At 34.6% G+C, this 127,746-nt stretch overlaps 4 protein-coding genes across 9 annotated transcripts; 2 read left to right on the top strand and 2 right to left on the bottom strand.

Annotated features, from left to right (window-relative positions):
• The first annotated feature begins 6,322 nt into the window (after positions 1 to 6,322).
• Positions 6,323 to 45,390, top strand: Slc71a1 (solute carrier family 71 member 1). Of its 2 annotated transcripts, XM_076863291.1 has the most exons (12): positions 6,323 to 6,585; positions 21,321 to 21,416; positions 25,536 to 25,598; positions 26,417 to 26,544; positions 28,696 to 28,810; positions 32,591 to 32,809; positions 33,081 to 33,194; positions 33,933 to 34,004; positions 40,210 to 40,322; positions 41,515 to 41,612; positions 42,544 to 42,707; positions 44,048 to 45,390. In XM_076863291.1, the coding sequence occupies exons 1-12, from the start codon at positions 6,502 to 6,504 to the stop codon at positions 44,252 to 44,254; spliced, it is 1,473 nt and encodes a 490-aa protein (XP_076719406.1). In that variant the 5' UTR covers positions 6,323 to 6,501; the 3' UTR covers positions 44,255 to 45,390. The 2 variants fall into 2 exon arrangements, with proteins under 2 accessions (XP_076719406.1, XP_076719407.1); XM_076863292.1 differs by lacking the exon at positions 42,544 to 42,707.
• Positions 45,391 to 47,612: 2,222 nt separating this feature from the next.
• Positions 47,613 to 75,932, bottom strand: Sass6 (SAS-6 centriolar assembly protein). Of its 3 annotated transcripts, none has more exons than XM_076861917.1 (17): positions 75,790 to 75,932; positions 70,300 to 70,360; positions 68,712 to 68,791; positions 67,639 to 67,743; positions 66,649 to 66,820; positions 65,964 to 66,029; positions 64,833 to 64,952; positions 60,643 to 60,834; positions 57,773 to 57,967; positions 57,580 to 57,669; positions 57,326 to 57,505; positions 56,819 to 56,900; positions 56,044 to 56,180; positions 53,478 to 53,606; positions 50,231 to 50,328; positions 47,885 to 47,979; positions 47,613 to 47,799 (listed from the first exon to the last, which is right to left on the bottom strand). In XM_076861917.1, exons 1-17 carry the CDS (start codon positions 75,852 to 75,854, stop codon positions 47,693 to 47,695), a joined length of 1,974 nt encoding a protein of 657 aa, XP_076718032.1. In that variant the 5' UTR covers positions 75,855 to 75,932; the 3' UTR covers positions 47,613 to 47,692. The 3 variants fall into 3 exon arrangements, with proteins under 3 accessions (XP_076718032.1, XP_076718033.1, XP_076718034.1); XM_076861918.1 differs by having other exon boundaries at positions 53,478 to 53,598; positions 56,039 to 56,180; XM_076861919.1 differs by lacking the exon at positions 70,300 to 70,360 and having other exon boundaries at positions 53,478 to 53,598; positions 56,039 to 56,180; positions 75,790 to 75,888.
• Positions 75,933 to 76,102: 170 nt separating this feature from the next.
• Trmt13 (tRNA methyltransferase 13) lies at positions 76,103 to 98,870 on the top strand. Of its 3 annotated transcripts, XM_076863294.1 has the most exons (11): positions 76,103 to 76,331; positions 79,690 to 79,736; positions 79,822 to 79,888; positions 87,538 to 87,600; positions 88,033 to 88,102; positions 88,255 to 88,361; positions 88,686 to 88,853; positions 91,199 to 91,271; positions 92,190 to 92,264; positions 95,876 to 96,308; positions 96,962 to 98,870. In XM_076863294.1, exons 1-11 carry the CDS (start codon positions 76,185 to 76,187, stop codon positions 97,152 to 97,154), a joined length of 1,443 nt encoding a protein of 480 aa, XP_076719409.1. In that variant the 5' UTR covers positions 76,103 to 76,184; the 3' UTR covers positions 97,155 to 98,870. The 3 variants fall into 3 exon arrangements, with proteins under 3 accessions (XP_076719409.1, XP_076719410.1, XP_076719411.1); XM_076863295.1 differs by lacking the exon at positions 88,686 to 88,853; XM_076863296.1 differs by lacking the exon at positions 96,962 to 98,870 and having other exon boundaries at positions 96,075 to 96,210.
• Positions 96,725 to 117,758, bottom strand: Lrrc39 (leucine rich repeat containing 39). Its single transcript, XM_076863297.1, has 9 exons — positions 117,634 to 117,758; positions 113,292 to 113,484; positions 109,179 to 109,284; positions 107,711 to 107,867; positions 106,893 to 107,029; positions 103,037 to 103,182; positions 101,774 to 101,926; positions 100,688 to 100,827; positions 96,725 to 97,427 (listed from the first exon to the last, which is right to left on the bottom strand). Exons 2-9 carry the CDS (start codon positions 113,402 to 113,404, stop codon positions 97,372 to 97,374), a joined length of 1,008 nt encoding a protein of 335 aa, XP_076719412.1. The 5' UTR covers positions 113,405 to 113,484; positions 117,634 to 117,758; the 3' UTR covers positions 96,725 to 97,371.
• Between the last annotated feature and the right edge of the window lie 9,988 nt (positions 117,759 to 127,746).

Below are 127,746 nucleotides of genomic sequence, written 5' to 3' on the forward strand. Positions count from 1 at the left end.
TCATTTTTGTGCACAAAGCTAGGAAGTATATTTTTAAAAGATCATGAATTCCAAATCAGTATTTATGAATTTTAACTTGATACAGTTGTTAATTTTGTATTTTGCTTGTCTTTAATAGTGAAAATCTTGGTTCTTGCTAACATTAATAGGTTTACTGATGTCTTTTTTTATAGTATATATTTTAAAATTACAATACCAATGTTATAACTTGTGGTAACATACTGAGTAAAATTTAAAGTTTTTTGTTTGTTTGTTTGTTTGTTTTTACATTTTTATATATCCTTAGAATAGAGTCCACTAAAGAGGTATAGTGGGAGTATGTGTTCAAAAGTTTTTACTTACAATCAATTTTGGAAATTACTTTTAATATCATTCTACTATTGAATATGTGAATCATTTACATGGTTCAAAGGTTAAAACTGAATGTTATACTTAGAAACATCTCACTAGCTCTCATGCCTGTCCTTCCTTTCCATTCATAACCACCTTTATAGGTAACTATTTTTATTAGTTTTTAGTTTGGCCTTCCTGTTTCTTTTTTTAAAAGTAAACACATGTATTGTTATATTTACTGTGTACTGTACTTCACTACATGGAGTATGTTCTTTGCTTTGTAAATTTTGATATTTAGAAAGGTTTGTATGTCCATTCTGTTGGTCAACTTTATACTGATAACATTTTATAGTACTTTTGGGGCTCACTTTTTGCTTGTTTGACCTTCTATTTGATTTCCCAATATTTATTATTTATTTTTGGTGGTACTGAGGATTAAACCCAAAGCCTTGAACATGCTAGGCAAGTGTTATACCACTGAGTTACATCTCTAGTCCTCTTCAAATTTCATTTTGAGACAGAGTCTGACTAAGTTGCCCAGTCAACTGCTGGCTTGAATTTTCAATCTTCTTGGCTTAGTCTTCAAGTAAGTGGGATTACAATTGTGCAACACTGTAGCCATTGATTTGCCAGTTGTTGATTCTTCACATGATTTGTCTATGTGACAGTCAAGCTTTTTTAAATAATTTTTTTAGTTGTTGATAGACCTTTATTTATTTTTTTATATGTAATGCTGAGAATCAAACCCAGTGCCTCACACATGCTAGGTAAGCACTCTACCACTGAGCCACAACCCTAGCCCATCAACCAAAGTTTTTTTTTTTTTAAATCTTTATTTTTATTTACTTATTTTTATGTTGTACTGAGGATTGAACCCAGTGCCTCACATGTACTAGGCCAAGTGTTCTACCACTGAGCCACAAACCCAGCTCCTCAATGAAACTTTTATCCTTTCTCTCCTCTCAGATTTTTACTTGTCTTACTTCTGTTTCATTAGAACATATAAACAGATTATTTGCACCCTAGTCCCTGCCTTTGTTGTAAAATTATACATTTTAAAAATGTATATAATACTCTATTGTTATATACGGACACAATGCCTTTATCTTATTTATTTTTATGTGGTACTGAGAGTCAAACCCAGTGCCTCACACATTCTAGGCAAGTGCTCTACCACTGAGCCACAAACCCAGCCTACTCTTGACTGGATAAAGTTCTAATAGAGGGCTTGTAAGTACAATAGTCTCTGAGTTGTGGCATGATGAAGATTTTCTAGAGCCTTGATACATACAGCTGTGCTACATACAAAATCCTAGACTAGCATTTATTTGCCTTGAATTTTTAAAAAAATGATGTGCCATCATTATGTTGTTTGGTTTTTTCAAGAAGTCTGGCACCACTTGATTTTTTTTCAGTTTTTGGAATTGACATTAATTTTGTTTATGCCCAGAGGCCTAAGTTTGTAGATCTTTGCCTGGAGGCTTAGATTATTTTCTCACTGATCCTTATTATTGCTTTTGTTTTGTTTTTTTTTTTTTTTTTACTTATTTATGTAGTCCTGAAGATCGAACCCAGTGCCTCACATATGCTAGGCAAAGCCCTCTACCACTAAGCCACAACTCTAATCCCTTATTAATTTTTTTTTTTTTTTTTTTGTAATGGGGATTGAACTCGGAGCTTTGACCACTAGGCAACATCCCCAGCCCTATTTTGTATTTTAAGATCTCCTTATTTGCTTAGCACCTCACCCTTGCTGAGGCTGGCTTTGAAATCATGATCCTCCTGCCTTAGCCTCATGAACTGCTGGGATTACAGGTGTGTGCCACTGCACTGGCTTATTATTGCTTTTTTTTTTTTTTTCATTCTTGTAGCTGTTGTAATCTTGTTTCTTAATTTTCATATCTATTTGTATCTATTCTCTCAGGTACCCTGTTAATTTTAGTTGTCATTTTTAAAATGATTTTATATTTTCAGTATATTGCCTGAGTTTGAATAACTGTCATTCTGTATTCTTCCTATTGTTTTAAATTTTTTATTTGTTGTATTTTTTCATTGTCTGAATTGCTTATTAATGATATTTAATTGTTGGAGTATTGTAGTTTTCTTTTGCTTTGTATTTTCTGGAGGGTAGTATTTTCTATTAATTCATAATCTTACCCCTTCACTCCCACCCCTGCTCCTAGGGCCTCAGGCATGCTAGGCAATGTGTTCTACCACTGAACTACACCCCCAGCAAAGTGTGTGGGGTTTTTTGAGATAGGGTCTCAATAATTGTTTAACCTGTCTTCAAACTCTGGGGTTCCAACAATCCTCCTACTTTCAGGTTCCCAAGCAGCTGGAATACTGGCCTTCTATTGATTAAAAAGCCTCCATTTCCTTTTTTTTTTTGGTAGTTGTGTATGGACAGAATGCCTTTATTTTGTTTATTTTTATGTGGTGCTACAGATCGAACCCAAGGCCTCACACTTGCCAGGCAAGCACTCTGCCATTGAGCCCTAGCCCCCCCTACTTTCTTTTTACAGAAACCTTGTATGGATTTTTAGTGGAGTTTCTGTTCATAATAAAATGTGGTATCTTCTTGTATCAACATAATAGGTGATTCTATGAAATAGAGGGAGGAGTAGGGATTTAGGTGACTTACTCAGTTTTGTAGTTAGAGGACTCCTTCTGTTACCATAGTGAAGTGCAGTTTCTTTAGTAAATGGTATATCTGGGGCAAAGGTGGGCTTTGAGTTCTATGATATAGTTTTTTTTTTTTTAATTAATTTTTATTGTAGGTTGTTCAAAACATTACATAGTTCTTGATATATCATATTTCACACTTTGATTCAAGTGGGATATGGGCTCCCATTTTTACCCCATATACAGATTGCAGAATCACATCATTTGCACAACAATTGATTTACATATTGCCATTCTGGTGTCTGTTGTATTCTGCTACCTTTCCTATCCTCTACTATCCCCCCTCCCCCCTCCCCTCCCCTCTTCTCTCTCTACCCCCTCTACTGTAATTCATTTCTCCCCCTTATATTTTTCCTCCTTTCCCCTCACTTCCTCTTGTATGTAATTTTGTATACCCCTGAGGGTCTCCTTCCATTTACATGCAATTTCCCTTCTCTCTCCCTTTCCCTCCCACCTCTCATCCCTGTTTAATGTTAATCTTCTTCTCATGCTCTTTGTCCCTACTCTGTTCTTAGCTACTCTCCTTATATCAAAGAAGACATTTGGCATTTGTTTTTAAGGGATTGGCTGGCTTCACTTAGCATAATCTGCTCTAATGCCATCCATTTCCCTCCAAATTCTATGATTTTGTCATTTCTTAATGCAGAGTAATACTCCATTGTGTATAAATGCCACATTTTTTTTATCCATTCGTCTATTGAAGGGCATCTATGATATAGTTTTAATACTTTAGGAATTGTTAGCTTTCAGCCACTTGCCCTTCTTCCAAGGAATCCTTACTTTCCAGTGTTGCCTCGTGAACTGTCCTATGAGTATTCCATACCATGGTTTCTGCCTGTTTTTAAGCCTGATTCTTAGCCTTATTAATTCTGGAAACACACTAATATCCTTCCAGATCCCTTTTACTTAAGTAAGCCAGTACTAGTTCCTGTTGTTGACTGTTAACCAAAGAACCCTAACTTACAAGTCAACTTTGTTGTTGTTGTTTTGTACCCAGGATTAAACTCAGGCACACTTAACCACTGAGCCACATCCCTAACCCTTTTTTGTATTTTATTTAGAGATGAGGTCTCACTGAGTTCTTATGGCCTTGCTAAATTGCTGAGGCTAGCTTCAAACTCGCAATCCTCCTGCCTCACCCTCCTGAGCTGCTGAGATTACAGGTATACACTACTGTGTTCGGGTGTATGTCAACTTCTTAACATAAAGCTCATTTGTGGATATTCACAACCCAAATCACATACAGAGTCTTTATATACAGACTAGGTCGGTATATTTTTGTTTACCATTGCAGCCCTTCAAGCCAAAGCAGGTGGTATGTGCTAAATTTCTCTTATTACTATTAACAACTGCACTTACTTCATTTTTCAATTATCTTTTCTTTGTTTTGTAACTCTGCCCCCCCCACTAGAATATCCATGTAGATATGCCTAAAACACAGTATCAACCACATATAGGTATTCAATATTTTTGAATGACTAACCAGTAACCATTTCTTAAGGATAAAAATTGGTGCTGCAGGATGAAGTATGATTTTGAGAGGCTATGAAAAGTCAGAGTAACCACAAAAAATTATCTTACCAACCCTCTACATCTAAAACAAGTTCCTGGGGATTTAATTATAAAATCTATTTCCAGAGCTTCAAATATGACTTCATCTGAAAAGTTTCTACATGAGATTTTTTTAAAACATAAGCATTATGAGTTTACGTATGTATATAAGATTTTTAAAAATAAGTATGATGAGTTGACTTACTGGGAAGTATATATCAGGCTCAAATGCCTTTCTTCTTCCTTCCATGGAAATTCATTTCTAGTAAGTATGGAAATAGGAGGTTCAGAAAATTCAGTCAAATTTATTTCTTAACATTTTATTTTGAAATAATTGCAAACTTAGAGAAAAGTTGCAATAACAAGAACTCAAATTTTTACCCTGTACTTTCCCCCTTTATCTTGTATTTTAGCTATTTATAGCCACATAACAAATTACCCCAAAAGCCTAGTGACTTAAGACAAATAGTTTTATCTTACACAGTTTCTGAGAATCAGAAATCCCAGAGTGGATAAGCGGCATGGTTCTAGTTCTGAGTCTCTCCTGAAGTTGTGGCCAGGATGTTGGTAGTAGTTGCCTTCAGCTAAAAGCATAACCAGGATAGACAGATGATTCACATGGCTTTTGGTAAGTCTCAGCTGTAGACAACTGGATGTCTCCATAGCTGCTTGGATATCTTCATGACATAGCATCTCCCAGACTTTGGGGTTCAGAGTCATCCAAAAGTAGAGCTAGCAAGAAGTTGCAGTGCCTTTTATGACCTAGCCTTTGAAGTCAGTGCTGTTACTTCTGCTTTACTCTGGGTATCACCAAGTCCAACCAACAGGTGGGAAAAGGGAATTAGACTCTGCCTCTTCTAAGGATATATACCAAATTTGTGAACATATATTAATAAGACCCACCATTACCCAGGTTGACTGGGCTTTTAACATTTTGCCCTTGTACTGTCACTCTTCCCTCCACCTCCTAACCATCTGAGGGTAGGTACTGTGCATTATATCCTTTCACTCCTTAAAAATAAAGGGTATATTTAAAGAAAAGTTACTCTCATACTATTACTAATACAATAGTTATCAAAATCAAAATATTAACAGTGGAAATGCTTTATAGTTCACATTCCTTTTTTGCCAACTGTTTTTTTTTTAATCAGTCCCCCATCTTATCCCCTGCAAATTGATTTTTAAATAATAAAAAGGTAGTGGCTTATAAAGTGTGACATAAGTCATGTAAGGTTCACTGGCAGGGAATAAAGAAAAGGTCTTGGGACAAGGGAGCTACTGTAAAAAAAAAAACAAACTCGAGCCAATTGCCTTTTGGTGGGAGCCCCCGGAACACCAGAACAACAAAAGACTATTTACCAAAAGTCCATCTTACTTTACCTCTTCAGTTCAGCATTTGTAGAAAATGAGGGTTTTTTTTTTCACTATTCTCTTCAGTTACGACTTGGTTAGAACAGCTGGAGATTGGACAAATAGTGTAGGAAGTCTGGTTAAAATTCCAGAGCAACCACTTATCAGCTATGAATGGTAACAACCTTTTGAAACTTAAAATTTCTTCATTTATGAAGAGGGTACAATAATGGTCCCTACTGCCCAGAACTGCTGAGAGAATTAAGCGAGGGGTAAGAAGTAGCACAGAGCTCCCGGCAGCCAGCCGCTCTCGGGAGTCTACGGATTCCCTCCAGGCCGCCCTCCCTGCACCGGGCCTCCGAGCGCGCGAGCGGGCTGGCCGGCGTCACGGGGGCGGGGCGGGGCGGGGCGTGCTCGTCGGCCGATCGCACGATGTGACGCGCCGCCGGAGGCAGGCCGGGCCCTCAAGATGGCGGCTGGCGCCCCGAGCGGCTCGGCCCGGCAGTAGTGGCGGGACGGCACTCGCCGCTGGGGCCGGCCGCCCCGGGAGTGGCTGCAGCAACGCCAGGAATCGAGGATGGTAAAATGACCCAGGGAAAGAAGAAGAAACGGGCCGCAAACCGCAGTATCATGCTGGCCAAGAAGATCATCATTAAGGACGGAGGCACGGTAAGCCAAGGTTCCGCGCCGGCGAGCGTCCCTGGGGCCCCGGTCTGATCTCTTTCTGCCCCTTCGCTTCCTTTTACAATCGCCCCGAACGCTTCTGGCTTCCCTTTCCCTGTCCACGGGCGCTGGGGTCTGGGTGCCGGACACCCTGCGGCTGTCGCGGGAGTTGCCCTCCCCCGCTCCGGCCTGCGGCCTCCCAGGCCTGTGCTGGGAGGAGACCGTCGCCTCCTCCGCACCGGCCGCCCCCAGCTCAGGTCGCCTTTTGAGGCCCTACGGCCCCGAGCCCCACGTGCGCCCCTGCCGCGGGGAGGAACGTGCCGGCTCCCTGGCGGTCCGGGCAGGCCACCGCGCCCTTGCCGCTGCAGCCGCGCCTCCGCCGCCAGGCCCCAGCTGCGGCGAAGCTTGCCAAGGGCCCGGGAGCAGTCCCTGCCTTTCCATATGCTGTCAAAGGTGGCATCTGGCGCGGCGACCGTACTCGGGCCCGTCGTGCGTTCGCTTTCCCCTTCCTGGTCGCGATGGGTCGGAGCTTCAGCCTTTACCTGCTCGCGGCACGGGGAGCCCTGTCAGGGAGTGGGCTTTCCTCTTTTCCTCTCGGAGTCGGAAGCCTGACAGACACCTGGGGCTTATATTTCATTCGGCTAGTTTTCCGACAAGTCATCACTCTGTGCCATAAAATTAAAAAAAAATACTACGTAGAGCTGATCATGGCCTAGGGATTAGAAATCTCTTTAAAAGTAAGACAGATTGAGGGCAAGAAAAAAATTTTGCTTTTTGGAAAAATTTGTTATCCACAATAAACTTTATGCAGTGTGCCATAATTTACCAGCAGGGGACGCAGGATTTTTAATTGAAGAGGGAACTCACCTATACTTTTTTGTACTGAGATTTCCCTTTTGCTACACTCTCTGATCTTTATTGCATCCTTTGGTATCGCGTTCTGAAATAGAACGGAAAGGTGAAAAGTGTTTGTTTACCGAGAAGTGTGTAGACATGGTTCCTTTAATTCTCTTCCTGTTTGTATTTTAATGGGGAGGCTTGCTCAACATAAAGTCCTAAATGTGTAAGTAGGCCACCATGAGGGTTTGCTGAATTCAACTTAAGTAAATGACAAATTTCTTTTGACATTTTAGAACATGACCTGGTCTAAATATGCCAAAATTTAGAAAGCTTGAGACATGGGGAATGGTTTCAGAATGTTTTTATTTAACTGTCAAATTTATTAGATGTTGACATTTTTTGAAAAAAGAAAGTTTGAAATTTCTCAGATTCTTTTTACTGTCCATTTTTAATTAAAAATATTACTTTGATCAAATCAATGAAGAGTAGACCTAGCTTGGGCTGGGGGTATAGCTCAGTTGTAAAGTGGTTGCCTCGCAAGCACAGGGCCCTGTGTTCAATCCCCAGCGGACCCCCTCCCCCCAAAAAAAATTAATCCTAGCTCTTTTGACCAAGTCAGTAATAACTATTTGGAGAGAAAAATTCTGTTGCTTTTGTCAACTATAGAAAGAGACCAGATATTAAAATTACTCATGAAAGTCTTCAAAATAGAGACAATGGTGGCAAAGTCTTCAAAATAAACAAATGATATTGAGAATCCGTAATATTTATCTTGCAAAAGGTAAGAATGAAACTAACTCATCAAGAAACACAACTTCCTTTTCCCTATAAAGTTTAGTTTTGTTTTCTCTATTTTTTGGATTTTCGTTTGATTTGTTCTATAGCAGATTCTTTCCAAATCCTGTGAGTTTTTGGAAGATATTTTAAAAAATCTTTCCTGTTATTTATTATAGTGAATTCATAGCTTGTTTTAGGACACAAAATATGATTTTTGTACCACAAAATAGTTTCAAGAGGACACACAGAGTAACTTTCATTGAGGGTTTTGGGCATTAGGGTATTATCATTTCTCATCTTATTGGACTTAATGTTTCACTTTCCATTCTAAGAGCACTGGATACTCCTTTAGAATAGAGACTTTGTTTGCATCTTTGAATCCCATAGCTGGGATAATTTTTAAAATAAAAATACTTTTATTTTTGTACTAGCACACTCTTAAATGAATTTTGTTATACTTTTGTTTATTCCAGTGCATCATCAGAAGAATATTTCAATAAATGTCATGAATTGTTTTGCAGGATAGTATTTGCATTTTAAGATGGCATATGCTTTTCTGCTTCTCTGCTTGATTGGAATACTGTTACCCAGGACTTCACACATGCTAGACAAGTGCTTTATCACTGAGCTATACTATACTCTCAGCCTTAGAGCTTTTAAAAAGTTCCACCAATGGGTAGATTCATTCAGTCACAGTTCCTTGAGGTTAATATATGCAAGGCTCTGAATATGATTTCATATTCCTGGTCTATGGTACTGGTATGATTTGATTTGTACCTAGTAGGGTTTACTAATGTTAATAAGAGTGTTTGCTTTGTCTTTCTGTTGACACATCATTATAAGCCTATTAAACCAATTTTAATATTTATAAAACAAAAAATTAGAGCAGATTTATAGTTTTGAGGAAGTGAGCCTTTCTATGTGAACCAGGTTAATGATGATGTTACTAATTTCTTTCTTTCTTTCTTTTTTTTTTTTTTTTTAATCTGGGAATCCAACCCAGGGCTTTGCATGTGCTAGACAAGTGATCTACCACTGAACTATATCTTCAGCCCCTTACTACTAAATTTTCTTTTTCCTTGAATTTGTATTTCAGTCCACTCTAAGGCCAGGATAATATTCTGTCATTTGAATAGTGCACAATTAAGGTCAGTTACAATAAGTTGTGTGAATTTCAGGAGGTCTTAACCTTTGTTTACCTTGAGGCTGTTTTATAAAGCAAAAATTTTAAGAGCAGTTCTGATTGAAAAGAGTATAAGTAGCTATAGAGTAAGTGGCATAGTTTAACTTAAGTAAGTGTTTAATCATCTACTATATACCATTCCACTGGTGAAAATAATCCTGATACTGGTGAATTTGCTTTTGAAGCATCCCCTGTAGAAATACAGTTTTTAGTTATAAGTTTTAATGTATGTGTATGTAACACTTTGATGTATCTCATTTATTTAGACCATTTAATTTAAGATAACTGAATTAAAATACACATCTTGACATTTTAGAATACTTAGTTTGTTGTCAAATTATTATCATGTATTGCTAGATTCATTCATGTTAGAGGCTGTGAGCTAAACAGTTATTCACATGAGTTATATATATTTTTGAAAATTGAAGGATCTTCTGATTCTTAAGTTTGCTTATTTTTTATATGATCTTTATTTTGTAAATACAGTTATAGGATTACATCTATGACAAAGTAGAAAATGTGCAGTTCTTTTACAAATGAAACAATAAAATAACTGAACATTCTATAAAAACTAGTTTTACATCAATTATGTTGTTGGAAATACTTTAAAAAGTATAATTAATATATCATTTGCAATATGAAATATGCCAAATCTTTCCCCCTGATTTTTTTGTTTATTTTTTTGTTGTACTTGGCTACATTATTTATTTATTTATTTATGGTGCTGAGGATTGAACCCAGGCCCTGCACACAAGTGCTAGGTGAGCGCTGTCCTGCTGAGCCACAACCCCAGCCCTTCCCCCCTGATTTTCATGAGAATAAATAGAAGTCAGTAAGAATTCAGAAAGCTAGACCCAATTTCATATGTTTTGCACTCATTACCTAGAAGGATGGCTGAAGTAGTTTCAGGAAAGCTTCAAAGAGTATAGGGTCTTTGTAGACCCAGAGAGCTGTTCTTTAGTCTTAAGCATGTATATATATAGTCATCCCTCACTATCCTCAGAGGTTTCAGGGTCCCCTTCGCTACCAAAAAATGTGAATGCTTCAGGTCCCTTATATAAAATGGCATACTATTTGCAAATAACCAGTGCAATTCTATATACTTTGAGTATTCTGGAGATTACTTATAATAATACTTAATACAGTGTAAATTCTGTTTAATGGTTGTTATATTGTTTAGGAAATAATGAAAGAAGAAAGCCTGTACATGTTGAATAGGGACATTTTTTTCTTGAACTTTTTTTTTTGGGGGGGGGGGGGTGCTGGTGATTGAACCAGGGCCTTGTGCATGAGAGGTAAGCCCTCTACCAACTGAGCTGTATCCCCAGCCCCTACTGAACATTTTTGATCTGCTCCTTGGGTGCAGAACCTACAGATACTGGAGGTCAGACTTCACTGATTTGGCAAGTTTGTGGCAGGTAGCTCCAGGGATAACTTAATTTATTCTCTCTGTGGTTCTTTTGGTTTAGGTTGGTGTGTCTGGACATAAATTAGTAAGCAGTTTTCCCAAATTATGGGGCCAGTTCATCCTGATTAGTTAGAAGGCCAATTTAGTCATCTCCGTAGAAATTCTCCTATAGTTTTAGTATAACTTGTTTGTAGCTACAAAAGTTGAAGTTTAAGTTAAAAGAATAACTTTTTTCCTAAGTAATATTCTGAGAAGTATGCATGATTTAAAATTTTCAGTTGTTTAAAAGTGCAAGTTATCTTTTAGCATTATTTTGAAATGAAAGTGTCAGTTAAAATAAGAATTGATAGTTTTAGCCATTAAACATCAAGAACCCTCAGATTTTGTTTCTTTGATGGCAAGTGTAGTATCTTAATCTTCATAATGTGTTGACTTCCTCAATATATAAAAAGTTATAAATTCTACCATGTGTAATATTGTCTTGTTTTAGAACAAGGAGTGATCAATAATGTTTTCTCATTTAGCTATAGAAATAGAGTATATTGAGAGAACACACTAAAATCTTTAGTGTGAGAGAACACACTAAAATTAATCCTGAGTTTAGACTATATCCTAGACATTGATAACAGTTTGATTTTTTTTAAGTAGGGCTTTTTAAATTTTTAGTTTTGTTTTGCTTTTTTAGTAAATTCAATTTGTAGTCATTTGAACAGTGTGAAAATGATGACTTAACTTGATTTAACAGTCACATCTTTTCCTAAGAATGGAAAAGGATATATTAGATTGCCACATTTCTTATCTCTTCAAAACTTACCACAAAGCAACATAATCTTAAGCTGTAAGTCTTTTGCTTGTTTGTTTGTTTTTCTTAAGAGAGAGAGAGAGAATTTTAATATTTATTTTTTTTTAGTTTTCGGCGGACACAACATCTTTGTTTGTATGTGGTGCTGAGGATCAAACCCAGGGCCTCGCATGTGTGAGGCAAGCACTCTACTACTGAGCCACAACCCCAGCCCCAGTATTCCATTCTTTTTAGGAGCAAGTTAACCATACCTGCTTACTCTTGTGAATACACACACACACACACACACACACACACACACACACACACATATCTTTAAAATTGACCCATAACTTGTCTGTAGAATAATTTTTTAAGTCTCACTGCAAATTAAGCCAATGTGACTCAATAAGTGTAATGGTGTCACTAGGTGTTTTTGGTGATTCATACTTTCAGGAAACTGAGGATCAGTTTTCTTTTTCCTTTGCATATATAGTATGCCTTGCCCTGCTTGATTAAAATGAGAGAAAACAACGAAAATGCCATGATGCCAGATCCTAGTAATAAAAGCCTTAGGTTTCCTTCAGTTATCACAATGTGTCAGGATCCCATTAAAACTGATTTGTGGTTAATAGTGTTTTCTACAAGAACCTGTTGTTGTTCCTCCATGAAATAGTACACTTATTCCATGCATACATCTAAATTTATTTATGTTTTTTCTTTGTAAAAACTTTCTTAGTAAATTTTAATCACCTTAGGCATGTATTGTTTAGAGAAAATGCAGTGTTTAAAGATCTTTATACTCATTCTGGATTGGTAACTCTTTAGAGAATTAAATTCTACATTCAAAATTATTTTTCCTTCTACCTTTTTTATTGTTTTTTGTAATTTCTTTATTTCCCTAATTTTTATTTTAAATTTTTTACAACAATAGAAAAATTGAAAGACTAGCACAGTGAATACTCATTTACCCATCACATAGAGTCAGGATTCACCAGTTGTTAACATTTTGCCATATTTGCTATTTCATATATATGTAGTTATATAGATATAGATATACATATACATATACATACACATACACACACATTTACATTTTTGTTTTTCCTGAACCATTTGAAGAGTCAGTTTTAGACAACATGACATTTGTTTGTAAATATTTTAGGAGGGGCTGGGGCTGGGGCTGGGGCCGAGCGGTAGCGCTTTTCCCTGGCATGTATGAAGCACTAGTTCAATTCTCAGCCCTACATATAAATAAATAAAATAAAGGTCTATCAATAACCAAAAAATATTTTTAAAAAATTTTAGGATATTACACCTGAGAATACAAATATTTTCCTCATAACCTTAATGCAGTCAATACAATTTTTTAAATTAGCATTAATACAATACTGTTGTACAATAAATAGTCCATAGTCACATTTTCCCAATTATCCTAAAAACATACTGCATTTGGATACAGAATTTAATTACTATGTTTAGCTGCCATGTTTCTTCATTTTCTTTTAGCTTAAAGAAATTTTTTGTCATTTTTAAAAAAAAATTTTTTATATTTAGGTGGACATAATATCTTTATTTTTATGTGGTACCTCGTGCATGCTAGGCAAGCACTCTACCATCAGGCCACAACCCCAGTCCCTTGTTGTTTTTTATGATCTTGATATTCTTCTTCTTGTTTTGTTTTTTGTTTGTTTTTTAATTCCAGGGATAAAACCCAAGGCCTCACACTTGCTCTACCACTGAGCTATATCTCCAGCATAATATGTTTTTTATTAATTTATTTTGGTTTTGATTTGTTTTGCCATGCTGGGGTTGAACCCAGGGCCTCACACATGCTAGGCAAGTGCTCTACCATTGAATTACATTCGCAGCCCCTTGACCTTGAAGAGTCTAAGCCAGTTTTCCAGGATGATCCTCAGTTTGGTTTATACTCACTGTTTCCTTATATAAGATGGCGTGCTGTTTAGTAAGTAGAATTACAGTGCATTATAATGGTGGAATGAGTTCTGTTTTCTGGCAATAATCTGTATAACTCCCTGGTTCACTGGTAGGAATATAACAAGAAGTTATTAAAGTCAATATTTCCTCCATAATAACTGCTGGATTCATAAACATTGATTTGGGCAATCATAGGTTCAAAATTTGAGAGTTAGATGTGGATTTTTTTCTCTTTTAAAATATTTTTATTAGTTATTGATGGGCCTTTATTTTTTTTAAATTTATATGTGGTGCTGATTCTTGAACCCAGTGCCTCACACATGCTAGCCAAGCACTCTTCCACTGAGCCACAATCCCAGCCCCAAGATGTGGATTTAGATAAGATTAATACAGATGTTTCTCAATCTATAATGGGGTCGTACCCCAAAAAACCCATTGTAAATTGAAAATTTTGTAAGTTGAAAATTCATTTGTTATGCCTACCAAACATAGCTATGGTATATAGTGCTGCTAAGCTATGTTTGGTAGGCATAAAAAATGAATTTTCAACTTAAAAAATTTTCAAAGCAGCACTATATACCATAGAGTATTGGTTGTTTCTCCCTTGTGATTGTTTGGCTGAGAGCTGTGGCTTGCTGCCACTGCCCAGCATCACAAAAGAGTATCACACTGCATATCACTAGCACTAGAAAGTTTCTGCTGAATGCATGTTGCTTTTGTACTATTGTAAAATAGAAAAAAATGTGTGTTGGGAACTATTTGTAGGCTACCCCTTCCTGCTCAGGATAAGTAAGTGGCTTACTTAAGTCACCTAGCACCTCAGTAACTGTCAGGATTAGAGCTATAGAAATAATCCATTGGTAGTAAACACCCATTATACATAAAACATGGTAGTTTGCCATAGGATACTAAAATGAATGATCCTTGTTTCTAAGAAAGTAATATTCTATGGCAGGGTATACAATAGTTAAGATTTGGTCTCTGGAGTTGCTGTGATTGACTCCATTCCATATCTTATTTTGCTCTGTTGGATTATAAAATGAAAGTAATAACCTAACTTCAGATGTTATTGGAAAGTGTAAGATTATAAATGTAAATCATTGTAAGTTTTAAGAGACAAGTTCTTGCTATGTTGCCCAGCCTGGCCTGAAACTCCAGGCAACTTTCTGTTATTGTAATAAATACCCAAGATAAATCACCTTAAAAATGGAAAGACTTATTTTGACACACAGTTATAGAAGTTTCAGTCCATGATCAGTTGGCCCTCTGGCTTTGAATCTGTAGCAACACAGTACATCATGGTGGAGGCGGCCTGTTCACCTCATGGCTAGGTGCAGCAGAGTGCAAAAGGAAAGCACTGGGTTCCCAATATCTTTTCAAGGTCATGAAAGTTAAATAAATCCCAATGATTTAACTTCCTTCTACTGAACCTCACCTCTTAAATATTTTGCCACATCACAGTGAGCTGGGGACAAAGCCTTCAATATGTGGGTCTTTGGGGGCCTTTAAGATCCAAATTATAATATTGTTTAGTCCACATTCAAATTTCCCCAGTTGTCCTGATAATATCTTCATAGCTATTCATTTTTTAAGTCCCATTTTTTTAATGTATAAAAAATTTTTTAATGTATAAAAAATTATACATTACATACAATTGGTTTGTTAAGTTTAATTTGGGGGAGTTCTCCTGCTTTGTGTGTTTGTGTGTATAGATCTTTCCTGCTACCCTGCTTTTCTATGTATAATTCTAAGCCATTTGTCTTGTAGAAAGTTGCTCAAATAGAATTTACCGTTAGTACCTCCTAATTAGACAAAGAGCTAAATATAATTGTTAAGAAAACTATATAAGTAAAGTGACCTTCCTAGGGTGTTATATTCAGAGGTATATGATGCCAGTTAGTCCCAGTTGTTGTTTTTTCCAGTACCAGGGATCAAACACAGGCTTCGTACATGTTAAGCAAATACTATGTCACTAATCTAGACCTCAAACCCCTGACTTAAAAAAATTTTTAAATTATTGTTTTAACTGATAATATAAAAATTAAAACATTGTAAGTTTTAGGGAATATTCATTGGATCTAGGAGTACTATACCCACTGAGTCACTAGTCCTTTTTATTTTATGCTTTTGAGTCAGAGTCTTACAGAGTTCCTCAGGTTGGCCTCAAACATGATCTATCTGACTGTGGTGCTACACCCAGCAAGGAACATTCTTTATTATTTTATTTTAATCTAGGCTGTATAATAAATCCATGTGATAGATGATACTGTAGTGTATACAATAGAACATCAGGGTATAGAGAAGGGTTCGAATAGGGAATGTCATAAGTTTAGTGAATATACTACCTCTTTAACAGTGTCTAATAACTACTGAATACTATAGCGATAGATAGAAGAAACTTAGGTAGTACAAATATCCTTAGAATAGAGTTATCTTCTGATTAAAGCCATTATAAGTCTAAAATTTCATAACTTGAAATGCATTTAATATACCTGACTTATTGTATATCATAGTGAGCAGCACAGTATACAGTAGAATATTGGCAGGACTTGCTTCAGGGATCATGATCTTGAAAAAGTTTAGTCCAAATAAAATTAAATAAGTATCTTACATAGCTATATATAACTGTAGAAGTTGCCCAGTGTGACAGGGTAAAAGAATAAATAAGTAGATTTAAAACAAACAATTAAATCCAGACAGAAGCCTTCGAGATGTAACTGTGGTCTGTATGAATGTGAGAGTCATGAAAATGTATGATTCAATGAAAAGTATGATTTGGGAATTTGGGGATTAGAAGGGGTTGTGTAGAGTGGAGGGTTCAAGGAGATTATTTCTGACTTCTGGTGGAACCATCTCTCATGCCCCCATAAGAGAAGTTAGTAAGTTGAGTAACTTTTGGTATAACAATTATGCTTTCTGGTGGCATATCTGGCATTTGAGGTTGAAATTTGTATTATTTTCGCATTTGTATCCTTCCAGATTTTTCACGTCTTTTGCAGTTCTCTTGAACACATCTGCAAATGTCATCTGTTGATAAGATCTCTTTGTGATCTGAACTTTCTAGTCTTGATACTGCAAACAATTATCTAGTCGAATATTTTATTTTCCTTCTTGTCTATCACCTGTCTGGTATTCTACCCAATCTATGATACTTGCTTTCTTTCTGAAATTATCAAAAAATTTTGCTTCTGGATAGGTATTCCATTAAAACCACCAGTAAAACATCCTGCCTAGAAACTATTTTTTATTTTTTATTTTTTTAGTTGAAGATGGATACAATACCTTTATTTATTTATTTATATGTGATGCTGAGGATTGAACCCAGTGCTTTACACTTGCAAGGCAAGTGCTCTACCACTGAGCCACAATCCCAGCCCCCTACCTAGAAACTTTTAAAATTCCAAATTAGTAAAAGATTTTGTATATTAGTTAATTTTATTAAGATATTATGTTGCTTTTGAGTTCATTTAAAATTTTTAAAAAGTCAATATACTTATACAGGTTGAGCATCCCTTATCTGAAATGCTTGGGACCAAAAATGTTCAGATTTTGGAGTGTGTTGGATTTTGGCACGTTTGCATAGACTTCTCTGGTTGAGCATCCCTAATCTGAAAATCTACTCAAAAAGTTTTGCATTTTGGGTTTGGATTTTCAGATTAAGGATGTTTAATCTTGTAATACAGCTCTCAAAATAACCAGAAATTTAGAACAAGTAAATATCCCTCCTTCCCCCACATATCCCTTCTTCCCCCATGCCAGTGTTCTAACCGTAATAGTGGACAAGCACTCCACCACTAAGCTATGTCCCCTTTTCCACACCTTTTTTAAAATGAAAAATAATATATTTTTTCTTACCACTCTGGAAAATAGAATATTCAGGAGGGACGGATGCTATGTGCTGCTTTTTAATTTTTTCCATTTTCATTTTACATAGTTTGTTTCTTTCTTTATTTATTTAGTAGTAGATGGACACAGTACCTTTATTTTATCTATTTTTTTTTTTATGTGGTGCTGAAGATCGAACCCAGTGCCTTGAACATGCTAGGCAAGCGCTCTACCACTGAGCTACAACCCCAGCCCCACATAATTTGTTTCTTACATAAGCAAAACATTTTCCTCTTAAAGTACAAGCATACTTACTAGAAAAGATTTAGAAAATTCCAAACAACTTAGTAAATAATATTATACCACTTAAATCATTATTTAAGTATCAATATAACACTATTGATGTTTGTGTCTTTTGTGGTCAAAATTACCCTAAACAATTTTATATCCTACTTTAATTTTTTTAAGTTTAATATTATCATAAGTAAGCATTTTTACATGTCATTAAAAATTATCCATAAACAGTTTTGAGCTGTGTATTATTCTGTCTGATTTGCAGGCTGTGATTTGAGTACAAGCTTTGTAACAAAGGTTGAATATTTCACTTTTTGTTGTTCTTACTGTGTGCTGATTTACATGGCATAAAATGTCTCTAGATATTTTTTTAAAATATTAGTGTATTCCTTTGTATCTTTTATCACATTTATTTAATGTTTGTTTAGTTTTTTAGTGAATGAATGCTTCATTAGTTAAGATATGAATCTTTTATAATTTCTTAGATAATCTTCTTTTTGTTTACTACTTCTTTTATGGTGCTGGGGATCAAACCCAGGGTGCCTTATATGCTAAAGAAGTGCTCTACTGCTCCTGGCCCTTGTTCACTTTTTAAATTCATTTAATGTTATACGTGTCTTCCTCAAACCAGTAGGCCTAAAGTGGAATTAATCTTTTATGCTTTCTCCTTTCCTCATTGTCTAGCTGACTAAGAAACTGAAATGTCTTCATCTTTAATCTTCCCTTACTCTCTGCACATCAAGTCAATCTCTGAGTTCTATTGATCGTATCTTCGAAGTGGTTTTTATGTCAGTTCACTTTGCTTTATCCTACTCCCACTGTCTTATTCAGGTTACTGTTACTTTTTTATTTTTTTTAGCTGTAGACAGGCACAGTACCTTTATTTTTATATGGTGCTGAGGGTTGAACCCATTGCCTCACAACCAGTTGCTAGGCACGTGCTCTACCACTGAGCTACAACCCCAGTCCCAAGTTACTATTAATTCTTAAACTTGGGTTTCTACAATAACCTGGCTTCTGGTTGTTCTAACTCCCTTTCAACCTGTTTGCCATGTTGCATTGGAAGTTAGTATTCTGTAATTTTATGCTACTCTTTGGCTTAAAATATTATAGTTTTCCTTCAAAATTCAGGAAAATGCCTTAATGTGACTTATAAGGTCTTTTTTTAATCACATTTCCAGCTTCAACTCTGTTCGCCTCTCAACCTTGACTTTGGTACCACTTTCCTTCTTATGTCACTTACTGAAATAAGTTGTGGTGTTTCATGTCTTTTGGCCGTTGCATATCCTGTTCCCTTTCCCTCAGATACTCGTCCATCATTTTGCCTACCTTTCCTCAGTGTGCACCGGACAATACTGATTCTTTCCCATTGGATTTTTGAGGTATCAGATCATACCTACCTCCTGAAAGCCTTCTCTGATATTCCTTGCAACTGATTACGTGGTCTTCATGTGAGAGCCACTTTTAACACATTCTTTCCTTCCTCTCTCCTTTGGCTGGGTCTCACTAAGTTGCCCAGGCTGACCTCAAACTTGCACTCTTCCTGCCTCAACCTCTGGGGTAGTTGGGATTACTGGTTCACACCACTTCACTGGTTCTAACAGTTTTTTCTGCTATCCTTTTGCTCTGCATTTATTTGTATAAAGTTTACATATTTTGTATGTGAGTGATGCTGGGGATTGAATCCAGAACCTCAAACATACTAAGCATATGCACTACCACTGAGTATAGCACTAATATTTTTTTACTTTATTTTATTTATTTATTTATTTTTGGTGGTGGTGTTAGAGTTTGAACCCCGGGCCTTGCGCATGCAAAGCAAGCACTCTGCCAACTGAGGTATATCCCCAGTGGCCCCCTTATATTTTTATCAGCATTTCCCAAAGTCTTTTTCCAAGGAGTTCAGGTGTCTTTGTGGTATTATCTGTTAATGTAAAAGGATTCCTTGGTTGAGTTTGGGAAACAGTCCTTACTGTGTTTGTGGAATTTATAATATAAATTGACATATGTTAAAGACCTTGAGAATTTTACCAGGCTTTTTACTAGTTGCTGAGTATATGTGGTGGTGAACAAAACAGGTTTGAAGCTAATCAAATCCTACGGACATTTTTTACCTTATGTTACTATAGTTGCTCTATTTGGTACTGATTTTCACTCCTTCCTGCTCCTTAGTCATCTGTGACATTGTATTCTCTTGATTCTCCTGTTATTTCTTTCATTGTTCCTTTCCTAAAAATCTTCTTCATGGGTTCCTTTTCTTCTGCTAGACTACTTAAATGTTGGTGCTCCTTGGGGTTCTGTTTTAGCCCACTGTTCATTTCATAATTTATATCTTTTCCACTTGGGTGATTTCAGACATCACATTTGCTGTTTACTGATTTTTTAAATTGAGGCTCAGGACAATAGGAAGGTTTCAGGTAAAGGGGCCAATCTTTTAAATAGAATCTAAGGTAAATTTGAGGCTCCTTGGGGAGAAAAGTACTGGGATATTGCCAGCTTCTTCTTCTAGATAACCACTCTAAAAACTTGGAAGTCATTCTTAATTCTCCCTCTCACTATTAAAGTTCTGCCAATTTCATATTTTGAATACTTAAACCCATTCTCTCCCCTCCAGCATCCATACTGCTCCACTGTCTTGGGTCTTTATCGTTTCTTATTTGAGCTGATTCAGATAGCCTTCTTTTGCACGCAGTTAGCTCTTTGATTTCATCCTTTAAGAAATCACCAGAATGTTGCATTGGAAAATGCAGGTCTGATTAGTTCTCTTGCTTGAAACCAACTGTTCAGAGGCTTCCTATATGTGAGATGAGAAACTCTTTAAACAAGTTTGAGGCTACTTCTCCTCCCTCCCTCTTTACTCCAGGACTAGACGTTTATTCCCCAGGAGCTTTAAACTGTCACTGTCCTTGTCTACTTCATTATCGTTTTTTCCATTGTTATTATGTACTCCACCCTTTTTTGGGTCATACTTCTCCTTGTTTACTAATCTGTGCATGTCTCTTCATTGTATTTACACATAAGAGATGATGATGATAAGATTTATTCCTATGTAGGCTATGATCTTTAAGATCAGGATTTGTGTCTTGTTTTTGTAATCCTAGAACCTCTGGTACGTAGCAGGTATTCTGGAATATTTACTGCCCAGCCGCGGTCCTTCAATCACTAACCCCTCCACTCCAACTCCTCAATTGCAGGTTCTACCAAAGTGTTTTCAGGTACCTTAATTCTGTATGTTTGGAGACTCATCTATTATTTTAAATTATAATGATGCATTATGACAATGTTAAAAGTGATGCATCATCATTTCAACATGTAGAGAAACCCAAACATGTACTGGGGATTTACCTCAGTGGTAAAACGCTTGCCTCAAATACATGAGGTATGGGTTTGATTCTCAGTACCACCAAAAAACAGAACGAAACAAAAAAGAAAATTGGAGGAGAACCCAAACACCATTAATATTCCCACATAATGCTAATGAATATTTTTAAGCTATGACATTATAATGTTTATTTATTTGCATGTAAATCCTGAACTCAAATTTTAAGTTTACTGAAAAGGCCAAATATATCCCTGTTGCTAAGCAATGCATAACTGTATGTTCTTGGTAAATATTTACTGATTCTTGTCATCATTGTTGGTGATTCTAGTATACCCTTTTAACTTAAAAAAAAATTTTTTTTTTTTTTTGGTAGCCTCAAGGAATAGGTTCTCCTAGTGTTTATCATGCGGTTATCGTCATCTTTTTGGAGTTTTTTGCCTGGGGACTATTGACGGCACCAACCTTGGTGGTAAGTAATTTTCATTTATTTACCACTGATTCTAAAATCTCTTTTTCTGTAGTTTTGGAGGAAAAGATGACCTTTTTCCTTTCCATGGTTAACTCAAACCAGTATTGTCAGTTCTGAGGAGTATTCACCTGTGTTTATTGCTTTAGTTGTGTTTTTCAACCTTTATCTTCCTTTCCTTACTTTGAGGAGGCTGGTGGTAGAAATATGTGAATTTAGACATGTCATTTGGACATATTCAAGCAGGGGCTCAGTCACCACTCTGTTTGGATTAAGCAAAGGGTTTCTTATGCTGAGTTTAGGAAAGATGATGTCTGTGACCTGCATTAGTTGGTATGAGATATTGATTCATAAAATTGCATTTTCCAAATTTCAGAGCTTAGTTTGGTTTTGTCTTTTATTTTTTCCCTTTCATTTTGTACTAAGGATCTAGAAAGACTAAACTTGATTTTTTACCTATACTTCCCTAGGTTTGGAAAGACCCTATCAGACCACTCAGCTGAGAACTAGTTGTTTCCTATCAGGGTAGATAGGGGAGTGGAATGAAGGAAGGCATTATCTATGTTAGAAATCTGTAATATCTTGAAAGGAGTAGTTTAAATGTACAGCTTACCAAATCCTAGAAGAACAGAATTCCAAAGCCAGTATACTTGCTTGTATGTACATGAGCTTGATCATTATTAAACAAAAAACTTTTAAAAAAAGGTCGTTTATAGAAAAATTGATTAAGTAGATTGAACTAGTTTAGGAATAATTGCAATTCGTATTTCTTGGCATATTTTCAACTGTATAATCATTACTATTTGTACATAAAATAATAGGTTTTTTTTGGGTTTTTTTTTTGCACCAGGGTTGGAATCCAGGCATGCTTAACGACTGAGCCACACCCCCAGCCTTTTTTTTTTTTTTTTTTTGTATTTTATTTAGAGACAGGTTGTAATCCTCACAACCACCTTGATTTACAGAAAAATCTTGATTGCTACTGTGAAAGTAAACTATAGTGTTGGTATTTGAACATAGGCTTGCTTGATTCTGGTGCTCAGTCTTTTGGGGAATGCTGGTAGTAAGTGATTCATACCCATGATTTAGGTAATTGAGGTTTTTGGGCAATCCAACTACTAGCTAGTAAGTTAAGAGGGATTAAAATTTGGTTAAGCTTTTAGCAAGCTGTCACAAAAGCTTTTTGTGATGTTTCCATATTTGTTATCAGAATTTGAAGTGTATATAGCTACTTAAATTTTGCTTCTGATATATATATATATATATATATATATATATATATATATATATATGGTATGTCAACTTTTTGTGTAACTTTAGTATATTCTTAATTTTATTTTTGTTAACTAAAATAGTATGGATAGTATCTTTAAGATTTCTTTTTCTTTTCTTTTTTTTCTTTTTTTGATTGGCATTGTGGGCTATTGAACCCAAGGGCTTTGCACATGCTAGGCAAGCACTCTCCAACTGAGGTACACCCCCAACCCCTCAGAATGTATTTTCTACTACTTCAGTGACTTATACCTAGAGGTGAATGACAGATTTTGAGGGAGATTAAACCTGTCTTATTGAAACCTAGGCATTTATGTTTTTTTAGAAGTGATTGATACATCACTATTTAAGAACAATATATTAACTCAGTGTGAGCTTTTGAAAAGGTTTTGCTTACTTTGAGTCTTTTTTTGCCTATAAATTTTGGGGTGTTTGTTGCCAGTATTTATTATTTTGTACTCCTTTTTCCTGCCCGCATGTTGAAGTATGGAGGAAGGTGGGTTTTAGAATAGAAGAAGGAACCAGATGATGGTGGTACATTTCTGATAATATTTATTTATTTGTTTATTGTGGTACTGGGGATTTAAACCAGGGGTGCTCTACCATTGCTATAACCCAGGGCTTATTTTTATTTTGAGACAGGGTCTCCCTGAGTTCCTAAGGCTGGCCTCAATTCTGCGACCCTCCTGCCTTAGCTCACCTAAGTTGTTGGGATTATAGATGTGTACCACTGTACCCAACCAGTAGTTTGTTTAAAATTTAAATATTTCATTTCTGTTTTATGTGTTTTGAAAGTGATTATAAAGGATACCAGTTAGAGAGTCACAATTCTTAACTTTCATTTAAAAAATGGAAAATGAAGATATAATTGAGTTTATTGTTATTTTAAGTCAATATCTTTCTCTTCCTATATGTAGCTTTCAAAAATTACATTATAGTTTGTTTCAGCAATTCATTTTCAATATTAATTAATTCAATTGATAATAAATTTTAGACTTCTTAATTTTAATAAATGTTTAGTTTTAGATTTATTATAACCTTAATTTCTTATTTTTAAAAAATGTGATATGAAATTTTTTTCCACTTCATGTGGTTGAGATTACATCTTTGAGATATAAGTTCATACAGAATAGCCATGACCCACATGTATTCTATGTGGTCAGCCTGCCTAGGGGAAGAGATGAAGCCTCCACCATCAAGGGAATTTAAGTTAACTACAAAAAAGAATTCTGTACTGACAGATATTTTTAAGGTCTGAAGTTTAACACTTTTGAGAGGTTATGAATATATGGTTAGTTTATAGAGGATGTTAAGTGATCGGTGGTTAAATAACACTAACTTGATAAAGAGAATTGGTGACAGTGGGTATAAGAAATATAATGCTATGAATGGCTTTACTCCTTTGACAGATCAATGATTCTAGAAATACTAGGCCAATGTTTGGTGGTTCAAACTGCTGAGATACACAGTACATATTATTAAACCCTCACATCCATCACCATTTCTTCTACCTAATTGATTTCTCATCCTTTGCTTCAGAGATAGTACCTAGGCATTTAATATGTTAAAGACTACTTTCAAAATCTTTAAAGATCTTAAAAATTTTAAAGACATTAAAACTTCTTGAAACGTATGTATTTTTTTCTATTCAACTCTAAAGACCTCATGACAAATCAAAAGTCTTACATTTCATACTTTTTTTTTCCTGTTAAAATTTTGTTCAAAATTATATGGCCTTAAAGGAGAAATTGCTTTAGAGTGGAAAATTGTATACAGAGGAACAGTTTCGAAGGTTTAGGGGCTGCCTTTATTTTATTTTTACCAACAAGTAGTAAATTTTTGTTAAGTTTGTACCTATTGGCAGAAGAGTAACTGAAGAAAACAAAGCAATCCTAATCCTTGTAAAGGTTCTTGCAAGATGTAAAAAGGTACACTCAGCATAGAGTTTCTTCCTAAAAGGAAGACTTGCCCACCTTTCTTCTTAACCCTCACATTGCCATTTTCTCTTTTTCTTTTTCTTTTTTTTACTCCGAGAACATTGCTTTAATAGTAGAAGCATTGTCTTTTAAGTCAAGCAAGAACTCAGTTGTTATATCTGTAAAGTATTAATGCAATCTAATTCACAATGTTGATAGGATTAAATAAAAGTGTATAAAGTCCCAACACATAGGCTATAAAATCATTAGCTGCCATTTTTTGACTTTTATTTTTCCAGTTTCCTTTCCCTCCAGTTGTCTTTTCAGCCAATGAATTCTCAATGGTTTACCCATTGCTCACTAATGAAATTGATGCCTTGTGGTTTGAGAATACATCTTGGAAAGTATAGAATATCTTGTTATACATTTTAATAGATTGAGATTTTGTTTTCTTGCTTCAATTTTTCTTAATTTGTGGCAATTAAAAATTCTCTATTTTCCCAGTTTTCTACTCTAGATAATATATACCCATCTGAAAGAGACTACAAGTCAGTTTTAATGTGGGAATCAGGATAGTACATACTGTTCAAGTCTGACCCCTCCTGGGTTCAGTTTCAGCTTTCACACTTACTGACTATGATTTTGAACAAGACATTAAACTTCCATGTATCTGTTTTTGATAGATAGGGTTGTTATGAGGAATCAAATGAGATAATATAGAGAGAGCTCTCAATTTAATGTCCTATAATACAGTGAATGCCATATAAATATTTGGTGGCATTAGTATCTACTCATATGCATGCATAGTGTCATACAAATCTGAAAATTTATATGAAATTAGATTGTATTATGAAGTCATATTTGAAAATGTAAGGTAGAAATTTTATGGATTAAAAGGTAGCATGTGATTTTTATTTTGGTTTTTATTCTTCAGGTGTTACATGAAACCTTCCCTAAACATACATTTCTAATGAATGGCCTAATTCAAGGAGTAAAGGTAAGATCAATCATATATCTATATATAGATATCTATATGCAAGCACAAACATACATATTTATGTACATATAATTCTGTCAGTTCTTGGTTAATTATGTGAACAAACTGCAATTTTTAATAACTAGAATATAATTTGAAGCATTATTTAATGCTTTTAGACCAACTGAATTTTAAATATGATTTGACTCAAATATAGCCTCCTGTGCATTATAAATTATACTGTATTTCTTATGTTTTGTTAGCATTTATGTTCCAAAGGTCTCAGTGCTTTTATAAACTAAAAATAATAATATAGATTGGAGAGGAAAAAAACTATGCCAGAAACCTCACAAATATAAAATTATATTGGTATGATAAAGTATTGGTTATTATGCAGATTCTTTACTCTAGATTCAGTTTGACCAACAGATTTTATAAATAGATTATTAGCCTACCAATATAAAACCAGGTAATTAGCATGTGATATTCTTTCCAGAATTGGTAATGTAAGTTATTCTGATTGAGAATTCATTAGAGCATTTATATTTAATAGTCAGAGCCCTGCAGATGATTCTAGCATATCTGAGGAAATTTTTAAATTATATAGAGAGAAGAAATAAGTTAATTTTTATCTAAAGTTTAGCAATTTGTTCATTTAGAAACAAGATTGTTTAAAATCCATTTGTGGTAATAAAATTTATATTGGGCTCATGGATATACAGGATAATTTTTTTTTTTTTTAATTTAAGGAAACAAAGTTGTTCAAAATTCTTCTATGGTAGTAAAATTATTTTTGCTCATGGATAGGTAGCATAAATTTTCTTTAAATTTTTTTTTAGGGTTTGTTGTCATTCCTCAGTGCCCCACTTATTGGTGCTCTTTCTGATGTTTGGGGCCGAAAATCCTTCTTGCTGCTAACAGTATTTTTCACATGTGCCCCAATTCCTTTAATGAAGATCAGCCCATGGTACGTGCATATTCAGATTATTGCTACTAAATATCATTTTCTGTTATTGCTTTCTTAATGTTTTTTTCTTGCCAACTTATATAGATTTTAATTGTTTTTCTTCTAATATCATTATTCTTTGACACATATAAGAAGGGTTGTGGCTTAGTGGTAGACCGCTTGCCTAGCATGTGTGAGACACTGGGTTCGATCCCAGAATCACATAGAAATAAACAAGATACAGGTATTGTGTCCATCTACAACTCCAAAAATATTTTTTAAAAAAGAAAAAGCCCCCTCAAAATATAGTACTTAAGTAATAGTTCATAAATAAAGGTTTTAGAAATCAATACTACTATTGGAAATAGGTACTAGTATCTATTTTGGAAATAGATACTACACTTTTGGCAAACTTGCTTTTGGATTTCGCAATCCAAGCTTCAAAACAGTATTTTAGGGACTGGATAGAATTGTTAACACTTTATTTTCTTAAGTAGAATATTAAAAACATATTACAAAATTTCTTATTATTGGTACTCATTAGGAATAAGTTTTACTATATATCAGTAAAGTCCAAAATGATAGTTGTTTAATATGAAGGAAGGTTATTTCTCTCTCAGTGTAAAAAAAGACTCTGGAGAGATGCTATTGTAATTCTAGTGAACCATCCTTTTTCTGTCTTGCTGCTTTGCCATCCTCAGCTATCACCTCACTGTACAAAATAACTACTCATGAACCAGCTATCAGATCACACTTCAGGCAGCACAAGGGAAGGTATGGCTAAGAAAAGCACATCACTCTCTTTTAAGGAAACTTTATATTTAGAGTATTTCCATCCAACCTCTGCTTACATTTCTGTGGTCAGGTATTAGGTATATGATGCTGGACTTAGCAACCCTGATTAAAATTAGGATTTTTTTCATTAAAAGGAAATGAGGAAAAACTCACAAAAAAGGAAATGAATGTCCCAAAGTAATAGAGTAATAGTAGTAGATGTAGATTTAATCTCTGATGTTCTTACTACACTGAATTTTAATATTGGTTATTAATTATAGTTAATTAATGAATGGGGTATATTTTCATTGTGTGTCTAGAAGGTCCTAGGGGATAAACAGAGCAGGATTTTTTCTCATAGGTTAGATAGAACTCTAAAATCCAAGCCCTTGATAAATGCTCATCATGCAAATTAAATCTTACTGAGGCAATCTAGGGAATAAGCATTTGGTTTGGAAAGCAGTGTGTTAGAAAAATTTTAGTAGTTATAATGTCCTGGTGGAATGATGTCTTGAAAGTTTATTATGGTTACACAGGATTTTAAAAAACTACCTCATTACAATAGAAGTTTCCTATTTCTGGCTAGATATTTTTGAATCATCCATAGTAAAATATAGTTTGCTTTTTCAAGATACTGTTTGTTTCCATTATTAGGAGTGCTAGGCAAGTGTTCTACCACTGAACAGCATCCCTATTGCTTTTTATTTTTTTTTTTTTTTTTGAGAATGGGTCTCATTAAATTGCTCAGACTGACTTGAACTGACTTGGATTTCCTATCCCTCTGCCTGAGCCTCCTTTTAGGTGGGATTACGTGCATGGGCCACCAAGTCCACTTCTTTGATTCATGCTGTATAGTTAACTGTTCTGAAACCTGAACACTGCTGTTCAAGTTTCCTCTGTGAAGACTGACTTTGTTATTCTTAACATTTGAAAAGCCATAGATAACTTTTGAAAGACACCTAGTTTCTCTAAGTGGCTCAAAGTAAATGTGGAATAGGTTTTTGTTTTAGTGAATTTTGTGTGTGTGTGTGTGTGTGTGTGTGTGTAGTACTATGAAGAAAAACAGTAATGAATGAAATATAGTAATAATAGTGAATGAACTTTAGTTCGTTGCTATAGAAGCAACAAACAAAGGCATAATTCAACAATTGGGTTAAAGATTTACCTGAATATGTTCTCATTTTAAGTGCGGAATTCCTGCATAGTAACAATGTTACTATTAAGGAGCCATTTCTAGCCCTTTGTTTTCATAATATCTGCAGTTTAGGATTTAAAGACGTGTTAATTCCTGAACTGCTCTAGAAAGCTGTTGACTAAAATTAGCTAATAGAAATGAAGGAAAGTTCAAGTGATGGTAATTGTTCCAACCATTTCTTATCAATTATCTTTCATCCTTAGGTGGTACTTTGCTGTTATCTCTGTTTCTGGAGTTTTTGCAGTGACTTTCTCTGTGGTATTTGCATACGTGGCAGATATAACCCAGGAACATGAAAGAAGTATGGCTTATGGATTGGTATGTGTTTTTATCTTATACTTTGCATCTGCTAAAAAATACCTTGTTAAACTATCTCTTATTATAAGGAATGTAAATCTTTTCATTAAAATATTTTATTTTTTGCAAAAATACATTTCAGGAAAGTTACCCATTAGACTACATTTTAAATTGTTTTCAGTACAAAACCATGTAAGTTTTCATATTTAACATTCAGGAGATATTTATAGGTCTCATATCAGAATTGCAATTATGGTGTTTCTGCCTTGTGGAATCTTTTATAATTTTTATTGGTGCATTGTAATTATACATAATGGATTTGTTGTTCTATATTTGTACATACACATGCTGTGATAATATAATTTGGTCAATGTCTTTCCCCAGTATTTCTCCTTTCCCTTCCCTTCTCCTGCCTGCTGGTCCCTTTCTACTACTATATACTGGTTTTCCTTTGATTTTCATGAGGATCCCCCCCATACAAATATTTCCTTTAGCTTTCACATATGAGTGAAAACTTATTTCAGTTAACATAATACTCTCAACTTCCATTCATTTTTCTGCATGAGACAATTTATTCTTCTTTATGCCTGAATAAAAATTTTTTGTGGAGTTCTTTTTAACAGAATCCTAAAAATAAGGAAATATTTAACATGTCATGGGTTAAAAAAAATTACTCACAGGCTGGGGATGTGGTTGCGTGGTAGAATGCTTTCGTGGAATGCACAGGGCCCTGGGTTCTTCCCCAGCATCACAAAAATATAAAAATAAACTAAAGGGAACAAGTTAAATTTAAAAAAAAATTACTTATCCTTTTTACACAATGGCAGTACTGTCTGGTTCCATCAAATCTAGGAATAGAATGGCTCCCACATGCATAATAATGCAGGTCATTATTTAGGTATGCAGAAGTAGGATAGTAATAAGTTTCAACAAATATGTGACAAACATTTTGATAAATAAGGACCAAATATTGTATCTACTGAATCTTAGTTTTGTAAGAGTTTGTGATCTCTGATTCAAAGGTCCCAAAAATAATGAATTATGGAATTAAGATTTTTTTTGGGGGGGGGGATACCTGTAGGGAGAAGCTTATAAAAAGAACTAATGTTTTCAGTTGTAGACTTAGAACATCAAATGATATGAAATTGATTGGTAGAATTTACCCCCACCTTTTCAATTTAATTTAATTTTTTGCAGTGGGGTCTTGCTATATTGTCCAGGCTGGCCTCTGAAACTCCTGGGCTCAAACTTACTCCGTCTCCTGAGTAACTGCAATTATAGGTGTGTGCCATTACACTTGGCTGGATTTTTTAAACCAACTATATTGAGATATAGTTTATATATCAAGAATTCATTTATTTTATATGTATTGTTCAGTGAATTTTAATAAATTTATAGTTTTGAGGAGTTAGGTTTTTTATTTTAATTTGTTATATATGACAACAAAATGCATTACAATTCATATTAAACATATAGAGCACAATTTTTCATATCTCTGGTTGTACATAGAGTTACATCCTTCATGTCTTCATACATGTACTAAGGGTAATGATGATTATCGCATTCCACCGTCTTTCCTACCCCTATGCCCCTTCCCTTCCCTCCCCTTTTCCCCTTTGCCCTATCTAGAGTTCATTTAATTCCCCCCACCCTACCCCTTCTACCCCGCCCCCAGCATATTATGGATTAGCATCTTTAAATCAGAGAAATCATTCGGCAGACTGCTTTCTGTCTTTGTGGGTTTTTTGGGGGATTGCCTAATTTCTCCAGCTCCATCCACTTACCTGCAAATGCCTTGATTTTATTCTCTTTTATTGCTGAGTAATATTCCATTGTGTATATATGCCACATTTTTTTTTTATCTATTCATCTACTGAAGGCATCTAGGTTGATTCCACAGTTTAGCTATTGGGAATTGTGCTGCTATAAACATTGATGTGTCTGTGTCCCTGTAGTATGCTGTTTTTAAGTCATTTGGATATAGACCGAGGAGTGGGATAGCTGGGTCAAATGGTGGTTCCATTCCCAGTTTTCCAAGGATTCTCCATAGTGCTTTCCAGATTGGTTGCACCAATTTGGAGTCCTACCAGCAATTATGAGTGTGCCTTTTAATTAACACTTCAACCCAGAGGCTTTATGTATTAAAAGCATATTCCAGCAAACAGCCACTTAAATCTAGAAATAATGTGGATGTAGACAGAGGAGGAAGTAATCTTTGCACCCTGTTTCTGACCAGAAAGAGAGTGCCTCAAGGTAGAGATAGTTGAGTAGAGGAGAAATGACAAGAAAGCCTGTGATTGTGTGCTTACTACTTTGTACATGTGGTCTCTGGGTGCCCTCAGAAAGCTGACTGTCGCTCACAATGCAAGCCATTGTCTATTCCCCCACACAAGTACAGAACTCTCCTTAGACTCAGCAATGCTCTTTAAGACCACAACAAGGCACTCATAACTAAATACCACCACAGTCTGGTTTTTAGAACTTTCTGACAGCCAAAAGAATATCCTCAGTCCTATTTATTGTCCTTCCTCTGACCGTAGGCAATTAACAGACTGCTTTATGTCTTTGTGGTTTACCTGTTCTTTTTGTACTGGGGATTTGAATCCAGGCCCTCAAGCATGCTGGGCAAGTGCTCCTCCACTGATCTACATCCCTAGCCCTTTTTAATTTTATTTTGAGACAGCATCTCACTAAAGTTTCCCAGGCTAACCTCAAACTTGTGATCCTCCTGCCTTAGCCTTCTGAGTAACTAGGATTATAGGCATGTGCCATAATTCCTGGCTTAGATATTTAAAATTATTAGAATTTTATGTATTTGTTCAGTTAATTGACCTTCAAAAATTGAAATGCTTGTCTTGAGTAGTTATTAATAAACAGTTACAAAAAAGCACTTTTGTGAAGTTTAAATCCTTGGTCCAAAAGTCACAAATGGTACAGAAACAGAATAAAGTTTAAATGTTAATTCTACTTATCCTGAATAGCATGGTTTTTTATTAGGTGTTATTATCTACTTTCACATTTCCTGCTGATTTGAAGGCCTTTGTCCAGTAGGGTGTTAACAGGTTTTCTCTACCTATGCTCTTCCTACTTTAATATTTATCTTTATCAGACATGTCTATACTTTCTCAGAGCTTTAGAGTTCTCAGAGCCTGCTGTAATTTTATTCTTCCTAATCCTGTCACCCCCCAAAAATGACCAGCTTCAGTTTTTTACCAAGGCTTAATGTTTTGTTTTGAGACAACATCTTGCTATGTTGCCCAGGCTAACCTTGAATTCTTTTTCTGTTTTTTTTTTTTTTTTTTAATGTGTTTTAGCTTTGACCTTGCCAGTAGGATTTCTTTATACAAAGGGCTCAAAAATTAAAAGTTTGAAGCCACTTTCCTGAGAGCCTGTTATGTTTTTTGTGGGGAGGGTACTGGGGATTGAATTCCTGGCATTCAACCACTGAGCCACATCCCTAACCTTATTTTGTATTCTGTTTAGAGACAGAGTCTCACTGAGTTGCTTAACTCCTCACTTTTGCTGAGGCTGGCTTTGAACTCATAATCCTCCTGCCTCAGGAGCTGGAGCTGCTGGGATTTCAGGCATGCACCACCACGCCTGGCCTACTGTGTATTTTTTATAGAAGAACTATAATCTTTTTATCTTCCTGCAAAATAGAGAACAAGTGGTGCAGATAGGAGGAGAAGGGGAAAGTGTAAAAGCAGCTCTGACATAAAGCAGAATTAAGGGGATGATATGTGGTAAAGTAAAGGAGTCAGGTAATCCTGACTAATCTCTTCTCTGTCCTCATGGTTTCAGGTTTCAGCAACATTTGCTGCAAGTTTAGTCACCAGCCCTGCAATTGGAGCTTACCTTGGACGAGTGTATGGAGACAGCTTAGTGGTAGTTCTAGCTACAGCAATAGCTTTGCTAGATATTTGTTTTATCCTTGTTGCTGTACCAGAGTCATTGCCTGAGAAGATGCGGCCAGCATCATGGGGAGCACCCATTTCCTGGGAACAGGCTGACCCCTTTGCAGTAAGTTTATATTTCTTCCTTCTCTTTGGCAGAAAAGTGGATGCACAATTCAATACATGTTAATATATGGCTGTGGATGTTTTTTTGCGGAAAACATCTTGGAGGGTGTGAGTTTGTTTTTTGAAATATTTTTTAGAATAGTAAATTTTGTCATCCTTTCTTCAAGTCTTTTCAGTGTGTGTTCAATATCAAAAGGAATCTCTTCATATTCTTAAAAATCATCTCTTTTTGATGTAAAATCTTACTTTAGTCTTTCTTTTTCTTGTTCTAGTCCTTAAAAAAAGTGGGCCAAGATTCCATAGTGCTGCTAATCTGCATTACGGTGTTTCTCTCCTACCTACCAGAAGCAGGCCAATATTCCAGCTTTTTTTTATACCTCAGACAGGTATTTAAGTGAACTTTTTAAGTGAACTTTTCTTTCATTGTATAATGCCATAAGAAAAATGTTTAATCTTGAAAGTGCTAAAATCAGCTGAGAAATTTAAAATGAATACCAATTTTATAAATCAGTTAACTAGACTTAACCTTGTTTTGTGTGTCTGATGTTCCTTATGCATTTCTAAAGAGAGCACTTTGTATAGTGAGATTTGGGGCTTAGGCAACAAGATTGTGTTCCCTTGTCAAGATAAGTAGTCTGAGTTTGTTTGCTGTTTTTAGAAGTATGAGATGCTTTAACCATTCACTTTCTCCAGTTTCTTTTTCATGTAGAGCATATGAAAGGAGAGCAGCTAGCCACAATGAGAGCACAGACAAGTTTTTCCTCCTTAAATACCAGTCTTGCTAGACAGAAATCAAACCTGTACAAAGCGTAAAACACTGTAATATTCATTTATAAAATATTCTAAACTTAATAGTCTATAATTAATTATACCCAAATTAAGGGACCTTTACCATGTATAAATAAGTATTTTTAGTATATTAAGACTTCATCGATCTCCTCTGAAGAATTCTTTGCTTATAAATGAATTAAATTTTGAATTAAATATGAGTTATATGTGAATTAAATTGTTTTGTTTATAATTTTTTTGGCCCATTTAATGTTAATGTATAAGTAACTGTGTTAGTGTGATATTTTTTATGCTTTTTTTATTCATCAATTTTACTTGTTCTGGAAACCTTCTAGATAATGAAATTTTCACCAGAAAGTGTTGCAGCATTTATAGCAGTCCTTGGCATTCTTTCCATTATTGCACAGGTGAGTTTCTTTTTTGTTAGAGTGATATCATAGAGGGTTACCCTGGCTGGCTATCCAGATGAGGCCTTAGAGTGATGACATCTTGATGGAGTCACCAAAGTTAGGAGTACAAGGTTTTGTAGGTTTAGGAATTCAGTTGTTAGTGTAGCTAGTTTTGATCACATTTTTGAAACTGAGATATGTTAATATGTGATTTAAAAACTAGGTTTTTAAAATATGTATTAGGGAATATAACTGTTGCCCTATTAGTCAAGAAATGTTTATAAATACCTACCATGTATCAGGCTATAGAGAATGTAGCAATAAAGTTATGCTGTTATAGAATTTACATTCTAGTAGGGTAAGACATAAAATAAGTATGTCCATGGAAGCACATTAAGTATAATGAGAATAACAGAGAATAGGGGGAAGGAACATACAAAGTGAGACTGGGGGAAAGATGTTATTTTTTAACGGCGATCTAGGGGAAGGTTGGGAAGTCTGGGAAGTCCTTGCCAATGCAAGAAGACATTGGACCAGAATGAGAAGGATGAGGAATGAGCTGTAGGAATATCTGGAGGAAAACTAAGCAGTGGGAATAGAAATAAAAACTTGAGGGGAGACTGTTTTTACGTGTGTAAGTAAGAGAGCAAGGAGACCAGTGTGGCTTTAGTGGCATGAACACAGGAAAGAGCACTAGGAAATAAAGTCTAAGAGCTAATGAGGAATCAGCTCCTGTGGAGCCTTGTAGGCTGTGGTAAGACTGAAAACCTTTGAATGTTTTGAGCAGAGGAGTGACATGAAAGTACATAACTCGGAAGCCCAGTTGATAAATGATGTTTTTTTGATGAACAAGATATTTGGATTTTCTTAGAAGATATTTTATTCCTGGTCTCCAAACTATCTCTGCTCTACAATAAAATACTATTCCTCTCTGGTGACCATAATTCCCTCACATAGTTTTTCTTCATTCTATGAAAAATATCCACCCCTTTCATGCCATTGGCTTTGCTTTTTCCAGACTCTGTATTATCACTTACCCTAATACTTTTTCCCTTCATAGATTCAATCTACTAGCTTGCAACTTCTTTGTTTTATTCTATTTTTAAGAAAATGGCAGATAGGATCCTTAATTGGTCTCTTGGAAGGTTCACCTTGCTAGGATTGCTTTCACAGATCTCATCATTGATGAATTTTTGGTGCGTTCAGTGATAACCTTAAAATATAAATTTAAATCCTACAATATATGTATGTTCCTAATGCCTCCACACACAAACATGACATTGAAGAATAATATTAATACTATATCTGACTTTTGTTTTATCCGAAAACCTCTTGATAGGAAAAAGATTGCATTTAAATATTCATGTTGGTATCAAAAAAGTGCTCTTCAACTTTGGAGGAAAATATATTGTAGCTTATATATAAAAACAGCTTTAAACATTCACACTTGAAGCATCGAAAGAGTTTTTGAAGCATAGAAGGTAGAGTTTGTTGAGTTATAAAAAATTAACCTTGTAATCCTGGGATAAATCCACCCTGTTCATGATTATCTTTTTCATATATTGCTGAAATTAGATTTGCTAATATTTTGTTTAAGATTTAGATCAAGACTGGTATGGTGGTACATGCCTATAATTGGGAAGTTGAGGTGGAAAGATCACAGTTTCAAGGCCAGCATGGACAACGAAGTAGAATGATATCTCAAAAAATAAAAAAGGCTGGGAATGTAGTTCAGTCCCCTGGGTTTCAATCCCACATTGCAGAAAAAGGGAAGAAAAAAAAAAACGAACAGGCTAATATTTACTATAATGATAATTAAGAGATTGACAGCTGTAAGTTGCATTTTATACTTAACTGATCATGGTGGTGGCTATGGCACCTAATAAATTAAGGCAGTAGCACTGTAGGCTCAAAGATGAATTGAATCAGATATTTTACAGGAAATTTGTCCACTGTTCAGCAGATGACACCTGGCATCCAGGATACAAGATGAAAATAGCCTCTGGGAGCTCAGAATCTGGGGGCAGACATGTAAATAAATAAAGGAGAAGAGTGTGGTTGGTTTTGTATTATGTAGATCACTGCAACAGCAGAGAGTCCTGAAGACAGTGAGGTTAGAAAAGAACCAGCAATGCTTCAGCCAGCATACAGGGAACCACAGGAATAAGGTCTTTAAATGCCCATTTAGCTTTTGTTGCTTACATGAAAACACAGTTTAGGGGATGAAAAATCACATTAAAAGCGGAATCACATTAACAATTTTCAGAAACAGGTAAATAAGAATATATGCACTACACTCTGCATGTGACTACGATAACAACATTTTTATGTCATGTGGTTTACTATATTACATACAACCCCAAAGGTAGAAGCAAGGTCTTATATTCCCATTTACACAAAGTTATAGTATTGACTTGTTCACTACTGAACTCTCAAATTAGTGGTTTTTTTTCCTCCTTTCCACCAGCATGGAGCTATTTATAGATCCCCCTCTAAGCTTCTTGTTTGTTTAGTTTATTTCTTACCTATGTGCCTTTGTTTCTCCTATATTTTTCTGCCTTCCTTTCTTTGTGTTCCCACACTAATTTGGGCATATCTCTATCATTGCACAGACAATAATATAGTATAGCTTTTACTTGTGTATTTCTGATCATTTTGCCTTAGTAATTTGTAAGCTGTAATAGAGGTCTGTGTAGATTATGAGGTTAGTGTTGTGTATTTCTGTCACCCAAGTATCCTGCACTGCCTTCAACCCAGCAAGAGCTAAATTGAAGGTCATTGGTTTTTTGCAGTGTTTCAAAAACTTTAGAAATTACTAAGGAATAAGGTCTTTAAATGCCCATTTAGCATTTTTTAAATGCTAGATGTTACAGATGAAATTATATGTACCCCCTTCCCCAAAATTATTCCATTTGCTAACTGGACAGATTCACCTTCCCGCAGGAGTCAAGTAATTGCTGTCGCCATTGGGGCCTTTTCTCTCTGGTTTGCCATAGGCCCTATCACTTCTGTGGCATTAGGCATGTGAGTTCCTAACTCACATGCACTAAATAAATGTTTATATAAGGGCACAGTATAGGTGGTTCTACATATTTCTTTTTCTCTGTTCGTTCCTATCTAGTTCTCTATTTGTAGTGACTCCTGAATTTATAGCTGCAGACCAATTGTCAATCTCCTATTTGGCAAATCTGCTGGGCATCTCAACTTTAACACAGCCAAAGGTGAAATCTGGATTTCTTCCCAGCACCAGTGTTCCTCAAGCTCCTTCAGTGACACCATCACCTCCTGGATTTTTTTTGTGTGTGTGCCAGAAACCTTGGCATCATCACTCATTTCTTCTTTTCTCTTTATCCCATATTCAGTCTATCAGATACTTCCTTTCAGCTCTTAAATAGGTCCTGGATAGAAGCATTTCTTATATTCTCCATTACTAGAATCTAGTCTGACCCATGGCAGTGACCTCTTTTTGGTGTCTCTGCTTCCATTCTTGCCTCTTTACTGCTCATTCTCCACTTGGCAGAGTACTTTTTAAAATGAAAATTTATTTTATCTCTTATATTAAAGTAAGTCTGAAACTTACTTTCCATCACAACTGGAAACTCATTTTTCATCTTCACAGTTGAGTATATTTCAATCTAGGGCCTTTGCGTTTGCTGTCACCCCGCTTGGAGTGTCCTTTCCCCTCAGAACTTCCCATAATGATCTTTTTACTCAACTCCAACCTTAAACATCACCCCCAAAAGACCTTCCCTGTCCATCCTGATTCAAGCAGCATGCCCATCACACTGTTTTTGTTTTCTCATAGCAATGACAACCTAGAATTTTCTTATTTGTAAAATAAGTATGCTCATCTCCATCTTTCCACCAGTAGACAGTAGTCTGGGTGCTGACTGATAGTAGTGGTGGATATAGGATATCCATTCCCTTAGTAGCCTAGAGGAAGATTTGACATAGTAGGAACTTAGCAAATACTTCTTGATTTTCTGAACAAAACTGATTTCAGAGTTAACTGTTAAGCAGTGTGTCATCTTGGTTAAGTCATTTAAGCTTTGAAACTCAGTTCTCTCATCTTCAAAATGAGTTATATTAAATTAAGGAAACCAATTTTTTTATTCCAACACAACTGTATTAATTTGTTCCATTGTTAATCACACATGCTTTCCATAAATCCTTAAGAACTTGTAAATGAGAAAAGTCCCTGCTCCTGAGAAGAAAATTGATGTCCCTAATTAGAATGTCATAAGTATCAATGTCTTTTTAGGTCTTTGGGTCACAGAGGATGTAGATAAAGGAGATGAGAGGTGGTTCTTCAGTAGGGGATCTTCTGCAGTATCTCTGTATTAAGGATGTTAGCCTCACAAAATTGGCATTGACATATCTGAATTTTATTGCCAGTGTTAATGAATCATCCCATGACCTTAATATTTACCTTTATACTTCAGTGATCATGTCTATAAAATGGAAATGAGGCTAATAATTGCACTCAGCATTTTTTTTTTTAATTGGGATTTGGGAATAGCTGCCTACAGAGCTAGCTGGGTTGAATGAAGAACTATGAGATGACTTCATTTCAGAAGCAGTTTTTGGTGGTATTCATGATCATGCTTGAAGTTGCCACCTTCTTTAGACCACATTCCTGAAAGATGCATGCTCCAGAGTATGCATCTGGCCAGTTCAGTCTGTTCCAGAGCTCAGGCTCGCTGGTCTTCCATTTTTACGGCTCCATTTCAAGGCTTAAGAAGCAGCTATTTCATCATTGGTGAATCTCTGTTTTTCAACATCATGTCCTCCTCTAGGGTTGCATTGCATTTAACAATGACAAGAACGATTATTTTATGCTCTCTGAGTTCCTAGAGCCATAAAAAATGAATCATAGCTATTTAGAGGAAAGTGCTGTCTTTGGGATATTCTTATGTAGTTTTCTAAAAGTTATCAACTTTGCATAATTCCTGTCCCTTCTAGTCATATTGATGCCCTGGAGCTTTGGCTGTATTCAGTTTTATTTTTCACAATTAAAGCCAGTATCTGATATAGTCTTTAAATAATATTAAAAAAAATACTTGTAACCTAATTATTTTTTAAATATTTATTTTGTTTTAGTTATAGTTGGACACAATACCTTTATTTCACTTATTTATTTTTATGTGGTGCCAAGGATCGAACCCAGGTCTCACATGTACAATGCGAGCACTCTACCGCTGAGCCACAACCCCAGCCCCAACCTAATTATTTCTAATCCTTTTTAGTTTTTTTTTGTTTGTTTGTTTGTTTGTTTGTTTTTAATGTTGGCAAGTATGTTATTTACTACTTTGAAGGGAAGTAAGAAGTATACCAGTTGTATTTGATTAGAGGAATAAGAGTTGAAAATATTTGACCACTCATCAGACTGGAAATACTTGTTTTAGAGTGAAAAGGTAACCAAATGTTTCTTTTAGTTGATATGAAATTTTTCTTGGCTAACTCCAGGCTCTGAGTGAGTTCCCTTTTGTGGACTATGGTTGCAAAAGAATGTAATCCTACAAGGTAGCCAAATCATGTACATCTCAATCTACACTTTTTCATTGAAAGTCTTAGAGAAGAAAGCTATGAGTCCTGATTGTTCAAAAATCCTTGAAAGTATTATTATTTGCTTTTTACTGGCATATTTGTGACCAAGTCTAATTAAACTGTTAAATGATTATCTCAGTTTAAATTTTTAACATTTTTGTGAGTTTTAGAGTGTCAGCCAGTAATAAAACAGTAATTTCCCAAATTCTTACCTCTTCTAGTTATTCACTTAAACTATTGTTTATTAACTACTTATTATGTGTCAGGCACAAACTAGCATTTTATGTAAATATATCTCATTTCATTCATATAGCCAAGTTCTGAAATACATGCTGTTATCCTAATCTTACAACAGACAAAACCTGAGGTTCAGAATGGTAACTTGCCCAGGGTCATTCATTAGCAAGACCTTTTGACTTCTGATTTAATCAGTCCTCAGTAGAAAATGTACTGAATAAAAAGTTTAACCTTTCACTTTTCTAACTCTGAATTTGGATCTGTATGACCATAGAGACTTTTCATCTGCTTATGAAACCTGAAATAGTAATCTCAGATATATTCAGGGCAATAGTTGCTAAAAAACAAATTGTAGAAAAGTCATAATGGTCCTATTATATTACAGAGTAGAAGATATCAACAAATATTCTTTTTCTTTTTTTCCTCTTTTTCTCTCCAGACTATAGTCTTGAGTTTACTTATGAGGTCAATTGGAAATAAGAACACCATTTTATTGGGTCTAGGATTTCAAATATTACAGCTGGCATGGTATGGCTTTGGTTCAGAACCTTGGTATGTATAAATATTTTAGTGTTTGTTTTCTTAATTTTGGCGTTTATCTTTGTTTCCCTTTATTTGCTTTTCAACTAAGGCATAGACTTTAATCTGTCTCTTGCTGTACTTTTCATTCTAAACATATAGTTCAGTTTCCCTCTTGTGTACTCAAATACTCTCCCAGAGTGACTTGAAGATACGAAGAGGACATTTCATAATTAAATGGCTGGCTGAATTTTTGCATGAAATTATTGAGCTTTTGAATATCTAAAGAGCATTTAATTAAGATCAGCGATCAGTTTGTCACTAGGGAAAAGCACACAATTCCATAGCAATAAAGCCCTGAAAGTTAGCATAATTTACCTTTTTTTTGGTAGGAAAAAAAAAAATGCTGTGTAAAACCGGAGGTAGTCCCTGATGGCAAAGGGGAAGTGAACAAAGTCCAGTTGGTTTGATCCTGGTTTCATGTTGTCTCAGCTTTTCCTGCAGGAAGCTGATGATGATTTGCACAACTAGCCACCTCATCTCTAGACATGGGTAGAATTTGTTCTGATGGGCAATTTCTTTTCCAGTCTAGCTTTTACAAAGAGGTGCTAACAACTTATCTGAGACATTTCTTTTAAATATCAAGCCAGAAGCATCCAGGCTACTTTAAGAATTAGATAAAATCAGTGATGTCTTTATACTGAGTATCAAGTCCATGGGAAGTTTGATGGAGACTTGCTTACTTCATACATTTATAAGCATCTGATGATATTTATTTATCTGTATTATACATTATCCTCAACATAACTTCTCAAATTCCTGCAGAAATAATGTCTGACACACTTTAGTTTAGAACATGATATCCCAATTTTATTTTAAAACCTTACATTATTTTTGTAAGAGACTGTTTTTTTTTTTTTTTTTTAGTTGTAGATGAACACAATACCTTTATTTTGATTATTTTTTTTATGTGGTGCCGGGATCGAACCCAATGCTTCATACATGTTCAGCAAGCCTTCTACCGCTGAGTCACAACCCCGGCCCGAGAAATTGTTCCTTTTTGAGACTATATAAACAGGGTTAGACTTTTAAGAGATTTTCTCAGTCACTTAGAAAGGAATAGGATAATTCTTTTCCCTGTACTGACTTGATTTTTAAGTATGTATTTTAATTTTGACAGGTACAGTGGAAAAGACTCACTTTTGTTTTACTGCTTTAATTATAGGATGATGTGGGCTGCTGGAGCAGTAGCAGCCATGTCTAGCATTACCTTTCCAGCTGTTAGTGCACTTGTTTCACGAACTGCTGATGCTGATCAACAGGGTGAGTTAATAGGAACCAATGAAAATTATTTAAAAGCAAAGAATATTCTGATCCTGTTTTCTCCCTCACAAAAGTACGAAACATGAATGTATTTTTAAAGTACAGAATTTTTACATTGCTATCAGTGGTAAATAGGAAAAGCAGATTCTCGAATATTACCTTGATGAGGATATATATAATCTCTTATCTTTTGCCTTTGAATATATAGCCCTCTCTGTTCTCTTGCTAAAAAATTTAAGAAGTTCACTAAACATTTGTTGTTTGCTATGTTGTGTTAGACACCTTGGGATACGTTCATAGCCCTTTTATCCAATCTTATGGTTTCAGTTACCAAACTATAAACATGAAAGGCTCATGATTTTGTGGTGGGAGCATTTAATTTTGGGAATCCCAAGAGATGAAGGAATAATTCTTTTAAAAGAGTATGTTTTATCTGGTCATCAGAAAAAAAAAAAATCAAAACAGTGATGTTGCTTTAAAAGAATGGCAGTGGTCACTTAGTGAAATGAGGAAATGTGTATGGCCAAAGAAAGCTGCAGTTTAAACTGAATAGAAGATTATAGAGAGATATATGTATTTTACTAAAAAGGGGTCTTGAATAGCTGCTTGGATACCAAGTTTTAACAGTCTCACTTCTGAACTTATGCATGACTGGTTTTTAACCAAGGATATTTGGAAGGCTATATTCTAGGGAAATAAAGTAGTTTTGCCTAGTTGTTTCTATGTTCATTCTATATATGGATGCATCTGAGCTCATGTTTGCATAGGATAGCACACCAAATGCACTTTGGCTTCCAAGTCTTTAATGCCATTGCAGTAATTGCTAGTGTTTATTAAATGCCTTGATTTCAGATTGATTTCATATTTGTACTGGTTTTTACAGGAGGAAAAAAATGGGTGGCATACTAAATGATTTCTTTAAACAATGTAGGTGTTGTTCAAGGAATGATAACAGGAATTCGAGGATTGTGCAATGGTCTGGGACCAGCCCTTTATGGATTTATTTTCTACATCTTCCACGTGGAACTTAAAGAACTGCCAATAACAGGAACAGATTTGGGGACAAACACAAGTCCTCAGCACCACTTTGAACAGGTAATTTCTTCTTTCACATATTTATTTGGCCAGAAAAGATGGTATTTTTTGATCATAAAAGCTTTCAAGGGGCTGGGGTCGTGGCTCAGTGGTAGAGTCCTCTCCTAGCATGTATGAGGCACCACATTAAAAAATATATTGTGTCCGTCTACAACTTAAAAAAAAAAAACAAAAACTTTTGAGATTCTTATTTTAACTTTTGACATTTAAAACTCAAGTCTGAAGAACTGTGTTCTCTTTGTGAATTTTTACAAACCTTTTTCTTTTCCCTTGCTTACTATATCACTTCAAATTAATCTTAAATTTTCACTTAAAAAGTTGTAATCAATAATGCATGATAATCAATGCATGATACAGTTTTCACATATGAAAGAGTCACTCTTTACTTTTCCAGGAAAAAAATAACTTAATGCCCACATTTTTTTTTCCTTTGAATTTCCAAGCTTAGTACCTTTTCATGACAAAATTCTTTTTATTGACAGACTCTATTCAAATATCATTACATACCTCAGGCCGTGATATAAATACATCACAACTGCCATTCTCTGTGCATACCTTTTTCAAGAATGAAAAATTATATAAAGCCTGGTTTGCCAAATCTACATCTAATGGCACATGTTAGTCATTTCTCTACAATGCTGCTTATGTTTCCTGAGTCCTCTGTGATTCAGTAGCCTTCTGAACAGAAAGTCAGTTACATGGGTCTTTGTTCATTTGTTTGCATTTCCTTCCTTACACCTAAAAAAACGTGAGAACCAAGCATCATTGATCATTCTAGCCAATAGAAAACGGCTCCCTGGCTTCCTCACAGCATTAACCTTAAAACCAACCAAGCCTACTTCTTTCTTGTGGGCCACACAAAAGTACAATTAGCAGTGTAAGTTTTTGCTAATAAATGTAATTTGGGGATAATATAAAATTCTGTTTCTTTTCATGGTAATAGCATTACCTGTGTTTTTCTAACTTTCAGGCATTTGAGCATATAATTACTTTTCTAAAAGAAAATGGTAACTGATTCTACCGCTGTAGTTATTAATATTATATGCTACCTGATTGTACTTTTGAGATAATGGTTTTCCAGGACTAACAAATTAAGTGAGGACTCTAGAACCTGTTTCATATTTTGTGCTAAAAGTTATGGCATTTTTGTATAGGCTTTTTTGCCAGTTGTTATTCCCAGAACTTTATAATGAGAGTTTAAGTGCCACTTTTCTGGCTTTCATGAAGAATTAAGTCATTGGCTTGTAATTGATAGCAGTCAGTTATTACTTAAAAAATAAGCAATTTCTTAAGAACAAGAGTATTTGTACAAAAATCCTAATTGTTCTTTTCTTCCTCAGAATTCCATAATCCCTGGCCCCCCCTTTCTCTTTGGAGCCTGTTCGGTACTGCTGGCTCTGCTTGTTGCCTTGTTTATTCCAGAACATACCAATTTAAGCTTACGGTCCAGCAGCTGGAGAAAGCACTGTGGCAGTCACAGCCATCCTCATAGTACACAAGCGCCAGGAGAGGCCAAAGAACCTTTACTCCAGGACACAAATGTGTGATGACTGAAATCAGGAAGATTTTTCTATCAGCACCCAGGTCTTAGTTTTCACCTGTAGTTCTGGATGTACATTCCATCTTCATCTGCAGTGTACTTTAAGATTGTCTTAAGAAATTATGTGCATGAACTCCGTGGGAACTAAAGAAGGAACCGGACAGTTTTCCAAAGATGTTACAATTTCTTTTGAAAAGAAACCTTTTGTTTATTAGCACCAATTTCTTGCCACTAAACTGTTTTATTATACATCCTTTAATTAAAAACTATATATGTAACTTCTTAGATATTAGCATATGTCTCTGCTACCATTTCCTTAAGGTGTTGAGCTTTAACTCTATTTATGCTGACTCTCAGAGTAGATAGTATGGTTGTGGACCTGTTCATTTTAACATTGTAAAATCGAGTCAGATTTTAATATTGTAAAATCTTGGGTCAAATAATTCAAAGCCTTAATGCAGATGCACTAAAATAAAGAAATGATAAATGGATTGTTTGCATTTAAAAAAAAAAAAACTTAAAATTGTACTAAAATCTGAATCATGTTTCAAGCTTGTTTGCAGTAATTTTATTTTAAGCATATTCACTACTGTTTTTGACGTGAAAAAATATCAGCCATTTAGAATTTAAATTGGGGTGGTTAGAGCCTGTAATTCTAAAAATGTTGGCTCAGATTTGTTCCCCAGCTTCTTCTTACACCACTATTCTTTTAATGTTTGCATAATCATAAAAACCTCAACACTTGAATACATAATCTAAAATTATATAGCAAAGCTGGTAGCCTTGAAAATGTCAATGTGATATCTATATGTAGATAAATATATATAGTGGCCTTTCAGGACTGTCACAGTAACACTTTATTTACAGAGCTAATGTTTGTCCTAAATTTTCAGGACCCTAGGAGAGAGCTTTATACGATTACTGATGTGAATTTCTCTAAAGTGTATATTTTTGTGTCCAGTTATATTATTTAAAAAAGTGTTACTTTGTAAAAATTGTACATAAAGTATTGTATAGTTTACACTGTTTTCATCTTGTGTGTGGTTATTGCCTAATGCTTTTTAAACCTGGAACATTCACTATGGTTAAATAAGGTCTTAAAAATGTAAATATTCTGTTAATAAAATTAAATATTTTAATGATTTTTTTAAAAAAAGTCTTGATCTGTGAGTCCAGATACAGCCTGTTTTAGCTTTGTTACCATGATCACTTTTATACTAACAAGTCAAAGATTTAACCTTACTCTGAATCATTCCTTTTCATTCACTATACAATGCAAGTGGTACTTTGATTTTCCAAACAGATCAAATTCTGTTTCTTTTTCTACATGCCTTTTACATATCCTACTCCCAAAGTATTTTATTATTTTATTTTTACATAGTGCTGAGGATCGAACCCAGTGCCTCACACATGCTAGGCAAGCACTCTACCACTAAGCCACAGTCCCAGCCCTCCCAAAGTAATTTTAATACTTTATTAACAAAGCTCAGTTTATAGAAATAACATTAAATGTAACCTTTGGATTATTAACACATGTACAATTTTATACTGGAAAACAATTTCAAATAAAAGAGGTAGAGCAAAAAATTAGCACTCAGAAGTCTACATATATACATTTAATACAAACAAGTCTTTAGTAAGAATGTCAGAATCTCTATCCTATCTTAGAAATTCAATTTCAATTATGTATATGGGAAAAGACACATTAAAAAAAAAAAAAGCTACCTGTGGGTCGTATATTCCATCCAAACCCTGTCACAGTGGTTTTTATATATATATTATATAGTATTTACAACAAAGCAGATTCCTATGTTACCAAAAGACTTCTTTCCAGAATAATAAGTGCTTTCAAGTTATTGTAACTTGAGTATTCTTACTAATATAGTATATCTAATAGAGGGAGAAAAAAAGTTGCTACCTAATACTAGTTACTCAATATTCTGTTTAGATCCCTCACTTAAAGACAATTGCCAGCAATTTCAAAGTATAAGTATTTTTAAATTATTTAGCAACAATTCTTATGAACCCAGTGATATAGGTATGTCATTATTTTAAAATGTCTCTTTGCTCAGCTGTGTAAAAAAAGAACTTATAAACGTTTTTTAAACTATCACAAGCAATGAATTTCAAAATTTGCAAACAAATTTAGATTATTTTTGAGAATGTACTCTGTATTGGATGGTTGTCAACAAGAAGATAATGGGCCCTGTGATCCTGGGTGAATTTTTTTAAATCACCTAATTTTTTTCCATAGGAATTGTTCTTAACCTGAAACTTTTAGTAATGGGGAAGAGAAGAAAGTTTTAACAGTTTTGTCTACTTTGTCAAGTAAACATTAAAAGGAACCCATGTTTTGGTATTTTAGAAACAAGGACAATGAATATCCATAATGCACTTCTAGTAAAGATTTTGTATGGAGCTATTAAAACCAAATCCCCCTGATACAGATTTAACTGCATAACAATAAAAATCCCAATTAAGGAGAAGAATAGGATGGGTATAAACTTACAGAAAACACTAAAATCCTATAAATGTTTCATCTCCAGTGTAAAGCACTATATACTAATTTGGTCATATAAAAATATTATCCAAATTATTTACTTTTCTAATGTGCTGGGGATGGAACCCAGGGCCTATGCATAGGCAAGCCTTTTGCCACCAAGCTACTTCCTAGCCCTTTTATTTTTTTTGACACAGGGTCTCACCAAATTGCCCATGCTGGCCTCGAACTTGTGATCCTCCTGCCTCAGCCTCCGGAGTAGCTGGAAATGCAGGCATGTGCCACCACACCTGGCCTAATAAGCACATCAAAAGTTATTTAACAGACTTAACTGTTAACTTAAATGTTACAAGAAAAATACTCATATGTGATTGCTATGAAGGTTTAATTCATTTCACTCACTTAAGGTAGCTTTAGGACTTTTCCCTTTAATGTCAATATCAATAATAGAGATAATCTTAAGAGAATCATTTTTCCTCATAATCCTCAAGTGGCAAACTTAACACATTTTATCAATGAAAATAATAAACTGAATTATTAGCATTCTTTGGTTTCTTTCATAGTATTATTTTCTTGTGCAGGCTGCAATTTACTCATACCTTCTAAATGATTAGAATATCCTCTGTAAGGATCATCTCTTGCCTTAGAACTGAAATTCTAATGATTAGTTTAAAATTCATCCTGTTATTTTGTAAAGCAACATGTTTACAGACCAAAATATCTTTTACTCAGCATCTTTACCAATCCCTGAATATAAATTTATTTCTTTTTTAACTGTGTGCTATAAATCCAGTAGTAGTATTAAGGATCTAAACAGTCTAATGGTAGGTAGCTCAAGTAAAATCTGAAACTTGCCTGGTTAGGATTTGACTTCTGCCTGTTAAGATATTTTTAAAACACCTGAGTTTCTGAATGTCAACAGAAAGTAAAAAGACAATGCTAGAATTAACTGTTTGGTAACTGCCCAGGAAAATAGGCCGAAGACGTAGAGGGGAGCACTGTGGGTTTGGAAGATGTCTGCATCACTCCTAGACTGCCATCTTTCTGATGATCTGCAAATGAAACAACAAAGATTATCACTTTAGTCTTTATGTACACACATTACAAAAAATTCAGTCCAGAAATGTCTTTTCTCACCTGAATTACTAAACAGATTCTGGCTCAGTCCACGTAAAGGAATGCTATCTTCTCTTTTCTTCAAGTATTTAGATTCCAATCCTAAATTTTCACCACTTAAAAAAATATATATATTATTTAAGTCTGATTTTTTTTCTTTATTAGTTAATTTTTAAGGTTTGCCTAATGTATCTACACAAACAAGTTTAGCATCCCTAATCCAAAACTCTGAAGAGTTTCAAAATTCGAAATTTTTTGAGCACTGACATGATGTTACCAATGAAAAATTCTAATTTCCTGTGATGAGTCACAGTCAAAACAGCCTAAAAATGCCACATAGAATTACCTTCAAGCCATCATAAATTAAGAAACAATGTATCTACATTGGGTCCTGTCCCCAAGATACCTCATTGTGTATAGCAAATATTTCAAAACCCCCAAAATTCTGAAATTAGAAAACTTCAGTTTCCAAGCATTTTGGATAAAGGATACTTAACCTGTACTATATATAACTGGGCTGGGGTTATAGCTCAGTGGTAGAGACTTGCTAGCCTGTGAAAAACCCTGGATTTAATATCTAGCATCACACACAAAAAGTGTAACTGAGTTGTAATTTATGGCTATGGTTCAGAATACATTCTTTACTGTTTCTTAAAAAATATAATTTGTCTGTATATAATCAAAGTATCCCTGTTCCTAATGAGTAAATTATAATAAACTAAGAGCTGGAATAAGGACTGTGAGCAAAATAAAAATAATCCTATGAGCACCATAAAATTTTGTAAAAGCATAAAAGTGACAGATATTAGAAATAAAATAAATATGTACATGCCTTGAGAATCATTTAATTACTTAATTACTATCATGCTATATAAAATGAATTAAGATTTCATTTTCCTTTAACCAAAAGCACTTCAAGGCCACTGGTAGAGAAATTTTTTAAAAAGGGGGCGGGGGCGGGATATTTTGGTATTTTTGCCCCTTTCTATCATACATTCCTTCTAAAATTTTGATAGTATTAACAATTGCCCCAGTAGTATATTTTAGTCAGAATTTAAAGGATCTTACAAAATAATAAATCCTTAAAATTAAATGATGGTCTTTTCCCAATGTGTAGAAAATACAAAGTTTTCTAGGTTTATATTTTCAATTTTAACTTAATTTTTTTCTTTAATACTCATTGCCACTTTTTGTTAGCTGACAACAAATAAAACAACAAACCACTTCTAAACAAAAAAATGAAAATCACTGAACAGTCTCAATTTTATTGTCAGATGATGTTTGATATTGTGAATGACTGTCATGTTTTCTGCTAGAAAGTTGCTCTCAATGTAATTGATGAATTAAATATACAAACATTATGGTTTTCTGCCATTAATATGAATTCCAGCTGCTCTGCCTTATGAGCAAGTGTAAAATTAGATATAATAAATACACACATTATGAGAAACTCTCACAATTCTGATCTTCATTAACTATTTTAATATTCATCCTGGTGACAACTGGGATAAGATCCCTTAGTGAGGTTTGGCGCTATGGCTCAGTGGTAGCGCACTTTGCCTGCCAGGTGTGAGGCACTGGGTTCAAGTCTCAGCACCACATATAAATAAATAAAATAGAGATCTATCAACAACTAAAAAAAAATATTAAAAAAAAAAAGAACCCTTAGTGAACTATGTTAGTAACTGAGTTTGCAATATATTAGAATAGTGGATAGTTCATGATGAATGTTAACAAGCAGGTTTTACAAACACTAAATCTGAAGTAAATAAAGAACCATAATTATTTTGTTTTAAAAAACTACAAACATGAAGACTATCTAGAGAAAAAGGTATGCATGGAAGAGTTGATTTATTAAGCCACATGTCATTGATTCAAAAATGTACTCTGTGAAACCTAAAAAATAAGGAAGGAATCTCTGAGCAGGCAAAACACAAACCACAAACTGGTGCTCAATTTTTTTAGGTAACCTAGTGGTCAATCTTACAAACCTTTTTACTTTTATTCACTATGTAATTCTGTTAGTTTCTTAGATTATACTAGAAGCAGTAAATGAGAAAAATGGAGAGCACCCAGGACAAACAAAGCCACACAAGAAAAACAAAAACAACTGACTTTAGAGGAATTAAAGATTCCTGTGTACATGCCCAAGAATACATATGAAAGCAATCTTCATTTGTGTAAGAAAATCTCTTTTATGTCTATTATATGCATATCCCACAGCTTGCAAATACATATGAGAAAGCACTTTTCATAGTTCAAAGTGACTCAAGCATATTAAAAGGCCTCAGATAAAATAAGGGGCATCATTGATTAAAAATTCATTCAAAACTACAAACAATAAATTTTATGTCAATAAATACTTACTTTTCCTTATCAGTTGAGCAAGGCACATTAACGGTTGCTCCTGACTGAACATCTCCTAGTGATATATTTGGTTTTGTAAACTGCAAGTTAAACTGAACCTGTAAAGAGGAAAAACATCTCATTTAACTAATTTAGTAAAAACTGAAAACAAGTTCTATATAGAGATGAGTGATTATACTTTTTCCCTGATAAATCTAGACCATAAAAATATAAGCGTTTATTGTTGTTGTTATGGCTATCAGCATTCAGAAAAAGATAGTTTTTCCTACATTAATCCACACTTAACAGCATTACAAAAAGACAGGATTTGTTTTTTAAAAAAGACAGATTCTAACATTTCCTATAGAACAATAAATATGTAATAAGAGGGAAAGGATTAAAAAAGGGAACCCAATAGTAATAGATCACACAGCTTCTAGCCACCAACCATAAAGAACAAAATAGATGAAAAGAATATTCTCTCATAGACAAACAGTGCTGTGATCTCTGAGTAAAGAATGATCCCTAAAATTGACCCAGCTTTTTAACTTTCCTGGTGCAAATGGAGGAGAATAACTCCTAAACTCAGGAGACCAATATCATGGGTTTAGACGGCTAGATAGCTGGAGGTTACAAGACAGAATTCTACTGAAAAGAGCTATACCTAGAATGAGCTCTGGGAATCTGCAGGGGTTTGCTTGAATCTGCTGAGGATAAGGCTCATGCACAGGGTAAAATTCCACAAGGCTGCCTGCTATGGTTTGAATCTTAAATGTTCCCTAAAGGCTGATGGCTTAGTCCTCAGTTAAGGGAGCTACTGAGAGATAGAATAATCTTTAGAAGGGACCTAGTGGAAGGAATTCACTGAAAGCTTGCCCTTGAAGGGGATACTGGGAACCTGGCCCCTTTCTCTTTCTTTGTTTCCTGGCCATCATGAGAACAGCTTTGTTCTACCATGTGTTCTCTTGCCATGATGTTCTCTGCCTCACCACAGGCCCTAAGTGACAGGGCCAAGTGGCCTTGAAAGAAATCTCTAAAATGTGAGCCAAAATAAACTTTTCCTTCTTTTGAGTTGACCTCTCTCAAGTATTTTTTCACAGTGATGGAAAACTAAAAACAGACATTTTAAGCTGAACAATTTCTAGGTTCAAAAGCAGAGATACCAAGACTTCAGTAGAGTACCATAAAATGTTATAGGGCCAAACTATCCTTGAGTAGAAAGTACTTTAGATGCTCCACAGTAAAAGCAAAAGGAAACAAACAAACAAACCTTCATGAGATCAAGTTGACCCACAAGTAATTTAAATGCCTTCAATTCTTTAAAGATAACACTTTAAATAAGAGATAATCAATAATGTAACATTAATAGTATTCCACTACTATCAAAAATTACTAGAAATGACAATAAGAAGGAACATGTAAGTTATAACCACAAGGAAAAACCAGTCTACAGAATCAAATCCAGAAATGACAGAAATTACAGGACAATCATACAAATCTAAGTAGCCCATATAAGAATTTAATGAAAATTCAAAGTGTGAGAAAAAATGGAAATATGAGAGTGAAGTGGAAATTCTAGAAATGAAACATTCAGAATCTGAAATAAATTTCTCAGGAATGGTAAGATTTTCATACTGAAAGAGGCACCCAGGACTCATTACCTATTCTTCCACAAATAATAATCAAAGCCACAAGTGTATTAGCTGCAAATTGAGATGAGTGATCAAAGAAAATCACAGGAATTCAACAGAAGAAAAATGGAAACCTTATAAAAACCAAAGTCGTGGGACAATATCATAGAGAAATAAAATATAATGGCACTTGAGAAGAGTCTCCCCTCTGCAACAGTGAAAGTGAAAGAGCCCCAGCAAATTCTATCAGTACAGATACTGGCAATCCTAGCTAATAGAAAGTTTCACAACGTTTATAGGCCTTGAAACTGTAGTATTCCTTAGAATACACATATCTACATATCTAATTCACCTTAAAAAGCAATGCAAGAAGAGCCAATTATCTAAATACATAATAGTAGTCTAAGCATAAAAATTCAGGTTTAATTCCTATTTCATAGAGAATTCTTAATAGCTCCATATGATAACCAATAAAGCTATGGCTAAGAAGACATAAAAGCCTAAACAACAGTCAACATTTTAGAGTAACCCAGGTAATTTGTTAGAATCTATAATATCAGTTTGAATGTTCTAAACATGTTTTTTATACTGGGAATTGAGTCTAGAGCCTTACAAATGCTAGGCAAGCACTGAGCTGTATCTTCAATCCTTTTTAATTTTATTTTGACATAGTCTCATCAAGTTGTCCAGGCTGTTCTACAACTTGCAATCCTCCTGCATTAGCCTCTAGAGTAGTTGGGATTATAGGTGTGTACTACCTCTCTGGGCTTGACTCCTAAGTTCTATAAAATATTCCTGTCATATATGATTTAGGAAAAAAATTAATTTGGACCTGAAGTTAGAAATGAAAATAAAATAAATGACTAATCTGGTCAGATTAAATTATCATGAAAATAAAATAATATATATGAAAACAATATATAAATCTAAGACATTAGTTTATCATGTCGTATGACATCCTAAACAAAGATAAAGAACTCAAGTTGGCAGAAAAAAGCTTTAGCAAATAAATAAAGTGTTGGAAGGATTGCTCATCATATACTATTTGAGATAATTTTGCTAGACTACAGAATTTGCTATAAGCCTGCCCTATGAACCCTTAAATTCTAGCAATAGAATCCAAAAATCTTACCACATCCAACATATCAGTAGTATGAGGTCAATAATCCTATGTAGGCTTATAAATTTAAGTAGAAAAATGAATAAAAATAGAAAGATTGAGTAGGTACTAAGTTTCAGCAGAATTTAACAGATTGATGTAATTTAAAGAGCCAAATTACAATGGGTTCAAAAAATATACATTGCATTCCTAAATACATGTATGAAGACACAAATGGTGTGACTCTACTTTGTGTACAACCGGAGGTATAAAAAATTGTGCTCTATATGTGTAATATGAATTGAAATGCATTCTGCTGTCATATATAACAAATTAAAATTAAAAAATAAAAAAACCCATAATATATATATTTCTGGTAATAATACATATTAGATATTTAGTAATATATTCATCTAATACATTACTTAATTCGCAAATAACCAAACAGTAAGTGAACTTTTAAAAAGGTGAAAGAATTATATGCAAATAAGTTCCTGTATTTTTGTAAAAAAAAAGAAAAAAGTATTAATTTGGCTACCTTTGGTCCTGAAACTGGGTGGATGGTATTTTTGGTAGATAACAGATGAGGAAAAGTATTCTGGAATGCAAATGCAGAGGAGACAGGATAAGGAATCCCACAGCTTGGGTAAGTCAGCCTACTATCAACCTAAAAATAAAACAAGTAAATGATTAAGGATAACAAATAATTACAAATAGTTTCTCTTATCCAGGAGGCATTATTGTCTGCTAATTAACAGTTAAGAGTGCTGTCTTGGGCTGGGGTTGTAGCTCAGTTGGTAGAGCGTTTGCCTTATATGTGTGAGGCACTGGGTTCAATCCATAGCACCACATAAAAACAAATAAATAAAATGAAGGTATGTCTGTCTACAACTAAATAAATATTTTAAAAAAAGAGTGCTATCTCTGAGGCCAATTTTATCATGACACCATAAAACTCTGCTTCAAACTAAATTAAAACAAAAATCCTACTGGCCAGGCACAGTTGCACATGCCTATAAATCTCAGCAACTGGAGAGACTAAGTTAGGAGGATTGCACATTTGGGGCCAGCCTCAGCAACTTACTGAGACCCTCAGCAACTTAATGGACCATCTGGGGATATAGCCCAGTGGTAAAGTGTCCCTGAGTTAAATCCCCACCCCCATCATTCCCCCACAAAAAATAAACCACTGAACTGAACTATCTTGGATCACTCCAGGTTTCCTGACATGGAAGGTATTAGGAAGGACAGTGAGTCATAAATCAATAGCCCAATCAGGGATAAAATAATAATTTGCTTCCAAACTGAGTAAAAACAAGATTAATATTCTTAAATAGGGTAACTGAGGCAATTATTTACTTTCCACTAATCTTCTATATGGTAGCATCACCATTAAACAACAGACATGAGAAAAAAGCTAATTTTTTAAAAGGTCACTTGAAACAAATCTTGAGAAGCAACTCTGTTGCTCTATGGGACAGCATTAGCTTAGCATGCTTGAGGCCCTGGGTTCAATTCCATGCAACACACAATAAAAATAATAATCAAAAAGCAACTGTGTACACCAGTGGCTATACAACATAAACATCCTTCTCACAGTTATTTATCTTCAGTCATTCAGGTTAAGCCTATGAATTTTTTTCAAGTTTGTAATTCAGGTCCAGGTACTTCTTTATGCGCCATTTCCCAATTTAATAGCAATCCTTTTTCTGTTTTAGACGCTAAGTACAATTATCAGAGTGGATTAAAAATTCAAATAGGTGCCTGGTACAGTGGTACACACTTGTAATCCCAGCAGCTTGGGAGGCTGAGTCATGAGGATTGGGAAAAAGCCAGCCTCAGCAAAAGCGAGACACTAAACAACCCTGTCCCTAAATAAAATACAAAACAGGGCTGCAGTTGTGGCTCAGTGGTACCAAAAAATAATAATAAAATTCAAATGCTTATTTGAATTTTATGTTTTATGTTTTCTGCCAATGCCCTCCAGTCAGAGAGCACCAGAAAAACACCCAAAGGTATTAAAAACCATATTTATTAACTCCTTGAAATGAAGGAAACTGCAGACCTTATGAACCATGGGGAGTTTCAGTAACAGTGTGCTAAAAAGGATTTATTTATTGGATCCAGGCACATCAGGCAATTTAAGTGAAAGTTTAGGAAAGTGGAAATTTGCTATGGATTCGTTGCTATTAGGAAGTAAGGAAAAATGTATGACTGGATACCTAAATAAATCCCACCTAATAAAGGAGGGGGAATGCATGAAGGCTAAAGCTATAACTGGTTCAAAAAGTAACAGTCATTCATGTTAGCCAGGACTCAAGGATGCTTGACCATCTTTGTGGTTTAGCAATGTAGATATTTTAATCTATGTAGACATGATTTACAAAGTATTCTCATTTTGTCTTGATTCATCATGTGTATAGAGTGACCTTGTCTGATGCTGATATTCTGTGAAACTGTGTTCAACAGGAGAGCCTAAGGCTTACTTATGAGTATTAGGCAAGTTTCTAGTAGCATAAAGACCTAGTCACATGATAATACTGAGACACCTTTTGTATATAAAGAGCTGCTTTTCTTATTCTCCCCTCTTACTCCTTGCCCAGAAAAAGCAAATGACCCAATTCTGGAAACTAGAAAGCTTATATCTCAAGAGTTTATTCTAGCCTCTAGAGCTGATAAGCCTAACAGAACCTTCTTTTCTCATCCCTGCCCCACTTTTTTCTTTTGCAGCTAGAATTCAGTTGAGTTTTTTTTTCATTGTAGTTGCATACTTGAGCCCAAACCCTGAATTTTTTTCTTCTTAAAGTCATCTAAATGTTTTGAGGGTGTGTCCATGTACACATGTTTTAAAGTTTTTAGCATATCTGGCATTACTTTTGATGTTCAAAAATGATTGCTATACCCAGTGAAATCTTACAAAGAAATGTGCCCTTGAAATACAGCCTCTTTGTTAAGAGCAAGTATGCCTATGTCCCACTTCCAAGGGCAGCTTATACTGTTCTTCAAGTAGGACTTCAGACTGTATTAGTACCAGCATCTTAAGTCACGGAGACTTCCTAACAAACTGGGAATACTTCTGTTCAGGAAAGTCAGTAATACCTTACCACATTCAGGTTAGGAGAAATTCCACTTCTGATTGTGTTGTTGCTGGAATGTGCAGGAGGAGTGGTAGAAGGTCCCAACACATCTTGCTTTCTCACTAGCTGATTTTCATTTAGTTCTTTATTTAACCATGAGATTACTTAGAAAACAAAAAGGTAAAAAAAAAAAACTTTTGACAGTTTTTAGTTTTCTAATCATTTTAAATGTTTAAATACCTTAAGCTTTTTAAGTTTTTACAACTGACATCACAGTTGAACCACACTGGTTCATCTAAACTTTTACAATTAGATTCTTATTTTATTCTCTTACTCTAAGAAGCACATATTTCTGCTCCTCTATCTTAAGAGGTTTTGCTTCTAAAATGGTATCTTACAGTTTTATTAAAGTTCACAATTTTATGTATGATACCCAGTTCTACCAACTGAGAAAATGCTAATGAAAAAAAAAATCTTATAATTCAAATAATTCATGTTACCACTATTAGGTTAACAGCAATTTTAAAAAAAGAGTAGTGAGGAATCTAAACAGTAAATTACAGGCAATATTTTCAACACCATTAGTTTTGGGTCACTGACATATAATACAGTTTTTAACAATAATTGTTTTATAGGCACCAGATAATATAATTTACTACAGCAAAGACATTAAGTTTTATTTAAAGCAGAAATTTTCATATAAAGCAAAATCTGAATTTACCTATATTTTAATAAATTTAAATAAAATTTTCAGCTTAAGAATAAAACAAAACTCATTTACATAAAAATATAATATACTTACACTTTTCATTATTTTTTAGAAGCTGTTTGCTTTCCTCAAGTTTTTGAACTGTAGCTTCTAATTGTTCTTGTAATTTGCATACCTGAAACGTCAATCCTCATAGTAAGTCAAACAAAATAAAGGTTAAAATACAAGTTGAAAAAACTATTACTAAACTAAGTGATTACTACTAATACTATTAAATGAGAATAAAGGAATTAGCTCAACTATGTGATCAAATATTTAGGTGTATGTGTGTATATACATAAACTCACATAATGACAACTACCCATATATTCTGATCATAAATGAGCAATTAAAATATCTGAGTTATGATAACTAACTTTCCAAACTGAAATAGGTTATTAACATCTGTTGAATGTAGATGTGTTTTTATGTTTAAGAAAAATAAATGAAATAAGGCCAAAACCCATTCTCTACTATAACAAAACAGAAATTTTAAAAATAGTATCTGAAGAAGTTTACTATACTTTGTAAACAAAATAGTAACAAAAAAATATTAATTACCTCTTGCTCCTTAACTCGAAGAGACTGTCCAACATCTTGTAGTTCCTTTTGTTCCTTTTGTAATTTTTCCTCCTTCTCAGCCAAGAGTTTTTCTTGTTGAACAGTAACTGTATTCTTCAGTTTCAATTTGCCCATTAGGGTTTTCAAATCCCCTTGTAACTTCTTGATAATCTCATTTGCCTGTAAAAGAGCTCCATATGTAAATCTCTACAATCCAATAAACTATCAATATTCTATTAATTTTTAAAACAAACCTTCAGAAGTTCTGCTGATAATGATTTTATCGTAGTTTCAAGTTTTCCCAGTTGTACCTGATTCTTCTCACCACTTTCTTCTAAAGCCACCTGATTTTTTTTTTAAAGACATGAATAATTAGGGCATTTATGTTTGTTGATAAAGCATCACTCTAAATGTGCTCATCAATTTCTTTAGAAAAAATTTAAAGACCTTTTGTTCCTGGATTGTATCAAATGCTTCTTTTGTTCTTAAAACAAGTTGGTCTTTATCCTTGATTTCTTGTTCTAAAACTGCCACTTTTGTTTGTAGCTGATTAATATGCTTTTCTTTCTCATGGCATTCAGCATCTAATGTAGAATTCTCTCTTTGCAAAGAAAGGACTTCTTGCTTAGTTCGTTGCAGCTCCTAAGGGTAGAAAAACAGAAATTACACATTATGACAAAAAGGAAACTGGCTAGTCTGGTAATAATTACGTTTTAAACATATTTAAGATATTGAAAATATCAAAAATGTACTTAATAATTTTAAAATTCTAATATATATTTTCTTTAAAAGACATAAAAATCTCCAATAATATGTATGAATTATAGACTTGCTATATGATTATAAAAAAATACATGAGTAATTCTATAATATCAAAGAAAAAAAAATTCCCAATTTATAAATAAATTACTACAACTTTTAAAAACATTTAACAAGAGTATTGTGATATCTTCCCAACTCATTTTAAAAGTAGCCACGGGTGACAGCTATGAGTTAGAATTTTTCTCTGTTGCTTATGGTGCTTTTTTCCCCTCTCCTCAAAAAAACGAAAAAAGCTCATACTGCTCAGTACTTTTTCTGGTGCCAGGGACTGAACCCAGGGCTTCATGGATGTAAGGCAAGTGCTCTACTATCCAGTCACATCCCCTACTCAATTTTATGATCTACCTTCTCCCCATATTACAAATATCTTTTCACCTCAATAAATAATGTTTCTGGACTTTCTCTTTGTTCACACTCTAAAACAAAAATAGGTAAATGATAATCATTAGAAATAGATTTTTTAGGCCACACCCCCAGTCCTAAAAGATAATTTTATAGTATTATACTATGATGGTTTTAGGAGCACAAACTTTGACATCAGATCAATTTGAACTCAAACTGGAGCTTACCTATAGTGTGATCTTGGGAATAACTTAACCACCCTAAGTCTCCATTCTCTCATTTATAAAACAGAAATTATAAACAAATGCTTCATAAATTATTTCATTTAATCTTCACAAGAATCCTTATATAAATTGCCTAACAATGACTGGCACAAAGTAGATACTCAGATAGTAGTAATTATTAGTTAAGAGTATTAATATCTAAAAATGTAATTTTAAATAATTAGGTAACTGAATACTCAGAGATTAAAAAAAAAGTTCCCAAGCCTCATAATTTGTAAGCATTTTGCAAATCTTGGAAGAAATACTTTGTTTGGATCATATTTAAAAAAAAACAACATAATGAAGACTATTAATATACTATCCAGTTTCAGGACTGAGATAGAAAAAATTATATAGCATTATAATGAAGCAATTAGACTCCCAGTGCACCATGCATGAAGTACGAAATGTTTTACTAACTAGCATAAAAAGTCAAAGGGTGTAGGCGAAAATAACTGGACATCTATTGTCAAGGCAGAACTCTTATGAGGATCTGAACATAAAATCAGTAAATCTTTAGAGCTTCTTGGCATAACTGACTACTGAAATTAAGTCTGGTTCTCTTTGCTTTTAAATACAATAAACTTAAGATATCTATAAGCCAGGGGCTGGAGATATAGCTCAGTTGGTAGAGTGCTTGCCTTGCATGCACAAGGCCCTGGGTTCAATTCCCAGCACCATATTAAAAAGAAAAATAAATAAATAAATAAGAGGTATCAGAAATATCTACAAGCCAAGCACAGTGGTGTATACCTCAAGCCCTAGCTACCTGGGAAGCTGAGGCCAAAGGATCATTTGAGATAAGGCGCTGAAGACCAGCCTGGGCAACATAGTGAGAACCTATCTCAAAAAACAAAAAAAAACAACAACAAAAAAAAACAACTACATATACTTTCTGATAACTCATGTGATAATAATGTATAATAATGCTAGGTAAGAAACTATCATCTGTGCCAAAACATCAACAAATATGCTATGACAGCCAAGATGTTAAAACTTCTCTGAGGGGCTGGGAATGTAGCTCAGTGATAAGAGTCTTTGCCTAGCATGCCTGATGCCCTGAGTTCAATCTGTAGCATGCAAAAAAAAAAAAAAAAAAATTGGTGCTTCAAAGAACAAAGTAGTACCAAAGATAGGCAAATAATACATGGATTTCAATGCTCATTCTTCCTTAGGTAAGTTACTTAACCCATCTGTAACTTATAAAACAGGGGTAATAACAGCAACAAAAGAATTTTAAGAATTGAGTGAAGGTACACAAAGCACTCAAGTAGTAACCATCACATATTAAATACTTAGTAAACATTAGCTATTATTACCTTTACCATTATCACTACTATTATGGAACACTAAGCCTCATATAATTGTCTGATATATTATGTAAGCTGAAGGAAAGAATTAGCCCTGCTACACTGAATACCCCATAAGATAAAGACACTACTATTAAAAATATACTGAAAAATTGGGGCCGGGGCTGTGGCTCAGTGGTAGAGCACTTGCCTAGCATATATGAGGCACTGGGTTCGATCCCTGGCACCACATAAAAAATAAAAACAAATAAAACAAAGGTATTTTGTCCATCAACAACTAAAAAAAATCTTTTTTAAAAAATATATACTGAAAAATCAGAAAGATGTGCCAAAGAACTGCTCCTCTAGGTCTTAACTAAAGATATCCAAGCCTACCTCAATTCTGTCTGAGTTAGCTCTTTTTATCAAATTTCAGTCATTTTGCATTTATCTGAAATGATTATCCTAACACCATAAAAGATCTTTGTGGTACATCCAGAGAACCCCATCCACACAAGTAATATAAGTAACCAAATTAAAATAAAGTGACCAAATTAAAACACTCTTTTAAATTAGGATGCAGGGGTAGAAGCCAACATACCTCTTCAACACCAGAAAGTTTTGCTTTAAGTTCTCTAATACTGGAGTCTCCTTTATATTTCCTTTCAGTTAGGTCTTTATTAAGTGCCTCTAACTCTGACAATCTATTCTGTAGCTGGTGGATATTTCGTTGATGGAGGATTTCTAAATCTTTTTTCTGTTGTTCATGCTGCTGTTGATATTGAACCTGCACCTATTATTGAATAAAAATAAATGAAAAAAAATCACAAATATATGTAAAGATTTGAAGAAAAATAACCCCAATTTCTTCTTTAAAGTTATTAGGTTTCCTGTTTTTAAAAAGGTCTACTTTCAATTATGATTTTCAAGGAGGAGAAAGTACACCAATAAAAGCAAATCTACCATTGTGATCTTGTTCATAATTTCTACTTCTCTTAAACTCACATGTTTGGAAGTAATGATCAGTAAGTTAAGGGAAGAATGATATATGATTAAGTAAAAAAAGAAAACAAAAAAATGTATATCTAGTATGAACATATTTGCACTAAAGAAAAACTAGTACATAAGAATATTGTTCTTGCTTAAAGCACCACAGTATTGTTTCAGTTCTTAACAATCAGTGTATGTATGTATGTGTGTGTGTGTATATATATATATATATATATATATATATATGAAAAATATCTGTAACTGTAAAAATGGCCAGGTTTAATCACTGGTCCAATCTCATAGTCAGTAGTTACATTCTATCAACTATAAAAAAAATGTGAACATAGTTGTAATGATGCAATCTCTGATGCCTGTTCCAATCATACCACACTATCTATTAATGAGCACTATTAAATTCAAAAATCTTTTTAAAAAGAAAGCATTTTTTTTTTTTTTTTTTAGAGAGTGAGAGAGGGGGAGAGAGAGAGAGAATTTTAATATTTATTTTTTAGTTATCGGCGGACACAACATCTTTGTTTTGTATGTGGTGCTGAGGATCGAACCCGGGCCGCACGCATGCCAGGCGAGCGCGCCACGGCTTGAGCCACATCCCCAGCCCAAAAGCATATTTTTTTGATTTTGAAAGATATATACATTCTTAAAGGCACAATGGGTATTACAGATAACATATAATCCTATACAAGGAGTCACTCTTAAATATTTAGGAATATTCCTTTCTTGTCATTTATATATTCATATTAACATCCCACATTTATGAACAATAAACATATTCAAATTTATGAAAAAAATTAAGATATGTACACAATTTAACCATGTTTTTTATTCCTGTACAATTTACATGTTCTCCCTTTGTAAATATTTCATGCCATGGCTATTGATAATTCACCTAATCCCTGCTCCAACATAGACATTTTAGTTTCCAGTTTTTCACAATTACAAGTAAAACTGTATTAATCACAGATCTGAAATCCAAAATCAAAATTAGCTTCTCATAATCAAATTACAGATTGGAGAATATAAACAAACAAACAAAAAAAACTAATAAAGTTACAAGACTGGCCAGGTGTGGAGGCTCACGAATGTAATCCCAGAGATGCAGGAGGTTAGCAAATTCAAGGGTAGCCTCAGCAATTTGGCACGGTCCTAAGCAACTTAGTAACACCTGTCTCAAAAAAATAAAAAGGGCTGAAGATGGAGCTCACTGGTAAAGCACCCATGGGTTCAATCTCCAGTACCAAAATAAAAATAAAAATAAAAAATAACATTCCAGAAAACTTGATCCCATTCAAATTCTTATCAGTAGTGCAGGAGAACTCCTCTTTCATAAAATATTGAGACTCTTACAATTACTACTTTAGGGAGTCCCTCATTTTTGGAGAGAAAGGGCAAATGACATAAAAACCAGAAAGGAGCCCATATAAAAATAAAAAATACCATCATGTAAAATACTGAACAAGTAATCATGAAAAAAAAAAAAACTAGAATAAGCCTATGAAGACATTAAAGACAATCAATAGAGGACAAGTGCAGTACAAATAATGATTTTATTGCAGTCCTTTTCTAAAGAAAGAAAAAGAATGAGTGATAGGATTACAAAGGATATATGTTTACTTCTGAATCATTTGAACTTTTTAGAAAAAATAAATTTAAAAAATCATTTCCATTCTGGAAGACTAATCTTTGGCAGGATATCTTCAGGAAAATAATAAAACCCAATGAAAAAGGGATAATTTGTACAGGTAGAAGCATATTTGTCAAAAGAATATCCTATGGGGGGTGAGTAGGGAACAATGGAGGAACTTTGGATTGGACAGAGGGGAGGGAGGGAGGGAAAGGGGGTGGGAAAGATGGTGGAATAAAATGGACATTATTACCCTATATACATGTATGATTACACAACCAGTGTGATTCTGCACCATGCACAGCCAGAGGAATGAGAAGTTGTGCTCCATTTGTGTACAATGTGTCAAAATGTATTCTGTCATGTATAACTAATTAGAACAAATTAAAAGACTATCCTATATAGTCTTAGGGCACACAGTAGTTTTAGGAGAACATCAGATGCAGAAAAATATTTGGGGGATGGATTTATAAGAATTGAAAAACAAACATTAATAGAAAATTCTATGAAAAAGAAAAGTAAATAAGTAGGATCAAGAAAATAATACAGGACTGGGGCTGTGGCTCAGTGGGTTCAACCGTTAGCACCACGTAAAAATAAAATAAACAAAATAAAAATATTGTGTCCATGAATAACTAAAAAAATTTTTTTAAATAATAATAATACATAAGAGAAGGGTGATTCTACTTGTTGCTAGGACTTTCCTCACAGAAAAACTACTATTAATATAAAGAAATCATTGTAAAAATAATTAAGACAACTCATATATTGCTTTCTTTTAAATATTTTTTTAGTTGTAGATGAACACAATACCTTTATTTATTTATTTTTATGTGGTGCTGAGGATCAAACCCAGTGCCCCACGCATGCCAAACGAATGCGCTATCACTGAGCCACAAACCCAACCCAGTATATATTGTTTATTAAAAGCATGACAAATAAGTATGAACAGGCAAAACTAACCAATAATGACAGAAGTCAGACAAGTGATGACCTTCTACAAGAGTATTATATAAGTCAGGAAAGCACTCGGGGGAACCTAGACGGGTAGTACAATTTTCCAAATCTTAATTTTGGTGAAAGTTACACGTAAAAAAAAATCATCTGTACCCTCAAGTGCAAACATTTGGTAAAGTGAATAAAAAATTTTAGTATTAAAAAAGCTATAAAACAGGGGCTGGGGATGTTGCTCAAGCGGTAACGCACTCTCCTGACTTGCGTGCGGCCCGGGTTGGGTCCTCAGCACCACATACAAACAAAGATATTGTGTCCGCCGAAAAACTAAAAAATAAATATTAAAAAAAATTCTCTCTCTCTCTTTAAAAAAAGTAAAATAAAAAAGCTATAAAACAGAAGAAAGAAGTCACACTAAAAGCAATAGAAAATGATAATTACACAACAAAAGGGAACAAAAGATATTAAAAGATAATCCCCAAAATAAAAATCATCAAAAGTCATGTTAAAGGTTGCTTATATTCCCTCTAAATCTAAGAAATGTAAATCAAAACAAAGTACTACCGTGATACCTATCAGGTTTCAAATAAGAAGGTTAATAATAATAATAATAATAATAAGGAAATAATTATCTTAGGGATTATATTTAGTATAACTTTTTTGAGTGGCAAATTTACAGTATCCCTCAATATTTTACATAGCTATATTGCAATCTCAACAAAGAATGTCCACTGCCCTATTGTTTGTAATAGCCAAAATATCAAAGCAGTTATATATCCTCCAGTAAGTAGATAACATTATATTTGATGAATACTATGCGGCCACTAAAGAGTAATATCTGAACTGATAGAATTATCTTATGCAAAGTGAAAAAGGCTATAATCTCTTTATCTAATAAGACATCAATAGTACAGAACAAAATTAAACTCACCATGTATGTACATATATCTATAATTATAATTTGTATTAGTATAAACAAACAAATATTTATAAGTCACATATTATTTACACATGCAGAGAAAAGTTCAGAAAATCACATCAAAATGTTTATAAATTATCTTTAGTTTAAGTTTGAAAGATAAACTTTCAATTTTTATATACTTCATAATGCTTGAACCATTTAAAGCAAGCATTTATTACTTTCATAATTAACAAAATCAACAGAAATAAAAATTTATTTTTCCAGTTACTTCTAATATTCTTACCTGTAAAGCCTTTTCCTTCTCATTCGTCAGTTCCTGAGAATGCTTATTTGTCAATGATGCTGTGTGTGATTCCCATTCATTCCGTAACTTTTCTAATTCTTGTATTTTTTCTGATAATGTCTATATTAGAATTTGGTACAAAATATTAAGATAACCTCCTGAATATTTTACACTTCTGAATAACACACAGCAATACTTAAAAGGGTATTAAAGAAAGTGAAATTTCAACTTGTCAAGACATACTCAAACCTTTTTTATATTTTTATATTTGATGTTTTATATTTGAGGGAATCAAGATTAGAATAAAAGGAATTTTAGAGCTCAAATGGCCCAAAATTAAGCTTAATTATCTTTAATTAAACTTTTAATTATATCTAGCACTTAGCCTGGAATGGTGGCACACTCCTGTAAACTCAGCTACTTGGAAAACTTGAAAGAGAAAGACTGAAAGTTCAAGGCCAGACTGGGCAACTTAGCAAACCCTGTCTTAAAATAAAAAGGGCTAGAAATGTAGCTCAGTGGTAGAGTGCCCTTAGGTTTAATCTCCAGAAGCATTCTGGTATTAAGAAGTAAAGTAACCTAGGTGGAACACTCAAGTCATAAAGAGGAGTTAATTTCTTATACATACAATGCAGTAACATGATCCCCAGTATTTTCTGCCTGAAGCCATGCAGCTTATCAGGTAATTTGGGGAAAATGTGTCAATTTAAAGGACCAATGGCAAAAATGCAGTAGCTACAACTAAAATGAGATGAAGCCCAGCAGAGGAATTAATTCTAACCACAAGGGAAGAAAGGTTTAGAACATAGGAACTGAAAAGCCATTTTAAGTCAAAGAAATGAGGTGAATAAAAGGAGAGAAAAGAACTAATATATAATAGAAACTAAATATCTTATTTCATGAAGAATTACAGAAAGCATGTCATATTGGAGATGATAGAAGGTTTTAGTGGAATTAAGTAAAGGAGAAAGCATGACATTAAGGAAATTGGTAGGTGAAAGATAGCAAAAAGCAGGGGAAATTCAATGGTAAAATACTTTGAAAGAAAATATAAAGCATGGACTTAATTCAAGATGCAATTAAGAATCAATATCTGACTGACTTACAAAGACAAAATGAAATATGAATTACCTTTTGTGTCAAGTTCAGTTGTCTAGTAACATCATCTAGTGATTGTGTCAATGATAATATTTCTTCCTATTTATAAAAATAAAATAGTGCAGTTTATAATTTAATTCAATCATCTGTAGCCTTGCTACTCAAAGTATAGTAAAATAAGTACTGGCATCATCCTAAGAGCTTGTTAGATACACAAAATCTCAGATTTTCTAAATCAGAATCTGCATTTTAACAAGATCCCCAGATGATCTATACACCATTTACAGTGGAAATGCACTGATATATAACGTTTAACGTAAAAAAATTTCTAAAAACTCTCAAGTGGCAACACTATGATTTTTCTTGTGCCATATATCTTATTACAATTTTTAATATTCAAGACACTTTCATATATATAATCTCATTTAAGATGAGCTAGATAGAGTAGATATTCTCATAGATATATACCAGCTGATGGAATCATGACACAAGTGTTTTAGGTAGCCTGCCTAAGATTATAGAACACTAGTAAAAATCTTGGGACCTAAGTTTCTCAATTTCTGGTCTAGTTCTATACTTGCTGTACCTCGACTAAATGAAAAACAACAAACTAAGTTCATTACATGCAACAAACCTTTATTCAGAAAACAAAAAATAAGGGCAATGCCTTAGTGATTTATCAAAATACTTTGAAAACTAGTTTAAAAGAAAAACTTACCTTACTACATTTCAAACAACCTGCTAGGAATTTCTTAATTTCCACATCATTTCCAGGTAAGAGTTTTAGTGAGAGATGTGTAAGATGCTTAAAAGGATTTGTCTCTATCACATTTAAAAATGCAGGTGAATTATCCAAAATAGCTGCTGGAGAAACTAACTGTAGCAAAAACCTTTAAAAAGAAAATGTCACATTATAACAAACTAATGAAATAATGAAGCTCCTCTTCTTAGAAAGACCAGAAAAGAGAGCACACTGAAATCATAGGGGCTAATGTAAAAGGATTTCCACTGGTAAAAGATAAGTTGGGGTGTTGGGGTGAGAAAGGTTGACAAAACACAGTAAATATATAAAAGTCCTTGAGTTCATAGTGAGAAGGCAGAAAGCAAAACCTAAAACCAAAAATTCATTGAATGCCACAGGAGTAAACAGTTTACAAGCTCCTAACTATGAAAGCTAACAATTTAAAAGTATGAATCAAGCATTTATGTTTTCCTATATGAACTTGCAAAGTCATCAAATAGCCCTGCTTGATAAGGCAAAGTTGATAAAAGAATTATACCAATGTAGAAAGAATGATAGATTTAGAAAAGCATCATTTTGTTGTTCCTATAGAAATAAATGACTGAAAAAAATCACCAATTGATGAAACCAATATAAGACTGATGGCAAATGGCTTAGGCATTAGCACCCCAGATATAAACATGTACATACAAAATCTTATATTTCTTGTTTTCCATGATCGGTAAAAAAGCAAATACTTGATGCTATATTTTAGATAACTTCAGTGGTTTTGTCAAAACATGGGAATTAATAGTTAAATATTTCTGATTTTAATCAAGACTCCTTAAAGTTTGAAATTTAGTGGATCCCTACTCCAGTTTTAAAACAAATAGGGTTACTTAGAATTAATGGGAAATATTTTGCCATCCGCTCATCTTTCAAAGGTGTCTATCTTGTTTATTAATGTAGTATTCTCATGCAACTTACCTTGGAATTTCTTTAACATGTTCTTGAGTACACTGTTGAAGGAGATCTATAAATTTTTGTGGGAAAGCTAAGAAGTCTACCAGAAGACCTTGCTGGAATTTTAAACTATATAAGAAACAGAAAAAGAATTTTTAAAAAAATTTAATTACTATCTTTTATATAATTAATACCCTAAAAGATTTTTTCTTTACTAAACACCTATTATAATCAAGAACTAAGCTATGGAATTTTATATTTTATAGAATTTACTTAATGAGAAAAAAAAGTAAAGAAATTTAGTCAAAGCTAGAAATTTCTGAGCTGTTATATGTAGACTTCTTATATTCTATGAATATTTATTTTCAAAGACATCCTTAATCAAGTGTGGGAGGCCGACACAGCATGTAACCAGCGTTTGCTTCCCTTCCTGGTCAGCTGAGGCACTGTAGGTCACCCTGTGATCTGGTTGCTTTTAAGTAACTGATCTTGAAGTAGCCAGATCTTGAAGGTAAAGAAAACACAAATGTGTCTCCCTGCATGGGCATGCCTTCCTACAGCCCCATGGGTTGAGCTATGCTCACTTGTTCCTTTGTGATATTACCCCTTGCCCTGTTTGGGATAGAATGTTCCTTGGAAACGCCCTTTGTGTGTCCCCTGCCTTTAGGTGTGGCCTTCCTAGATATCAGTCAACCTGCTGACAGCAGACATCATGAAGCTAGACTCAGCCCCTTAAAACCTGACCCTTTGCCTCATTTGAATGGCTTCTCCTCAATAAAAGGGGTCAGCACTTGCTTTCTCTCTCTCTCCTTCTGCAGACCCTTAAGGTCAGATGAGCCGTCACAGCATCCCCAAAGAAAAAGGTATTTCTGTCTCTTATGTGGTTATTTCCTGCAGCCCAGTTCCCCTGGAGTGACCCCTGAGTGTTTTAGTGATGTGCAACACAGCAATCAAGTGTACAACAAACAATCCAGTATTCCCAGAATAACTAAAAGTTCTAAATAGGTATGTTTCAAAGAGAATAGTACAAATACATTCATATAACTGAGAAACTTATTCCTAGTTTTAAATATAAGAACAGAAAAAAAATTACTTACCTTTGAAAATCTTCCTCAGATATAATAAGATTATACAGAAAAAATGGATCTGTATCATCAGTCAGACGAATAACCAAATCCTAAAAAGAAGATTTAAAAAAAAAAATGTTTTCAGAAGATCTTCCCTCTTGAAAGGAAAATTATCCAGTAAGATCAACATATTACCATGATTACTTCAGTTAACTTTGTTTTCTGGTGCTGTTTATTTTTTATTGTTCTTTAGAGACTTAGAATCTTAAAGAGGAGTAGATATTCTGCTACTTGAAAGTCTTAGAGAGGTCTGCAAAAGTAAATAAATACTAGGAATTGAAAGTTTAGGAATATAATCCTATCAGAGGCATAAGGAAATTTAGATGAGTCTTTGCTGCACTATGGCATAATGGCAAAAATATTCTTTACCGCTGAACGTACTGTATTCAATTATATTTTGTTTCCCTTAAATTAACTAACCTGGTATTTCATAAGCAATAAGTGTATCAACAGAAGAGAGGAATAATCATCCATCCAAGAGAAGGAAGGAGCTTCTGGAGCTCAGGTAAAAGATAAGTATCGGGTGACGTACTGCCAGGTATTCTTATTAAGGGTCTATTCTCTCCTACTCCAGCTGGCTAACCCATCTGTCTTCATTTTTCTAACAAAGTGTGTTCCTTTCATAAAGACTACTTCCCAGGTTATCAAATTTACAGTGTGGCAGAGCATTATAGCAGCCAATGCTGATAGAAACAGACATCAAAATTATGTATGCAAGGAAAATATGGTGTAATTACAAGATGAGCAGGGACTAATAAAGCACTAAGCATTCAGGTTATGAATAAGTTTGAAGTAAAATCTATTCATGACTACCAAGGAACTGCTAGAAAAATCTAAGCCATTAATAAGTAGAGCTAGGAAAATGAAGAGGTTCAGCAGGTACAAGGAATAATACCAAAAATGCAATCAATAATCTCCACCCTGGAAAATTAATCATTCAGGTATTTGCTCTGCCTTATAATGCCCCATTGTTAAGCAGCTTCTACTGAAGTACTACTTCTTGAAATTCACTCCAAGATATTATTAAACAAAACAAAAACAAAAGCTACTACTTAGGTCCTTAAATATGTTCAGGGTAAGCTATAACAGAGAAAGCAAATGCTGTATTTCTTGGCCCTCTGGTCTATTTCCTTAGCTCTGTTAATGACTCTTACTTTTGAAAATCAGATGGAACCAATGATCCAAGTGCCTCTCTTCAAAAGGTAAAGATTCAAGAACATCTCTTTAGTACTTCAATTTATTCTCTTTGCACATTTATAGCATGAAATGCCAATTTTTTAAAGCAGTAGAACATATACTTGCAACTTTTAAATGTTCTGGGCAAACCTAAGGAGATTGTTACCACAACCCCTAATTCTTCATGTATGATTTTAAAATATATGATATAATTATATTCTAGTTGTCTCAGTATATTTCACCATCTTAGACTGAAAGTTACAAAATGGCCCAAAATTAAATAAAAAGCAAAATCTAAAACTGAAGACCTCCCGTTCTTGAAAAAACAAAATAATTATCTATAATATTCAGAAATTATCACATTTTGAAAAGCAGTACTAACCTTTCTATGAACTGGATTAGAAACTGATTGCAGTTCAATGCTTACTCTAACATTTATTCTCCTATATGAAAAGACAATGCCAACAGTTAGAAACATTCAGATGAAACAAGTTAACACCATCATTTGTATTAACTACTTTTAAGTCTTAAAAGCCACAAAGACTTTTCACAAGACGTTTTACTTATTTTGCTGTGCTGGGGATTAAACCCATTACCTTGAGCATGCCAAGCAAGAACTCTACATCCACATCCCCAGCCCAGTGGACAGACTTTCAGAAAGCACACTGGATTTGAAGTTTGTTATTGTCGTTCTTCTACTAGGTAATCTAGTAGCTTTTAAAGCTAAATTTTTCTCACCTGTAACATGGGGGACAGGATAAATGGGATAACAAATACGCTTGGTACCACTCTGCTATATAAACATACTGCCCTGATTCTAAAATACCATCTATTGAAAGACAAACCATCAATTTAGTAAAAACTTTTTTCATTAAGAAAAAAAATAGGATTTCAAGTGATCGAATTGACTTATGACAGATTACATTTTTAAAACTTAAAATGTAGCTGGACCAGGTAGTACACACCTATAATCTCAGAGAGACTCCGAAGGCTGAGGCAGGAGGATCACAAGTTAAAGGCCAAGGCCATCCTCAGCAACTTCATGACCCTGTCTCTCAAAAAAATAAAGAAAGAACTGGGGACATGGCTCAGTGGTAAAGAACCCCCTGGATTAAATCCCCATACTAAAAATAAAAAACTTGAAATATGAATATTAGAATGAAGAATATAACATTCTCCCTACTCTTCTGCACACATACATATTTTTTAGATATACAAACTAAGACTTTTCCACATTCTACTACTTATCTACTACAGAAAAAAAAAAGTATAAATATTGCAAAGAGTATTAATGGGAAAACTTGGAAAATGATTCTCTAAGATTCAACTGCTTAGATATTTTATCCTCTAATTGGTAACTGTATATTCCTTTAAAATGTGTCATTTTTGTTAAGTTTTTTACTGAACATATGAGTAAATGCTAAATATTAGTTTATATGAGGAAGTTAAATGTTACCACTTAACTGTTATCTGAAAAGTAATAGCAGGACTGATCTACACCACAAAGACAGAAAGAATTACTTTTAAAATGAGAATATGGTGTTTCTATTTTTCTAGTATTGTAGAGCAATGTATGTGAAACACATCAGAATACCACTTCAATTTCACTTAAATTAAGCTTTCTTGGGAGGATAAAAACTTCAACTTCCTAATTTGTAAGACAAGCAAATTCAATTAGATGGTTTGTGAGGATTTTTTTATTCTACAATGTCATTATGTCATGTTTGGTTTTCATCTTTCTAAGTTTATTCAAGAACATATTCCCATAGTGATATGAACTGTGACAACTTTTTATGCTTTACAGCTTCACAGTTTTAGAATCAATGTCAGACTTCATAATTTGTAGGGAAAAAAATTCAAGACACATCTATTTAATAAAATGTCCTTTATATGATAATTTACCAATCATATAATTATATTCTTGCATATATTCAAAATGCCTATATGTATTAGATGTTGCAAGGAAAATGGAGGCAAGATCCATAAATTAAACATTCTCCATGTTTACTTTGATAATACCATAGAAATATCTTGTAGAGAAAACACCAGGGTGCATGCCTGTAATCCCAGCAACTCGAGTGGCTAAGGCAGAAGGATAGCAAGTTAGGGTCTCACTCAGCAACTCAGTGAGACTCTAAGCAGCAGACCCTGTCTCAAAAGATTAAAAAAAAAAAAAAAAGAGGTGTGGCTGTGGTTCAGTAGTAAAGTACCTCTAGGTTTAACCCCCAATACAACAACAAAAAAAAAAAATATAGGAAAATCTGAGCTTTCAGAAATATCTATCTGAAATCACAAATCTTATTTTCTCTATATAATGGTTAATGACAAAAGAGCTATATAAAACAAATCAATAAAATCTCAATAGAAGGTATTTCTCATCTCAGTATGTGTCCCACTCTGAATACTATAAATCTATCTACATAACATCCTCCAGGTAGTAGATTTGAACAGGTGTTCTTTTATTTAAAAAAGCATCTTAAACTTCAGACACTAGATGAACTGGATTCTAGCTCACTGCTGTCACCCAGGAGCTGTGATCTTAACCTCTCAATTCAAACAAATGAAAGCTACTCTAGCCAGCTACTATGCCTGGTGCTAGGGATACAAACAGAAACAAACATGGTCCATGTTTTCAAATTGAGGTCAGATTAAATCACTTTTCCATAGATTTGTTTCTGATTATATTTTATGAATTCATGAGAAGGGAAACATTACCAATACTAACTGAGTACCTGGTGGACAATTTACATATCTTATTTAACAACAATAATCTTATCTACTTTAACAAATAGTTTAAATCATTCTAAAAAAATTTTTATGGAAGAACACAAGACACATTGCAAAGACTAAATTAGAACTCAGATGTCTCACGTACACCATGCTAATAAATGAATAATTACTTTCAATTTGGGCAACTTTAAAAGATCCTTATAATGAAAGAATTTAACATACACCTTGGAGATTATGAAAGAAAAAGCATTGAGGCAGAGAAAATAGCAGGAATAAAGTATGGTATAGAGAGAGTATGAGATACATTCAGAAAATAACAATAATTCTTTCATAACTAACATACCAGAGTGGATTTTTTTTATTTTTATTTATTTATTTATTTTTTTGAGGAAAGAAAACTGGAAAAGCGGGTTGGTAACAAATCATGGACTTCAAAACTTGACATCATTTTCCTCCAGAGTTCCCTGATCATTAATTACCTCTATTCTTAACTGAATTTCTTTCTTCTCTATGACTTTAATAATCACACTATATCAATAGCTAAAGTTTAATGAATGTTTATTATACTCGAGGCACTATTCTAAGCACCTTAAATGTATTAACTCATTTCATCCTCATTTCATCCCATGAGATAGGTACTATTATCATGAATTTTAAAATGCGACACAGAGAAGTTAAATAAATTGTATGAGATCAGGGCTAGGGGTGTAGTACAATGGTGGAACACAGGCCTAGCATATGTAAGGCCCTAGGTTCACACCCTCAGTACACATACACACAAATGCAAAATATCATAAAAAGCTTTAAAAAAATTATACAAGATCAAACAGTGAATAAGTAGCAAAACTAGAATTTAAACCAAGGCAATCTGGCTCCAGAGCCCATACTTGTGCTGTGCTGCCTTTCTAAAGGAAATCTTTTGATTTCCCCAGTTGAACTCTGAGTTCCTTGAGGGCCACAACAATCATTGTTTTTTTGTTTGTTTGTTTGTTTGTTTGTTTGTTTGTTTGTTTAGTGAGTGAAGGAAAAGGGAGCATATCTATCCTTAGCACCTAGGACAGTTTCTGGTACATAGTAGCCATTTGCATCTATTGGTTGAGTTGACTGGCCTTGAAAAATTAAATAAATCTAAGAGGTTGTTCTTCTATAGGTTAGGAATAGTAAATTATTCTGTAAAGTGACAGAGAGTAAATATTTTAAGCTTTTCAGGTTACAGGGTCTCTGTCTCAATTACACATTTCTTTCTTTCCTTCCCTGCAGTTCCTCCCTCTCCCCATCCCTGCCCCACCAATGCTGTGAATAGAACCCAGAGCCCCACAAATGCTAGGCAACTGCTCTGCCACTGAGAAATATCTCCCATCATCCCCCTGCAAAAAAAAAGACACCATAGTACAATTACTCATTTCTACCCTTGTGCAAAAATCAGCCAGAGGCAATTTGTAAGCAAATAAACATGGCTATGTTCAAATAAAGTTTTATTTACAGTGGCCCATCTCTCACTGACTATGTAGTTTGCTGAATTATGCTACAGATCCTAAGACTATATGAAAGATTACTAACAAGAATGAAAAAGCTGAAATTATGTTTTAAGGCGATAAACTGAGCTAACAACGTACAGAAGGAGAAGAGCTAAGAGTTTCAACGTTGATCAGAAATGATGATCCCTTTTTCTTTGAATAATCATTATTGAACAGTGTTGCCCTATTAGATCTGTGACAATGCAGGTCACAAATATGAGCAATGTATGTAATAATTTAAATTTTCTAGAAACCACATTTTTAAAAAGCTTTAAAAAGCAGGTAAACTAATTTTAAGAATGCATTTTATCTGGCCAAATACATCTCAAATATTGCCATTTTATCAAAATGAAAACTGAGAAAGTTTACATTCTTTTTTCCCCACACAACATGTTTTCAAAAGCCAGTGTGCATTTCACACAGCACATCAGTTTGGATGTGGCTAGTGGATACCATAATAGCAGAACAAAAGAATAAAAAAAAAAACTAGGGGGTTGTGGTGGTGGTTGTTATATAGCTCAGTGGTAAAGCATGTGCTTAACATGAACAAGAGCCCCGGTTTCATTCTCAAAATCAAAAAAGAAGAGGACAAAGAATGACCAAGCCAAATAACAGATCTCCCATATGAATCTTTGGTTTTGGTACCATCTCCTGTCTGGCTTGCCAACTCATTTTAGATTCAATTCTTAATTACATATTACAGTTTAACATTACTGGCAACTCAATAAATCAATGTCATTTTATGCTACACTCTATGCCATTTAGTTTTCAACATACATTTTCCACTTGATCCTCATTAACAACTATGTGGGTAGTATGCTCTATCAATGTCACAGATGAGGAAGCAATGTTCACAGAAGCTGAGAGAAAGTCCGTGGGTGGAACGAAGAAAAAAAATTAGATCTCCTGACTTCTAGTCCAGCCTATTTAGGGTCTAGTGGCACCGCTACCTTAGTCAACGTTGCGATTTTGCACTTAGTTGAGAGGCTGGCCTGTATTTCCTCTACTGGGCTGTAAACTACACTAAGACCAATGCATGCCCCGTTCTCTGCCAGGTGTTTACAAGGAGGCAACATTTCTTAAGTGAATTCGCTGAGTTTTCCATTTTCTCATTGTTTTTGATCAATTAAAAGTGATTTTATGAGTAATGTGAATAAGACCACTGAAATTATTTCTTTTTGGTTGAAGTTGAAAAATGTATTGCCAGTATGCTTCAAAGGAGAATGAAAAAAATGGCTGGAGGCCAAGGCTGGAGTTCTCTTGCTGACCCAGCCACGAGCTCACCGTGAGCCCTGGTGTCAATTAATTTCTCTGGGCCAGAGCTCTTACCTGCCAAAAATGAACACTAGCCTATCATCTGCACGGTGCCATTCGGAAGTTAGGATTTTTGACATACTCAAAGTGAGTCGGTTTCCCATTTCCTCATCCCTTTCCTTTCGTCCCCTCTGTAACAGCCGACTCGGGGAAAGACGAAACCAGGAGGTCCCCGCTGGGTTCTCTCTAAGTTTCCTAGGGGCCAGCCCGACACTCAGCCGCAGGCCGGTGCCCACCGGCCGAAGCCGCCATTTTCCCCATTAGCCCGACCCCAACCGCCACCCGCCGACACTGGGTGACGCGGACCTAACCTTTCCTCGCAGTCTTTGCATTTCATCTGCAGCGGAACTAGTTGCTGGAACAGAACTTGGCTCATGTTGGACCCCTGCCCCGGCCGCTGTACAGAAAAGTCAAACAGGCCGGCCCTCGGTAGTAGCCTGAAAGACGTGCGGATCCTGACAGAGTTTTGAGTTTGGCGCTCGGCTCCCGCGGAGGAGGCGGGGAGAAACAGAGGGAAAACGAAGGAGGTTTGGACCTCACCAGACACCATCAGTCTCTTCCGGTTTTGCTACGGAAGGGACGAGGGCGGGGCGCTGTTTCCGAGGATTACCTGTGTGGCGGGACCTGTGGACGCCATGCTTGTTAAGGGAAAACGACCCAAAGGAAACTGACAACTTTTGCTGGCTACCGAAGCTCACCCAGAATTATGGCGGATTCGGCGCGGACACCACATGCTACTGGCTTTCCAGCAGAGGGTAGATGCAGTTACTATGTGGAAAAGAAGAAGCGATTCTGTAGAATGGTGGTGGCCGCCGGGAAAAGGTTCTGTGGTGAACACGCTGGAGCCGCGGAGGTCTGGTATCGCCCTAACCTTCTGAGAGTCGACAATAAGTTTACCGGAGCGGTCGGTGCTGGAACCCGGCCCCTCCCCTCTTTGACAGGTTTCTGCTTCTGTCCCCTGGATTCTCCAGCTTTTACTTAATAAACGAAGTTCTGACCTACTTGTGGAGCGATGATGAGCCCTAGTGATGAGCATTGTTTTCTTTTACTAAGTGAAACGCGAGCTGTGACACATTCATCTTGATCCTAACTCGGGAATGCTAGACTTTAGTTTTGCCCCAAACTGCTGGTCCTTAACTCCGTCCACCCTCCGCCTTTCTGATGGGAAGTGGTAGTTTAGAAAAAATAGCGATTGAAGTTCCTAGAGTTCACTGGTTGTGTTCTAATTGTTGTATCATGAACGATAACCACTTCTTGTAAATGCTCTAAAAAGAAACTTCTAAAATTTTTATTTAGGCTTACAATCTCTAGACAGCAACTTACAACTACTTGGCTGGAATGGGGAGGGAATGATTTAAATATATATAAGAATTGATCTTTTAAAGCTGAAAGCAGAAAGTGTGCAATCTTGTTCGATAATACAATATTCATATAAATATACTATCAACCAATGTATATTTGCTTGTATGCATTATATAAGCATATATATGATATATAAGTAATATATAAAATAAGAACATAATATATAGTATATACTATATATAACATATGTAAGTATATAATATAGAGTATATACTATATATGACATATAAAGTATAAGTATGTAATATATGTAATAGGAAAATAAAAATAAGAACAAGAGGAGCTGAATCCTGATAGAAAAAGAACATATTCAATAGGATTAGAAAGAATAAACCAAATAGACTAGCATCTGGCTTCATGCCTTCTAAAAGTTCAGTATTATTTGCATTTTATTTTTTTAAAGATGGATACAATATCTTTATTTGTTTTATTTATTTATTTTTTATGTGGTGCTGAGGATCAACCCAGTACCTCACAAGTGCTTGGCAAGCACTCTACTACTGAGCTATAACCCCAGCCCCTGCCATTATTTTACTTTTTTGACATTTTATCCTTCTAGTAAAAAATACAGTGCAGATGAGCCCCTTTGTGTAAAACTACATTTCATAGCCACAGCCTACTTCCTGTTTTGGGTTGGTAACATTTACATAAAGGAAAGCATACTGAAACAAGAACTTTTGTGTTTTGGAATATGGGAAATGTGACTTATTGTGGAAACTACTTGTGAAGTCCTCCTGTAATTTTATTGGCTGATTTTAGGGGGCCGGCAAACACCCTTGATTGAAGAATGAAATTTATCAGAGCACAAATATTTTGTTCCCACTCTGTATCCAGACATCTGTAAAGTAATGAAGATGGTAAATAGTATTAGAATGTGGCTAAATCTACAAGGTGATTGCTATTCTTAGAAAGGAACTACATGTAGTTATTAGTTCCTTGGAGAAAGACTGCAAAATACCAGGGGAAACATTTTCCAAACACTGGGTTTTGAATTGTTAACCATTCTCCTGAATCTGTAGTTCATGATGTAATTGGAATATTATGTTTTCCTCTTCATCTTTTTTTTAAAGTGACACTGATGACGTTACTTAAACCCATTTTTAGCCAGTGATTGTCAACTGGGGATTTTGTTCCCCAGAAGACACTTGGCAATGACAGAAAACATTTTGATTGTCACAACTGGGAAGTATAACTGGCATCTAATGGGTAGAGTCCAGAGACACTGCTAAACCTACAAATCACTAGAAAGCCCCCCTTCCAAAAAAAACAAATTATCCAAGCCAAAATGTCAGTAGTGCTGAGGTTTGAGAAACTCCGTTTCTAAATCCAAACAACAAGTTTTAAAAGGTGCTTTTATTCTTCACTCTATGATTGGACTTTGGAAGTTAGAATAGAGGCTTTTCCTACATGGAAGTTAAGTTTTGTTGTTTCTTTTGTTTTTTTGACAGGGATCTTAATTACCCAGGCTGGTCTCAAACTGGTCTCAATGATTTTCCCACCTTACCCTTCCAAGTTGTGGGGACTGTAGACAAGCCCATGGAGGAAATTAAGTTTTAAGTTAACAAATAAGGAATAAAAGTATTTTCAAAAAATTTTCCCATAAAATTCAGTGTGCATAGTTTTCATGAACATGCTAAGAGGCACATCAGAACTAAAATAAATTGAGAAAAAAAGTCCATAAGAATGAACACTAGCCAGGCTGAAGCAGGAGGATCCCAAATTCAAGACCCATCTGGGCAACTTAGTAACACTCAAAATTTAAATCTAACTGGGAATGTAGCTCAGTGTTAAGGCCTAATATGTTCAAGTCCCTGAGCAGAATCCTCAGTACCACACACAAAAAAAGTAAGCCCTTGGTAAGCATTTATTCTATGGCTAGCACTATGCTAAGCAGCTTTATCCCCTTTGTTAAAATACAAAAAACTAATAGCTCACTAATTTTCACCAACCTTAGTAGGTAAGATATTATTCTTATCTTTTGATGAGGCAATAAGCCTACTTAGGTCATGTAGCTGGTAGCTGATAGAACTGGAAATATATCTCAGTAGTCCTGAACTGGTCTGTAGTTTAACTACTGTTTATGCTGTTCATACAGATTCATATGGAATGTGGAGTAGAATTGCCAAGATTATTTTCCTTTTTTCACAGTGCATACAGTTAAATCTGTGTAACTTAAAGTGTAACTTAAAGTGAAAGGATATAACTGCTATACTGAAAAGTTGAAGTCGGTAGAATATGGCACATACCTAATTGTTAAAATACTGTGTTTCATTGTTTCTAAAATAATTATTTTCAGATTTTTACAACTTAGAGATCAAGACGGTTCTTAAAATCAGTGATATGTTATAATTTAAATGGGTAGTATTTTCCACAGGAATGATAAATGAGATAATACATATGTTAATTAGTTCAATTTAGCCATTCCGCAAGGTAAACATTTCAGTATATCATGTTGTATATGATAAACATAAAATTTTTGTCAGTTTTTAGTTAAATGGTTAACATTTTTTCCTTTCTTGGTGTTACATAAAATAATAGTGCATATTTATAGTAGATATTATCTTGGATTCAAATTTCTGTGCATATATAGGCCTTTATTATAACCTATTTGAAGCCATAGATACTTGTTTGTCCAAAGCAGTTTTTATTCATATGTAGATGTTAGCTACATTGGATATTTTGTTTTTGTTAAACCCTATGACCTGATTTTGCCAATTTTTCATTATGTCCTTTTAAACTTTTCTTACCTTTTTTTTTGACAGTGCAGATACACAAAAGTTATATCTAGTATCTATAAGTAGTAAAACTGATATTTTACTTAACTAAATATATCCCTTTTAACACATTAGGAAGAAAATGCTCGGAAAAGAATCCTGTGTCCTTTAGATCCAAAACAGTAAGTATGGATCACATAAGGGGTTTTCTGTGGTAGAAACAATAATTGTCAGAAGTCTCATTTTATATTTTCTTTTCAAATTTAGCACAGTATATGAAGATCAACTAGCAAAACATTTGAAAAAATGTAATTCAAGGGAGAAGCCAAAACCTGTAAGTGTTTGCTCAGTAAAACAGAATGGTAAAATGTGTACTATGTTATGTACAGTACTTAATATATTACTGATGTGAATATTTAGCAAGACTGTTGCCTTGGTCAGTGTCTTTTAAGTTTATATGTATAACATATGAGATTATAAATTCATTCATGGTCTTAATTCAGAGAACAGAATTTTATGGAACCTGAATGTTGTTTAGAGAATGAGTTCACTATTTAAAAACATTTACTTAGTGCCTACTAAAATTATTTCAGTAAAATATTATCTCAGTCTTCAAGGAGCTTGAGACTGGAAAGTAAACTTGTAAATAAAGAATATTGTTCAGTAAGGTCAAATGAAAGGAGCAAGCATAGTATGATGAGAACACATCCTGGCATCAAAATTAAGAACAAATATAAAGGGTTGAGAAAGGTTTCTCAGAGGGAGTAATAGTGGAATTGAGTCTTGATGTGGAAAAGAAAAGGGAGAAGGGTCCTTTTCAGCAAAAAGGACAACATGTGCAAAGGCATGGAGCTGAGAAATCACATGATACTTTCAAGAAACTGGAACTTTATTCTGAAAGATATGGAAAACCACTGAAAGATTTTAAGCTTGGGAATGGCATGGCCAAATTTTCCTGTTAAAAAACCTTCTTGGCACTGGGGTTATAGCTCAGTGAGAGCACTTGCTTAGCATGTGTGAGGCACTGGGTTCGATTCTCAGCACCACATATAAATAAATTAAAGGTCCACTGACAATTAAAAGAATTTAAAAACAAAAAAATAAAACTTTCTTTAACAGTAATGTGGTAGGACAGCTTGGACTCAGTAGGACTAGTTAGAAAGCTATTGTTGACATCCAATTGGGATGTGGTAAGAGACTGATAATTAAAGAATATGGGAAGGGTATAATAGTTATTTAGGTAGCAGAATCAATAAAACTTGGTGTCGGTAAATTCGAGTTGGGTATATGACTGAAATTCAGTAGAGCTTGGACAAATAATCAAAAATTGGAAGTCAAATACATACAGGTTATAGGTAAAACTTTGGATTTTTAAGGTACCCAAGGATAAGTGATTTAGGAAAAAGAAAGGGATTTATTTTTCAATAGATATTAAGTGAGCACATATGCCAAATATTGTACCAAGCACCTTGCCTAGAAGAACATAACAATGTGAGGGAAATGGAAAATGCAATATTATGTGCTAAACGTGATTAAGTACAGGATGCTAAGGGAGAATAAAGAAGGAGGGCCTAACCCTTTTTTGGAGAATATAGGGCATGAGAGAAATGGGGGAATGAATCATGGAGGCATCTCTGAAGGAAGTATCATAAAAGATGAGAGCTAAATATCAAGGGAGAATCAGCCCTCTGAGGAGGAAAATATGTGCAAAGGCTGTGAGAATAAATTCCTTTGTCAGGGACTGAAAATCTCACATAACTAGAATATAAAATAAAAGGAGAGCAAAATAAAAGATGAGACCTGAGAGTAGCCAGGAGTAAATCATGAGATCAAGGATAGAACTCTAGGCAACATTGACATTGAAGGGTAAACTGCTAAAAAGAACCATAGAAAAAAATTGAGACTGGTGGCTGGAAAGGGAGGGAAAAAAAAAAAAAAACACTGGAAGAGCATGGTGTATCAGGAGCCCCAGAAAGACAAACCTCAAAACGAAAAAAGTGATCAGGGTTTCTTTTTTTAAAATTTATTCTTAATTTTTAGGTGGACACACAATATCTTTATTTTACATTTATGTGGTGCTGAGGATTGAACCCAGTGCCTTGTGCATGCTAGGCGAGCACTCTACCACTGAGCCACAACCCTAGCCTGTGATCAGGAGTTTTTATCATCACAGAGGAATCAAATAAGATAAGGATGGAGAAGAAAACATTGGATTGACAATAAAGTGATTGTTAATGATCAGCAAAATTCGTATTAAATAGTATGGGGAGAGAAAAAAATCAGACTAGATATGTGAATAAAAGACAGATAAAACAGTAAAAACCACAAGCAACAAACTTGGCTTTGAGTGGAACTTGAAAGTCAGAATGGCTCTTAAAATGGGGGAAATTTTATTTATAAGCTCAGAGTGAAGAGCCAGTAGAAAGGAAGAAATAGAAACCAGAAGAGAGCATAATTAATGGTAGAATGTTTCTCAGAAAGCATTGAGGGATAGAAGACAAAATAGAAGTAGAAGGCAACAATAGGGGGAGGAATAATGCTTCCAGTGAAATAGATAGGAAGTAGTAGATGAATATTATTAGTTCAGGCAAATTTAACCAAAAAGGAATATTAATTGAGAAAGTTCTTTTTGATAGCTGCACTTTTGCTAATCTCTACAATTAAGAGACAAGGTGGTTAAAGGGTATGATGGTTATGAAGAATAATTGCTGGGTGTCTTTGGGAATCAGACTGAGTGTAGAGCTAATGAATTTGAACTGGCACCTATACAAATGCTTAGGTGGTTTTACTTCAGCAGTATTCAGCAGACGGTATTTTGGGATTAAAAGTCACATTAACTTATGATCACACTTATTTATAACTAAGGAGTACATAATGCCATAATAACAATTTATCACTCAACAAGGGCTAAAAATTCAGTTCTCTGTTCAGTAACACAATAGAATAGGGAAAAAAGTAGCTATATGAGATGACAAGTATGAATTTGCTTCAATATAGTAAGTACTTTACTCTCTATATGTATTTCAAAACATCGTGTTATATACAAAACTCATATACAGAATAAAATTTATTTTTAAAAAGAATAGAATAGAAAAATATATTCACAAAAGTGGAATGTCGAATACATAGTAATGATTTGACAGTCAACCATCAAGATCATCAGCAAACTATAGGTATACACATATATGTATATATGTATGTATATATACATATATATATGTGTGTGTGTGTATATATATGTATATGTATATGTGTGTGTGTGTGTGTGTGTGTGTGTGTATGGTATGGGGATGTAATTCAGTAGTAGAGTGCCCCTGGAGTCAACCCCTAGTACCACAAAAGAAAAGAAAAAGTCAATAGAGGTATTTAAAAGTAAGATAATATGATTAGGAACAAAAGAATCACTGTGCTTTTTACTAGCATATTACAGAATTGTGGTCAGTTGAAGATTTTAGAAGTTATATGGTTCATAGCAATGACAGTCTAGAGGTCCTTGGAAGTACTTTATTGATATGTACTTTTTGCTTGACTTTGTGAAACTTCATCAGTTTGTAAATATTTTGCATAGTAAATGAAAGTAGGTTGATGGTAAATTTCTCCAACATAAATAATTTTACCTGAATTTGGAGTTCTATTGGACAATATTTATCTAAATATTTACCTAAAAAGTTAAAGCAGAACCATTACATTGGGTGACTTTAAAGAATCATTTTGGCTGGATTTTGAAATATAAAATACAATTTGTTTTCAAAATCCTAGTAGGTGTCAGACAATGAATGACCTACAGATGAATAGTTGACAACCTCAGGAGATTCAGACAATGATTTAAGAGCCTGGTATTTCTCACTGGGCCTTTTGGTAATTTTGATGAGACAGTCATAGCATGTGCATTTCAAAGTATTCCTGTACTTCCCAAAGTACCCATCGTAGCTCCTGAGCAGCAAATGGCAAGTACTGAAAATGTTCTGAAATTTCATTATATTTCATCATATTTTCAAACTAACTAACAAACTAACCACAGATTTGTGGATGCTGGTAGAAGATAAGCGTTTCCTGGATCAGAGACCAAGTATTTTTTTTTTTTTTTTCTTGATGCTGGAGTGCATGCTAACATGTACCCTACCTCTGATTTTCACACACATTATTCATTCCTCACAGGAAGCAACAGAAGCTTGTTATTTACATGAATTCTTCTTGTTTCCCAAAGCTTATGGACTCACCACAGAGGGGCCTAGATGAATTCTGCAAATAAAGTGGACTTGGATTATAATTGAAGAACTCCAAATTCAGGAACTATAAATCCTTTTAAACTGGGCAATAAGCAAAGCTGCCTAAACTGTGTCTCATAAGTAGACATTTTTCTGTTTTATACTGTATAATAATTAAGCCTACTATGTGACCTAGAAGACACCATTTCTATTTTCCAAGGATACTTGGTATAAAGCATCTTTGGAAAGATAGTCTGAAATAAATTTAGTCAGTGACTGCTTGGAAGACTTACAGAAGATTGAAAGACCCATCGGAAAATTATCTTTTGATAGCACTTGTTCTCAGTCATTTTGACAACAAAATATCCTCATACATTGCCAAATGCCTCCCAATAGAGAACTACTAGGCCAGATGCTATAAGCTTAGAAGAAAATATTTTAACATGAAGGTACTATAGAAGAAAAATGATGACCATCCACCTCCCCCTTATCCTTTAGCCAATTTAGTAGAAAGAGAAAATAAGGTTTTACTTGGAAATTTCTTCCTTGCCTAATGCCAGGTTTCCATTAAAGCAAGCAAATGCAATGTGTGTTCTATGAAAAGTTTGAGAGAATGTATGAATTTATTTAAAATGGAATACTTTGGGATGGGTTTCATGCATACCATGACAAGGAAAGGGGAAAACACAATGGGATGATGAGATTGGGGGGAAAAAATACCAAGCAATCTTTATCTGGTACACTATAATATGAAACTTGGAAACTAGGTAGATTCATATCACTGTTTTGCTTGACTTTGTGAAACTTCATCAGTTTGTAAACATTTTGCATAGTAAATGAAAGTAGGTTGGTGGTAAATTTCTCCAACATAAATAATTTTCACATATGAAAGTCTAATCCACAATACAATTTACCTAGAACATTCATTACAACCATTTTAAAAAATTTAGGAGTACATCAAATTATAATAGGTATAGCTAATTTTCTATTATAGTTTTGTCAATCATCCAACAAACCTTTGTACATGCAGTTTTCACCCATTCCACTCAATTACAGGTTTTCATTTTTAAACATATAGGAAAAGCAAGCAGCACATATTCAGGACGTTAGCCTTCTGTGTAACAGAAGTCTACTACTATGTATAATGAATTGTCTCTGAGAGTTGTTTTCACTTTTAAAAAAAGGATTTGTAGAAACACTATTATTTCATTCATGTAGATCGACACTGTCCAATATGATAGCCACTGTCCATATAAAACTGTTTGAATTTGAATTAATTAAAATTGAATGAAATTGAAAGTCCAATTTCTCAGTTGCACTAGCCATATTTCACTGCTGGTGGCTGCCATGTTGGTTAAGGCAAATATACAGCCTTTCCATCATTGCAGAGAATACTACTGGACAATATTTATCTAAATATTTACCTAGAATTCATATTTCTACAGATGGACTAAGTAGCATAGTGTCACAGTACACTTCTACTTTCAATTTTTAATTAGTATTTTATTTTTTTCATAATCATATATATTTATTTTTTTTGCATTATAATTCTTAATACACCATTATATCATAATTTATCATATCTCTGATTATATATAAGGTATGTTGACACCAAATTCACATCTTCATACATGTATTTTGTATAGTGATGAGGGTCTCCTTTCACCATCTATGCTATTCCCCTTCTCCCTCCCTTTCCCTCCCACCCCTATTCCCTATCTAGAGGTAATTTTCCTTCCTTGCTCTCCCTCCCAACCCCATTTTGAGTCACCCCCTTTATATAAGAGAAGACATTCAGCATTTGTTTTTTGGGGATTGGCTAACTTCACTTAGCATAATCTTCTCTAATGCCATCCATTTCCCTGCAAATGCCATGATCTTATTCTTTTTTATTACTGAGTAATATTCCATTGTGTACAAATAGCACATTTTTTTTTATCCATTCATCCATTGAAGGACATCTAGGTTGGCTCCACAGTTTAGCTACTGTGAATTGTGCTGCTATAAACATTGATGTGGCTGTGTCCCTGTAATATGCTGTTTTTAGGTCCTTTGGGTATAGTCAGAGAAGAGGAATAGCTGGGTCAAATGGTGGTTCCATTCCCAGTTTTCCAAGGAATCTCCATATTGCTTCCCAAATTGACTGCACCAATTTGCAGTCCCACCAGCAGTGTATGAGTGACCTTTTTCCCCCTCATCCTCGCCAGCATTTGTTGTTGTTCGTCTTCATAATGGCTGCCACTCTTACTGGAGTGTGATGATATCTTGGAGAAGTTTTAATTTGCATTTCTCTGATTGCTAGAGATGATGAACACTTTTTCGTATATTTGTTAATTGATTGTATATCCTCTTCTGAGAAGTGTCTGTTCAGGTCCTTGGTCCATTTATTGATCAGATTATTTGCTTTTTTTTGGTGCTTATCTTATTAAGCTCGTTATATACCCTAGAGATTAGAGCTTTATCTGATGTGTGAGGGGTAAAATTTTGTTCCCAGGATGTAGGCTCCCTATTCACCTCACATATTATTTCTTTTTTTTTTTTTAAGAGAGAGAGAATTTTTAATATTTATTTTTTAGTTATCGGCGGATACAACATCTTTGTTTGTATGTGGTGCTGAGGATCGAACCCGGGCCGCACGCATGCCAGGCGAGCGCGCTACCGCTTGAGCCACATCCCCAGCCCCCATATTATTTCTTTTGCTGAGAAAAAACTTTTTAGTTTGAATCCATCCCATTTGTTGATTCTTGGTTTTAATTCTTGTGCTACAGGCGTCTTATTAAAAAGTTGGGGCCTGGGGCTGGGGATGTGGCTGAAGCAGTAGCGCGCTCGCCTGGCATGCATGCGGCCCGGGTTCGATCTTCAGCACCATATACAAACAAAGATGTTGTGTTCGCCGAGAACTAAAAAATAAATATTAAAAATTTCTCTCTCTCTCTCTCTCTCTCACACACACACACACACTCTCTCTCTTTTTAAAAAAAAAAAAAAAGTTGGGGCCTAGCCCCACATGATAGAGTTTAGGGCCTACAGAGCAATAGTAATAAAAACAGCATGGTACTGGCACCAAAACAGGCTAGTAGACCAATGGTACAGAATAGAGGACACAGAGACTAACCCACAAATATACATGATAAAGGTGCCAAAAGCATGCACTGGAAAAAAGATAGCATCTTCAACAAATGGTGCTGGGAAAACTGGAAATCCATATACAACAAAATGAAATTGAATCCCTATCTCTCACCATGCACAAAAGTTAACTCAAAATGGGTCAAGGATCTAGGGATTAAACCAGAGACTTCGTCTAATAGAAGAAAAAGTAGACCCTAATTAGTATTTTAAAGTAGAAAAAAGTCAGACTTACACCATTATAATATCGTTATTTCATTTTGGTCATGCTGCCTGTCTGAAGAAAGTATGTACTCGTTTTTGCCATTACACCATAAAGCAAAATTGGCACAGTCCTTAGTTATGCTGTAACCAGGTAAAAAATTAAAATTATTAATGAATTTTTAGACTATAAGTTATTCCAATTAATTAGCTTTCTAGAATATATGATCGATGAACACAGATTTTTCTCCTCTCTTATCTACTAGGGTGAATCCTTAAAATCTAAAGCAAACCAGGCACCAGAGTAGGTACTCACAAATTATTTAATGACTGAATGGGAGGAAGGGAGGATGACAGAAACAGAGTTTGGGATAAAGGGAAGTTTCAGTTTTTCAGCTTAATTTTTGTGAACTTCATATTAATTTTTTACGGTTTTGTTTTTTTCAAGGATTTCTTTATTCAAGATATTAATGCAGGCTTGAAAGATGAAACAGAAATACCTGAACAATTAGTAAGTACATAATATTCAATATTAAAAGATATTTGTAACCTATATTGTATAGAAGCCATGTTTCAATTTTTATTTGGTATAAATCTGTTGTTTTGAATTTAGAATGCATTTTCCTATTGAGTCAGTGTTATTAGTGATGGTTAGTTCCCAGACTAGCCCGTGCTCCATAACAAGCTACAGTATGACTTGAGTCTCCTTTGATTCTTCTGAGCTTAAGAACTTCTTGACCCTAAGGAGGTTAGGGGAATTAAAGCAACAGAGTAGAGACAGACAAAACATAGGAGTTGAGCAGTTCTGGTGGTAGCTTAAGAAAGGGGTTTTATCAGAAAGAAGAGCCTGGGTTGGCCATGGAATTTGCCCAACTATTAATCCTCTGTCATGGTACTTCAAAGTATTTTTTTGCTAAATTATTTATTTTATTTTTGTTTACAGGTTCCAATTTCTTCTCTACCTGAAGACCAGTTGGAAAACTTAATTAAGAAACTGAGAAAAGCAAGTGAAGGTAAGTCTGCCTGAAGTTGCAAGTTAAATTATTTTAGAGTAATTAAAGGAGTATATGAGTTGATTTTGATTTACAAAATGTTACCACCCTTGTTCTGAGTCCTGTAGTTTCATATTTGGTTGGTTAAGCTATTGTATTTATGTTTGGCACAGGTTTGAATTCTACACTTAAAGATCACATTATGTCCCATCCAGCATTATATGATGCCCTTAATGACCCTAAAAATGGTGATTCTGCAACCAAGCACCTGAAACAGCAGGTTTGTTTAGACCACAATAATTCTACCTTTCTTCATTTGTTTAAAGTTAATCTTCTTTTCTTTCTCAATATAGTTACTAATGAGATTTTGTTTATCTTTTAGGATACAAAATTTTCCAATTCCAAAAATATGTATAAACATTAAAAAATTGGCACAGAAATAGTTCTCAGTAGATTATTACATATTAAAAAATGAGAAAAAACTTAAAGCCAAACAAATTATTAGTGCAAACATACTACCTTACATAGAGATTGACTTGCTGTTTTCCCATTTGAGCTAACTATGTTTGCTCTAGTTTATAAAATAATCTTGTGAAGTTTGCAGGCTTCTATTTTAGGTAACATTGAAAAATTAAAGTTACTTGGTCCAAGAAGATGCTTTGTTGAGTTTGGAGCAGGAAAGGGAAAATTATCTCATTGGGTTGATATTGCCTTAAAAGATGCTGAAAAAGTTCACTTCATCCTGGTAGAAAAAGTGACCACAAGATTCAAAGTAAGTGAAATCATTGTATATTAGTAACCTTTTTTTTTTTTTTTTTTCCGTTTTTCAGCTTTAGAAGAAAAATGATGGATGGTCAGAAACATTCTCTTGAAACAAACTTCCTTTATTGTATATTTATTTATAGCTCTTTATCAATTCTAATTATATTGGTAACTTAACTGGAAGGTGAATTTTTTTAAATCTAAATTTGGATAATTCCATGTTCTGAGTTCTTAAAAATCATTTGCAGAGACAGGAAAATATGTAGAAAGAGCCAGGCTCAAGCTAGAAGTTACAAGTCTTACTCTACTCTTCCTCCTGCCTTTCACTCAATACTTGCTGACTACTCATTTATAAATATTTATTGAGCATACTCAATGTGGTAGGCCTTTGGTACATTTAAGTTTAGTAAGACAAAACCCCTGTGCTCTATTACTTATATTTAGAAAGGAGAGAGAGGCAAATAAATAAATAATTGTCATAAAGTATTAAAATGTAGTAAATGCAGAAAAGTGAAAAAAATCTGCACATAGTGTAGATTCAAAAGATGGAGTGACAAGTTTTATTTCAGAGAAGGGATGGAGAATAATTATACAGAAAAGGTGATGCTAGAGCTAAATCTTAAAAGATGAAATTAATGTTTGCTAGCTGAGTTTGAGAAGCATTCTAGGAAGCAAAACAGCATAACCAAATGCCTGAACGATAGGGAAACATGGAAACTCTGCTATGTGATAGGAGGGCATCACGTGAAGTTCAGCAATGATGAGACTGGAAAGAGAGTTAGCTAGGGAAGACCTCATGTTGAATATTGAGAAAAAAAATTGACTTTATTCTACTATGTGCTCAAAAACAATTGAAAAGATTTGGTTCTTGCCTTCAAGAAGCTTACATCTAGTGGGGCAGATACACAAGTATCTTGTTTCCATATGCTAAGTACGTTATGATAATAATAAATACCGGATATTATGGGAGCATAAAGATAAGAGAACAACCTCAGTTTAGTGTGGGTTGTCATGGAAGATTTCACAGAGAAAGTGACAGTTGAGAGATTGGAAGAATTCATAAGCATTGGTGAAGCAAAAAAAAACTTTTTTAAAAATTTAGCTTAGCGGGCTGGGGATGTGGCTCAAGCGGTAGCACTCTCGCCTGGCATGCATATGGCCCGGGTTCCATCCTCAGCACCACAAACAAACAAAGATGTGTGTGCACTGAAAACTAAAAAATAAATAAATATTAAAATTCTCTCTCTCTTTAAAAAGAAAAAAATTTAGCTTAGCATAAGTGAAACTAATTATAAGAGTCTGAGACTTGAAGTAGGAAAATTGATAATAAGGTTATTTTTAAACAATAATCCAATTAAGAATTGGGCCAGAAAGCTAAGGCAGTTGCAGTAGGATATAGGAGAGGGGAAGAATATGAAAAATGTTAAAAGTGTTGGAAGCCACAAGACTTAGTTATTTAATGTGAAAATATAATAATAATAAAATAATCAGTGATTTATTATTCATTGACAATGAGAGAGGAGTAATTTTGGGTAATGTTTTTATGGCTTAAGTAAGTGGTGCTCTTCCTGAGATAAAGGAATATAGGAGGAGGCAGAGGAAGTATAAGTTTGGAGGAAAAAGTAATGAATTCAATTCTGAATGTGTCGAGTTTTCTGTTAAAGTAGAATTTTCTAGTTGAAGATTGGATATGCATCTGAGGGGCTGAGGGTGTAGCTCATCGGTAAAGTTCTAGCCTAACATTTGTGAAGTCTTGGGTTTGATCACTAGCACCACAAAAAAACAAAGCTTTACTGGGGATGTATCTCAGTGGTAGAAAGCTCGCCTAACATGTACAACAACCTACCAACCTTACCAAAAAAAATTTTTTTTAAAGTGGACATGTGTCTTGATACTCATCAGAGAGGTCTGGGCCACAATGTGGAACTGTATGTTGTAGGCATTTACAAAGATAGACTAAAATGGATGTAATCTTTCAGAGAAAGTAAGAAAAGAAGCAAAATGAAAATAGATTGCCACCAGTAACAAAGATAAAAGAGCTGGCAAATAATGTTAGCTTACTTAATATCTATGATAACCCTAGTTCTTTGTGAGTGAATTGAGAATTATTAAAGAAAATAATGTGTATATAATAATTGGTAAAATTTTCAAATCTTATAAAAATGTGATACTACTTTAGAGTTTTCATCAAAAATACACAATCTTAAAATTTTTAATTCATTCTATTTTTTCAATAATAAGAAAAACAAGATGGAAGCATTTACTCTGGATTTTGAAAACAAATCTTTTCATTTTCATAAAACTGCTTTTTTTAGCACAAAGAGTCATTGTTACAATACTGTTCTGTTTCTGCAGGTAGATGGTAAACACAGAAAGAAAAATTCAGTGTTTGAAAGACTTCAAATTGATATTCAACATTTGTGCTTGAGTAAGTTGCCTAACTTTCCATTGCTCTATCATAAATCAGAGATGTTTCAAACTTTAAGGATTGCTTAGAAATTCAATCATTAGAACAGTGCTTCAGGAAAAACAAAGGAAAATTAGTTCAATATTAATAGAGAATATTATATGTATCACTCAATTAAATGTAAATTGAATTAGGATTGAAAAAAATATTTTCAGTATTAACTAAAAATGAAGTGTTATATTCAGAAAAAGTTAAAAAAAAATTTTTTTTTTTTTGGACCTGGGGATTCAATATTTTATTTTGAGACAGGGTCTTGCTAAGTTGCTTAAGGCCTCACTAAGTTGCTAAGGCTGGCCTCAAACTTGGCCTCCTGCCTCAGCCTCTCAAGTCACTGGGATTATAGGCAAGCACTATCATGCCAAGGCAAGAGTTTAAAATTTGAAAATGCATCCTTATTTGCTTCTTTGATTTGTTTAAATTAATCTTGAATGTGTTCATATCCTAAACTAGCCTTCTGCCTGTAATTAACATGATTTACCAAAACCATTAAAGAAAATGAAATAGTTCCTCTGCCTAGCTAATAATGTATAAAATATTCTGTCTAGATTTTTAAATATATTACTTTTCTAATGTTGATAAACAGCTTCTCAGGTTATATGTTTAATTCTATAAAGTGAGAATTTTTTTGTTTGAGTCTCTAGGTTTAGCCCTAAAATTCAGGCATTTTAATTAATTCTAATTTTATCTCTTAAAAAAAAAAAAAAAAACACATATACTCTGGCTGGGATTGTGGCTCAGTGGCAGAGCACTTGCCTTTCACATATGAGGCACTGGGTTCGATTCTCAGCAGCACATAAAAATAAATTAAAAAAGAAAAAAGAAAACTCCACATATACTTATCTCATAAGAGAACTTATTTAATGCTTTCTTTCATTTCAGACAAGATTCCTGTACTGAGAGAAGGAAAACTACCTGTGGTAGGAATTGGAAAGCATCTGTGTGGTGTGGCAACAGGTAGGTAAACACACTGATAATATCTAAATTAATACATTAAATCTTAGTTTAAATTGCCTAGTGGTTTCTTTTGAGTTGTTGAGATTTCTTATACTTGCAGCTTTGATCAGTCTTAAAGGGGAATGGAGAAAGGAATAGGAAAGACAGGAGAATAATTCTGACATAACTTTCCTATGTGTATATATGAGTCCACCATAGTGAATATCTACATCGTAGACAACCACAAGACTGGGATCCTAATTAGAATAAGATGTACTCCATGTATAAATAAGTCAAATTATACTCTACTGTCATGTTTAACTACAAAGAACAAAAATAAATAAAAAAATTTTAAACTTATTCTAGTTATAAAAAAAAAAAACAGTCTTCATAAGCAACACTGGCCCTGTGTTGTATCAAATGCAGGGCTTTCCTAGATATCTGCTCATTTTGGCCATTTTGCAGGATGAATCAAGAGTGTTGTGTATAAATAATATGTCATATGGAACCTTAAAGTTCTTTGGGTTATATTACAACTAAACAGGGAAACAAATTGTTGTGGAAACTGTAGTATTTCACCCCAGAAGGTACTTAGAGAAACTTTTTTAGAGGAACTTAGAAGATCACTGTGTGTCAGGATTCTGAGGAAAAATTTTAAAAATTTCATACCAGAAAAATCTAAGATGTCTTAGCACTTCTGTTCATCAGATCTAGCAGTGTAGAATGGAAACAGCATTCATTGGGACTCAGATAGTTTCATTGTCAGTTCTGCTGCATAATTTTGACAAGTTATTTAACCTTCTTGAGCTTTGGTTACCTCATTGGTAAAATAGGAGTAATAATACCATTTACCAGTTTCCACATAAAATTCTGGCATATATTAATGCTCACTATGTTAGCTATCGTAATATCTTCCTGGCTCCTGCTAGTTTCATCATCTATACATTTGGGGAACTTGGAGCCTTCATAAGACATTATTCAAATTGGCTGAATATGAGTACTGTATATTATGTTGTTCTTCAAAGTTTTTAGATGACTTCCATATATCTTAATTAACCCTTAAATAAAAGCCTTTTGAAGTAAACCAGTTGCATCCAATTTCATCCTGGGGAAGGTGGAAGGTATACACCTTTGACTCTTCCCATCTAATCCATATTTCTCAAAAGTATAACCTTCAGTGGCCAGTTCTCATATTCCATGCATTTTCTCCACTTTAGTTCACTCTGTTTGAATTCCCCTTTCATCTCTTGCAGTTAATTATCCTTTTTGAATTTCTATTTCATTGTCTTTTCTGACACTTCTTTCCCAGTTCTTTCCTTTCATCAATGCATTTCTTCTGTTTATTTCATGGTTTCCTTCCACAGGGTTCTTTAAATATTAATATTTAGGTCCATCTGCTACACTCCTAGTGTATCCTTCCCCTTTTTAAACTCTTCAGCAGTTCTTTGCCACTCTGTTTCTAACTTTACTGTCCACCAACATCAAGCTTGTATATTTTTCCATATACTATTCTGTTCCTACCATTTCTGGAATTCCACTGTCACCCAAACAAAAAGACTGGTCAATATCTATTCATCCTGCAGCTCAGTTATCACCTCTTTTGGGGAGAGGGGGGGTCTCCTTAAATAAGATCTGCCTCCTTAGTATTATCACAATACCCTCTTTTGTTTGTTTGTTTTTGGTTTTTTGGAGAGGCTACCAGGGATTGAACTCAGGGGTACTGAAACACTGAGCCACATCCTTAGCCCTATTTTGTATTTTATTTAGAGATAGAGTCTCACTGAGTTGCCTGGCACTTCACCATTGCTGAGACTGGCTTTGAACTCAGTGATCCTCCTGCCTCAGCCTTCCGAGCTGCTTGGATTACAGGCATGTGCCACTGAGCCCTGCCTCTGTGGTATCTTTACCTGATTATATTTCACTTATGTCTGTTTATTTAATTCTGCCAGTATCCTATGAATTTTCTGAAAATAAGGCATATGCTAATACAATGCTCAATATATAACAGAAACTTAGTGAATTTGAATGAATGAATAATATTGGCCACTAATTTGCTGTGTTTCTTTGTCCTTTTTTGGGTATACAGCTTTATCCCTTTAGATCTCTATAAAAAAAGAGGTTGAGCTAGACTGATAAAGATCCTTTTAATTCTGAAATTATTTAATTCTTTTAATAATTTTTCTGATTATTCTCATTTCTGGAAATCATTCACTTAAGTTAAATATAAATAAAATAGTGACTGAATATATTTTGTTAGAAAATAATAGTTTATGGAGCCAGGCACAATGGCACAACTATTCAGGAGGCTAAAGCAGGCGCATCACTTGAGCTGAGCAACAGCAAAATCCCTGCCTCAAAAATAAAAAGAGAGAAAGAAAGAAAATTATATTAGCATTTTAGTAGCATAGTGTATGCCTTAGTCTCAAAAAATTCATAGCATCTGCAAGAATTAGATGTATAAACAGATAAGTAAAATATAATAAGGTAAAGATGCAGAGGGAATTATGATAAAACTGTTTAAGAAATAATAGATTACAAAGTATTAAAATTATTTTGTGAAGATTGGTGTTTGTATCAAAACTGTTGTGCCCTTATACCAGAAAGAAAGAAAGAAAGAGAGAAAGAAAAGAAAGAAAGAAAGAAAGAAATAGATTGACTATCACCTTATCCAAATATTAGGTTTCCAATAATGTTTGTTGACTTAAATTCATATATTGAACTAAATTTACTAGCAAATATCAGTTCATTTAATATTGTGACATCTTAGGGCAATAAAATTTTTAAATATACATTTGTTTTTAATTGAGCAGACACAATATAACAATCTAATCAGAAAATATGGGTTTTACAGTATATAATTATGGTCTTTCCAATATTGTCAACAGTATAGTAGTTCTCAGTAGAAAATATCCATACTCATCAAAAATCTTTGGGTTTTTTTGTTTGTTTTTTAGTTTTAAAATGTACTAAAATGTTTTCATTTTAATATAGCATACATAATACTCTGTTTGGATATATTAATCATCATTGCATCCTCAATATTTTGCACATGAAAGGCATTCAGAAAATACTACTGACTAAATACTACTAAAGACTACTCAGAGAGGCCTACTTTCCATGTTCTGATCCCCTGTTCTCTACTCTTCAATTCATTGCTATTTGCTATGATTATCTTCTAACTCAAAATTAGCATTACTATGTTAAGCAAAATTGCCTTTGTTCTTTACTTCTTACTTTGAGTTTCTTAAGCTCAAGTTTCTTAAGCTGGAATGCAAGTATAGGTAAATAGATGTTTTCTATACAAATCATTTCCTCAGCCAGGATAGGGGAAATGGGAGATAATTCAAATAGTTAGACAAAAGGTTTTTTTTTTTTTTTTAAATTGTAGACCTTAAATTTGGATAGTTTTATTGGGAAATAGATTTTATGCAAAATTAGTCACTAGAAAAAATAAGAAGATAGAAAAAAGCAAATTTGAACAAAGTTGATACTTTATGATAGGATTATTACATATATAAAGCTAAGTAGATTTTTGTTGTTGGGTTTTTAAAAACCATACTGTTTAAGAAATATAAAAAAATATTTATTTTAAAGATGATGGTTTGGGGGGGGCGACATAATTGTGTTTGCAGATCTTGCATTACGATGTTTGGTTGAAACCTATGCTGCCAGTTTTGAGGAAAGGAATGAAGAACCTTTAGCCAAACGCATAAAGAATGATAAAACAGAAAAAGAAATTAACACTTTGGCCAAGGAAGGAAATGAAAAAAATGTCCCAGAGAAGTGGACCCCTGTGGCTGGCATTGTTATTGCACTCTGTTGTCACCACAGGTGTGATTGGAGACATTATGTGGGCAAAGAATATTTCAGGGCCCTAGGCCTTGGAGCAGTAGAATTCCACTATTTCCAGCGAATGAGTAGTTGGGCGACTTGTGGGATGCAGAAAACATCTTTCGAAGCCTCAAATATTACCACAAAGAGAAAAGATAATCAAAACGATGATAGCGAAGAGCATGATGAAGGAGGATACAGAGTCACAGATGACAGCTCTGAGAGTTTGTCTGGGTAAGTGACTACTTTGTAATGCTGAATACTAAAGGGGAAATAGTTTATTATTGCTATACGGTTGTCCCCCACTTATCCACGGGGCATACATTCTAAGACCCCCAGTGGATGCCTGAAACCACAGATAGGATACAAGCTCTGTAATACCTCTACAGTCAATCTGATGACAGAAATGGCTACTAAACACCTATCTGATGGTCAGATAATATATACAGTGTGGATATGCTGGACAAAGGGATCATCATATCCCAGGTGGGAAGGAATGGGAGGGCAAAAGATTTCATCATGCTATTCAGAACATCACTTCTTTAAAACTTATGAATTATTGAAAGGAATTTTCCATTTAATATTTTCAGATCGCAATTAACCACAGGTTACAGAAACTACAGAAAATGAAACTGTGGATAAGTGGGGACTACTTTCTTCTTAGATGACTATTGCCAACAGTTTATTCCTAAGAACATACAGTGTAATTTTAGAGTAACTTAAAATATATGCATTTTTATTAAGGTTATAAGGTAAATGTGCCTTGGAAGATGGAATATAGTACTCAGTATAATGTGGGCTATTTAACAGTTTTTCAATAATTACAAGTGACTAAAAGTTTTTTAAAAGTTTACAAAGTGTTAATTTTGTGTGTTTATTCTATTTAGGCTTCTTACTGTTGAAGAAAAGAAGAAAATAGGGCATCTTTGTAAATTGCTGATTGACCAAGGTCGAATCCAGTATTTACAGCAGAAGGGATTCAATCCTGCTTTACAATACTATACAGACCCTTTGGTATCTTTGGAAAATGTATTGTTAACTGCTTTACCAATTCATTCTTCACCAGAAACAACTGCTTAATAGGAAAGAAATTTGAACATCATCTGTCTTCCACCAAAAAATTTTTTTAATTATATTTTTATATTCACAAAAATATAATTTAAATAGCAGATAATGTGAACTTTAAAACTACTGTGGCCTCATTAAACTTTGGCAATAATTGTTTTTTACTTCAGAGGTCCAAATAATTCATCAAATTCCCAAAGTAATCCTCTTCGGCAGGGCATTTTGAATTACATTATTCATCGGTATTTGTAGAAGTTGGTGAAGTAATCAAACAATTGACTTCATCATCTGAAACACACATAGTACATCAACATATTAATTAACATGTTAAGTTTCTATTTCTATTTGCATTTATTTGGGAAATATATTTTTCCTTTGATTATATTTAATATTTTTGTGTCTCAAGTTCAAAACATAATGACCAATTGTCAATTTGTAACAAGGGCCAACCTGAGAATTTGGCAATGTGAGGACTTTTTTTCTATGCAGATCTGGAGATGATAATCAACTGTACTTTTTCTCAAATGCAAACAGATTCAGAGATGTTCACAGTCAGTAAATACAATCACTTTCAGACTACCAGAGCCATACCTATATTTATATACTATTAGAATTTGTCCAGGACAAACACCAAAACTGAAGAAATATTTTTAAGTAAAAAAAAGTTTCACTTCGTTTTTGTGCTGTTGGATAATTATAACTAGATTATCTAGTTATACAAGCATAAACCAAAAATTAAATTTGAAATTTTCAAGTAATTTATCAAGTTAACTTGGTAGCTTATATCTTTTTTTTTTTTTTCAAGGTGCAACAGATAAAGGAACTTTTATTAAAGCCTGAGACTCAGGCCAAAATTAGGAGGGAGCTTTTTGAAATAGCTTATATCTTTTACCAGGAGTTTTTTTTTTTACATATGTAAGTTCAAACATTAAGTATGATCTCTGTTTTTTGGAGAAAATAATTTGGACTAAAACAGAAATCAGATGATGAAACCAAAACCTTCTCACACTTAGGCCTTATTTAACTGATAAGTGGTTTTTATGCAGAAGCAAATATTAAACCAAACATATAGTAGGAATGTTACTCTCACATTTTATCCTTGATTTGTTTATGCATTTATTTGTAAGCATTTTCTTAATTGTTGATCATATGCCAAGACAAAGATCCAGAATTATTAATTTTAGATATTATGAGATTCTGAAATAGCTATATGTATCCTGTAGAATTGTAAATAATTGAAAAATTGTAGCCCATTTTTCATTCCAACCTTTCTACTTATGTCTTGTCAAACTGTCTAGGTTCAAATCCCAATCCTACCACCTCTTACTGTGTGACCTTGGGTAAACTACTTTGTGCCTCAATTTTCTCCTCTCAATGGGGATGGCAGTAATAATAATAATAATAAAACCTACCTCACAAGGTTGTTGTGTGCATCAAGTAAGCCAACACAAATAAAATGCTTAGAATGGTTCCAAGCACAAACTTAAGTACTCAAATATTAATTACTAGTAGTAGTAATCATGGATCTATTTTTAACAACTTTAATAGGAGGGCTTTTATTTTATCTCCTCTTTGTTTAAATTGTTACTTTTTTTCTCTCTCTTGTATGTTTTAGGCCAAATCTTATTAAAGTAAGATAGTGTGATAATTTTTTTAGTTATTCATTTCCCCAGTCAAAAGAACAAGATATACATCCTTCAATAGTTAACCTCATTTTATTATTAGAAATATTCATTTGTATCATAAGGTTTATTTTGTATCATTCAACAATTTATGCCCACAAATAAAAGATATTCAACAACTAATATAATCTGTTAAGTGTCATATGTTTCATAAGACATATACATATCCAAAAATTATCATGCTGATGCAGTTCAGTTTCCTACTTGTCTTTAATTTATCCTTTCTACTTTCTAAAACTAGACCCCACAGTATTAGAACTTTTTTGTTTTCCTCCCAACCTGTATCCATGCTATTGTTTCTGTGGCCTTGCTACAGGAGATCTAAACACTAACCCTCCACTCCCACCCCTCTGGTACTGGGAATTGGACCCAGAGGTGCTCTACCACTGAGCTACATACCCAGCCCTTTTTTTTTCTTTTAAGACAGGTGCTCCCTAAATTGCTGAATCTGGCTTTAAATTTAAGATCCTTCTGCCTCAGCTTCCCCAGTCACTGGATTACAGGAAGAATACCACCATGCCCTGTTTCTAATGACTACTTCAACATTCCATTGAGTTGAACTAAAATCTATTGAGTTAAAAGTCTTCAAACTTCACATTTTAGTATATTTTAAAGCCATGATTTATTTATTTCTTTTTTTCCTCCCCCAGTACTGGGGATTGGATCCAGGGCTTCAGGTATGCTAGGCATGTATTCTTACACTGAACCACATTCACAGCTCTTTTTAAATTTTAAATAGCGGTATGCACAAAACAACAGTGCCTTGCTAAATTGCCTAGGCTGGTATTAAACTTGGAACCCTGCCTCAGCCTCCTGAGGAGGTGGGATTATGCAACTGGGCCCAGCATGATTTCTATTACTATGCTATCATTTCATTACTTTTTATGGGAATTGAATCCAGGGGTGCTTTACCACTGATCTCCATCCCTGTCCCTTTTTATTTTTTTATTTTGAATCAGGGTCTTACTAAAGTACTGAGGCTAGCCTTGAATTTAATTGTCCTGCCTCAGCCTCCTGAGTTACTGGGGTTTCAGTTGTATGCCACTACACCTGATTCATTGCTTTTATTAACAATAAAATAGGGCTCTTTGCCCTATTCCCCTAATCTTGACTTAATATAAAGGCTTTCATAATTTAAAAAAAGTTTCATTCTAAATTATAAGAAACCTAATCAATTGAAATCTGTATATCAAAACCTCACATTCATTCTGTCAAAATGTGTTCTCTTTTAATATTTTTCACTATAAGTAAAATAGTATTTTGCTATTTATGGATTCTAGAAAAAGAAATGCAGATGTTCAAAATGACAGATATGGCAAGCTGGTAGAAAAAGGTAGTAAAGTCCTAGGAATAGTGTCTTCATTCACTTGTTTGTGCTTCAGGTACTTGGCCAAATAATTTATTTCCTGACTCCATTTGAAATATTTTGAATTTTTTTGGGGGGAGGGGTACCAGGGATTGAACTCAGAGGCACTCAACTGCTGAGCCCCATCCCCAGCCCTATTTTGTATTTAGAGACAGGGTCTCACTGAGTTGCTTAGCACTCACTTTTGCTGAGGCTGGCATTGAACTTGTGATCCTTCTGTCTCAGCTTCCTGAGCCACTGGGATTACATGTATGCGCCACCATGCCCAACTTTTTGAATATTTTTACAACTTTTCTCCTAATCCTTATCAGAATTATAAATAGAGTAGAATCTTACTTTCTTTTCCTCTAACAATATTGGCCAAAAGACCAGAATTTGATAGAAAAGGCAAGATGGAATGAGAAATCCTACATAAAAGAACTCAGAAAGTTAGGAGCAAATTATATACACATTCCTTACCAAAAAGAATACTTGATCTATGTTATATACAAATCTCCTACCTGCTTTTCTCCATGATTCCTGTATATATGTGTGCATAAATTGAAGGCCAAATAATTCCCGTTCCTCCTCTTCATCTACGCTTTCACTGGGAGGAAGTGTTACTTCCAGTTTCAGTGGGTTGTCTCTGAAGTTGACAAACCTAGTAGTTCACCAAAAAACAGTATTTTTATAGGTGCCATGGAAGTGTACATTTATTTTCCTGGAGAAAGATCAAATGACAATATACTAAATTACTCTTTTTTTTAACTGGTTTCAATAACTGAATATCTTGGTGAGATGTGATATATCCCAAGTTTCTTTCCTGGAAGGAAAAAATATTAGCTTTAAACAACTTATTTTCTAAGCTTAGTAAAAGAAGTATTATTTCATAGCATATATTTAATGTGATACAGTTTAACTTTAAAGAGCACTTCTAATGCATCTTAAATAAATAATGCTATAAATTTAGTTTCTGCCTATTTTATAGATATGTTTTATACAGATCTATAAATGTGTTTTCGACATCTAGCACAAGGCTTATAGTTGCTGAATAAGTGAATGAATGAAGGATGATTTGTACCAGTTTTTGGATTTAATGTCTATTATTTTGTCAGAAAATTAAATTTTGAAAAAAAAAACATGATGGAGTTCTGATAAAACTAATAAAAATTATATCTGTTTTCATGGAGTCCTGATAATAACTAATAAAAATTATATCTGTTTTTTATTGGTAAGAGTTTTCTGTCCATTTGTAATTAAGAGGAAAATAATCACTATTTTATTGGTGAAAACTTTTAGTTTTTATGTTGCTGATGAGAATTGCTAGCAGTATGAAGATAATTTTTTTTGAAAATGCCACCAACATAAGACATTTCTTAAAAATGATCAACCTCAGTACTTAGTTTCAAGTATCTTTCTCGAATAATTCATTCCAGTATTATATGAATCCAAAGCATGAAATTATAGAATTTTAACATTGACAAAGATTGTTTAAAAATATATCCATTCTTACAAGTAAGGATCCAATTATATTAATATAAACAACGTACGTTACTTTGTTCTGTGGCCAGAAATGAACATGTCATTTTGTATCTTACAATTTTTACCTCAGATTTTCCATTTCTCCCATGCATAGTGGAATATCTTGCAGTTTATTGTTGCTGAGAACAATGGTGCCCAGGTTTTTCATATTGCTGATTGTTTCTGGCAAGCATGTTATTTGATTCCGTTGTAGCCATAATGTATGCAGACTTTTCATTCTGAAGAAATAAAAGAGATTTCTGTGATTAGTCATATATAATATGAAAAACTAAGTTCTTATTATCTTAAAAATCAAATGTCCTCTTTTGTAATATGTCTTTTTGTTGTTGTTGTTGTTTTAACCTTTGTTTTATTTTATTTATTTATTTATTTAATTAATTTGTTTATATGTGGTACTGAGGATCGAACCCAGTGCCTCACACATACTAGGCAAGTGCGATACCACTGAGCCACAACCCCTGCCCTGTAATATGTCTTTTTTTGGAGGGGCAGGCAGTACCAGGGATTGAACTCAGGGACACTTGGCCACATACTCAGCCCCATTTTGTATTTTATTTAGAGACAGGGTCTCACTGAGTTGCTTAGTGCCTTGCTGTTGCTGAGGCTGGCTTTGAATTCCCAATCCTTTCTCAGCTTCCCGAGCTTCTGGGATTACAGACATGCACCACCACACGTGGCTCCTATGTCTTTTAACCAACATACTTTTCTTTTTCTTTTTCTTTTTTGTTTTGTTTTGTTTTTTAATGCTGGCGATTGAACCCAGGAGCCCTTTTACTACTAAACTATATCCCAACTCCTTTTTATTTTGAGACAGGGTCTTGCTAAGTTGCTGAGGCTGACCTTGAACTTGTGTTCTCCTGCCTCAATCTCCATAGTCTCTAGTTATAGTCATGTGCCACCACACCCAGCTACTTAGATTAATGACTTTAGATTACCTGGTTATTAGAGAAACTACATGTGGAATTAATCTCTACCATATAGCTCTCATATCATATAGTAGTAAAAATGAAATAAAAATATTTTAGTTTTCTTCATTTTTCTTAGTTTCTGCTGTTATTGGACTCTTATGAGAAAATCAGAAAATATTAACATGCTTCTTCAGAAGAAGGCATTAATGCATAATGGTTAACAGCATGGAATGGGCCAGCATCAAATTTCTTTCACTTATTTAGAATCAATGAAACAATCTGTTTAAAGACAGCATATTTCAAACTAAATGGATCTGTTCTGGTTGATTATACTTGGCATCTCCTTTGTCTTGTTAGTTCCTATTTTTCACAGATGGTTTTAAGGCATTTGTCAGTAGCATAAAAAGTTACTCATTTTACCTTTCTATGGCATCAGGAAGTTGTTCAAGTCTGTTGCTTCCCATGTCCAGCCACTCAAGGGCAGGCATGTTCAACACAGCAGGAGGGATTGTAGTAAATTGGTTCATACTCAAATCAAGGTGAGTAAGTTTTAACAGACTGCTGAGCTGAAGAGGAAAGCAAGGTTTTTCAAAATAAATGTCTACAATGTAAATTCCTAGAAGACTCACATTGGTAAAGGAGATACATCATATCAATGAACATTTGTATTGCACTTGGGCTTTAAAAAATTTAAGCACAGTAGGCCGGAACAAACTAAAAATAAAAATAAAGCTGAATAAACAAACGCCAGTGATATGAAAAACTCTCAAAGAAATTGTACCTATTTGGGACTAGGGATATAATTCCACACAGTGGTAGAGTGTGTTCTAGAAGGGCATGTGCAAGGCTCTGGGTTCAATCCCCAGGTCCAAATAAAGGAGAAAAGAAGAAAGAAATTGCATCTACTCAAAGAAAATTTATCTTCCACAATAATCTAGTTCCAGAGTTAACAAGGCCTGTGTGGTAAAAGTTTTTTCCCCACTGTGAGGGTAACTATTTAGTATCATGTTTTCATTTCATTCAGTAGTTGAGAATTATATGGGGAAACTTAATCTTCAAAACAACAGTTTTCTTTGTTGAAAGTTTGTGTGTAATGATTTATATATTTATTTATGTCAAATATCAAATTGGATTACAGGCATGTGCCATGACACCGAGCCTACCACTGTACCCATAGGCACTTAACTACTGAGCCTTTTTTTTTTCCAATTTATTTTACAGTAGAATGCATTTTGACATATAGTACACAAATAGAGGAGAACTTCTCATTCCTCTGGTTGTACATGGTTCAGAGTCACTCCACTAGTGTAATCATACATGTATATAGGGTAAAAATGCCCAGCTCCTTTTTTAAAAATATTTATTTTTTAGTTGTAGTTGGACAAAGTACCTTTATTTATTTATTTTTATTTTTATGTGGTGCTGAGGATTGAACCCAAGGCCACGCATGTGCTAGGTGAGCACTCTACTGCTGAGCCACAATCCCGGCCCACGCTCAGCCCTTTATTTAGAGAAGGGGTCTCCCTGAGTTCCTTAGACCCTCACTAAATTGCTGAGGCTAGCTTTGAACTCACGCCTCCTGCCTCAGCCTCCTGAGGGGGATTACAGGCATACAACCCCAGCAACAAGTGACTAATTCTGACATCAACCAAACGATGTGAATGTCCATTTAGTTTGGGCTTCATTGTGAATCAAATGTCTCAAACAGGTCATATAACCAGGAGTGATAGATCTATGAAGAGAACTCAAGATTTTAAGGAATTAAAAACCACACAATTTCTTCCTCTTTTTACATTCTAGTGGAAGTTTCAATATGCAAGAATTTCATTGACTTTTACAAAAATATTATCCATTTGTGGGAAGTGGCTATGTTTTATTTTCTCTTGAGGCATGTTCATTTCTTCTGCAATATCTGTACCACAACAAAAAGTACACAAATACAATGTTTTGTAAATTGTACAAAAACTCAGGAGGTTCTGTCTAGTAGGTGATGATGTTTCTCCAGATTTAGAATTCAAGTCCCAAATAAACATTTTCAAAATCTGTCATCACATTTCATAAATTTCCAAATGGTTCAAATAGCATATAAAAAGATTGTTTTGACATTAGCATTTACATATTTATATGTAAACAGTGTGTAAATCATAGGACAGGGCTGGGATTGTGGCTCAGTGGTACAGTGCTCACCTAACATGTACGAGGCCCTGGGTTTGATCTTCAGCACCACATAAAAATAAATAAAAGTAAAGGTATTGTGTCCAACTACAACTAAAAAATAAGTATTAAAAAAAATAGGACAGGGCTGGAGATGTGGCTCAAGTGGTAGCGCGTTCGCCTGGCATGCGTGCGGCCCGGGTTCGATCCTCAGCACCACATACAAAGATGTTGTGTCCGCCGAAAACTAAAAAATAAATATTAAAAAAAAAAAAAAAAAAGTTTAAAAAAAAAAAAAAAAAATAGGACAGATGAGTCTCCAATTGCTGATTTTTCAGTAGTAATAAAACGTTGACTTTAGATGATTGAAAAGAAAATAAAGTAATGATAATATGACAATTCTAATTTTGCATATGTGAAAACTGAGATCTAAAGTGTAAAGTGTATCCAAGAACATAGAATTACTTAAAGGCCACACTTTGGAATGGAACAATCCCAGCTCAATATTTTTATTCCTATATAACCAGTCTCCTAAAGGGAAGAAACTAAGATAAACTGGTTTATAGACATGCATAAATTCACACAGCTTGTTAGTGACAGCCAATCCTAGAAACAAAGTCACAAGGATTAGAAAAAAAGATTTACTGATCTTTCTGTGTATGTAAAGAAATTTTCCATGTGATAATTTTCATCATATGGAAGGGCATATGTTTCATTAAATGCAACTATTATATTATGAAACATATATACTATGTTTTACTTGCAAGAGAAGTTATTATTGGCTACATGTTCACTTTTGTGGAAAAAGTATAATATGCTCTCAAGATAAATGGGAAAAGAGAATAGATTTTTAGTTTGGGCTTCATTATTTTTCTTAGCTATTAGTTTATAAAGATTATTTTCAAGACATTGGACATTTCCATGGCTGGTTCTAAGAGCATTAATATATAGAAAGTAATGCAAATGTCTTTATATTTATCTGATCAATTTGGTTTAAGCAATGACGTCATGCCAAATCAAAGTTTGAAGAGCCTAGGAAGCTAGCAAGAAATAGATTTCCTAGAATTCATGCCTTACACTTCACCTCTGTCGCAAAAACCAACTAGTAAAAAGTTTTTCTATCACCACATTTTCTGTGCTTTATAATAATCATTCATTCTAAAAAGCATTTATTAAGTAACCACAATAACCTAGGTTTGCCCTCAATTCTAGGAATTTATTTTTTTAATATTTATTTTTAGTTACAGGTGGACACAATATTTTATTTTTATTTTTGATGCTAAGGATTGAACCCAGTGCCTCACACATGCTTAGCAAGCGCTCTACCTCTGAGCCACAACCCCAACCCAATTCTAGGAATTTAAATAAATAAAACTCTTATTCTGGCCTTCAAGGAGATGACAGTCTAGTCAAAAAACAACCTCAGTACTGTCATACATGATTCCACCCTATGCTTTAAATATAAACCTTGTTGCTTGACCACTAGTGGCTTCTTTTTAAACTAATATATTTTCCCCCTCCCTTTTCTCCCTCTTTCTTCCCTAACCCTGGGGAAGCAAGAGTGACATTATTCCTGTCCTAAGCCGCTGCTATCAATCTTTCTGCTTCATTCCCCCAACAATAAAGAAATGCCAGTCTGGAACCTGGAAAAACAGCTTTCTCAAAGAATATAAGTTGAACAACTAATTATATCTATTCCTAATGATACTTGGAAAAAAAAAAAGCCCTTGTATCCTCCTTTTTAGAGTCCTTTGTTCCCCTGGCAGTTAGAATCACAGTCTCTAAGATGTGTGTCCACTATATTTTATCATTTGCCAGCAAATCAATAAAACCTTTTTCTTTTTTCTCAAAAATCTTGTCCTCGTTATTGGATTAGCTTCAGGGACAAGGACCAAGCTTTCAGTATCACTGTGACAATAACAGAAGTATAAGTTATGCTAAATAGATTTTTCTCTAATTAAAAACCTGCTTTATAATAATAGGAAATAATCTTCACTAAATATTTTTCTGAAATAAAATTTGTAGCATTTTCTTTTTAGTTTCATTTTTAACAATCACATAATTGAAAAGCAAAGTTCCGGTAGAGGGAAAATAACATCTTAGGCATTTAGAGCTTTCTGACCTCTTGAGGAAGATCACATATATCTCTGTTAACAGCCAGTTCTAGTTTCTCCAAGCTGGCACAATTACTTAATTCCTTGGGGACAGTCTTGATTTTGTTGTAGCTCAGAATCAGTTCCTGGAGTCTAGTGAGCAGTCCTACAAAAAAAACAATACACAATAGAAAGAAGATGGACATAAAGTACTATTTTCCTTACTGAGTAATTACAGCAGAAATTATTTGTGTATTGGCAAATTCAGAGTTCTTATATTCTTCCCTGTTCCCAGTCTGCATCCTGCCTCTTCTTTAAACAATGGATAGGTTTATCAGTGCAATGGGAAAAAAACAAAACAAAAACTTATTTTCATTCTGTTTTATGCACATCCTGGGCTGGAGTGTAGCTCAGTGGTAAGGGGCTTGCCTAGCATGCACAAGGGCCTGAGTTGTATCCCCAGTACTGCAAACAATAATGACAATAAAAACAAAGAAACTACACCCTAAGCAATTTTCCATGTGAGAATTTTGCTCTCTATTTGACAAATCTATTTTTATTTATTGCTTCCAACCTATCTGAGGAATAGCTAAACCAGTAATATTGTTTTCAAAATCTATAGAACAATATTTTAAAAGATATTTTGCTCACATTGAAATCTCATCTTGAATCACCTCAGTAAATCCAGTAGCTTGGATCCCCTAGAAGCTTCAATTTAGACTAAATGTTTAAAAATTTTCTTACAATTCAGATATATAAAGATATATTTATTCCATGTTATCAAAAACAATAAAATAAGCACATCTTCAAGAAGATAAAATAGCAGAAGAATAAAAGTAATCTTTACCAATTCCTCGAGGTATTTCTGAAATTATGTTTCGAGATAAATCTAACACAATAAGGTTCTGGAATCTTCCAATGAATTCTGGAATTTTCAACAAACCAGTTCTATGAATTTGCCATTCCTGTAGCTGATTCAGCTTCAGTAAAGAAGAAGGGAGACTCTAAAGTAAAAGAAATAATGGAGACATATTACTTAAACTATTTTAGTATTATACCATCCTGAAGTGTGATTTTATTTAATTTGTGAAAACATTTAGAAATGTTTCTTTCTCTTAATGGGTTATACTTCCAAGTATTTTATGTTACTGAGTTTTAAGATCTTTATGCTTTTTATTTTTTTAACTAAAACTTCCAACCTCAATTAAATACATTTTGGTCAGTTATGCACATACATTGAAGTCTATCCTAAAGATCATGTTATATCTGGCTTTCCTAGACTACATATGCTATTGAAAATGAGACTATCCGGAAAACATCTTCATTCATAATTTAAATGTCCCTTTTACTTCTATTTTGAAGTATTTCATAAAAATTTTTATAGAATTTTTTTAAGTGAGGAATTTTAAGAGTTTGAACTATTCTGAATTTTATGCCTTTTCTCTTTCAGTGTAAAATAGAAAAGAAAACAAAGGAGCTAAGTTAAATATACCTATATTGGGGCTGGGGCTGTTGCTCAGCAGTAGCACAATTGTCTGGCATGTGTGAGTCACTGGGTTCAATCCTCAGCACCACATATAAATGAATAAATAAAATAAAGGTCTCTCAACAACTAAGAAAATATTAAAATATATATCATTTTTACAAGGGCTTCCAACCTTTCAGTAAGCATTTGTTTTCATGGAGATATATAACAATAATGACAATAAAAACAAACACTGAAGGGTTAGAAGCCCTTGAAAAAATTAAAGTATATCTAACATAATGAAGCCACTGTATATCTGTATGCACATACGTGCAAGGGAGGGGAAAAAAAGCATATGAACTGGAAGATACACCTAACAGATAAATTGATATTCATTTCCACTTTGAGAAGTTTTAACTGAGTATTTTTTTTTTGAAAAGCTACATAATTTTCATTAGGTAGATAGTCATCCATTCATGGCAAATGAGAAACAGCCTATTAGTATTAGAAGAAGAAATATCACATGTGACTTAAATTTAGGCAAGATTAAAGCAAATTGAATTTTTGCAAAAAAAAAAAATGTGATGTTTCTATTGTTTATGTTGTCCAGATTCATTTGGTGTATTATTAATATTAGAATTGTGGGCTGGGGATATCGCTCAGTTGGTAGAGTGCTTGCCTAGCATGCACAAGGCCCTGGGTTCAATCTCTAGTAAGAAAAGAAGAAGAAGAGGAGGAGGAGGAAGAATTTTCGATTATTCCTGTATTAATTACACAGTCTCATTCATTTTCAACTCTTCCACAAAATGCAAAAAGTAGAAAACTAAAATATTACTTCTATAAAGCTTACCTTCCATTCTTCTTTTTCTATCTTCAAAATGACCCTTCCATCTTCCCTGGTGACCTTTTCTTTGAGCTTAGTTAAACTTACTCTCTCTTCCCAGATCCGAACTAGCCTAGGAGATCAGGTAATCATTTTGACTTTTAGATAATGACAAAGGTAGTGTTCATTTTCAGATAAATAAAATAAAATAGCCTATCAAAAACAACTTGGGAAGGTAGGTGCAGTAATCCTGTAATCCCAGCTACTCCAGAGACTGAGACAGGAGGATCAGAAATTAGAGGACAGCCTGGGCAATTTAGCAAGACCCTGTCTCAAAAAATAATGGATGGGGATATAGCTTAGTGGTAAAGCACCCCTGGGTTCAATCCTTAATACCCAAATAAACCAAAATAAAAAACCATTGGTTCAATGGTATCTAGAAACATGATGAGATTTTATTTAGCAAAAGTTATACATATGATTAGTACCACAAATGCCTTATTTTAACTGTGGCTGATCCTTTAGAAGTTGTCCTTTGTAGAGATACTTCCCCTCCACTTGCCTTGAATTCTAAATTCAAAAAAAAAAAAAAAAGCATCTAAATTATTATCTTTCTTTTTAGATTTTCAGAACCCAGAATATCTGGTGACCTTGAGATAACAGTAGAATGTATAATACGCCATTCTTAATTCCTGTGCATCAACTAACATAAAACATCAATTTTTATAAAATTTAACTTGTGGAAAAGTTATGTTTATCTAAATAATTATAGGAACTAGGGCTGGGGCTGGGGCTTAGTGATAGAACGTTTGCCTAGCATGTGTGAGCCTCTGGGTTTGAATCTCAGCACCACATATAAATAAACAAACAAATAAATAAAAGTCCATCAACAGCTAATAAAATAGATATTTTTTTAAAAATTATAGGAACTAGCCTTAGGAAGCCAAGGTCAATTGCAATGTTCTAGTTGGGGTTGGGGAGAAAGGAGACACTTGCCCTTGATGATCACGACCCAGCCCAGCAAGTACCTACCCACTGCCCCCTGAACATCCTTTCCCTCTCTACAAAGGTCTTTTTGCATACGTGAGTTCCCTAAGATGGTCTTTCATGAGGAGGATGGGGGCTGATAGCCCTCTCCATCTTCCATTTTGTTGGCTCTTGAATAAACCTGATTTCTTTCACATCACCTCCTCATCTCTCAAGTATTGGCTTTTGAGTGGTGAGTAGATGAACTTAGGTCCAGTAGAACTATTTTTGTTGTTGTTGTTTTGGTGTTAGAGATTGAGCCAAGAGTTTTTTGCATTCTAAATGCATGCCCTACCTCTGAGATATACTTCCAGTACTAAGTTTTTGATAAGGACCATAATTCTTCATAAATTTTATTTATAATAGTTTTATTGAAATATAATTCACATAGCATAAAATGCATCATTTAAAGTATACAGTTCAGTGGTTTTAGTATATTCACATTATACAACCATCACCATTATCTAAATCCAAAATACTTTACCATTAAACAAAAAATCTCCTTATCCATATCCCTTCCCTATTCCCTGGGAATTACTAATAGCCTATTCTGCACATTTCATATAAATAGGATCATACAATGTGTGTCTTTATGTTTGGCATCTTTCACTTAGTATATTTTTATTCAAAGCTCATTCATGCTGTAACATGTATCAGTACTTCATTTCTTTTTATGGCAGAATGATTTTATCAGATGAGTTTATCATGTTTGTTCATTCAACAGTTGATTAGTATTTGGATAATTCTATTCTTTGGCTATTATGAATAATGGTACTACAAATGTATGTGTATAAGTTTTTGTGTGAACTATTAAAATTTTGGGGAGGTTATTAGGCTATTATTATTATATTGGGAAATGAATCCAGGGATGCTCTACCACTAAGCTACATCCCCAGTCCTTGTTAATTTATTTGTTATATTGGGTCCTGCTAGGTTGCAGAGGCTGACCTTGAACCTGCAATTCTCCTGCCTCAGCTTCCTAATTAGCTAGAATTACAGTCATCATGCCCAGATATGAGGCCATTATTTTGGATTAAGCTCCAAAAAACCAGAATAAAAATCAAAATAAAGTCACCCATGCTAAGGTTCCAGTTCACAAAACAGAAACTAAATTGTTATCTGACCATGCCAAGAAATCAGAAGAGAAAGTTATCAGCCAACTTTCCATTCAGTTTCCTAGAATGGCAGTGAAGTTCTCTCTGCCTTCCTCCTTGTACAAAGAAGGTAACTTGAAATAATCCAATGTTAGCCAATTAATTTTCTATTGTTCTATCTTCCTTTTCCTGTCTTACAGAGAAAACAACTTAGAAACAAAGTTTGAAAGTAACTTTGTTTTTGCTTTTTTCAGTCCTTTTCTGTCTATAAAAGTAACTTCTTCTGTTCAGTCCCTCAGAACACAGAATTTTATGGAAATGTTGCCTAATTCTAGAATTAAAAAGGAAGCCAATTAAGATCTTTGAATTGTTGTAATTTTTTTCCTTTGACAGATTATATGTTTTTATTTCTCTTGGGTATATCTTTAGGAGCATAATTTCTGGGTCATATGGTAACTTTATGTTTAGTCTTTTTAGGAACTGCCAAACTGAAACTAAATTCCAAATTGGCTATACCATTTTACACCCCCCCACCATCTGTGTATCAGAGTTCTAATCTCCCCACACCCTCACCAGTACTTGTTATTGCCCACTTTTTATTATATCCATCTAGTGATTGTGAATGGTATCACATTGTGGATTTGATGTGCTTTTTCCTGCTGACTAATCCTTAGATAGTTAATGTTTTGTTTGTCACCATACTGGGGGTCAAACCCAGGCCTTACACATTCAAGGCAAGCACTATACAAAATAAAGTTTATCCATTGAGAACATATATAAGAATATATATAAGAATATATAAGATATATAAGAATAATATGCATATACTATGCTGACTATAAAGATAGTGAGCAAAAAGATGCAAAAATTTTTCTATTTGTATCCTAGAAATTTTTTAATATTTATTTTTTAGTTACAGGTGGACACAATATCTTCATTTTATATTTATGTGTGCTGAGAATTGAACCCAGTGCCTCATGCATGCTAAGGGAGCACTCTACCACTGAGCCATAACCCCAGCCCCTAGAAATTTTTTCACATATGAAAAAGCAAAGGAATCAAATTTAGAATCAAGTTTAGAATCAAATTTAGCCTATTAAAAAGTACATAATTTTTAAAAAGCAGTCATCAAAAAATAAGGTTTAATTAATTTGTATATTTATTTGCCAAAAATATCTTGACATCTGAGAATTTTTGAAGTTTTGTGTGTTAACTGATTTTCAGTGAGGGTTTTAAAGAATAGAAAACAAAACAAAAACCCTGCAAATATAATGTTTGCTGTCTTTATGTGTTTAGGTTTGCAAAATACTTCTAATAAAGTCTGTTTGTTCTAATCTCTCAGTTGCATGAAATTTCTAATTAGTTAATAGCTCATCTTCCTATGAGCTATTCAGAACTTAATGAAGGTTCTGAATAACTCATAGGAAGATAGGTGTGGCAAGTTGACACAAATTGCATAATGCTAGCTATTCAATTATATCATTTTTATATAATTTACTATGAGGAAATGGGCTATTTCTGAAAGATTAGCAGAATATTTTCAAGACAATCAATTAGAAAAGTAGGTAAGATATCAAGGAGGCAGAGGAAATGAGAGCCATACTATTTAAAGATTGCCCCAATCAAGGTATTAGATGATCCTGCTGGAACTCACAGCCACTCAAGTAGGTGGGAAAAAGTAGTACCTTCTACTGCCAGATGTTTTTTTTAGACCCTAAAAGATTAATGCTGCACAAAACAAGCCTAACAATTAGACCAAGTGATATTAATCAAACCTTAATGAATGCTAAATAGAGTCCTATGAGGGCACAGTATAACTACTATTCTCACACACAGAAATTATTTTTGTAACTCTCATTACATAGGCAGAATTTAATTGAGTCAGGTATTTAAGTATATTTTGAACATTCTGTAAATAAAAATCTCTACAAAATTCAACAATGAGGCACTTCATAAGTGTTTTTTATAATGATGAGATTATGAATTTTCACTAATCCAAAATAGTAAATATAGTAAGTACTTGTGTTGAAATTCCTTCTCTCGCTTCAGATCTTCGTTGTGTTTCTTTATTCGTTTTTCCCACACTTCTTTTACAGCATTAACAGCCCCAGCACAAACCACATTTTCTGTCATGATTTCTCCACATTGTCATAGAGTCATCAGCTTCATTAAGTTCTGAACTGCTGAATCACAGATGCCACCTCAGAAAGGACCTAATTGGATCACACACACACAAAAAAAGCAATGTGTTTCAAATGTTCATTGATGGGGGTGTGGTGGCTCACATCTGTAATTCCAATTTCTCTAGAGGCTGAGGCAGAAGGATTGCAAGTCTGGGACCAGCTTGGGAAACTAAGTGAGGCCATGTCTCAAAATAAAATAAAAAGGGCTGATGACGTGGCTTAGTGGTAGATAGCATGCATGAGACCCCGGGTTCAATCCCCAGTACTGAAAAAAAAAATGTAATAATCATAATACCTAGTATTTACTGGACACTTTCTAGTTCCCAAAACTAGTATACTAGTCCATATTCCTTTTTGTTTTTTAACAGGATCTTGCTGTGTTGCCCAAGCTGGCCTTAAAATTCTGGACTCAAGAAATCCTTCTGTCTCAGACTCCTGAATGCTGGTACTATAGATGTGGGCCATTGAGCCCAGCTGCAAAGCAGATATTAACTTTTTAAAGATACCATTTTATATAGTGCAAAAAACCAAGTTCTCAAGAATAAACAGACTGGGTACAACCTCTACACACTAAACTAAAAAATAGAATGAAATTAAAGAAGACCTAAATAAGAGTTCTACATCATATTTATGATTCAATATTGTAAAAACATCAGATATTTCCAAATTGAGCTATAAACAGTCTCAATAAACCCCATCTGGAAACCAAGAGGGCTACCTTGACTCTCATATTCTAATATTAATAACAATTCTAAACATACAAAATAGCCAAAATACTCATGACAAAGAAAACTAGAGTGGGAGGATTTATTCTATCAGGAACTCTTTTAAAGCTTTAGTAGTAGAAAGTGTTGCATTGGTTCAGTGCACTAACAGATCAATGTAATTGAATAAGGAACACAAGAAACAGATTCCATACATAAATGAGCATTGCAGAATGCTGCAAGAATGATTTTTTTGGACAGTTGAAAATACATATATAATCAAATTTAATTCCAGATGTATTATAGCTCTATAAGTGATAGTGTAAGTCTCCCAAAACATAAAGGTTTGGGCAGACAATATAAGATATATGTCCTTAAAGTAGGTAATACTTTTTTTTCCAGGTGCTGGGATTGAACCTAGGGACTCATACAAGCTAGGCAAGTGCTCTACATCCCACTCTAGGGAACACTTCCTAAAATGGAATACAAAGCATATCCTTAAAGGAACAGATTGATAGATTGGACTATATTAATTATGAACTTTATTAAAAGATGTCACTTAGAGAATAAAAGGAATACCATGTAGTGGGGAAGATATTGGTGGCACATGTCACCACAAATGAGCTGTATCTACAATGGGTAAAGAATTCCTAAAAATCAACTTAAAAAGACAACAGGGCTGGGAGCAGAACTCAGTGGTAGAGTGCATGTTTAACATGAATAAGGCTCTGGATTTGATCTCCAGCATCAAAAGGGGGGAAAAAAAGTCAACAATTGAACAGTTAATTCAAAAGACGAAATCTAAAAGGCAGACCCCACCACCCCCAGCAAAAAAAAAAAAAAAAAAAACATGAAATTTTGTTCAACCTTGTGAAAGTGAATTAAAACCATAATAATATACCAACACACACACCTATTAGAGTAATCAAATTTAAAGACTGAGGTTGGTGTTGTGGCTCAGCAGTAGAGCACTTGCCTAGCTCATGCAAGGCATTTGGGTTTGATTCTCAGCACCACATAGAAATAAATAAATAAAATAAAGGTATTCTGTCCAAGTATAACTAAAAAATAAAACTAAAAAAAACTGACTACACCAAATGCTAGTGGAAATTTGAGTCATATAAATTCTTACATATTCTTAATCACTCTGGAGTAGAATATGCAGTTTATGATCTAGCAGTTCCACTCATTGGCAATCCCTAATGGGGAAGGGTATGTCACCACTAGGAAACATGAACAAGAATGTTCTAAGCAGTGTTTTTTCAAAATAGTAAAAATAAAGAGGGAAAAAAGCATGCCTCCTAGAATTTTATATTTCCCTTAGTATCCTCACTGAGTTGACAGACCCAGGGTGTGTGGCTAACTCTGCAGTCAGTCCATTGTGTTCCTGGTGGCTCTTTTCCCACACTGTGCCCTGGTGACAGGTGCCATACCAAATTGTAATAAAGTGAAGAAAATCATGGGGCATTTTCAGCAACTGGAACTGTGACATTAATATACATAAACTGAACCAGGGATGTCTAGAGGCTGACAATGAGAATTAAAAGCTGTCAACACCACCAGTCCTCTAGAAAGGAATTGGAAGTGTTTTTTTCTAAACTGTGAGGGGAAAGGGGATCTCTTGCTGGATTTCAAGACCAAAAATTAAATTAAAACACTTCATTTTTAACTTGACTGTTTCCACTAGAGGCCTTTGATTTGAAAATTATAGTACATGTTTATCAGCTATAGATGTTAAAATGGAACAAATATGTTCTGTAAGATTTATAGATATTCACATTGAGGCTTCTAAAAAGAAAAGACATCATTTTAGAAATGAGTATTAGTGTTCTAAAATCTGCTTGTAAAACTCTGGTCTCCTTTTACATTGATATTAAAACATTTTAAAGCCATCTTGGTTGCACATGCTTGTAGTTCTGGCTTCCCAGGAGGCAGAGGTAGGAGGGTGGCTTGAGCCCAGGAGTTCAGGGCCAGCCTGGACAATATAGTGAGACCCTGTCTCATAAAAAACAAAACAAACAAAATTTACAGTAAGAAAAAGGAATCAAGAAAGACACTAAAAATATCACATTATGGGGTATAAGGGAACTTAATCATCATCTCATAATAAAGCTCCATAGGTAATGCCTGAAATCAATAAGAAACAGCATGTATCTAACTTCAAAAAGGGAAATTTGCAAATAATCCCTGAAAATTAAATCCCAAAATGGTTACAATGTTTACTTCTAGGGAGCAGGATGGTAATAGTGAGAAATGGGGTAAACAATGTTGCTTTTCATTGTTAATCTTTTCTAAATTATTGATTTTTTTATGGTACTAGGAATTGAACCTAGGAGTGCTATACCATGGAGCTTCATTGCCATCTCTTTTTATTTTTTTAAATTTTGAGACAGGGTCTCACTAAGTTGCCCAAGCTAGCCTTGAACTTGCGATCCTCCTGCCTCAGCCACTAGAGTTGTGGGCATTGCAGGCATGCACCATCATAACTGGCTCCAAATTACTGATATTTTTAAACTAAAATTATGCAGTGTGTGTGAGAGACACACAGAAAGATAGATAGATAGATAGATAGATAGATAGATAGATAGATAGATAGAGAGAAGGACTGTATTACAGAAGAAAAAAGCCAGGATTGCTATGTAATTAACAGTATTCAGAAATTTATTAGGAGAGTCCCCATTTCTAAGCAATACAAGGAACAGACTGCAAGAACATTTTGTCATCAAGAAATCTTGTTGGTGGGGCTGTGTTGTGGCTCAGCAGTAGAGCGTTTACCTAGCACATGCCAGGTGCTGGGTTCGATCCTCAGCACCACATGAAAATAAATAAATAAAATAAAGGTATTGTGTCCAATTACAACTAAAAAAACTTAACAAAAAGAAATAGAAAGAAAGAAAGAAATCTTTTTTTGGTAATTCAACTATCTGGTCATATCACCTATAATTTGTTGTCTCACATTTTAAAGTATTTGGTAAATACTTTAAATAATATCAAATATTAAAAATATTTTAAAATCCCAGCTATCTGCATGTATGTAGGAATTTTACTACACACATATCACTGTTTAGTCATTTGCTAATTCATTTCCTCTTTGGCTCTTAAATTTTGGTCATTTGATTTTCATCTAATGACCAATTTCCCTTAAAGGAAAACAAGTCAATGATAATGCTTGCATTTCTGCCTCTAACACAAAACAGTGGTCTCTGCCTTGGTTATTACTGGAACAGAACAGCATGGCAGTGAGGTAAGGATGGCAATGACATGATAGAGGGTCGGCTTCTCAAAGTCAAAAGAAATACCATCCTAGAAGAGATGCTTCCAGCTTGTAGGGGAACCTATCTTCCAAAGGAGGACAATTAATACTTAAATTCAATCCCAAGCGGCAATTACACACACAAAGTCATCATCAGCACTCTATTGAGATAGAATAAAGAATGGAGAAGAAATGTTTTTTGGAAAATGGAAAAATACTTACCATCATTGGTGGACACTGAAGCTGTCATGCCCAAAGTTAATGATTATCATTGAAGAATAGATTATGGGGTGAATTTTTTCCGTGTGGTTCCAAATGACTAAAATCCACCATCAGGCTGTAACCAAATGAAGTGTAATGTCAGCCTAGTTCTAATTTTAGTTCATGGACAAAGCTGAGAATAGCAAGAATCACATGGGGCTTCTGTGCAGAGGATCAACTGATAATGTGAGTATGTTCAGGAAACTGCACAATGCTCTACTCCAACATTGTAAAGCTACCAGGTACAACTATTTCTAAGCTCCTAAGAATAATTTCTATTGAAATCCCTCCACTTTTCATTAGTTACACATCTTAAGTATTTAATAGAACTTAATAAATCTGTTTCAAGAAGAGAAACTAGGAAATACACAGGTGTGTGGCATAACAAAAATCCTACCTACTAACAATAGCTCTGTAAATATTTTAATTAAAGACGCAGATGCTGTGCTTAAGAAAAAAGAAAAATGAATGTGTGGATGAGCCTGCATAACAGAGGACCCCTAAACTTCTGCTGGGTCATTTTAGGTTGAATGAGATGCTGGGAATTGAACCCAGCATGCTAAGAATTCTCTTGACCTCTGAGCCCTACCCCCAACCTGGAGGTTTCAAATTCAATTACCTCTCAACTTTTATCTCTTAGTTTTCATAGAGAAGATTTAATTCTAGTTTCTGAAAAATTATATATTTTTGATTTAATTATATATGCACATGGAACAAAATTCAAAAGATAATGAATCTTCCCCCAATATTTTTTCTTTCTGACATTATGTTTTTAATTTGCTTTATACTTTCTTTCACTGGTCTTCCCACTTTACCCTCTTCTAGATTTCTTTTTCTTTCTTTCTTTCTTTTTTAAATTTGTTCTAATTAGTTATACATGCTGACAGATGCTGAAATACTAGTAGGGTAATAGAGATTATAAATGATAGAGAAAAGTGAAAGTTCATTCTTTCCTAGCCTCCCCCCATTTTGGATCAGCATCTGCATATCAAAGAAGACATTTGGCCTTTGGTTTTGGAGATTGGCTTATCTCACTTAGCTCGATGTTCTCCAGCTCCACCCATTTACCTGCAAATGCCCTAATTTCATTCTTCTGTGTGAAGGGCACCTAGGTAATAATACCCTGCATTCTATCAGATCATAATGGAATGGACTAGAAATCAATGATAAAATAAAAAAATAGAAGCTACTCTAACACATAAAGATTAATTAATACACTACTGAATGATGAATGGATAGCAGAAGAAATAGGGATTATATTAAAAAAAAATACTTAGTGGTAAATGAGAACCCTGATACAAAATATCAAAATCTCTGGGACACTATGAAGGCAGTGCTAAGAGGAAAGTTCATTGCATTGAGCTCATTCATTAAAAGAATAGAAAGTTAGTAAATAAATGACCTAACATCACATCTCAAAGCCCTAGAAAAAGAAAACAAATCAACACCAAAATCAGTAAATTTGTTTTCTTTTCTTAACATAAGTATTGCTGTAGTACTGGCTCAGACCCATGGATTCTGCAGAAGCCCAAACCTCAGGGTCTTCAGAATGAAAATCTGGGCACCCACCAGATGGCAGACACACAATGATAGAGGAGAAGGAAGATAATTTGTGCAACATATTAAAGTGAGTTGCCCACTTTGTGTCAAGAATGAAACCACTTGTGGTGAGCTAGGCTACCTCCCCTCCACAGCAAAGTCATCTCATCTGTAAGTTGGTCTTACTCTGAAAAGCAAACCTTAATAAGGCCTCATTAAGCCTCTTCCTATGATCACATGGCAGCAGCACCCGTGCCCACCTTGTTTCTTGGCTGTACTCTGGGAGGGTAGAAATAGTAACTAACACTTACTGAGCAACTTACTATATTCAGGCACTATCCAAACTCTGATATACACTAACTCATTTAATCCTCACAAGAGCCCATGAGAATCTCTTATTTTTATCTCTATTTTGCCAATGAGGGACTGAGGCACAAAAAGATGAGGTAATTTGTTCAAAGTGCACAGTGGGAACTGGGATACTCAAGTGTACATTTAGGCTGGGTGTGGTGGCACATGCCTGTAATCCCAGCAGTTTGGGAGACTGAGGCAGCAGGATCACAAGTTCAAAGTCAGCCTCACAACTAGTGAGGCCCTAAGCAACTCAGTGAGACCCCTGTCTCTAAATAAAATATAAAATAGGGATGGGGATGTGGCTCAGTAGTCGAGTGCCCCTGAGTTCAATCCCCGGTACCCCCAAAAAGAAAAAAAAAAAGATACTCAAGTGTACATTTAGTGACAAGTACACAGAAATGTAAGCAAATAAAAATACAGTTAACTCAAGAAAAAACAAGAAGTATAAATTAGGAATATAATCATTCCCATTACTTGATTCAGTTATAAATTGAATAACAATACTATTCTTTCCTCCCTTCCCCACAAATTTATTCTGTTACACTTTAAAAAAAATTTTTTTTTTTAGTTGTAGTTGGACACAATATCTTTATTTTTGTTTTTATTTTTATGTGGTGCTGAGGATCGAACCCAGTGCCTCGCACGTGCTAGGTGAGTGCTCTACCACTGAGCCACAACTCAGCCCCTCTGTTACACTTTTAAAGATCAGAAATCTCAAATCAGTCCTTCCTGGGGTCGGGGGCTAGTTTCTTCTGATGGTTCTCAGGACAATATTTTTCCTTATCTTTTCCAGCATCTGCATGCTGCCTACATTCTGGCTTGTGGCTCCTTCTTCCACCTCCCAATCACATCTCTCTAAGCTCTGCTTCCATTATGACTCTCTTCTCTGATTCTAAGTCTCCTGATACCCTCTTTTTCTGTCCATTTTTAAACTTCTGGTAAAATATAGATAACATAAAATTAACCATCTCAACCTTTTTCATTGTACAGTTTGTTGGTGTTAGAGACGTCCATAATAGCCAGACATGGTGGTGCATACCTGTAATCCCAGAGATTTTGGAGGCTAAAGCAAGAGGATCAAGACTAGCCTGGACAACTTAGTGAGACCCTGGCTCAAAATAAAAAATAAAAAGGAGTAGAGATGTGGGTTGGTGGTAGAGCACCTCTGGATTTAATCTCTAGTATGTATCTCTCTCTCTCTCTCTCTCTCTCTCTCTCTCTCTCTCTCACACACACACACACACACACGCACACACACACACACAATTTCCATAATATTGTGCAACCATTCTGTTTATGTGGTGCATTGCATTTATAGATTTGCTTATGTTGAACCATGACTACATCTTCAGGATAAACTGGGTAATACCTAGACAATGGAATTCATTGCTTACAGTTTGGGATGCTGAGAAATCCAAGATCAAGGTGCTAGCAGATTTGGGGGTGTGATGGGGGTCTATTCCTCACAGATAGTGCTTTCTTGCTGTGTCCTCACAAGCCAGATAAGGAGAATAAGCTCCCTCAAGCCCCTTTTGTAAGAGTTCAAGGGCAGAGCCCTCATGACCTGATCACCTCCCGCCCCCCTATACCCCGTCCTTAATATCATTATCTTGGTGGTTAGGTTTCAATATATGAATTTGCCAGGGGAGGCAAAAACATTCAAACCATAGCAAGACCCACTTGCATGTGAATATGTAGTGTTCCCAGCATCATTTGTCAAAAAGACTGTCCTTTCCCCATTCAATGGTCTTGGCACATTGGCCAAAAATTAATTAGCCCATCTATGCAAGGGTTATTTCTGTGTTCTTTATTCTATTCCATTGGTCTATATGCCTTTCTGCCACTATCACACTGTTTTGAACACTAATATTCTTTTCTGTGGAAATCTTTTGGTAAAGTTGGGTGGATAGGTATTTTTTAGTGCATTCACATACACATGCATTTAAGGGAAACTCCTAAATAGCAGACGGTACCCTTTGTCAAATAGAGGAGTGACATATTTCCATGTCTTGAGACTTACATTAGAAAATTATAGATACCTAATTAGTCTGACAAACTCGGGAAACTGAGGAGATGGGAGATGGTAGTCAATGCTGGGGAGATGGTAGTCAATGCTGGGGAGATGGTAGTCAATGCTGGTGTACACCAAACACCTTTCTCAAGCAGTTTTGTGACTTCTGTTGCATTTCTCCACAGAGTTTCAATCTTTTATTTTTTTTTAAAGCTACATCTTTTTTTTTAACGAGAGAGAGAGAGAGAGAGAGAGAGAGAGAGAGAGAGAGAATATTTTTTAATATTTATTTTTTAGTTTTTGGCAACATCTTTGTTTGTATGTGGTGCTGAGGATCGAAACCGGGCCGCACGCATGCCAGGTGAGTGTGCTACCGCTTGAGCCACATCCCCAGCCGAGTTTCAATCTTTTAATAACTCAAATATCTAAGTTACTGCAACAACTGATAAAATAGTTTAAGTGCTAATTATTCTTTTCTCTTTTTCCCATATTAAATATATATATTTGTTTTGTGTTCATAAAATTAATGTATTTAAGAATGCAAATGTACCTCTGACCTTTAGATTTTGTGTTGGTTTACATTCCCCCGGCCCCCAACATGGTGTCGCCCAGGCTGATCTCAAACTCATGGGCTCAATTGACCTTCCTGTCTTTGCCTCTCCTCAGTAACTGGGTCTATAGGTGGACATCACTGCACCCAGACTGCTGACATTTTTGACACATTCCCTGCCATCATCACCATCACCATCACCACTTACCTAAACCAATCAAAGATGGAGACACAAAACACTATTATATGAAAACCATATATTCCATAGCTTACTGGGAATTGACCAGAAATTAGAAGGTCATTGGAAGTGATTTTTAAATCTTCATTTAAGAAAAACATTCTATAAGTATAAATAATCAATGTTAGTGAACAAGCAAAATGCAAATGAACAAAACATAATTTCTTTGACGAATGAAGTGGTTGCCATAGTTTTTCTCATTATGTAAAGACAGTTCTCATATGAAATATGGCATCTAAGCAATGGTCATCAGAATATTATGCAAACTTCCCAGAGCAATTTAAACCTAAACTCAGATGGCTAGAATAAAACATATAGTCTTTTTTCAAAAGGAAAAAACCAATATCCCTTTCATACCCAGCAAATAATAACATAGAAATGATAGTGTTTTCCTATATATTGAATGAGATTTTTTGTTGTTGTTGTTGTTGTTGTTCGATTCCCATTGAACCCTGGGACATTTAGCCACTGAGCTTCATCTCCAACCCTTTTTGAGACAGGGTCTTGCTAATTTGCTGAGGCTGGCTTTAAACTCACAATCCTCCTGTTTCAGCTTCTGGAATCACTAGGATTACAGACATGCACCACTATGCCTGACTTGAATGAGGTATTTTTGACTGCACAGCAAATTAAAAAGATACTCTCCTTCTGCTTTTATTTGTATGCACTAATTTCCATTCTATAGAAATAAAAACTATACTAATTTAAAAAGTTTTTTGCACAGATTATTCCATGTAAATTATATTATCCTTTGTTTCTAGAATATCAACCTAACTTTTGAGTATATTTTAAATACATTTGAAAAAGTAACTGCAATAATATTTTTCACATTTCCAAAAATACCATACAGACCTTATTATCTAGTAAAGGTGGAAGCTGAAATGTTTTAAAGATTTAATAAATATTACAACCTGAAAGTAAATATCTTACAGAAATAATTCCATTCAATTGAAATTGGAATTACTCCTTTTAGATTTTTTTTAGGATGGGGTCTCATTATGTTGCCCAGATATTCTTGAACTACTGGGCTCAAGCAATCCTCCTGCCTCAGCCTTCCCAATAGTGGGGACTACAAGCTAGGCTCTTACCATTATTCTCACACACAAAACTATTAGAGGAGCTAGAGCAGTAGAGGAAAATGGCAGTTTTTCAAAATGACACTGCGGCAGTTTGTGCAGCTCTGTCCGAGCAACATTTGAACCAACAGGGCCCTTCTAATGAGGTGCCAGCAACATAATGGACCAAGGCCAGGTTGTTGTGCAATTTGTGAAAGCTTTGATATGCAGAGTTATTAGTATGGCATTTCACCTCATGGAATCTGAGGATTTGATTATCTAATTTTCAGACTGTGAGTCATTTCCATTTTATAGTACTCCCTTCAGTTTCCCTTAACTTCTTTACAGCTGCCATCAATTTAGTCCAAAGTCTTTGTGACTCCATTTTGAACACCACCTGATTTTTTTTCAACAATTCAAATTGCTCAGCTTTTACGACCAACTGCATGCACTATTGTAATTTCTGTACAGATTTCATCATCTTTGTCTTTTTTGGACTTTGCTTTTTACCACATTTTTAGAACTATGGTGAGTTTCTTGCAGCAACTTCAAGTTAAACAACTTTTCACAAATTTATCAAAGCCTGACTGCTCCTCTGGGGGTGTGGATGGATGGAGCCACTTTTGCTGCCTGCTCGACGGCCTCCTGCTCAGCCAAGTGTGAGTGTGAACCCCTTTCTTTGTCCCAGCTTTCCCCCATATCAAACCTAAATGCTTGATCTCCACCTGTCCTCATTTCTTTTCTCCTGTCTCTTATTAACATCCACAAACAGCTGTTCCCCATGCTTTGCATTTTAACATTCCTCATGGTACTTAGTAAAAGCCTGATATAGATGACCTCTGTATAACAGAGCTGCATTTATTCTTGTCGTGCTTTAGTTGTTTTTGTGGCTGTTTTCTGGACTGTCTCCAAATTTTCCTGCTAGGTTTTAGCAAGCTAAGACCCAGAGCTTGATGTTTGCTCACAAAGGTCTGACTAGCACATGTATATAATTGTGGTTTAAGGCCCTTGCACTCAGTACTGGGACTGCCTCAGAATGGATTAATTTTCATTTCTGCATTATCCTAAACTTGCAAACATCCAGTGATCTATGCTGCTATGGATGGATGCCTTCTGTAACATAAAAGAGACTGTGGTTGTGGATTTTTTTTTTTTTTATGGAATATGAACCATATCTGGTTTGGTGTAAATAGTTCATATTTGACCCGACCTGTCTGAGGAGACATCACTGAACCAATTATTGACCTTGAGATGCTGACGAGGGGAATATGGAATACCTGGAGCTCAGGGGAGAGAGGGTCCATTATTTAAGAGAGAGAGAGAATTATTTAAGAGATACCTATGTGAGAGACGTGGCCAAAGCTTTTGCCAACAGTGTGATTACAGGTGAGTAGTGGGGACAGTGAGGAAGGAATTAAAGTGTCCATTTTGGAGCAAAACTGGAAATTCATTTGTGTAGTGCCAAGTAGAGGCAACAATGTGAGAAAAGTGTTATTTTGAGCCTTCTTTTAGGCAATCATGAAGAGAAGGAGAGAGGAAATAGGGAAGGAAAGAGGAAGCAGAGAGAGAGAAAGAGCAAGGGCACAAATATTGTGTCAAAGGAGAGCTAAAGGACTTTTGCGTAGGTTTTTACACCATGTAATCCAGAGTGGAAGAAGAGCCTCAACAAAGGTACGTTAAAAAAGAAAAAGAAAAAGAAAACTCTAAAATGAAAAGCTCCAGGGAAGAGTTCATTGTGATGAGCGCTTAGGACAACAAAGAGGTGAGTGTCTGCCAAAACCCAAATCCTGTGCTTACCACTTAAAGGACTAAGGAAAATATTAAGACCTTCCTGGCTCCTGTGCCTGCTGTGACCTCCACACATCCTTAATGGAACATCTAAAGAATGCTGACTTGGCTTGGCTCAGAACCACCCCCTGTGTCAAGGTTCTCACTCCCTTCTGGGATCTGCCCAGCCCTTGGTGCGATGAAGTGTCCTTGAGGGGATCACTAGGTCATCTTGAGCTTTCTTTGTTCTAACTTGCATTTCAGAAGCCCATGGGGAATAGGACTTAAGTCCTTGTCAGGATCCTGAAAAGCTGCCCTGTAACTCCCCAGCATGACTTCGGGTTTTGGTGTTTCCCCAATATAGTGATGTATTTTCTTCTCATTCTCTTTTGGCTTTCATATTACTACTAGAATAAATGCTATCTCATATAAAGAGAGTGTCTTTATGGTCTGTCCGGTACAGGCTGCTGAATTCAGTAGCTGCACACATATGTAATGCCTTAATGTTACACCTCTTTAGTTTTTGAGTGTTTGTAGGAAGGGGAAACCAGCATCTAAGAAGATAAGGCATAGACTGCAAGAATTCAGGACCTGATCCTTTCCCCTTGGAAGCCTCAGAATGTTCCTTTAGTCACTGCCTGGAGTTTGAGGTATCCTCCTTGGCTTTGCTGCAGACCACCCTGAACACCTGGGGAGGCCACCACAAACAGTCACTGAACACAGCTTCGTTCCTGAGGGATGCATCCCATACTTGGAGAATTCCCAATGGCTGGCTCCTCTTTGGTTTTGGTATAAGAACAGACTTAAGGGCTGGGGATGTGGCTCAAGCGGTAGCGCGCTCGCCTGGCATGCGTGCGGCCCGGGTTCGATCCTCAGCACCACATACAAACAAAGATGTTGTGACCGCCAAATAGTAAAAAAAATAAATTAAAATTCTTTCTCTCTCTCCCTCTCAAGACTCAATAAGAGTGAAAATAAGGGTTTTAGTGGAATCCTGATTTGGGCAAACTAACATCATGTTGCTTCAGTAAACTGATTCAGCGAATTCCTAACAACAACCCCTGCAGAATACATAGGCTTTAGGGAGACTTTCAAATTGCTACCCGACCCCCACCAGTACACACAGAACTGTCTTCCTTTTGACCTAACAGTACCTATCCCTTCAACACATCATTAAATTATCAGTTCCCACTTTTGGAACATGAGATGAAGTGGCCTAATTTTTACACTTCTTCAGAGCATGTTAATCCAAGCACATCTAATGACTTAAATTCTGTGCCTTGTCTCATCTTTAAAATAGAGATGATCAATCATAGCACCTAACTAATAGAGTTGCTAAGGAGACCAAAGTAATTAATACATGTAAGGCACTAAGGATATCTGACACTATGGCATTATTACTAGGTGTTATTCAAGTTTTCCCTCCCAATTACTATGTGGAGAGCACTTAGGCTAAATGACTCAGTACAGCACTTTAACCTGAAGAGTTTTATGTGCATCCTTGAAGCATTATGCTCAGATGGTATAGTGTTCCCACGCTGCTCCCTGAATGGTCTGGGGTCACATAGATGTCACCTATGTTGCTCCCCCATGGAAAGCAAAACTTAAGCCATGACTTGGAGGGGGTGGGAGAGAAAAAAATTAAAAAACCAAGAACTTGAATGGCTTGGATTTGTGTGACCTAAGGATACAGCTTATCTTAATATTAGGTATGTGGTTTGTGAAACAGATATGAAGCTGGGCTAGGGTGTTAAGGGAGCCATAATGATTGAACCTCAATAAGAAAAGATAGTATGTTAAGAAGGAGCAAAACCACTGTGTTAGTCTGCTTTGTTCTGCTGTAACAGAATACTTGAGACTGGGTAACTTATAAAGAACGGAGATTGGGCTGGGGATGTGGCTCAAGCAGTAGCGCACTCGCCTGGCATGCGTGCGGCCCCAGGTTCGATCCTCAGCATCACACACAAACAAAGATGTTGTGTCCGCCAAAAACTGAAAAATAAATATCAAAAATTCTCTCTCTCTCTTTAAAAAAAAAAAAAAAAAAAAAGAATGGAGATTTATTTCTTACAGTTCTGGAGGCAGGGAAGTCCAGGATTGAGGAGTAACTTCTGGTGAGGGCTTTCTTTCTGTTTCAGCATGGTAGAAAGCATCACATGGTTAGAGAAAGCAAGAGATTGAAAGTGCAGCCTCAAGCGCTTTTATAATCAGCATTGATCCATCCATGCATGAGGGTGAACCCCTCATGGCCTGGACACCTCTCATTAGTCCTCACTTTCTAACACTTTGCATTGGGGATTATATTTCCAACACATGCTTTTCTGGGGGATACTTTCAAACTTCCTTCCCTGTTGTGCTTCATTTTCAAATGTCAGAAGAATACTCTGCATAATGAACAGAACCTTGATTTCCTTTTTGGCCATTCTTAGCAATGATTTTGGTTTCTTTCCATTTACAAAACCCTGGTAACTGCTATTAGTCCCATATTAGTGAAGACATATTAGTGGAAGACATGAATTTTCTGGATGCTTTGCTTTAATTTCAACCGCTAAGAACACAG

This window comes from Callospermophilus lateralis, chromosome 7 (genome assembly GCF_048772815.1).
Source record: "Callospermophilus lateralis isolate mCalLat2 chromosome 7, mCalLat2.hap1, whole genome shotgun sequence".
Taxonomy (NCBI): domain Eukaryota; kingdom Metazoa; phylum Chordata; class Mammalia; order Rodentia; family Sciuridae; genus Callospermophilus; species Callospermophilus lateralis.

Bases quoted from the DNA above. Each gene is read 5' to 3' on its own strand.
- Slc71a1 (XM_076863291.1), top strand. From the start codon at position 6,502: ATGACCCAGGGAAAGAAGAAGAAACGGGCCGCAAACCGCAGTATCATG. The intron at 21,417-25,535 runs GTAAGTAATTTT...TTTATTCTTCAG, and splicing joins TGACGGCACCAACCTTGGTG to GTGTTACATGAAACCTTCCC. The intron at 34,005-40,209 runs GTGAGTTTCTTT...TTTTCTCTCCAG, and splicing joins TTCTTTCCATTATTGCACAG to ACTATAGTCTTGAGTTTACT.
- Sass6 (XM_076861917.1), bottom strand. From the start codon at position 75,854: ATGAGCCAAGTTCTGTTCCAGCAACTAGTTCCGCTGCAGATGAAATGC. The intron at 56,181-56,818 runs GTAAGTATATTA...TTGTTTTCTAAG, and splicing joins TCTAAAAAATAATGAAAAGT to TAATCTCATGGTTAAATAAA. The intron at 50,329-53,477 runs GTAGCCAAATTA...TCCTCTTTACAG, and splicing joins ACCCAGTTTCAGGACCAAAG to GTTCAGTTTAACTTGCAGTT.
- Trmt13 (XM_076863294.1), top strand. From the start codon at position 76,185: ATGGCGGATTCGGCGCGGACACCACATGCTACTGGCTTTCCAGCAGAG. The intron at 88,103-88,254 runs GTAAGTCTGCCT...TGTTTGGCACAG, and splicing joins ACTGAGAAAAGCAAGTGAAG to GTTTGAATTCTACACTTAAA. The intron at 91,272-92,189 runs GTAAGTTGCCTA...CTTTCATTTCAG, and splicing joins TATTCAACATTTGTGCTTGA to ACAAGATTCCTGTACTGAGA.
- Lrrc39 (XM_076863297.1), bottom strand. From the start codon at position 113,404: ATGACAGAAAATGTGGTTTGTGCTGGGGCTGTTAATGCTGTAAAAGAA. The intron at 103,183-106,892 runs GTCAGAAAGCTC...TTTCCTCTTCAG, and splicing joins TATGTGATCTTCCTCAAGAG to CTCAGCAGTCTGTTAAAACT. The intron at 97,428-100,687 runs GTAGGAGATTTG...TGTGTGTTTCAG, and splicing joins GGAATCATGGAGAAAAGCAG to ATGATGAAGTCAATTGTTTG.